This window comes from Vigna unguiculata, chromosome 10, assembly GCF_037176805.1.
Source record: "Vigna unguiculata cultivar grain cowpea cultivar isolate G323 ecotype 2 chromosome 10, ASM3717680v1, whole genome shotgun sequence".
Lineage (NCBI taxonomy): Eukaryota > Viridiplantae > Streptophyta > Magnoliopsida > Fabales > Fabaceae > Vigna > Vigna unguiculata.
Genome location: NC_140801.1, coordinates 2,843,674 through 2,987,852, shown reverse-complemented (window position 1 = coordinate 2,987,852; position 144,179 = coordinate 2,843,674). Strand labels below are relative to the sequence as shown.

Sequence of the window (144,179 nt, the reverse complement as noted above, 5' to 3'; positions counted from 1 at the left end):
CTCAAATACAATCCTGAAATGCCTACGAAACACCAAATAAACCTAACAAAATTTGATTAAAAAGACTAAATCCACGTATTTCGAAAGGTGAAGGACTAAATTGGTCCAAAGTTTCGAAATGGACTAATTCCAAAATTCACTGAAAATTAAGAGACCAAAAACATATTTAACCCAAACAAGTATTATGTAGTTTTGAATGTGCTAAAATTTTAAGAATACATCGTATATGTCAAATTACAAATATGAATATGATAAAAATGTTAAATTATTAATTTATCATCTAACTCCCCAAAAGTCTTTGCTTAATTTTACGAACTTGTTAAAGTTTTCCAAATTGGTCAATATTGAAAGTTTTATCATAAGATTTTTTCCTAAAAAAAAAAAACAAAACAACAGGCTGACCCGTGAGCCCACTTATACGTGAGTGGCCAAACTTTTGAGCTTGAACTTAAAATGTGGAATTGACAAGCCCAACTCGCATTTTGCAAGTAGGCCTAAACGGACGGGTTCGACCTTTCATTATCACTCCTATCACCGAGTTTATTAAATATGTTGATCAACCGGTGTTTCACCTTAACCCTTTCCAACATGATTTGTAGTCAAATGCGATTTGTTGTTGAAAGCGAGCTTGAAGAACAAAGATCCAACACGATCTGAGTTGGGTTGTCAAACAAAGCCGAAGCAGAAGGTAAAAGGTCATTTGACGTTTCATCACGACTAAACTACAGTGAGAAAGCTTCTACTCCGACGAAAGCCCTCTCTGTTTTTGTCTTAAACATTTTTGTTTTGTTTGGTTTTAGGGTAGTTGAAGTTGTGGAGAATTGGCCTAAGAAGCATTGAGAATGTGTTTTTAGAGGTTCCTCCTTGTATGGTGTATTTTCCCCTCTTTTAATGCCTTGTGTTAAACAGGTTTTGACTGTCTTAATTGTTTCATGTTTCTAAGCTTTCTTGGAATACTTTTGGAGGGTTTTGTCATTCTCAGTTCATTTAGATCTTCTTGTTTTTCATAGCACAAGTTGGTTTATATTTTACCCAAATATAGTTTGTCATGAATGTTAATTGTTGAAATAGGAATTAGGGAATAATTAGATATATTAGAATTTGTTCTTTATTTTGTTTGTAGACTGTGACTCTGCTTGAATTTGCCTAATAGTTCCATGCCAGAATCTTTTCTTCATTTGAAGACTCTCTAATGGTCATACACTTATGCACTCTTTTATACTTCACTAATTTCTTACATTTGAGCATAAAACATGTCGATAGGAGCATCAAAGACATTAATATTGAACATTAACGAGTACTAACATGAGTATAGTTGACAACATAACTACATTGTGTACTTCCTAACTGTTTCCTGATCAATCAGAACATTTCCCTCTTGGATGGAATATGAAACCACAACTCAAGTCTTTACGGATGCTTTTGCTTTTACCTTTGACAAGACTTCAGATATTCTAAACGAAATCCTAAAGTGATTCCAATTATGGATACTGTTGAGGGACCATATCAAATGGCCACTATTCATCTTAGTCGGCCACACATGACTTTTATCCAATGATTAAAACCTTCTTTCTATCACAAGTGTCTTTTGGTCATTGATTATAACCTTTTTTACATATGAAAACATACCTGTTGTAGTAGTAGGACCTTTGTCTAACTCAAAAACTGAACTAAAAAACATCTCCACTGCTTTACCATACAACCTTGAAGACACCTCAAGAGAAATTGAATCGTTAGTACTCTTGGTGATGAAACCAATCTGGTATGCTGCTCCCTGGAAGCATTACTTCACGAAGCAAATTTTGAAGCATAAAATTTAATTTTAGTGTTTTACTGATTTTCTGGAAGAATATAGACAAATAGACATAGTGAGCATATATTGTGTAAGAGATTTGCTATGTGGTCCTGAAGCTGTTTACTCAAAGAAAACCTATTTAACAGTTGAAGAGCACGACCATGACTTAATTCCTTGAATTAGTAGGTTGCTTCGGCATTGGCAACAATTACCAAATACTCATCTCTAGTTGTTATGATGATTCTACTTCCCGATCTGAACCAATTGTATTCTCTAACCAAAGACTCTAGTTTGTTAGGCAATAAGTCTGTTGGACCATTATTGTTATTTTCCTAAAAATATGTTGTTATGTAATATGCATATTTATAATAATTGCATATATTTAGGATTCCTAATTAAGGTTGTAAAAATCAGGAATTAGGTTCAATTATCATTAATAATGGTATATGTTATGTATTATTTAAGGAGGTGAATAGAGAAGTGAAGGGCAACGAACAAAGAGAGAGTCCTATTTCGTGACATGGTATCACGAGCCTTTTGACAGAGCCTTGAGTATTCCAATCTTGCTATCGATCCCGTTCATGACCTGCTTCTCGGTTCTTGGGTATTTTCGATCACGTTCGTGAGCTTTGATCCTGTTCCTGTTCCTGAGCTTGCTTCTTGGGTCTTTTCGATCTTGTTTGTGAGCTTTGACCTCGCTCGTTCTCGCTTCATTGTTTTCTCGCACGTGACTCTTTTTTTTCTTAGTTTTCATGGTTACGGAGAATCTTTGCGTTCGCTTTAACGACAAGAAATATGCTGCTTGGGAGTTTCAATTCCAAATGTTCGTGCCAGGGAAAGGCATGTGGGGTCATGTCGAAGGGTCCTCCCTTAAACCCACGACCACGACTGAGTTGGCTACTTGGGAGACAAAGCATGCCTAGGTTATTTCTTGGCTTTTGGGGTCAATTGAACCTTTAATGGTCAATAACCTGCGTTCATTTTCAATTGCCAAAGACATGTGGAATTATCTCAAACACATTTTTAATCAAAATCATTCTGCCAAACGGTTTTAGTTGGAATTGAACATAGCAAATCATAGTCAAGCTAATTCCTCTATTCAGGAATATTATTCTAGTTTCCTCAACTTATGGGCTGAACACTTTACTATACTACACGTTGCTGTTCTGGAAACTTCTTTGGCAGGGGTTTAAGAGGTTTACAAGGTCACTAAATGGACCAATTTCTCATGAAGCTTTGCCCAAAATTTGAAGTTGTCTATGTCGCTCTCTTAAATCGGAACCCACTCCCTTCTTTGGAGGTATGTGTTGGTGAACTTCTTCGCGAAGAGCAGCGTCTTCTTACTCAAGCAGCTTTGTCCCTTGATTCTGTTGTTTCAAAAGCTATTATTGTTGCATATATTGCCCAAGATAAAAGCAAAGGTCGTGATACACGACAAGTTAAATGTTATTCGTGCAAACAATTTGGTTATATTGCTTGCCATTGCACTCAAAAGTTTTGCAACTATTGTAACCAACGTGGTCATATCATCACAGACTATCCCACTCACCCACCATAGTGCCAGGTGCAAGCTTTTCATGCAGCTAGTTCCATGACTGAGACACCTTCTTATGTCCCAATCCATGAGGCTTTCATGCCAGAGAAGGTTCAACAAATGGTGCTTTCAGCCTTATCTGCATTAGGCATCCAGGGTAAGTCTCACAATATATCTTCACCATGGTTTGTTGATTCTGGTGCCTCCAACCATATGGTTGGTACCTCTGAACATTTAACCAATGTTTATACTTTTAATGGTACTCAAAATATTCAAATTCCCGATGGTAATACTCTTTCCATCACTGCTGTTGGTGATATTACACCTTAGGGAAGGTGATCGTGAAGGGGCCTAAACTTTACCTAGCCTTTTGTCTTTTCATTATACTGGAGTCTCAAATAAGTATGCCGATTGGCACAAAATGTTGGGTCACCCAAATCTAGTTGTTTTGTCTCATCAACTGAAAAATGATTTCTTGAGCAATAAAAGTATCATTCTTGATTCATCTTTTCATTATTCTGTATGCAAACTGGCTAAAAGCAAAGCCCTCCCGTTTCGGTCTAATGCTCATCATGCTGACAAATGTTTCGACATTATTCACAATGATGTTTGGGGTATATCGCCTATCTTACATAAGCCAAGTATAAGTATTTTGTGACATTTATTGACGATTATAACCATTTTACTTGGATATATTTTCTCCGTTCTAAAAATGAAGTTTTCTCCATGTTCAAGACATTCTTGGCCTACATTGAGAATCAATTCCACACTTGCATTAGGATTTTGCGCACTAATTCTGGTGGGGAGTATATTTCTGCTGCGTTTCAAGAGTACTTACGACAAAAAAACATTATTTCGCAACGTTCATGTCCATATACACCTCAACAAAATGGTGTCATGGAGCGAAAGAATAGGCATTTGCTTGATGTCACTCGAGCATTACTTCTTTAGGTTTCGGTTCCTTCTCATTTTTGGGTTGAGGCATTGACCACTGCTATCTACTTGATGAATCGGCTTCCCTCCCAAGTTCTTGGCCTCGATTCTCCTTTCTTTCGTCTTTATTCCATACAACCAAGTTATGATGGTCTTTACCCTTTTGGTTTTGTATGCTTTGTTCACCTTCCACCTTCAGAACATCACAAACTTGGGGCCCAATCTGTCCAATGCGCATTTATGGGTTATGGTACGACTCAGAAGGGTTTTGTGTATTATGATGTTGCTGCCCAGCGTTTACGTATCTCTCGGAATGTGGTTTTCTTTGATCATCAAATTTTTTTTCCATTTGTTTCTCTCGATGCTCATGGTTTTGCTAGTCTCTCGACCTTTCTTGAGGTTTCTCATGCTCCATAACAGTTTAAACCAGGTTGTGTTTATACTAGACGCAAGCTTGCCCCGCCTCTTCATGACTCTGACCCGTCACCTGATCATACGCCAATAGCACCTCGTCCATCAAGTCGTATTCCTCGTCCACCAAGTAGGTATGGTCACTCTCCCACTTCTCTTACTGCCACTTTATTTAGCATTCCTATTCCTACCTACTACTGTTAAAGATGTATGTTGGGTCAAAGTTATGCAAGAGGAGGCACTTCAGGAGAATTACACTTGGGATCTTGTTTCGTGCCCCCTAGTGTCAAACCCATTGGTTGTAAATGGGTATACTCTGTGAAACTTAATTCTGACGGTTCTCTTAATCGTTACAAGGCTTGTTTGGTTGTTTTAGGTAACAAACAAGAATATGGCATGGATTACGATGAGACATTTAAACTTGTGGCTAAAATGACTACTATCCGCATGGTGTTATCCATTGCTGCCTCCAAAGGCTGGTCTCTCCATCAAATGGATGTGAAAAATTCTTTTCTTCATGATGACCTAACTGAAGATATTTATATGACCCCTCCCCAAGGTCTGTTTTCTTCTTTTATTGGTGTATACAAGCTCAAACGATCTTATATGGTTTGAGGCAAGCACCGCGGGCATGGTTTGAAAAATTTCGGACTACTCTCCTTGGCTTTACTTTTACTCAAAGTCAATATGATTCTTCTTTATTTATTCAAACCATTACAACTAGTATTGTTCTTCTCCTTATTTATGTGGATGATATAGTCATTACTGGATCAGATCATGAGTCAATACAACACCTCAAACAACAACTTCAAGCTTCTTTTCATATGAAAGATGTTAGAAATCTTCACTATTTTTTGGGTCTTGAGGTTCATTCTGATCCAACAGGTCTCTTTCTTCATCAACAAAAGTATATTGATGATTTGATCTCTTTGGCTGGGCTCCAAACTGTTGTTCCTGTGGATACTCCTCTTGAAGTTAATGTCAAATATCTACGTGACTAGGGTGACATTCTACCTAATCCATTGTTGTATCGTCAGTTAGTGGTTAGTCTTAATTATTTGACTATTACACGTCCTGACATCTCCTTCGTAGTCCAGCAGCTTAGCCAATTTATGCACAGTCCTCGCCATCTTCACCTAGTTGTTGTTCGACGTATCATTCGTTACTTGAAAGGTACTTCTCATTGGGGATTGTTCTTCCTTACTAGGACGTCTCTTACTTTGGTGGGTTATAGTGATGCTGATTGGGCAAGTTGTCCAAATACTCGCAAATCTGTCACGGGTTGGTGCATGTTTCTTAGTTCTACACTTATTTCTTGGAAGAGCAAAAACCAAGCTCGAGTCTCCAAGTCTTCCACTGAGTCTGAATATCGTGCTATGTCTCTAGCTTGCTCTGAAATTATTTGGCTTCGTGGTCTTTTAACCGAGCTTGGCTTCCCTCAAAACTCAGCTACACCTCTCTATGTTGATAATACTAGTGCCATTCAAATTGCAGCCAATCCCGTCTTCCATGAACGCACTAAACATATTGAAGTGGATTGTCATTCTATTTGTGAGGCTTTTGATACTCGTATTGTTTCTCTTCCCCACATTTCCTCGCAAATTTAGTTTGTCGATATATTTACCAAGGTTGTTCCTCATCTTCGACACCAGTTTCTTATTAACAAATTGATGGTCCTTGACCACCCACATCAATTTGTGGGGGCATGTTAGACAATAAGTCTGTTGGATCATTACTGTTATTTTCCTAAAAATCTGTTGTTATGTAATATGCATATTTATAATAATTGCATATATTTAGGATTCCTAATTTAGGTTGTAAAAATCAGGAATTAGGATCAATTATCATTATAGTGGTATATGCTATGTATTATTTAAGGAGGTAATAAAGAAGTGAAGGGCAACAAAAACAGAAAGAGCCCTATTTCTTGACACAATTGTTGCACTCAATTAGCATCAACAACCACTATGAGAACCTTTTTTCCGCAAAGTCTATTTTTTATCGGATTAATTCCTCTATCTTTTTTTCCCACTTCAAAATCTCTATGGTTCAAACCTCTAAAAGAAGTGCTTCTTTTAGTTGAACTTTTTCAAATGTTTGACTCGAAACTTCTCTAATATTTTCAATGAAAACACTGCCCTCACACTGATTAATAATGCGATTATAAACAGACTTAAGAACTGTAGGTTTTCCTATTAATAATGCGGTTAAACGTCTACCTTCTGTGTAACAGTATTTCTTGCAGTAATATGGATATAAAAATAGATAATTAAAGAAGTAAAAATCATATTAGCTTTGGCTTTCTTTTGTCCCCCTGCTCCACAAATGCAAGAGAAAAACATAGCGCTGCTAATGTATATTTTGATCATACGAAATACATTTCTTTTTTGAAGATATGGACTTAAAGGGTGTTGTTGAGGACATAATCCCTTGGGATGAGACTCTATCTTCAAGTGATTTTTCTCTATCTGCTTGTACATTTTCTGACAAGTGGAAAATGTTCAATCCTTGCTTTCCTCCATGGCAGAGGATCACGTGTCCTAAACAACATTTGGTTGCTTTTTAAACAAAAAAATATTACCTAAATAATAAACGATTTATATAATATGAACTTTAGTAGTTTTAAGCCACATTTATATATTTGTGATATTTTCTATGTTTAGACAATAATTTTATACACATAAGTTAGTTTGGTGTGATCTAAAGTAAAAAACAATGTAATAAATTACAAAATAAACCTAATGGTTCAATTTTAAAATGTATTATTAGAATATTTTATTTTGATTTAATTTTTTTTAACTTTTGCAAGAGTTCCCTTCCATGTATTCTATTCACACGGATGGAAGGGTGATTCTCTTTGTTTGTTTCAATTGATCTATCGATATTTGACAGGTTGAAGGGAGGATGAGATCCTCGCTTAAGTGTAGAGATAAGAGAGTGATTACTTTTCTTTTATAAAAGAAGAATACAAAGTAAAAAAAGAATTAGAAAAGAACTTTAATAATAATAATAATAATAATAATTTTAATCATAAAAATAAAACTGTAATTCACATTTTTAATATATTAAAACATTTTTTATTTATTTTATCTATTAAATCATTTACGAATTTTATAAATTTTATATTTTAATATTTTAATTTTCACATCACATCCCTTAAAATAAAGAAGATATAAATTTTACCTTTTAAATTCGTTCAAATCTATTATTAGATGTGAAAAAAAACTTAAAAAATAAAAATCAAATTAACTTAAAAGATTCTTCTTATTTGGTTCTTAAAGCCGTTCAAATGAAAAAAATAAAATAGTTGCTTTCCCTTTTTAAATTTATTTTAAAGTATGGGTTAAAAAATAAAAATAAACAGCAACCATTGTGCTTGTTAAAAAAATAAAAAGCAACCCAAAGGCATTAGTTCATCCTTCATTGCATCCTAAACCCTAAATAATATTAACAGCAATATTCTAACATCTTTATGTTACAATAAATAAATAAATTTACTTCATGATATTATTTTAATAAAATGTTACAAAAATTAAAAACTTTTATCTAAAAAAACATTATATTGTTTATACTATCAGAGAGAGTGTTAAGTTGATAACCCTAACTTTCTATCGTTTCCATTTTTGTTGATGGAGCTGAATCAATGTTAATGGCAGCTCCTTAAGTCTCTACTTTGTAACTTCCATTAATTCGAAATTTCAATTCCTTTTGTGAATTCTCAATCCCTTCTCTCAAGCCACAATTCTCTGTAAAATCCCAATTCCTTTAACCTCAACATTGCTTCTCCCAAACACAGGAATTAAATTTCGGAGGCTTCGCGGAATACAGGTTTTGATTCTTATCTCTGTTTCGCTGATTAACATGGCGGAATTCATTCAGGTTTAATTGGTGTTTCTGTTTTTCTGATTAATGCTGTTTCATTTTGACGTGCTGGGTGATTTGCATAAGAGAAAATGTGTTTACATTGTCATTTTCTGGTGTACTGTCATCAACCAATTGGATCCCAACGGTCTCTGCACAAGGGATTTCTCGCTGTTTTGCCATTTTCTCCCGTCTCTCCCTCCTTCAAAATCGTGTTGCCTAACTTCACGAACCGAATTCTGAAGCATGAAATTTAATTTTAGTCTTTTCCTTTTGTTCTCTCACCTGAGATGGATTAATTTGATAAAAAACAGGAAAACCAAGATGACCTTTGGAATCCTCACACTCAATAATCTTAAAGAGTTCATCTAAGCAAGAAGAGGAATAAACGTAAGTCTTGGATAATTCTGAGATCCTTGAGTCTTCAAAAGCACCAAAAAAGTGGAGGTGAAATTTTCTCTCTACTCTAGAGCTCTTTGTAATCTGTGAAAGTGTCGACTCCTTTTTGACCTAAACTTGTTCTTCACTTGGAAATGAGGATTGCCTGCTTTCAGATCTTGATTGTCTAAAAACGAATGTAGGCATTATGAATGATATTGTAGATATGTTTTAAAATTTCATATAGGTGAAACGTCTACCTTCTGTGTAATAGCGTATTTCTTGCTGTAAAATGGATAATTAAAGAAGTAAAAATCATTTTAGCTTTGGCTTTCTTTCGGCCCCCTGCTCCACAAATGCAAAAGAGAAAAACATAGCGCTGCTAATGTATATTTGATCATAATAAATACATTTCCTTTTGAAGATATGGACTTAAACGGTGCTATTGCGGACATAATCCCTTGGGATGGGAGTCTATCTTCAAGTGATTTTTTCCTGTCTGCTCGTACATTTTCTGAGAAGTGGAAAATGTTCAATCCTTCCTTTCCTCCATGGCAGTGGATCCCGTGTCCTAAACAGCATTTGGTTGCTTCTCATAAGGTGGGATTTTGTCATTAATTTCTAAATGCTCTGCATTATTGCTCTATGCTTAGCAGCTTTCTTGATTTTTGTCTGTCAGGTGGAAGGATACTTGTCCATGGAGAACATGTGCCATATCAAATCAAGTGAGGTCTGCCAGCAATTTAGTTTACTAATACATAGGTAGTGGTTGATTATATGTAATTCACTGGATTGTGATTGTCATCACAGGAAGAAGAGAGTAATAGAAGTCTGACATGGGAAGAAGATAGCAACGATTCACAGAGAGAAGAGCCCTTTGATTGTGGCACTTTAGTATGTATGACCTATATGATGTCTATAATCTAAATTAATTTCATACGCTAAATTTGGTTATTACTGTTCTTGGGATTTTCAACACTCTTCTTTAATCCTACTACTACTTACAACAGTGTATTTTTCCCTCTCTACTAGGTCCAGAGCATGAAGTAAACCACTATGATTTTCACATCGTCTACAGTTCTTCATATAGAGTTCCAGTCTTGTATTTTCGTTCATACCATAGTGGTATGTTTACGTTTCTTACTATGGAGTTTATGGATGATAAGCATGTTCTTCATATAGAGTTCCTGTCTTGTATTTTGGTTTATATCACAGAACATAGACTTCAAAACTTAACTCAACACTCCTCTCATGATAGGTCTAACAAACTTTGATAGGATATGTTTTAATACCATTTTAGAAAGTAAATTTTAAGTCTAACTCAACATTACAAAACAGGTTTGGAAGATGAAGTTTGCACCTACTAATATATATATATATATATATATATATATATATATATATATATATATATTATATTTTGGTTATATATGGCTTGCACCCACCTGGTTTGGAAGATGAAGTCTCCAACAGAATGCGTAATTATTAATTATGGCTTTCAGCTTTTCATTAAAACAATTTTGAAAAGCAAAACCACCTTGTATTATTAGAAAACTTGTTACTTTTAAAGTAATCCAGTGGTTCTATTGAATGTTTATATAAGAAATGCTGGCTACATTATTAATCCTGCAGAGCTTATATCTGTCAGGTCGGATGGCTTAAGGTTATACTGCAGTACCATGTAGCCGTGGTCAGATTTTAAGCTATCTTGTGGTTGCAAAAGATATCTAATTTGAAATATGTAGGGAAGTAAACTATAAGGTCTCATATGCCATCCATTAAAACAATTTTGAATATAGATGATCCTAAAATTTGGTCTCTTAACTTTTCTGATCTTATCATCGTTTAGCCATGGAAAAAAGAACTGTTTGTGTGTTGAATTGTACTATCTCATTTATTTACATCTGCATTTGTATATTTCAATATATAATATAATTTCTTTTATTGAAATCAATAATATTCATCACTATATATTTGATGCTGTTTAATTATGTAGATGGGCAACTATTGCCTTTCAATGAAATTGAAAAGGATCTTCCCTGTCACTCTGCAAAGTTACTATCAGAATCGAAATGGACATTTATAACTCATGAGGTAAATCATTGTTTTTTCTTCTGTTTTTTAGTCAGTTTTTTCTCAATTTTTCATGATTATGGTGTACTAAGATTGCGCTTCTGTTGAAAATATACAAAAGTGTATTAATATTTGGTCCACCCGGCCTTCTGATTATTGCTTTAATGAAATATGTTTTATAGATACGGAAGGAAAATGCAGAAACTAAGGATGAGGCATGCCTATGTAGGTTTCATTAGTATAGAACCATTAAATTTGGTCTGTAAATGCAAATGCCATTAACTTCTTCTTATATGATCTGTGGATTACTTTTGAAAAACACAAGGGGAATGAAGGGTACCTCCTGATGGGTTGATTTTAGCAAAATTGAATTTACTAGTTTTTAACTACATCTTATGTTAAAAGTAACCATAATCTGCATACTGTCATTTGATATGTTCTAACCCCTGTACTATACATTAACTGGTTTCAGTGTATATCTTGTAGGAACATCCACATTTGAACAGACCATGGTACAAATTACATCCATGTGGGACGAGTGAATGGATGAAGCTCCTCTACGATGGTGATTCATCTTTGAACAGAAATGGTTTTGTTATTGAACACTATCTGGTTTCCTGGTTCTCAGTCATTGGACAAGTAGTTGGTCTTAAAATTCCTTTGGAAATGCTGGATACTGTAGTTTCTAACGATTCTTAGACGTTTGTTCATGCTTGCACAAAAGCAATATAAATGAATAGGAGACAAAGAAAGTTTCTGCCCGCCATTTACGATTACTGCTGCAGTTGCCATTTGTACATACGATGTTTCTCCAGCATTAAATGAATGGTGAAATATATATTTGTACATGATTTTTACTGGTATATGGGCTATGCAATTGGAACTAAGAGCCTGCGTTGAAATTTCACTCGATACAATGTTGTTTCATTTGCTTACAATTTGGTACAATCAAAATAACTTACTTGCTACGAGTATTTTTTAAAGGTTCTAACTTACTTTTAGACGCTGTGTATATCTTTTCTAAATCTCTTAGATTCCTCTTTTCTGTATATTCATTTTAGGAACTCTTTTGGTGCAATCAGTAAACTATTAATTTTGTAAGTTTGCGTTTGATAATTTATAAACTTTAACTAGCTTTTGAGCTAGTTTTATTATACACGTCTTTAATTTGCAACCATCACTATGTGAATTGTATATTAAGGGAGCATGACTCAGTTATAATTGATAAAATGGTTTTTTTTTATCAGTTCTTCCTTTGTCGACTATAAATTTAACTCCCAATGAGAACTTTTGAAACAAATTTTGATTAAATTAAAACTGTTTTCTATGTATACGTAGTACTATTTGTACACTATGTTTTTAATGTGCATTCATAATTAATATTTTAATCAAGATAAAATTCATTAATGCAAAATTCTCTAGAATTAGTGTCACTGAAAGGTTCTCTTACCAAGCTCATTTAATCACATTGCTAGTGTATGCAACTAGCTATAAGTAATAGTAATCAAAAGGAAATGTGTTCATCAAATAGACAAATAAGAAATTTTAACAGATGCATTTTGGTAACTCCATTTCCATGCTAAAGACACCATGTTTATATTATCCACCACATTCAATAATCGTCAGTAATTTCTTTCCATGGTTTGATACAAAATTTTACCATTATCATTCAATGGCGCAACTACTCGTCACTATACAAGAATACATCTCACCTGCATGTCACATCTTCCAAAATGACAATCTTTTCCTAAGGTTAAAAAGATGCATTTAAGAATGAAATTCTATAATTTACTCCATATCTTCAGGTCCTTTATCTTCAGAAGCTTTACTTTGGATTCTGTTGAAGTGAACAAGGAATTCTGTATTACCCTCAGCACCTTTCAGAGGAGACTCAATCGAACCTTTACAACAGAAACCAAAATTCTCTACTCCCGTTATAATCCTCTCAAGGACCTGAATTGCAGAATTCAACCACTTTCACAATAAGTCAAATATTGGTGTTAAAATAGTTAAGCAATAAACAAAGCTCTACAAATATCAGAACTTTTAGAGGTTTTTGTTTTACTAATTACCTAATTTTATAAATTTAAGTGTTTGAGAAAACACAGATGGATACATTGAGACAGATAAGCCATCAAATGTTTACCCTCATGCACTAAAAATGTCTTTCCCTTTTTCCTCTTTTCTTTGTTTATAGAATTAAGAATCATGAATGTATGAATGTAGTTCCAACATTTTGCAATGTTCTATCGTTAATAATTCTCACTACAATGCAGTTAGTGCAGGGGTCCTCACCCAAGATTGCTGCTAGACATTACAATCATCATGAAACAAATCTTGAAATTTATACATAGAACACTATGGAGTTAAGACTTGAGTTTCATACTATACAAATCCAACAAAACAGAAAAATCGGAGATCTAAACTTCATTTATGGCTCAAATTTTCTGAGTCAGTATCCTTTCAGTTTATTATAAAAGTTATTGTAAAAGAATAGATAAAAAACAGAATCATCCACATGAATCACAACATAGGATGTGTGATAAGGTAAAAAAGGTAAATCTTGCCCAGAATAACAATTTTTCCAAAAGGTTGTTTGTTGATTCGTTTTTAACTTAAGAAGGCTAATGTATTTAGTATACAACAGAAGAATGTATTGAAAGCGAAAAATACGAAAAAGAATAATGAGTTGTCATACAAAAACCAAAGAGAAGAAAAAAAGCTGAACACGAATATTACTATTAGCTCAAACTAATAGTAATAGATAGAGATATTATTCCCATATACGAAGACTACTCTGTCTCATAAGGTGTGATGTCTTGCTTAACTTAGCTAATTTAAATTAGATGGTGTTAGAAGGGATAAAATAGAATATAGGGCCTAACATAAACAGTGTTTGCCTGTTTGGTTCCACACTTGTCTTCAGATAGTTCTATTTCTACTAATTAGATTTTGAGAACAAACAATCTGATCAGGCAGCAAAAAATGACGCACCTCTTGATGAACAATGGGATCTTTAACTATCCCTCCTTTTCCTACCTGAACAGAAAATTACATAAAGGAGTTAGAAATAGTATTTATTTATTCTTTATTTACAAGAGACTGGGACAACAATGATGATTATTTAATACAAAACTAAAATGAGTATAATGCCATTTGCTGCCAAATATTAACTCATTAACAGGTATATTGGTACAAAGATTGCCTTTTCATGAATTACATTGACTTGACACACAATCTATGCAGCAAAATGAACAACTCGACTTCACATTATTGATATGCTTTAAAATTTGAAAAGAGTGTATCTTAGCAATTTATTTGAGAAATAATATCATTGGAAATCCCAAATAAAATCCATTAGCCGAGAACCAAAGAGGTCATCCCGTGACAATCTAGGTAAAACATATCCCCTTTAGATGTCCCACCAGCATTCCACTCCAACGAAAGACACCTACACAGAATTACTATACACTCCCGCAAGAACTAAATCACTCAAATTTATCTTACGAACCTGATGCAATCTGAGGGATACACCATGTTCACCAAATAAGCATATAAGCAACCTCTCAATAAATCAAGACAAAGGAGAGGAGGAAAAAGTGAATGAAGCAAATGCAAGGGCGTGCTTGTAGTACTAGTATTTCATCCAGTTACCAAAACTTATTCCATATCGTATAGCCAAGAAGAGAATATTTAAATGTACATTATTATTGCTGACCATAACAAAACAGAGTTAAATTATATGAAAAAGAGTATGAATTCCTCACTTGAGATCTACGAGCTTCAAATTGTGGTTTAACCAAAGTCACTAATGCTGCATTTTCCTTCATGACATTCACCACAGCAGGCATGACCTATTAAAAGAATATAAGAACATTTAGTGGAGCAAGAAGGCTAATAATACCTAGTTCCTAATTCAGTGAAAATCATCTAAAGCGTCTAAAGTGTCTTCCGTTATCCTTTTCAGGTTGCTTACAAAGGATGAACAACCTCTTAATAATCAAGAGAAACAGGAAACAAGATTATGATGGTAAACTTTCATTTTCATTTCAACTGAAATAGGAATGTAGGATTATGATTGACCTGATTTCAGGGCTTACCAAGAGAATAGAGATGAATGAGAGGTCTAAAGTCACCAAATCAACATTTTGTGGGAGTTCAGTAAGATATCTTAAATTTGTCCGTTCTATCACTGATACACGTTCATCTCTTCGAATTTTGTCAGCTACCTAAATAAGTTAATAATCATAGCCAATAGTGAATCACAATGCGTGATTGATATGCAGTGGCAATGAAGAAAATGAAAAATGAATGATTTCATAAGTTACCTGTCCATAACCTACGTCAACACCATAAACATGTGATGCACCATACTGAAGTAAGCAATCAGTAAATCCTCCAGTTGAAAGCCCAGAATCAAGGGCTACTTTACCAGTAACATCAACACCAAGCTGTTCGATGGCAGCTTCCAACTTATGCCCAGCTCTGCATTGATGTAAAAAGGTCAAACAAGAAGACAATTTCAGCAGAGTAGTAGTTGAGATATCATTTCAAATAAATTGAGCTTAATGTCTTCACCTACATACATATTTGGGAACATCAGCTATTATCTCCACAATAGCCTTTTCAGGTACAGGGGTACCAGCTTTATTTATCACCTTTCCATCCACATACACTTTGCCTGCATCCCATATGTTAAAAGTATTGCTTAATATATTGTGTTTTCTCACAATGAACAAGCAGAAAAAGAGTCAAGATGACCAATCACTCCTGATTGCCAAAATAAATATGCACATACATTTAAGTGTAATGAGTAAACAAATGACAGGTAGCACGGAAAAGAAAGAGAAAAGGAACAAGGTTCTGAAATATATCAGTTGCATTGCAGTACCCCTGTTTTTGAGTTGCATTACATTTGACCTGAAGTTTTAAATAGGTTCAGACTTTATTCTACTCTAGTTTGATAACTTTTATCAAGCAGAAGTTCCATTAAAAACATTCTTTTAGGCACATCATGCCAGTATACAAATCAACTTATGTAAGATCCTAGAACGTCATTCAGATAAAACTATAAGGATATTTCATACATCCAGAGTCTAGAATGCAAGATCATGATGTCTAACCTTCTCCAACAGCTGAAAGAAAGTTAAAAAAACAAATCCTTTTTAGCTCTCAATGCAAACCTCATCAGATGATATAACTACCACATGCTAATACAATCTAGCATTGCAAATTTAACATCAGAAGATGAGGCAATGCTGCACATTCGACAATCATGAAATTAATATTTTACTAAAGAAAATATTACAAGGAGAGAAGTTAAAAGTAGGGAAGACAACAAATACTCATACACAAAAAAGACCAAGAGAAACAGCAAAGGAACTGGTTCAATCTCTTTTATATACATAAACATAATTTCCCTTTTACAGCATATAACTGCTACATTAGTTGCCCCGTGATTTATATAGCCCAGGCGAACTGCTTGACTGAGCATCTATATACCTACGAAGCAACAACACCTTTTGTTGAATAACATGTCACGGTGTCTGACACTTTTAGGACATGACACTTGTCGGACATGCCTCCAACAGCTGTCCAACACTACTCAGCCATGTCATAATGTTTTTTTTTCTTTGGCTCAGACACCTTTTCAACACATCTTAGATGCCTCTTTAAAACGGATAAGCATGAGTGAAGAAAGTGAACTGACACCTATTCTTGATTAAACACTTCCTAGACACTACTATATTACAAAAGTACAAGAGAAATTAAAGGAAAACAACTTATATTAAAAGAATACATGACTCATTTTTTCAGGTTTGTTTCTATAAAGACTTAACCAGATATTTCACTATTAGGATACATGTGTTGTATTTTACTGGGAAGGATGTTATTACATGAAAACTGTAACATAATTTGTTTTTTTAATGTGAAATATACAAATCTTTATTCTCAATTTAGATTTTTGTCACATTAATTATATGTTTATATATCAGTGATGTCCTATTTTTTACATTAGCTGTGTTCTTGTGTTTGTATCAGAGTACCGCGTGGGTGTCAGTGCTTCATAGCTATATACTAACATTGAAAATAAAAACTGAAATTAGTTACCTTGCAAAATCCATGATTGGATGATAGATCTACTGTATTGCTGATATTTTTCAAGACATATTTCATCCAGCCGCTTTTTCCTAAAAGGTAAAAAACACAAATAGATACACACTGTTAGTGTAAACAGTACAATATTAAAAAATATATATCAACAAATCTTGAAAAGACTCTTGATGATACCGAAAGCATAACACTATAATGAAGCGAGGTAATCCCGCCACAGATCTTGTAAATTACAATCTCCTAATATTTTAAGCATACTTTATCTTCCCATAGTGGTATTTTGCTCTTTTCTTTCTAATAATTTTTCTCATTCAAGTAAAGACAAAGTAAGACTTAACAATCATTATGATTTTACTCAGTCATCACTTCATTTAAGTCCTTACTTTCTTCAATTTATTAATTTCCAATTACATCTAAAGGTAATTTTGGCCATATAGCAATACTTCATCCAAAATATTTCACTAAGTAGTACATGTCGTGTTGGAAATATTTTAACACGTTAGACTACTAATCAGTAGATAGGCTTTTTGCTGTTGTACCTTTAAGACTAACAATCTGCAGCATCCAGATTGTTTGAGGCATCATCATTTAGTGAAATAAATTGTATAAGGTATTGTCAAAACTTCAAAAGGACAACAGTAGATGCGATTGATAAAAGAAAAAGCAACTCACTTCCCCATTTATGAACAAACTGAATGCCAGCTAAACGGTGTAAATCATTTGTCTTAGCTATATCCAAACTGACCTCACAGTGTTAAAATAAAATGCCCTTAAGCCTTATTTATTAGGCTCTGGCTCCAATACAGCTCATTTAAATAGGTTTGGTCAAGGAACCAGAGTTGCCAAAATTTTTAGAATCTACTAAACTTATCACACCTTTAATGTGAGTGATACCATTATCAACCAAACTAAAAGCACAATTACCATGACATTATATTATTACTACCAAACTAGAAAAAAAAGAAAGAAAGAAGGCTTATTGCCAAACACTGCAACTTCAAGTGCAATTATACAAGCCTTGACTTAGAAACCATTAAATAACTGCAAAGTAATTTGCTTTGTTTGCTCTATCATGTTGATTAAATCAAAACACCATGGCATAATGATGCAACCACCAGCATCGTTCGAGCCTGACTCCACTTTCTTCCGATGAATGTCTCCAAAAGCAGGCAGATTATGTAAGAATCAACATAATGAACTGAGATACGAAAGCTTACTTCTTCACTTGTACAACCTTTCCTGATTTTACAGTAGCATAGCTCCTGAAAGAAGTTGTTATCTGAGCTCTGTCCCATCTCACTAAAGTTAATTTCGTCAAAAATAACAGCAAAGTATTAGTGCACACGCGTTTTTCACAATATACAAGATCATTATTTAGAGGGAATTCTGTGCAAAACTAATTTGTCCACAAACAAATGAGCATTCTATCTATGTACAAAAATAAATAAACATGATACGAACTTTTAGTGTACACATTTTTTCTTATTTTACACTTCATTTCTTACTGTCTTATTGATGCATTGTAATTGTAGACTCTTTCATTTCAGCGTCCTTTTTAAAGTAGTTTTACGATATAGATTAATTACTTTCATTCTCCAAAATCTTATAATTGGAAATAAAAAAGTTGGTGTCTGTCTCTGAACATTCTCTCCGTTAACATTTTCGGTCTTTCCCATCTATAGTCATAATTTTGACAATTAAATGACTACCCAAGTCATCTGACAGGTAGTCATACGTAATTTTTTTTATAAACTGTGTTTTTAATCGTTCATCAATTATTAATTGATTTGACATCATCGGATTATGGATTTAAAAGAATCAAGAACATAGCTTCTTTTCACTAGTGATAACTTTACAAGACCATACAAAGACAACATATATCTGGTTTGTTTCACGCTTTAAGTGCCATTGATACACCGTATTTGTACACTCTACTTCCATTTTCCTCGTCAAAAAATTAAAAAAAAAAAAAACGCAAACAAAAGTGTTTACCTTTCCCGTAATAATAATAAGGCTAAAGAGAAATACTAGCTATTTTCTGAAATTTATGGTTTTTTCCTACGTATCTCTTCACAGAGTGTTCCTAACACTCCTTTAAAGCTAAAATATACTTCGGTCCTCCATCTAAATTTTTCTTAATTCAATTTGGGTCCTTAAGTTTAAACAATTTCTCCATAATCTCTTAAACGACTCTATTGCCAAATTGGTATTTTCTTGTAAACTTCCTAACGTCATCATGCGGACATTTGCCACAAATAAACTAAAATGCTTAAATTTTGGATGACCATTTTGATAAAGACAAATTTAATTTAACCTCCCCACTTCAACAGAAGAGAGTAAAACTTATTAAATTCAGAACACTTTCGGAATAATTTCTCCATAATCACTTCTAGATGAAAAACCAAGAGCACAAAAATGAAATGGGCGATTCTATAAGCTAAAATTACATTATTAAATTAGCTTATCTCCTTGTTAAAAACTAAAATTTAACAAATGAAAAAAAATCATCCATAAACTAATTTTAACTTACAGATTTCAATAGTTCTTTTTCTTTTTATCTTTCAAAAGAGTGTAGGAAGAGAAATTTGAGCATTCGTACCCTCAGATTGAACAGAGATGTGGGAATAAATTTATATTTTGACCTAATAACAACAACAACAATAGTTTGAGAAGATATTCGATAGAGAGTGTACCTGAGAATGGGCGCTTCGGAATTCGAAGCCGAGAAAGAAAAGCTAACGTTGTCTCGTTGTGAAAACCTCGTGAGATGGTTACTGGGTGCTTCAGAAACTGCAAAGCCATGTTTTTTTTTTTTTCGTCTGATGAACGAAGTGAGTGAAGCTTTCACAAGCCACTAATATGGTTACTGCGCTTCAAGATTTTTTATTTTCGATTTTAAACTGAAAATGTGGGACTTCAAGAAAAAAATGAAATAGTATACACACATTTTTATTTTCACTGTCTCCATTTTTTATTTTTCTTTTATTATATCTTATATTAAATTTGCCACTTAGAAGAAGATCAAACTTCTTATAATTTGATTTTTTGAAGATACTTATTTATATTTGTATAATTTAATCATACGCTTAAATAATTATTTGCTAAATTTTAGTTTTAAGGGATTCTTTTTAAAAAATTGATAATTTTTATTTAATGGTTTTTTTAAATTTAGTTATTTTTAAATTAAAATAATTATTTATCATAAAATTATGAAATTATTCATATTAATTTTTAGAATTTATATCTGTATATAAAAAGGATTTCTTTTTACATTTCATAATTTTAAATTTATTTTTTATTTACTGACTTTTAAATGGTTATGAATTTCATTTTCATTTCTTCATCTTAATATTTATAATTTTTATGATAATATTTATGTAGTTTTTATTATTTCTTTTAATCTATTTTTCTTAAAACTTAAAAATCAGAGACACACAAAAAGTATGACTTCTTACTTGTTATAAATAAAAATAATATATTCTCTAAATCATTATGAGGAATATAACATTTTGATCTCTTAAACTATTTGTTTTTTCTTTCTTTCTTTCTTCAAGCCACATTGTTCTTAATTTTCTAGTATATTCTATCCTAAATTGCTCATATTTTACTACAAAAAAATTAATATATGCAACTAATTTTAAAAATAAAAAATAATTAATCATCAAAAGTTACTACAAAAATTAGTGTCTTATGGATTTTCTTAATGTAGTGTTTGTAAGAAAATAATAAATTTGAATTGATCATTAATATAAAAATCTTTTCTACCCTGATCGATCATGTCTTATATCATATATAAAAAAATGTAAAAATTTTGTAATAATTATTTCATTTAATATTTGTAATTGATTAATGATGTGACTTTTTACAATCTATTAAAACTGTAACTAATCTATAGAAGAAATTAGTTGGTATTATTAGTAAACATTGTTTAAGGCCGGAAAGAAGTATGGTGGAGTGAGGACCAGAGAATCCCTATCTCTTCTAAATTTATGGACAAAACAAAATGTTTCATTTTTTATGTTTGCATCAAAACTACCAACTGTCTTTGAGTTAGTTATTTTTTCTTTCTTCATTCTCCAACCACTGCAGCACCTACTTCATGCTATCATTCTTATGGCCCTTCAAGCTTTTTATGGCTCTGCATGCTGTTTCCGTTCCCACCTTCTTCACTCTTCTTCTTCCACCACTGCATCTCCACCATTTCTTGCTGCAAGGAGGTTCCAATCATGCTCTTCAAGAAAATCTCTCAAATTGAATTGTAGCTCAAGTGCCAATAATGATGACCAAGTACGCTTTTTGTGTTAATGGGGTTTCCCAATTTTGCCTCTTGAAACTTTGTTTCAAACTGTTTGTTAGCTCTAGTGCAGGATTATCTTCTGGATGCTCCAGTTTCTGTTGGAGATGGATTCTCTTTCAGTGGAGGTAAAAAACTAATCGGTGGAGTATGTTGTGTGGAAAACCGATTAGACCACAGGCTTATACTTTTTGTGGTTTTGAAAATTTTGTTTTGAATTTGTGGTTTCTTCTATTCTGACAGGAAAGTATTCAGAAGGGCCAAGTCCAAGTGATGAATGGTTTAAGCAAGGGAAAATGGTAATTAGTAATTAACTTTCACCCTTTTCCTTTTTATTTCTCAATCTTAAAAGGGGTTCCGTTCCAATAATATTCTACAGGAATGTTATGCATAGTGATCTCCTTCTACCTCAGGGGATCATAAGTTTGTTTATTGAAAAAAAAAATGTTATCTGTTCAATCCTCTAGTTATGTGAAGTGTCATGATTTCGTCACTCTTTGCTTGACTGAAAGCAATGAGTGTAATGAAACCCTAATTTAGGAATTGATTTGATTGCATTTTGCTTGCTTTTGGGACCAAATTTATGAGAAAATGTTTGGAGAACCAAAGTGAAGACATCAGCTGTTACACCAATTGGTGACAAAATCTTTTGAGGACCTAAGAGATTGTGTTTGTATATTTGGATGAAACGAAGGGTTTAGTCTTTTTGATTAAAATATTGAAGTATGATTCAACTCACACTTGAGTCCAACAATCTCTCCAAGGTTCTTTCCATAAGAAATACCGGGAAATTCGAAACATATGAATTGTGAAAAAACTAATATATAAGAGATCATGACACCACTGTTAGTTCAAAATTTTAAGACATTGAATTTGTGGGTCTTTTCTTCTTATATGTTGCTTTTATTGCTCAATTTCATTCAACATGAGACATTTAACTCACACAAACTGATATGGAGGAAATTCTCGTTATGTTGTTTCAGCTTCTCTTCCCTGAGGTTGCAATGTTGTTATTTAAAGCCATTCTTTTGGATTTACCATCAGTTTTCTGATATATTATCAGGTTAAAGCCTATTCAATTCCTGGCGCTGGTGAAAAGGCAAAAGATCCAATTTTTGGACTTGCCATGGGTGCTGGTTCTCAAGCTACTGGCGATCGGTTTAGGTAAACTAGATTTACTTTTACATGTCCAATGATTTTCCATCTTCTTGTTGAAGAACCAGGAGAATTCAGAAAAAGAAAACATATATACAACAATAAACACATAATGCTTAAGACTTATTTGAATTTGTAGGACTTTTCTGCAAATAGAAATGACAAGTTATATTATTTTCTGGAATACTAATTGAACCATATTTTGTCAATATGATTTTACATGATAGATGGTTTTGTGTTGAAAGTGGGAGTGCTGATAATCCACCAGTGATACTAATCCATGGTTTTCCTTCACAGGTGAGCATCATTAATTAACACTAATGTAACATAGGGCCTCTAGAACTGTGTTATTATATGAATTTTCAATCCGTGCTTTCTTAATTTTAAATTGTGATGATATGAGAATAAGATTAGTTTGCTTTTGTTTTCTTTGTTATTTTTAACAGATAATTGTAATCAAGGCATTCTTGTGTTTTGTCCACAAACCACAATCTGATTTGAATTCTATCAGAAGTTGAATGCATGTTCATGACTCTATAGATGCGTGAAACAATTGTAAAGAGAATACGCAAACATTAAAAGACAGACACAAAGTCTTTCTGAATTTGTTTTAAGCTATTAAATAGTGGTTATAATAAAAGTCATATATATTGAGAAACCACAAATTTTTACTGGTAAATTGATGATGCTGCCAGGCATATTCTTATCGCAAAGTTCTTCCGGTACTCTCCAAGGACTATCATGCCATAGCCTTTGACTGGCTAGGTAAGATCACAATTTCAATTTATCGAATTTAAAATTGCTCTTACTTTATTTGTTGGGTTCTTTCTGAGCTATGCTTTGTCATTGATTGCTTCATGGAATTTTAATCATACATACCAAATTGATTATGCTATAAGAATTATGGTTCATGAAAGGATTTCACAAGAATGCCTTTAGTCTTCTACTCTGGATCAACCTTTAAGTACTATATTATACCTGTTTAAATCTCCTCTTCATTGAAACTATTGCAATCTCTTTCAGAACAAGAGGTTCCTTTAATATTGAACACTATTATGTCATTATCCATAAAGAGGAGCCTTTGATTTATCTCTAATTTAGGAGACTTGTGCTTCAATCTGTACCTAATGACCAGTTTACAAATTTTTGTTCAACCAATTTATCATTAAATGGATTAATGTTTTTCTCATTCTTTTTTAACACTTTTACCAACATTTCCTTAGCTTATTAATTCACCAGTGCAGAATCGGAAATGATCACTCCATTAATTCTTTTTTCTCTCAGGATTCGGGTTTTCTGATAAGCCCCAACCCAGATATGGGTTTGACTACACTCTAGATGGTAATTTCTTTAGTGTCTCAAACAATCTTAAATAGTAACCGGTGGTTTATGAAAGTTCATGTTTTGACAAACAAATGTCTAGAATGTGTTGTTTTTGTTTTTTCCTGCAGAATATGTGTCATCATTGGAGTCACTTATTGATGAACTAGCTGCTACTAAAGTCTCACTTGTTGTCCAGGTAAGTTTGCCTGAGTTGAAAAAAAGCATCAATCTTGTTACCAAAATTAGCTGTTCTTTGACATGTGATAGGAAATTCTTTAATCTTTTTTGCTCACAGGGATATTTTTCGCCAGTTGTAGTTAAGTATGCTAGCATCCACCAGGACAAGCTCAGCAACTTAATACTCCTTAATCCACCTGTATGTTTGTTTTAACCATCAAACTCAACTTTATCTTACTATAGAACTGTCAGTATTTTGAAGTTAGAAAAGAATAGTTGATGGGATAAAGAAAATTGTGGGGACACTAGAATGTGAAAGTAGTAGTTGGAAGAAGTGTATTTTGTAGTTGTGTGTGTTGTATTTTACATCAAATAGTAGTGCACATGGGTACTTTATAGACCTCATTTCACTTACATGATTATTCTAGAAAATGCTAGCTAGACTTACATGGAAAGTTCTAGACTTTTTACCTGTGTAGAATTTTATGAAATTTTACTTTCTATCTCAGACTTTTCTACAATGTTCGAGAATTTGCATTACATTTTAATAATAACTCATTCCACCATCACATCATCAATCAAAGGATAAGTTTCTCTTAGTTCAGTGTCATACAACCTCATTTTTCTTCATATTCTAGAAACTTCACACATCATTGTTCTAGTTTTTTCTTGTAAAAGGAACTTGTTTCTTGACTTTACATTTTCATTCTATTTTAATATCAGTATCTATCTGAAGTATCTTCCTATGTACTTCTTAACAGTTATCACCTTGAATTCCTTCTTATTTTATAAGCTAACAGCTAAACATGCAAAGCTCCCATCAACATTGTCCATTTTCAGCAACTTTCTGCTAGGTGAAATATTTTCACAGGTATAAAATCTGAATAGATCTTTTTAAGGTTTGAATGTGGCCTTTTACTTGAATTAATAGTTTGGTAGGTTCTTAAAGGTTTTATTTATATAATCTATGCATAATCAGGATCCATTAAGGGCCAGTGACAAAGCTCTAACAAGCTGTGGTCCCTATAAAATGAAAGAAGAAGATGCAATGGTCTATAGACGTCCCTATCTTACATCTGGTTCTTCAGGCTTTGCACTAAATGCAATTAGCAGGAACATGTCCAAAGACCTCAAGGTGAAAATTTACATTCATTGAATCGGTTCTATTGATTCACATGTATTTTTCTCTAATGTATTGAAAACAGTGGTCAATGAGTAAGGGTGTGTTTCGAAACTTACCAAATTGAATGAACATTTTTTTCTATATTAGTATGTATAGCTTTATTTTATTCCTTTGGCCGTAATTTCTATTAGTTTTTACAAACAGTCCCTTAATGAAGTACTAGAAAAGTATAAGGTTATTTCTATAACTACTTTTTCAGAGCATTAACTTCTGTCTTCATTATGTTTTGATTGGATCTAAATTCCGTGTCCATGTCTTGTTTGGTGTCTGTGTTAGTATCCGTGCTATATAGCTTAGCACTTAAAATTTACGATGGCTTTTAACAAAATTTTGTTCTTTGGTTTGGTTTTTCTCTGGAGTTCAGAATTTGGATACCATATATAAGTGGAAGTTAATGGTTTTTTGTTCAAAATTTGGATACCATATATACATTAGTTTTTTTTGTTCAAAATTCAGAAATGCAAAGATCATTGTACTGCACTGTCAAAAACACTATCCCAAGTTTTTCTAGTTCCTTAGTAACTCAAAAGTAGCAAGTTACATTCTTAGTGCAGAAAATATACATATAAAATACTGTTTTCTGCTATTTACTAAGATTGTGGTGTTTGCTTGATTCACTTTTTCCTTTAGAGATATGTTGAGGATATGCATAGAATACTGAAGGACAAAGATTGGAAAGTTCGAACCACAATATGTTGGGGCCAAAGAGACCGTTGGTTGAGCTATGATGGAGTGGAGGATTTCAGCAAGGATTCCAACCACAAACTCATTGAAGTTCCTACGGTAAATTCATTATTCACTTTCTAGTTGCTGGAGTGTTGTTTGTGACCATCATTCCTCACTTGATTTGTTGTTGTTGCAAAGATATGCAGTTCTCATACAACTAAAAGGCCTTCAGTGAACTTTGAATCTCCACAAAACACTTATTGTCATGAAAAAATGGCTTTATGCCTTTTCTGTATTGTTGTTCCCTTTATAAATAACGATAGGTAATTATCACTCATAATTACAAATATCCTAATGTCTGAGTTTTTAGGCTCTTTTAGGAATCCTATAATATACAATTAAGGATAACAAATCAATCTGTAATTTTCCTAGCTTACTTTTAGGAAGGCAAACCAAAATATAAATTCGCAGTTATGACAATATATTATTTGTTGGAAATTTAAGTGTAAATCTAAGTTCACATCAGGTAAAAATGAAAAAGTTGAGTAACATATAAGGTAGAAAATCCACAAACACATTGCTTTAAGGTTTTGAGTTGAAAATGATGTCATTCTCTTATGTGGTTTGACATCCATCATTTGATGATGTCAGAATTGCTAATGGTGGTAGAATTCCATTCTCAAATAGTTTTGGGGTGTTGAAGTTTCTCAATCTAATAAAAAAGTTAGATATTGATTTTTTTTTCTTTAGTGTAAGCCAATTTCTAAATTCCCTTGGTGAGTCATTGGGATGTTTTGGTTCCCTTTCTTAACAACATAAAATCACTTTGTCGGTAATTAGGTAGATTCATTATCTGATATATGCTTGAGGCAACTTCATAGCATCAACATGTAGAAAACAGAACATAGTTACTAGGTGCAGTACAAAGGTTTCCTTTGCACTATAACTGCTTCAACTTGAATACTTAAAAATAAATATGGAAATTATTTTAGTATTAACTAATGATTTGTTTTAACATAGACTTTCTTTATTGACAAATCTTATGCTATTTTCAAAGGAGAAAGGTAGAATTAACTTCTCTGCACTTTGTAGGCTGGTCATCATGTGCAGGAAGATTGTGGTGAAGAAGTTGGACAACTTATTTGCAGGATAATAAGTAGAAGAACCTAGACATGAGGATATTTTCCCTTTGTTCCAACATGCTCAAAGTTTTTGTTACATTTTTCCTTATCTTTTTTCTTGTTCTCTGTCATTTTTTACAAATCTTGGTTTATTGCCAATGTTGCTTTGCAGAGAGAGGCATTTTTAAAGGTAAAATAAAAAATATATTGATGATGTATATCTCCTTCTAAGCTCTATCTCTTGGTACAGTGAAAACTAAAGCTTTCATTTGTAGAATCATAGTAATTTGTTGTCTCTTTAATACAAAGTACAGCTTTAAAGCCATGTTTTTTAGTGTAAAGTAGCATCAAAATGTTCACCCGAAGAAAATACACCACATAATATAGCATCATATAAGTGTTTTTGGTATTATTTTCTACTCAAAGTAAGTTTTTAACTCAATATTCAATATGAATTGTTAAAAAGTCGACTTTAAGCCTAATTCAACTCTACAAAATCAACTTATAAGGTAAGGTTACACTCACTTATATATTATAAATTGACTCTTCCAACACACCCCTCATGCAAAGGCATATACATATCGATAAGCTCTAACACATGTTAAAAAGTGGACTTTAAGCAACTCAACCCTACAAAATCAGTTTGTTATGAGGTGAGGTTTGCACACCCCTTGCCCATAACCATACATTTAGAATGAAAAATATTCCTTCTTTGGGTTCCATCTTTTTCCTTATTCATACTACCCAACAACCTCCTAACCATCAAAAGATTCCCCCCAAAGGTGGTACTTCACACTCCTTGTCCTCCTCATCATTGTTGCGGTCTTAGGTGAAATAATATCACTTTTTGGTGAAGTAGACATATTCCTGCAACATTAGTGAAACAAATACAATAAAAAAAATTTAGAAACTCACTCTAAATCCACTCATGTATCACACTTGTAGGCTTTTTGTCAAATATATTCTCTTTCCTTTTACCACTCAAATTTCCTTTAGCGCTTGACAAAGATCTTCAGTGGCTTAAACGTAATGAAATCTAAAATTTCACTTAAGAGGCCAAGAAAATGCAAAACTTCTAGACAAAACTTCAAAGAATTTTAAAGAATACAAAAAACAATAAAAAGGACTACCAAATGAGTTCAGTGAGATAACGTGGAGACCCTAAGAAAATTGGTTGAAAATAATTCAATAGATTAACAATCATAACAATAGTCCAACATAATCTATATGCATTGGACTCTTTCCAATTCTTTTACTTTAGATCCTTACTTCCAATAATTTTTCTTCTTAATTTTGCTGTCCAAACACAATAATTCAGAATATACACGACTGTAGAAAAGACTCGCTGGGCAAGAAGACTTGTTGGCTAAGCAAGGATGAGGTCGCTAGCTAGCAGTTCTCTCTGACTTCTCTTGCTTGGCGAGATTACGAGCTCGATGAGCAATAGTATGTTGTTAGGAAACCCTAATTTACGAATAGAAAACCCTTCTAATGCTAAAAATAATTAATTGAAACAAAAAATACAAAAACAAATAATTTCTACAATTCAAATGTAGAAATTCTCAATTTAAATTGAAGAACACCACGAACACAAATATTAAAAAAAAATAGTTTTTTTTCATATGGTACAAAGATAATGATATCAGATAAGATATTAAAATTTATATTTGTATCATTAAGAAAAAATCCAAACCAAAACCTTCCTTTGAATAAAAAAATGATATGATCCTATCTAAGAAAGACTAAGATAGTTTTTGACTTTGAATTCCTTCTGAAATATAAACAAGAAAATCAGATAAAGAACACCGAAGATATACGCCACAATCTAGCAAATTGACAAGTAAAAGAAGATTTGCCACAAGTCACTCTTTGATAAGAACCGATGATATAGACGTCACAATAAATAAGATTGATAAGTTAAGGAAGATTCATCATAAAGATATCAATCTTTGATAAGAACCTAAGGCCTAAGCAAAGAACAAAGAGAATCATCTCTATAATAAAACAAACTTCAATATATGATTAAAAGTATTTACATAAGCTTTTGGTACCTCTATATATAAACACATAAGTTTAAGAAAACATAGAAAGTCCAAATACGTTTCCCCAAAAACTAATTGAAATTCATAAACAAAAACAAAAACGAACTCATCATCCAAAGATGTAAAAGACGTACAATTGGCACCCAACGAGACTTTTGATCAATAAAACGATAATTAAATGCTCGCCTAACAAACCAAGTCACCTAGTGAACTTACTAAGTTGAAAAACAAAAAAATTATTCTTTAAGTGTACTCCAAGCCATGATCTTCATGTCCTTCGAGTCCCCAACTTCTTGGAACATCATAAGCTTTACACGGATATGGTCTTCTAATTCTTTGACTCTTGATCTTATCCTAGGTCCTTTGAATTGCAAAGTTTCCTCTTCAAATTCTTATTGATTTGTATCTATGGATAACCCTCTATCACCTCCACTCCTATAAATTGAAGTCTTTACTCAATTGTAAATCACTCTTAAATATAGTAAGAAACCTCTGTCAAGATTACTCCAGAAACCTTTCTTCTTTGAGAGTCAATTAGGCAAGAGCTTCCTCCAGCCCCTTTCATCTAGAATTGGCTTAACCTTTCTAGAGAGCTCCCTTCCACACCATTATGTTGAACATATCTTCTCAAATTGCTTCCGCTAATCCTCCACACCTAAGATTCCTTCCATCATTCTATGAAGCTTGGAGTCATCAATTGGATTGACTTACTTTGACACCCTTCTATGCTCCTCGAAAGAATAGGACGAAGCTCTTAAGTGATGACATCATATTCCTCAAAAGAGAATGTGTACTATAAATGAGATCATGGTGATAAAACTTCAATCCAATGTTATTCACTACAAGAAAATATTTAAGTGACAACTAATTTTAGAGACAAAAAATAATTGGTCACAATAGTGCAAATTTAGATACTAATCTATAAATTAAAAATTATTGATCTCTAAAATAATTAATATTATGAATAAAAAAATTATTGTTAGTGACCAATTAGACTCTAAATTAGATACTAACATCAGCTACTAAAGTTTTGACTATCAAAGAAATTAGTGTCTAAATTACTCACTGATTAAGGGTTTAGTGATAAAAAAATAATATAAGTATTCTTGTTTGTGGGTTACCCGTCAAGCCAACACCAATTCCACTCGATTTCGTTTGATATGCTAGGTTGATTTTAACTCATATTTAAAAAAAAAAAAAAACTACATTTTTTTTAATCAAACCCAAACCCGAAATAAGGACAAATTGACTTATCATTTGAAATTCATTGGCAAAATTAGGAATGTATTGTCTTGTATTTTATGTTACGAGTGTAGATCCGTGGATTAAAAAACCAGTGTAGATCCGTGGATTAAAAAACCACTATTATTTGTTGGTTTAAGATTACTATGTTTAAAATTTTATTTATATATATATATGTATGTATGTATAGATAGATAGATAGGTGAATGCAAATATCATTTAATTAATCGATTCGATAAGGTCAAATTAGACTTTAAATTGTAAAATTTATCTCAAAGAGTTTTTAATTCTTCTAAAAGCATATGTAAACTTACATTAAAATTTCAAGCATATGATATAGTATATAATTATTGTGCATATATCTGCACGAACAAGGGCAAGAAAGAAATAATTCATGACGATAAGCAAGAACAGTTTGGGTAGGTAGATGTAGCTGTTCCATGGACGTTCCTTCCAGAACAATAAACTCGTTTTCCTCCTTTAGAAGAGACAATGTTAATTTGATCCAATGTAATGTTGAAACAACCTTGTGGATCACAATTTAAGGTAATAGCTTTATCATACGCTGATGTTCCATTAAAATCACGAAATGTGATTTCACTCACTTCAACTTCTCCCCACTAATTATTCCAAAAAAAAAATACAACTCTTATAAGTAATAAATAAATAATTAATTATCGACAAAGACTTTATTGAAAAGTTAGTAATATTTTCTATAACGTTTAAAATATTAATTGAGTTAAGTGAGTGATTACCGTTGAAGGATCATTGTAGAATTGGTTAATAACTATTGGGTTGCCAGCTTTTATCAATGTAATTTGCTCAAAAGTGATTGCTCTTGCATAACCTGGTCCGTTCTGGAAAAAAAAAATTAACAATATATGAAATCTTCCTTTCAAATGCTAAGAAATAACGAAGAAAAATCATTTAAGGTTTTTTTTTTAATTCTTTAGTTTTTGTTTGTCCATAATCTCAAAATTCCTTAGAATAATTTTATTATCAGTTTTATCAAGCACATATCTAATTAATCAATATTACTGGAAGATATTGCTTAAAGGATTACACTACATGTAAATAGGTGTTGTACACATCATTTTAGAAATTAGTTTTATAAGTCTGATTAGACTTAAAGTTCACAATTACAATTAAGATGATATCAAAATTATTAAAAATTTATATTAACAAAGTTTATTGGATATTGAATTTTAGTGTCCTTGGATTGTCGTATTCCTACTATTTAAGATAGAGAGAGTGACCTCTCTCCTATCCATTAGACAATGAACATTTCTATTTTATATTATTAACTAAAAATAAATAAAAGAGATAAATCAATTGAATGTAATTAAATATATATAACTAAAACTAAATTAAGAAATAAAAAATAAAGAATTGAAAATTCTTTAAAAATTCTAGATTTATTAAAGAAGAAAGTTGATAGATTTAAATAGAAAATATAAGTAGGTAGCATAACTAGTCTAGATTCTCTATTGATTTTCTTATATTGTTCTCTGCTGAATATTAAAAATATATTATGTCAGTACTTAAAGTATCTTTTTAATATATTTTAAAATGTCAAAATTAGTGATAATCCATTTATGAGTCACAGTAAATAAACAACAACAAAAAAATCTAACAAGAATCTAAATTCGTAGCATGAATCAAACCCTTATCGCTAGCTTGGAAGGTCAAGGATTATAAACCACACTAATTCATCATTTTAATTTAACTTGTCTATTTTTATAAAATTAAATTAAATTTTAAAATTTTTTTTAAGAACAAAATTTAAAATTACATTACATGTTATATGTGATTATAGCATAATAGGTATAGGATACAAATTGAAATACACCCTTGTATATATCTTTTTTTTAATTGTAGGATATTGAAGAAATTTTTGTCTACTTATATCTCATTTTCAAAGATAAAAAAGTTATTAATTACTTTTTCAATTATATAGTTATTGTTCCCTTAACTTTAATTAATATAAACACTTAGTTATTTATTGTAAAGTCGAAACGGAATAGAAAACTTTATACCTATTTTATTAAGATAAAAGATCATTGCATTTCAAGATTTTTAAGTGAAAATCCTAAAACACAAATGAATTAAAAAAAAATAAAATAAAAACTTACAGGAAATGTCTTGATTCTTGCTCCATTTGTTGTCCTGGTGAAGCTGCAATTTTGTACATAAATTTGTTCTGCTGTCATAGCATTACCTCTACCCAAGCTTCCAATACTGATTAATTCATCACATTTGTTCAAGTTAGTAATATATAACTAAATATATTAACTTAATGCAATGTTTGTTTAAAAAAAAATCACGGATGTTCTTAGTATATATTTTATGAAACACCAATTCTTTTCATTTTAATATTGATTTTAGATAAATTACTTTAGGTGTTTAAGTAAAATTTAAAAGAAAATTCTTAAAACCGTAAGATAATAGTTTTATAATATCATCTAGTGTGTGATAATTTCCTGAAATTCTTAGTGACAAAATATATATATATATATATATATATATATATATATATATATATATATATGTATGTATATGTACATCTATACCTTATTCCATGACCAGGTCCACAAGCAACCCCAGTAACATTGACATAGGAGGAGTTACCACTGATGGCAATACAATCATCACCTATTAGAAAAACAATGTAAGTTTGAAAGTGCAGATATACTTATTATATATCTTCCATTAATGATAAATATGTTTTTTTTCTTTCAAATTATTACTAAAAACTAAGTTTTATTTCTAAATTAAATTATAAAGTGCTTTATAGGTCATAAAAAACATTTTTTCTATCAAACGATATGAGAAGGTTACATTGTGAAATTCTGTTTGTTAAATAAAAAGTTTACAGATAAAAGTTTTTGCATGACCTTTTGCAAAAATTAAATATTTCATGGTTTAGATTATTAATAGAACATAATAATTATTTTATTATAATAGCTTGAAGATGAAAACCATATTTAACTTTAAATTTAATATATCAGAAATTTGAGAAATTTAGTGATGAAAGTCTCAGGTTTCACATTCAATAATATATAAAAAGGATAAATTTGCAAACCCATCTTTTCAAAATTTTGATTTAAAAAGTAGTTGAGTTATAATTTAAGACTCAATTATTTATGTATAAACACCTTTTACTAAGTCCACTCAAATAATTCATTAACATTAAATAATATTTTTAGTATTAATTGCTTTTCATACGAAGTATTATCTGTTTTGAAAAGTTAGTTCTATCACATTTTTTTTCTTATAAGACATTTCATAAAGGACGAGATATTTAAATTATTTTAGATCTTGACTTTTAAGTAATATAAAACTATTAGATGTAATAATAACATTATTTTATATATATATATATATATATATATATATATATATATGAATTGTGTATTTATGAGATGAAAACTTATATTACCACATGCTATATTTGAATCTTTGATCCAGATATTTTTTGAAGCATAAACATCAATTCCATCGGTGTTGGGAGTGTTGGGAGGAGAATGAATAGTGATAGAAGAGAATGTGGCATTGTCACAATCATTGACGTTTATGTGAGATCTTGGACTGTTCATAATGTTCAAGTAACTAACGCTAAGATCATTGCATGCATTGAAACTAATGACCTGCATTGCATCATTCACATCACAAATTTACTATATTTTAATATCAAAATTAATATGAAAGACAAAGAAAGTACGAGAAGAGAAAGTTTAGAAAAAGTCAAACCGATGGTCGTCGACAATGTTTGCATGACCACCAAGTAGAACCCGAACCATGTAGTGATCCTTCACTTCCATCAACTATCAGACCATTTACATTTGTTATCAAAATCCAAGTAAAATAGTAAGATCGCCATTTCTTCTTCGCAGGTGCAACCAATTTTCCTTGAATCTACAAAATAAATCATAGAAAATTAAATAACAACAATACAAATACATATTTTAAGGATGTTGTTGTTATTAATACAATAATAAAAAAAGTTAAATATACTTTTCATCTTCAAATTATGTTCGTAAACTAAAATATATACTTCTTTTGTTTCTGTACTTGAAAAAATATTGTAAAATGTCATTTCTAGAAAACGAGGTCATAATCTAACATGAAACTTTGCTTGACAAATGGTAATCTTCACAATTTTTTTTTGGCTGAAAATAATGTTTTTGAATTTATATAAAGTATAGGAACAAATTAGGTATATATTTAATTTCAAGATGAAACACAAATTTTGAAAATTATCTAAAGTAAATGTTTAATTACTCGTATATGGTACTCACTTTGGTAAGGATGTGTCAATCTGGTTCACACCTTTGAAAACATGTCAATTTAATTTTTGAAAAAGTGTCTCAATTAGGTCTCTTTTAGACAAAAATACTAACACCGTTAACCATATATCACGTGTCAATATGTTGTTTTTTTTATTTTTATTTTTATTTTTTATAAAAAAATGATCACATATCACGTTCTTGGTGTGACATGTAACATTGTCAGCGGTAACTTTTAGTGATAAAAGTCATTTTTAATAATAAAATATTAGTATAACATTCATATAAATAATAAATTTGGTCTCAACTAGGAGAGACGATATTATTCTATTTTGAAAAAAAAATAAACAAAACATGAGTTAATAATATACAATAATGTAATATGTTAAAAATTCATTTTTAATAAAAAATATTAGTATAACATTTATACAAATAATAAATTTGGTCTGAAATTGGGGAGAAACAATATAAATATCAGTATCTAATATTTTAAAAATATTTATACTTAATTAGTTTTTAATCTTATAAAAAATTGATTATTTTTTTTAATTATTAAAAAAATTGAGACAGAATTGAATCAAAGACACAAAAATAGAGACAAAATTGAATCAAGAAGATATATAATGAGACTAAATTACAATCAAGACAATAACATTTGATAGTAATACTAACACGTAATATTGTCATGTGACACTGATAATGTTACGTATCACATCAGGAACCTAACACGTGACAATTTTTTCTTTTGAAAAAAAAATTAAAAATTAAAAAATCACATATTAACACGACGTTAACGACATTAATAATTAAAAAAAAATCTAATTGAACCAAAAATAAAAAATACATTTAATAATAATAATAATATTATTATTATTATTGAAAGAAGGAAAAACATAAAAAATTATTACAATACACAGTTTAACTTAATGTATTATAAGTGTAGAGAGAGAAATTTGATACATATTTTAATAAACAAAACGTCCCAAGATGGATAAAAGTTTAATAAATATGACCAACTTAAAACAGTTATGAATTTAATAATTCACTCCATTTTAAAAAGAAACATGAAATTTTTTCGTTAGAAAATATCTTTAAAGAATGATTAATTTTATTAACAAAAAATAATTAGTCTGACGAATTTAAATACCATTTTATAAACTAAAAGTTATTAATAACTAAAATAGTTTTAAGAAATTATAATTGATTTTTAAATTAATAACTAAAATAATTTTTATTATGAATTGATGATTAGTATTAGCTATTAATGAAATTAGTCTTTAAATCGACAATTGGTCTCTAATCATGTTTTTGAAAAATTGTATTGTAGTATATTTTGATTTACCGTGTATATATACATTCGGGATTTGATTTTTTCATGACAACAAGAAGAATATATTTTAGAAAACTAATTTTTTGACTACTAAATTTTGATAAATTTTTCTTACAATCTTAAAGACATATTCTAAGTGGTTTTCCATTTTTTTTATATTTTCTCATTTTCCATATTCTAAAACTAATTAAAAGATATCACCTCATATTGTAAGAGAAAATTTTCAAAATTTAGTAGTCAAAATATCATTATTCTACATTTTAAATGATAAATAAAACAACAATTATTAAGAAAGTGCAATTAATAATCTATAATTGCCATTGACAGTTTATACTAGTATTTATAATATAACTAATGTTGCCATTAATAATCAATGTATAACTATTAAAATATAATTTCTATTTCCGTTTTCCGTTTAACATTGTAAAGGAGATTAACGGCGGATGTTAGAAAAAAAAGTTTAATTATATTTGAAGTACGTATCTCATAAAGTCTCTACTATTTTTTTTTTTATCGAGAATTTTAAGTTTTTATATGTTTAATTAAGTTTCTGTCCTTTAATTATTTATAAGTTGATAATGTATATGCTATTTTATCAATTTTCTTTCTTACATGTTTTCGCATTATAAAAGGTATGAAATCATGCGATTAATATAAGAAAATATTGTGATTAATGTAAAATGTCAAGTGATTTTATTTATTTAATTAAAAATATGTTAAAATATACATTTGTTCTCTATTTTTTTAGTTGTGTCAATTTAATCATAATATTTTTTTTAATCAAGTTATAATTTTTGTCAATTTTATTCAATTTGATCAATTTTTTTAATGTCCTTTAAATAATTAACTGTAATGTATAGTGACTGTCACATGTCACTTTGTATTTTTTTATTTTGTTTAAATTTTTTATAATTTTTAAAAAATGTCCACGTGTGAACTTAACATTGTGCCACATGTTTAAGTCAATGTTTAATATTAAATTTTGTCCATGTATTAATTATTTTTACTCAAATTTTATTAAAATTTAACAATTTTGTTCCACCCCAAGTGAGAGTAAATTTAATTTTTATATAATTGTTATAATGATGTTTTTATTAAACTTACATTTTTATTAAATATTTTTGGTTTAGGGTTATGATTAATTTAATGATGGTGACTAATATCATTGATTTGAAATTTTAAGAGGTTAAAAATCAGAGGTGATATTTAAAATTTTGAGAGGTTAAAAAATGAGGATTTGATTTTAAAATTTAGAGAGGTAAAAAAGTGGGGAGTAACACCATTTATTTATGTGATCATGTAATTTTTAACGTCTTACAATTTTAGATTAATAATATTAGTCTTCGTCCTTACAATTTATTATAATTTTAAACTAATTATAACCCTAAACAAAAAATATTTAATAAAAATGTGAATTTAATAAAAGTATCATTATAATATTTATAGAAAAATTAAATTTGATTTCAATTTAGAGTGGGACGAAAGTGTTCTATTTAAAAAAAGTTACGAATAAATTGAACAAAAATAATAAATAAAGAGACCAAATTAAATATAAAACATTGACTTTGACATTTGACACGTTGTTGGGTTGACACATGAACATTTAAAAAAAAAAACAAAACACCAGAAAGTGATACGTGATAGTCAATGTTCACTACCATTAATTATTTAAACGACATTAAAGAAAAGACCAAATTTAACAAAATTAACAAAAATTAAAAGTTAATTGAAAAAAATATTATTAGGATTGAATTGGAAAAAAAAAAAACTAAATGTGTATTTTAATAAAAATAAGTTTGATAAATAGATCATAATCGTGATAATAATGACTTTTTTATCCTAGTAAGTAATGACGTGGAAGTGATTAAGAGTATAATAATTTTTGTTATCACATGTTTTTAAAGTCGAAAAACCACTTAACATTTTCATTAACCATACTTAATTAACAAAAAATTAAAAGAAGTACTTAATTAAAAAATATAAAAGAAATGTAATATTTAATAAACTAAATAAATTAATAAAAATTCAATTAAAAATATCCAAATTGATAAAAAACTTAAAATTTAACATAAAAAAAAACACACACACAATTTCTCTTACGTCTTGGCAAAAACTATCATTGATTCTTATGTATTTATTTAAAATTTTAAAAAACACATTACTTTTTTCATTATTAACTCTTAAATAGTTTATGCATGTATTTATTATATTAGATGGAGAGAGAAATAAATAAAATAGAATACTGTATAACTATTTAATAATATAATGAAGAAAATTTATTATATTTATCAATTCCTGAAAAAGTAATCTTAAAATACAAATAACATTTAAGAGATGATTAATAAATTAAAAATCATAAAATTTTAAAGTGCAAAAAAGAAAAATATTAAGTAAACAAAAAGAAATAATTGTTTGATTAATTGGATGTAATATTATAAATACCTGAATTTGAACACTTGAGGCCTTGCAAGGACCCTTTAGAATTAAGGGTGACAAAAGGAATTCATAATTTGAAGGTATAATTAGAGTTCCCATCTCTTCTGCTCCACAAGTGCTTTCCCATGCTCTTAAAAATGCCTACCATAAATTCAAAACCCAAATATTAAATTTAATTAATTGGAGAAAAAAAATTTAATTTAATATATTTTTTAATTTATTCCTTGAAAATCTGAAATAATTGCTTTTGGCTATTCATTTTTAAAACAGATATTTATTTTAGAAATTAAGTACTTTTATTTTTAACAGAATATTTGGTATAATGTTGCAAGTATAGTAGTGAATGGTTATTGAGAAGATTTTAGGACATCTTTAATACATTAATTATGTTTAGGATGATATAAATTTAAGATACGTAAGACATACTTATTAAAGTATGTTAACATGATATAAAATTTAAAATTCAAAGTCTTAAGTAAAACCTTAAGTCAATAATAAAATATATTTGTCTTGAAAATACTAAATATTAAAAAATATGCGATATAATGAAATCTGCACACAAAAATAAATAAATTAAGAGATGACATTATGAGTATGTAATAATAGAGATGGTTTTATCTTGTTTCAATAATGAAAATTAAAATATAAAAGAAATAAAAAAATTCACTCATTTTTATAGGTATTAGAATAGTCTTTAAATTTTGTAAATTTGAACATCTTCCACCGTTCTAATTACATGTTTTTATTAATTTTTCAGCTTAAATCGTAACAAAAATATCTTTATATATATATATATATATATATATATATAATATGTTTTTAGTCAAAATATATTATTGCTTTAAATTTTAATATAATTTAATTTCAAACTTTAAAAATAATAAATATAATCTTTTTAACTCAATTGCATTAACTTTTTTAATGTATCAAATGATAATTCAAATCGATGTTTGAGTTGTTTACCTTAGTGACACGTTTAAATTCAAATGTCAATATAAAATATTTAACACGTACAAAAAATTTAATATAACTAAATTAAAAAAATTATATTTACTCATATTTTTTTTAAGTTAAGGAGAGTGAGAGTGGATTTTTATTAAAATGTTTCATTATTACTTGGTTAAAGTAATAGATAAAACAATAGTAAACCATAAAAATTCTAAAAATAAAATGTAAAGAGAGTAAATTGAAAAATGAGGATGAGGAAGAAACTAAAACTTCATACTTGTGAATCATCCGTTTTTCCATTTCCCTTAGCACCAAAATCGATGACGTTATATGCGTTCGTGGTCGAATTGAACACAACACATATACATGGGGAAACAAAAGCAAGAATCAAACCACAAATGATAAGGCTTCGCATGTTTCACTCAAGGGAATTTTTTCTTGTTTTTGTTGAACTTTTTTTTTTATTTAATTTTTTGTGAAGAGTTCACTGCAGTGATTTATGTTTTGTGAAGGAAGCACACATGTGGGGTTCAATATATACCAAATGCAACATAATGCAACATATCTCTCTCTGTTACTTTAAGTGAATATTATTAATTAAGTGAGAGATATAAACACTTTTGTCTTTTTTTCAAATATATAATAAATTTGATGTGGACAATTCATTTAAATATGTTTAATTGCGTGTTTTTTATTTATTTATTTGGATTAAATACGTTTTGATTTTTTATTTTTAGTCAAAATTGAAATTAGTTATTCTGTGAAATTTTAGTTCAATTTAGTCCTCCAGTTTTAGAATGTTTGAATATAGTCCTCCAATTTTAAAAATGTTTGAATATAGTAATTTTAATCAAATTTTGTTTAGTTTATTTAAAGTTTTTGTGATAACATTTAAGTTATTTACTTTGTTTGACACAATTTCGCTTCAATGTAAGTTGAAAAACGCGTTTGAAACGTCAAATAAACTTAACAAAAATCAATTAAAAGATTAAATTAATACATTTTTTAAAGATAAAAGATTAAATTGGTCTAAAATTTCAAAAAATAACTAATTATAATTTGCATTAAAAGTTAAGGATCAAACCCTTTTTATTTTGTTATATTAATTGTGAAACTCAGTTTTAAGATGATTCTAAAAAGTAATAATGAGTATTAAAATTATATATTATATTGAGTATATAAATTAAAATCATAATTGTCTAGTTATGGATGATGGTATACAAATATCACATTTTTTACTCTTCACCTATTCAATATTAATAAAAGAACATTTTTATTTTTAAATATAAAAATGAAAATGTTAATATTTTATTAGGTGATTGATAAATGTAAGAAGATCAAAAGGTGTATGTTTATAATTTTTGTTTATTGTAATTTTAAAAAAATCGTAAATTCTCTTTGTGTTTTCTCTAATTTTCTAAAGCTGAATTTCATCACTTTTTCTATTATAGAGTGTCAGGGGAACAATGACAGACAAAATCGACACTAACCGGTTAAAACTTCAATCAATTAAGTTGTTATATTTTCTTAGATTTTAAGTTTCATTTTTTTTGTTATTGCAATCAAAATGAAAGTTGAATAAATTAATCTTTCTTAGATTAAGTTTGTTATCGTGGAAACAAGTCAAATATAATGCATTATGAGCTTGCATCTAATATTCTCTTTGGATTTTTGATGACGATATCTCCTTTCATTATTATAGACCATAATTGATATTGCGCTAATTTACGTGATTGATAAGTGTACGAAATGTTCAAATAATTTTCAAATTTTTTAATTTATATTTATGGATTTTTCACAATTGGACTGGCAAATAATTTGTACTTAATAAATTATAATAAATAACCATATATATATATATATATATATATATATATATATATATATATATATAATCTTTTAAGATTTTCATATATTTGATATATTATTCGATTCTTATATAATTTACACTTATATGTAAAATATAAACCAAATATTAATATTTTTCAAAATTATCAAATACAAACTTATTAAAAGACAATAATCAAAATATTAATAAAAGATAAAGTACTTATCTTTTCTAAATTTATCTATAAAATTTTCATTATCTAAACAAATAATAATCAAAATACTAATAATAAAAGATAAAGTACTTATGTTTTCTAAAATTATTTATAAATATTTAATTATTAAAAAGATAATAACTAAAATACCAATAAAATATAAAAATAAACAAAATAAAAATATGATAATGCTAATTATTAGGTACTCCTCTTGATTTCTTTGTTGGATTGTGTTTTAAGAGATTTTGGAAACTTTTTTACAATATTTGTTTGACGGATATGTACAAAAAATGTTTGAAGTAGGACAAATGTGTTAAGCAAAATGTTGAGAGTTGCGTTTGATGAAGAGTCCTTACACTAAAAGAAAATCACCCATTACAAACAAATATAATCTGTCGACAATAACAAAAAATCGTCAATAATTTGTTAGTATAAATTATGTTTGGGTGTTCCTCCTCCTCCTCTTCTTCTTTTTCCTTTTCTTTTCTTCTTTTTCCACTTCTCCTCGTCGTACCTCAAGTGTCATTGTCGTCACCACCAATTAACCATTGTCATCTCTGACTCATCCTCCTCGTTCTCCTCCTTATCCTCTTTCTGTTCTTCTTCCTCCCACCTCCTCTAACTCCAACAGTAATCGGTGTCACTCCTTTGATGTCACCATTGGCTCCGACCTTCTCCTTCTCCTCATCATTATCTTCTTTAATACCATCTTCTTCTTCTTCTTTTCTCTTTTACTTCTCAGCCATTTCCCTTAAAATATAAAAAATCTCATCAATCTGAGTGTGAAATTTATCGCTGGATTTGTTAATGGAAAAATCTGTCCAAATCAGAGTTATCATTTTTTGATAAAATTCATTGACAAAATAGACCTTTGGATACGTTACTAATGAAAGTATCTATCGATAATACAATTCTAATTCACCGATGGATCTAATCTGTCGGCAAATATTTATGTTGATAATTTAAATTCTAAAATTCGTCAATAATTTTGGATACACTAACAAATTTATTTCTTTCCATAATTACGATAATTCTTGTCATCTTAGGCACAACTTCAACTTTATCAACATGCTACCTAAAAGTCTTTTGAAATATGTTTTCACAATAATAACTCCTTAGATTATTTATAGTTAAATAAATGCAAAAATAAAAATATTAGAGACATAAAAGATTTACTAGTGGTAATTTTATACTGGATCATTTGTAAACTTTATATTACATCTAGTTATTAATCAACTTAACCAACTTTCATTAAGTAGACTAATGTTGCAAGTTAAAGTACTATTTTGATATAATCACTTTTGCCCACTTTGAATGCAATTTTTTTTTATATTTTTTTGTAGAACTTTATATAGTTTCTTTGATAAGATTTTGGATATAATCTTAACTTTTCATTTAATGCATCATTAGACACAAGGCCTACATTCAAAAGAGCTTAAGTTTTTCGATGATCACAAACAAAATTGCAATAAGTACTTTTTTTAGTCTATATAAAATCATTCAAAAAGAAGAAAAGAGATATATATTATGCTACATAGTGCGAAAATGTTGATAAATTTTTACGTCCTTAGAAGCTTTATAGAAACTATTGTTCATGTTCACTTAGCAAACTTGAAGAGAATGCATAAAACTTATATACGTTAGAAGACGATATTCCTATAGAGAGCAACTTTTTTTTATTGATCGATCACTATTAAAATAATTTGTCCATCTTAGTCAAGAGTGTCTATTTGAAAAATAATATTCATTTATTAGCCATGAGTGACTATTGTGTAAAGAACGCCTAGTTAAGGCAAGAATGATTTGTTCAAAGAATATACTTGATTAAGTCAAAAGTGACTTGTTGAAAGAATACATTGGATAAGTAAAAACTGGTTGGTTATTAGAATACTTGTATAAACTAGAAGTAGTTTGTTGAAAGAATACTTGAATGAAGCCAGTTAAGAGTGTGATTGTGATCAATAACAATAAACAATGGATTAACCAATAGTGACTACGAGGCTAAACAATACTCAAGAGATTAGTATGGAGTGGCTATGAGCCCAAACAAAAGAATGACTACAAGCCCAAAAAATTATGGAAAATGTTTTTTTGAATGGGTCTTGAATCTTAACCATTAGATCTTCTCATATTTAATAGTCAGGGATCATGACCGTTAGACTCCCCGGTGTCACATTGATCTCTACAAGTTGCATACCTATCAATCAATCTTTTTGTCATTGTGTTTCTCGAGGCTGGGGGCTACTATACCTATAGGGTGAGATGACCAAAGAAATACAAATTTTCTTTGCACATACTGGCCAAACCAAAATCGGCGGTAGTATAGAGACTTGAACATGTCATGTTAAGTCTGAGGGCTAGAGTACCATATATGTTCAAGTATATCTCGACCACCTAGACTGATATGTAGTCGACATAAGTATACTCAGCGAGAGCAACACCATACCAACCACTTCTTTAACATAGGCAAAATGAGATTAAGTTAAGGCAAATGATAAAACATATTAGTAGAGTATTATGCATAATTATTCAAGGTAATTAGTCACGTGGATCTGGCTCATAGAGGTAAAAAAGCCATGTTATAAATAACACAATACACAAGGTAAATTGATTATGTTCCATTATTAGTACTGACATTTGATACAATTTAACGTACTTAACTGACTTGAGTGTTGGAGTGTCTCTTGGAAGCACACCCCTCTCAACTTTAGAGAGATGAGTACCCAAAACATCTCGACTTAAAAGTACAAAGTTGCAGCTTGAAATGCACATGAAGAGATAGAAACTATCTTTACAAGATATATTCGGTATCGTAAGAACATCGTTGTTTCTTCTACCATTTGTTTGTTATGAACAATGATATACAAATACCTTAATTTTATCTGCACCTACTATATATTTAATTTATTTTTTCCTATATCTTTATCTTTTTATCACATCTATAAATCTATCATTTTTATTCTCTTATCAAGTATATGTTAAATATCAATACATCTTTTTAATATTCATAAATATTTTTATTATAAAAGATACCGACTGTCACTGTTGTGGAGTTGACTAGAACAAGTTTCTCTAGAATAGGTTTTTGTCTGGAAATTATTTAAGTACTGCAGACATCACATTGGTCCAATTTCAACACAAGTCCCCACCTGTTAAATGACAGAACAATGATGAACAATATGAGCCATGAAAAAAAGTGTTAAATTTCAGTTAAGATATCTGAGAAATAGAACTAGATTTAATATATGTGGTCTAGTGTGATTCAACGAGGAAGTGTCTGTTATAATCCAAACTAAACCTTGGCAAGGGTTCGAAAATCTGAAGATAAAGTCAGAGGACATTTATTATCAGATATATAGACTATTTAATGTGACATTGAAGTGTCAGTTCATACCCCATATCTGGCTTAAAAGATGTGCATATCTTTGGCTTTTTACCTTGATGGATCCTGTTGCAGATTATAGATTAGCTATTTGAATATATTCAAAGTGGTGGAATGGGAAAGCATTATTGGCTTTAGTTTCTTTGCTTTACGGTACTAACATTTCTAGACATCAGAAATGCAGTTTCTAACACCACTAGTCAACTCAACCAATAACAAACAATCTTAAAACTTAAAACTTAAGTATCCATTACAAATAATAAACCATAGCATGAACTTTGCACATCCTAGCTGATGACATATTACAAGAAAAACACGACACCAAGCCACTTGTTTTTTCCAACAAGGGATTGTCCTCAATGATAAAACAAATTTAAATCTGGGATCCCTTAGGCTGAGATTACACTGAGATACAAGAAGAAATAGCACAAAAAGAAGTGACCTATTTTGAATGATATAATAGAATGGCAGAAAGGCTAATCCTTTATGGCAGGCCTATGGATTTCCATATATTCAACGAAGTCATCTATATATTTTTGGTGCAGTTCTTTGTCCCCAACTATCTTACTCATCTCCTCTGCTTCACTTCTATAACTTTTTTCCAACATCACTGCTCTCAATGCATTGGCCAATGATTCTCTGCTGAATTTCTCATCATGCTCACTTCTCTGTACTTGGAACCCTACCCTTCTCTCCTCCATATGCTTAGCGATTATAAATTGTTCATTTTGGAATGGCAACATAACAAGTGGACACCCAACTTGAAGACCCTCAATCACTGAACTCCAACCACAGTGAGTCAGGAATCCCCCAACAGACCTGTGTTCTAAAATCCTCATCTGTGGTGCCCATGTTCTCCACACCAATCCCTTTCCTGAGTTATTCACAACCAGATCCTGCAACTCAACGTTAGAGGTGTTTTGCTTTTTCAGAACCCAGAAAAAGGGAAAACCAGACATTTCTATTCCCTTTGTAATTTCAGTAAAGTCTTCATCACTTAGTCTCACTTCACTTCCAAAAGCTACATAAACGACTGACCCTTTTTCCTGTTTGTCTAACCAATTAAGGATGGTATCCCAGTTTTCATCATTGCTGTCTTCACTAAACTGTAAAGAAGGTGGCAATAACCCAACAGGAATCACTGGTTTCGTATTTATACTTTTAAACAATTTGAGAGGCTCACCTTCAATCTCCATGCAGCTTCTTGAAGCAATAACATGAGCAGCATCAGAAGTCATAAGGAATCGAAACACGTCAGAAACCCCCGATTGATTTGTCTCATTATACTCTTCAGGAATATCTATGCTCCGCAGAGACTCACTGGTTTTTCCTCTACTAAATTCTGTAAAACAATGCATACCAGTTGCACTTAAAATAGAGAAAAGGATGCATGAGATTCCAAGCTGAGAACATATTGGAGGCAACCAATAGGGTGCAAAGTCGTATACTATCCAATGGGGTTTGCATCTCTCCAGAAACTTGGCCAAAGGTTGTTGAAGACCATCAAAAGCCAGCTTGAGGTATGGAATGAGGTGGTGAGGAATGTCCATTGTGGCCTCTGCATTTTCTGGAAGTTTTTCAACACGGGGCAGTGGCAGTTCTATGAGATCCACCAAAGGTTGCAAGTTTTTAGGCACTTTGGGTAGGCGATGGATATTTCTAGGTGTGGAAATGAAAGATATTTTATGACCCTTTTGAGCTATGAGTTTTGCAAGCTCAAAAAATGGACCTATGTGACCAAATGCTAGCCATGGAAACACCACAACGTGAAGCTTCTCGCGCTGTTCCGCCATGGATATGCGTGTGTTTAAGCGTGATTCGTGAATGTGTGGGTTCTTTATCCTGGCATGAATTCCTATTTATTCAACAATGTAAAGACTATATCAACTTTAAGTGGGACCATTTTGAATACTTACTATTCATGATAGCCTTTTTGCATTCATTGGTGTCTCTCTTGTCAAGTTCAAGACATGAGTCAAGAGGACTAAGTTTAACATGTTTTGAAAACCCAGAATATGTTGAATCTTGTGTTGTATTTTTCTGATTCTGGAACAGGAAACTTTCATGGAGGAAAATTTCTCAGACAAATGAAATATGAATGTCACAGTTTTGGATTTTCGCTTAAGATTTTACCTTAGGAATATGTTTGTTATGGAAATACCATTTTTGTTGTGTTTAATAAACAGGAAGTGAAGTTTTTAGTGAAGCGAAATAATGCTCCTCTTGATTAAATTACAATGGGAACTATTTTTTCATTTATATTTCTAATTGGTATTTTAAATGTGAAACTCCTCAGTTTTTCATAAGGTAATATATTCTCAAGTTAGACTTACATTACATATCAATCTTTCCTTTATTTATTTTTTCTTATATATAGGTATCAAATTAAGATGAATACATTAATTCTAGAAGCACAACAGAATAACTTAAAAAGAAACTAAAAAACATTCAAATTTGTATAAGTAACCTTTTACAAGAAATATAATGTTATGGAGATGACTAGTGCAAGTCTCTCCATTATAGGTACTCATCTGAAAATTTGTTAAGTACTGCACACAAGACATTATTTGCTCCAATTTCAACACAAGTATGACAATGATAAACAAAAATACTGTTAAATTTCACAATTAAGATGTCTGAAAAATAGAACTAGAAATATGTGGTCTAGTGGGATAACAACGTGGAAGTGTCTGTCATAGTCCCAACTCAACCATTGCAAGTGGGTTTGAAAATTAAAGGACATTTATTGTCAGATGTAGACTATTGAATGCGATATTGAAGTTTCAGCTAACACCCCATATCTGGCTTCAAAATGTTCATATCCTTTGTTTTTTACCTTGATAGAAATGGGCTATTGCTGTTTATAGGATTGCATGTTTGCAAAGTGATGGAATGGGAAAGCCTTATTTGCTTTAGTTTCTTTACTTGGTAAGTAGACTAATATTTTGATGTGATAATACATATTAGTGTTTACTGTTAGAAAATATTATTTCACTGAAATTTGTAAGGTCCAATTATTTTTGCCCCAATATTTTAGGGTTGTCTTAAACCAATTGGGTTTAGAGGCTGACCCATAGGGTGCTAAGGCCCCTAAAGCAGACAAGGTCTCTCATTCAACTCTCACTTTTGCAAACAGCCCCTCTCATACGTTCTCCTTCCTTTTTAGAAGCTCTGCTAGGGTTTCGAGACCCATTCGTCTTCAAGCAAGTTCAACTCATTTTTCCACCCACGTAAGTTGATTCTTCTCCGTATCTTCCTTGCTTTCAGCTTTGTAGTCGTATTTCTACCTAAGGTTCACGTTGGTAACCTGTCTCGAACCTGCTCTGCTTTTCCAGCTCTCGAGTCCGTTCCTAGAGTTGCGGTGTTCACTGTTTAGCGTCAAAGTGCTCTTGCTAGCTATTTCCAGGTAAAGGAAGCTAGGGATTTCTTATTTAATTCGATTCTTGCTTGTTTTGCCACTGTTTTTCATGATTACATGGCTGATGTGCTACTGAAAATGCTTGGGTGGATTGGTATTGATGTTTGGGTACGAGTGTATGACTGTTGTAGGGAGGACAGTTGCGAGACTTGACGTTCTTGCCCAAGCGACCCAATCTCGCCTAGGCGAGACTTGTAGAAACAGGTCCAAGCTCGCACTTGAGCTCTCGCTCAGGCGGAGAGCTCTCATTTTGAGCGAGGTATCATCTCGCTCAAGCGAGGTATCATCTCGCTCAAGCGAGAGAGGCTCGCCTAAGCGAGGACACGCGGGATCTTGAGGCACGTTGCTGCAGTTGTAGTCCATGCGAGGGGTGACTTTGCTAAGGCGAGGAGTGGCTCGCCTAAGCGAGAACTCGTGAGTCTCGCAGGGTCCTCTGTTGGCAGTCTTGCTTAAGCGAGAACCTGTAGCTTGAGCGAAAGATCCATTTCGCCTGAGCGAGGGTCCTCAGCTTGAGCGAGACTGGTACGAGATTTTACTGCATGACTGTTCTTTCCATGCTTTTGGGTTGTTAATTGCATGCTTGGCTTGGAATACCCTATTTTAAGTATGAAGTATATGAATATGCATATGAGATCTGATTGTATAGGCTGAAATGTTGAGTTAACATGAGTTTGGCATGAATTGAGTATGGAATGGTTGGTGATAAAAGTGACATGGAATTGGTATGAGAATGAAATGTTATTGTGGATAAATGGAACATGATGTTGATATGGTTAGGACGTAATCCCACGATAGTTTCGTGGTGGTGCCTCATTTTAGTTAGGACGTAATTCCATGAGCATCTAGGTGAGACGTCATGGTGGTGCCTCAGTTGGTCGGGACGTAATTCCTTGACCCCTGTTAGTCAGAGTTCATGATGGTGCCCCATCTATATAATTTAATAAGGATTCAAGGTAAGGTTGCATCCTAACACTCTAAAGAGTCAATTAGTCTCACATAGAGCGTACTAACTCTAGTGGTGGAGTAGCAGGAGGCTTGAAACTCATTAAGGGCTAACCTTGTGTGTGGGGGATGAAACATTGTAACATTTAGTTTGGTAGAGCAGGAAATCCACCATAAGTGCAAGCATCTGCTGAATCTGACTAATTATATGTATCTGGATGAGTCGTGTCTCGAGTCTTAGTGTATTGTTTGCAAGTCATAACATGCTTGATTGGCTTATGCATCTTGAATTATAAGTTTGTATGTGTTTGTATAATAAATCGTTTTCTGCTCTATCTTACCCTGTTGTTTGTTTGATTGTTATGTGTGTGGTTTTCTCCTTTACGATGATCATCAACCTGTTGATGTTAGCAGATGCAAGAACTCCCCGTGGTCATCAGGGTGATGGAGGTTTCGCTGCATAGTTTGCTTGGACTGGATTTTCATTTATTTGGGCTTTTCTCCAAGGCTAAGGCCCATGTAGTGTCTTGTCTCTGGGTTTTATTTTGAATTATTGTTGACCCTTTCTTTTACTTGTTTACTGGCATCGTGGTGTGCCTTAGTTCAATTATATTTTCGTTGGATAACTGTAAGGAATAACGACTTTACTCCAGGACCTTATTTCCATTACTATTTTGTGTAATGTTTCATTTAATATTATTATATTTTAAATGGGACGTTACAAAATTCACTCTAAAATGTTTATCATAATTTTTAGTGCTAGATGGTAGAGGATAAACATTAAGGAAGAAAACAAAACTACCCACACAAAGAATTAACGTGATGGTTCAACTGAAGTGTTTATAAGTTTTAACCTAATTCTACTACGGAATAATACAATATCCTATTTATAGTGTAAATACTGTTATAACTAACACATGTGAAATGCATTTATAATTAACATATAAATGTTGCCAACAAAACAAAACAATCACCAGACAGTTACATTAGACGGTTCAGAACTCAATAAAGGCTAAAAGACTATTTAATGTACTAAGACCATCTATAACATATTAAAGAGGTGTGGTACCATCTCTTACATATTAAAGATATGGGAAAATGATTTTTTAACTACTAAATTTTGACAATTTTCTCTTATAATGTTATGTGACATCTCTTAAGTGGCTTTCCATTTTTTCATTTCTCTATATTTCAAAACCACTTAAAAGATACCACCTCAGGTTGTAAGAGAAAGTTATTAAAATTTAGTTGTCAAAATATCATTGTCCTTAGAGTTGATGGTGGTTTACTACTAGTGAGACAATTTAAGAACCTTTGATAAGATTCTACTGGACCATTTTTCTTACCGTTTGTTTGGAGTTTCTTTCTATTAGTGACTCTCAAATATTTGGAGTTACATGTGTGTTTATCACAAAAAGAACTTCATTGTATGTAATCATTGCTTGACTTTTAAGGGGCTTGGGAGATTGCTTAAAGAAGCTATGAGGAGCCACAAGATGAAGATATATTATCTTTAGATGAGATGAAGACTTTGCTGAAAGCAAGGAAATCAACAAACCCTTACTCTCATCCATCAATGTTTGGATGACTATATGTATGAGGAAGTTGTCTACACTAGTATGTCAAAGGAAGCTCAGAAGATCTTGGAAAAATCTCTCCAAGGTGTCGACAAAAGATAAGGCTTTAACCACTAAGGAGTGACTTTGAAGCTTTGAAGATGAAGGAATCCAAACCAATTTTGGATTATTGCTCAAGATTAAAGGAGATTGTCAACTATTTGAAAAAATATAGAGATAAAATAGAAGATGTTTTTGCGATAGAGAAGATCCTTCATTCATTGACTCCAAATTCTGATTATGTGGTATGTGATTGAAGAGTCAAAATATCTTGACTCCATGAGTCTTGAAGAAATCCTCCTCGCGCTCTACTTCTGCACCCAAAATCGCTTGGCGCACCTCTCGCGTCTTTAGGCAGAACTTGGTTCCAGACCGCCTGGCGGACATCTCACGCCGCCAGGCGCCAAGCGCCTTCCAGTACTCCTGCCACTCCACTATCGTCTGGCGGAACAAACCCTGCTACCAGGCACCACTCACGTTCAATGGCCTTTATCACTATTTTAGGTATCTATCAACTGGCAGCTCGTTCCGCGCCACCAGGCGTTACACCAATAACGTAGTGCTACTGGTTTTTGGCACATTAAATAGGTCCTAAGGGACCCCAATTACACCATACACAAAAAAACTCATAGTACCATTACGATGATCCTGTTACACCATAACTAAACCACAATACACCCATTTACTCATGCCACCAAAATTATCAATATTACACATACACTTTTAAAAGTAATACAACCACCAAACCTGCCAATGATAGTGACGTATACAGTCTAGCCCACCACACATAAAATCAATGTCATACATCCAAGCATAGTCATAGAACTGAATTGCACTCTCACACACTTTCGTTTAACATATTTTCTCCATTCATAACATATCTTTCCTCAAACAGTTGGAAAAGTATCATACATCAATTGAAATATAAACCATTCCAATTTCAACTCAAGTATAGTTCTCAATTGGAAAAGTATCATACATGGAGCCCCAATCATCGCAAAGTTATACATAAACTCTATCCATATTACACTCGTGTTTACTTGTCCATACCTTCTACATGCTAATTCCGTTTTCACATAAAATTATTCGATAAAGCCCAGAAGCAAAATTACAGAACAAGCATCAAATCTGGCCTTGTTTCGAGGTGTCGCCTGACGGCACATGAACTGCACACCATTCATAGACATAATTCATACTTATTTATTTCCAACCCCAACATGAACCCAAATCCCCAAATTCCTTTAAGAGTTCATGCAATTTCCACCAAATAAATAATTACAGATCAATCTTGTCATGCCAATCGTATAAGTACAATAAAAATCCAATTCAAACACCACCGCACCACGGATAAACCAAACAGACCAAGGAAAACTAGCAACAGCGAATATTCGCCTGGCGGGTCGTCCTCAACCGCCAAGCGGTTCATAAGGAATCCCAAAAAACTGAGTTCAGACACATGTGTCACCTGACGGCAATTCATGTGCCACTAGGCGGTTTCTGGAAAAATCCAGAAATGCAAAAAAGTTTGAGAATGGCAAGGTCATACACTTCAAACATGATACATAATACATATTCGTACAATAAACATAATTAAAAACACCCAATAGAAACTCCCCTAACATGGTTCCTTGTTCGATTTGACAATGCAAGTGCTCTTTAGAAATCTCCAATGGTCTCTCCTTCTCCTCCAAACTATAACACCCAAAACCTTCCAACAATGCTTCTCTAGACGCTGGAATTCCTCTACCCAAGGCTCACCCGAAATGTACTAGTTTCTTCTCCTCTAATTTCCTTCTCTCCTAAAATTATTGACCCTTAATTACCCTTTACTCTACCAAAACGAAATTGATTAAAGATTTGGTTAATGGCTATTCAATGTTCATAATTCAGTGGTTTCTCAATCCTCTAAGACGTCTAGGGTTTATCTGCCCTTTCACCTTCATGCCAAAAGTTGATTTTAGCAAAAAGAAAATGATTTTGCTTAAGCCAATGTTCAAACCCATGACCTTCCAATATCAATGCAAGTGCACAACCAATTCACCTAATTCATTTTCATGATAATTTTTATAAATATAGAAATTTATATTCTCTTATCACGCTCCAACATATCATAAAAATAATAAAATTAATTAACACACAATTGGCACACATAGAACTTGAACCTAAGTCCTCTCACATAAGTACTCTCAACCACTTAAGCTAATACTTCCCCACATCATAACAGTTAAAATTTAATGCCATAAAGGCTTCCACTACCCGTATTTATTTAAATAATTATTTATTTAATTATTTAAATTCCTTGGGTCTTACAAGCTATATGTTCAAAAACCTTTCGTTTATTATGCAAATTTAATTATGCTTCTATTGCATCTTTTCATTTTGGCCAATCATTTCTTTGTCGACATGTACAATCCTCAATGATCATTGGTTCTTGATCCTCATTGTCATTCATAACATTCATCGCTATGTTATATACAACAAAGTCTCATTAATGTTGAATTCATTTTGGTTCCATATTATCTTATTTATGACATATTTTATTGAGATGTAGTCATTTTCAAAAATTTCAGGTACATGAGGTTCTTTTGGAACCGAATCATTAATTATGTCAAATAAATATTTTGAGATTTCCACATTTTCGATTAGGTAATCTTGCATTTTAACTCATTTTCTCATTTTAGAGTCTTTATCTATGGAATCAATAGGCTTACCACACTTCATGTGTGTCTTTGCAACCAAAAGGCCTACCACGCTTCAAGCATGTTATAAATTAATATTAATTATATCTTGAGCATTAGGAGTTGGTATATATGATTTAGTTATCATTTTTTTGTCAATAAAAAATATATGGTAATTGATTGACTAATTTTATAAATGAATTATCCTTTGAACTTCCAATTCACATTCTTTTGTATGAGGATCAAGATGAAATAATGAAAATTCATTTCCAACCAATGCCTTTTTCCACTTATTTTCTTTCTCCCCCTAACGTTGGAGGAACTTATTCATTAAAATGACAGTTGATAAATCGAACTATAAATAAGTCTCATGTTAATAGTTTAAGATATTTTAGTGATGGAAAATCATATCCAACATATATTCTTAATCATCTCTGAGGATCCATCATAATCCCTTTTGGTGGAAAAATTGGAACATATACACCACACCCAAACATTATTAAGTGAGAAATATTAGGTTATTGACAAAAAACCAACTACATAATAGAATATTTGTGATAACTTGTTATCTTGATGCAAATCAATACTGCAACATGAAAAATTGTATATAACCAACTAGCCAATGAAGGATTAGCTCTCATTACTTGCAACCAATTTTAGACGTTTTATTGATTTTGCAAGTCCATTTTGAGTATGAACATGTACTACTGGATGTTCAACTCCAATTCCAGTTGACATACAATACTCACACTACAAAAAAATTCGTTAAATACAACGGTTATTTAGGGTATAAAATGGCAATTTTGACTGTCATATTTTGCGCGTATGGCGGGTACGAGTACCGCCATATATCCTGCCACCACAATGAATAATATGGCGGTCTTGGACGTAACACCGCAACACCTGCCATTAAATGCATTGCGCAAATAATGGCAATTTGAACCGCTATATTTTGTGCGCAAATAATGACAGTGAAAACCGTCTTAATTTGTTTATTTTTAAAGAATTATCACATGAAATACAACATCTAGAAATGCCATTATTTGTACTGTACAGATACGCTATACGATGTTTCAACTACCATAATTTGAATGTGATTTTTTTTATATTATTTTTATGTAACCTGCTTTCCATTATTATTGAACCTATTTTCCATAAAATTAAAAAAAATCATAAACAACATCTTAATCATTAATACTTTCATTCATAATTCATAATTCATATTTCATATTAAAAAAGTTGATATCATGAAACACCATCCAAAAGTTTTCACATTGAAAACAAAAGCCAAAAAAAATCTAAAACATTATTATAACACATTTTGCTAAATTTCTAGAGTTATGTTCCTATAGCTATGTTCCTAACTTGTCTTTTCTGTCCTGTTTGATCTTCTTATACAAATAGGTGATGAAGCACCACTTCCAACATCAAGTACCTGGAATAAAAAAAAACTTATTACTTTTTCAAATTCAGATATGTATTATAATAAACTTATGTAATTTGTTAAATAAACTATTAAATTTTACCTCACTAACCGAACAAGGATCATGATATCCACTCAAACAATAAAATGAAATAATTAACTAAAATAATTAGTAAACCAAAGTATTCATTCAAAGCAAATATAAAATAAAAGAGAATATATATATATATATATATATATATATATATTAATATTATGCACATTTATAAAATAAATGTCAAAATGTATTTTATAAGTTTTAAGCATTTTATCTTCTTAAACTTCAATTGAAGAAAGATTGTTCTTCTTCCCATTAGCAATGTTTTTTAGGATTATAATTAGTTTTCAGATTTTAGGATAAAAACTAAACCCAATTCGTCTAAAGGTGTTACAGCCCCACAATGTTTTCTTGATCATTATTAGTTTTTTTAGATAAGAAAATAAATTAAACTTCTCGCATAAACAAAAATGAACCGATGCACTATATTTTTAGAAAACCACATTTCACTTCTTTAAAAGCTAAAAACTATTTTAATTTAACAGACTTTCTTTCATGAACTAAGCACAAATACTAGGAGAATGAAGAAGGCATTTTAAACCAAAATTAAGAGGGGTAGGGGGAGAAGCCCACCAGATTCTTTGATGACACTTGGCTAAAAAAATAGAACAATTGTATAGACAACTACTACATTTAACATATGAGCCTTAAATCCTTTAAAATATAACTTTTAATAAGAGTATAAATCAAATTATAATAGTAAAAAGAATGGTGTGTGCACAGAAAGAATATATTCACTTTCCCACCATCCAAGTTATCACATAGTTCTATTAATCTTTCTAATAAAGTATCATCAACCACTCTCAAGCAGTTTAGGTGATTGGAAATTCGTATTGCATGCTAAATGATGCAGTCATATGTTAAGCAACTAAAAGCCATGTACCAAAATAGTCTACAAGCAATGTTTAAAATTATGAACAAAGAAACAACTTAAAAAAAAATAATCAGCTTCCAGAAAGATGTCAAATGGGATACAAGCAAATACAAGCATGTCACACATATGCCATAGTTACGTAATAGAAACTAAGAAAGACTAAGAAATACTCTGGATCATTATCACTCATACGTTCTTTATAACAACTCATTTTCACTTCGAGCATGTTGAATTATTTAACAACTCATTTTCACTTCGAGCATGATATAAGATAAAGAATCAATGGCATGCTGTGTTGTAGGTAATAAGATCAGAAACCATCTAGCTGCATCTACTAAAAGAGTTTCATACCAGAAGCAAACTTCCTACCTTTAGAGTAAACATATTTTTCGCTTTGGAAAGTAAATCATCAAATTGATTTATTGGTGGAATCAGGAAGACATTAAATTGAAAATAACATAAAGCATTTCTACTTACAAGATATATTAAAGGTTGATCAGTGCCATGGATAGAACAATCAAAGTAGTGAAGCCATCAGAAAGGTGAGGACAAGAACAAAATTATGTTAGATATTTCATTTTGTCTTTTGCTTTTGACCCCTTATAATTTATGCCAAATATTTCAAAAGCCCCGAGTTAGTTTCATTCAAAAGAAAATTTAAACATGTAAAGTCTTGAAATTGAGAAAAACCAAGATCAGATAGTCATTCTTTCCTGCACGAAAAAAATAAATACCATAACAGCTAGCTTAGAGCAGAAAAATACAAATGCACTAACTAATAAGAAAATTTGGGGCAAGGAGAAAGTGAAGTTATGTATACCTAATTTTGGGGAACTTTTTCATCTTCGTTCAAGCTACATTCTCATTACTTTACCATCACTATTGTCGTCTTAGCTAGCACCTGAAAAACAGAGTCAACATGCAGTGGGTTTAGACAGATCCATATCACCTCTCCACATCTCCATCTTCATCCAAAACCAACAAGCTTATACACACAAGAATAGAATCACAATATTTATTACCTCAATCATTCACGTATCAATAGAAAATAAGACAAATGCTAACAAAGAAATAAACATCAGAACAACATGCATAGAAAAATCACCCCCAATCAGCAATCAATTTTTAGAAATTAGAAGAGAAAAATAGTTCTTTGTACTAAGCCTTCGTGTTGTCCAATAAAAGATGGAATGGACGACACTGGCAGCGGTGGCAAATGACGACACTGGCAGCGGTGTTCGCCAGAGAAATCAAACTAGTGGTAGGTAAGTGGCTCAACCACTCTATTTGTAGAACGAGAAAAAGAAAAGGGTTTTCTTCTCCAATTACGCCTTTAAAGGCAGCGACTCTCTTCTCCAATCGCAGACTTGCAGACTCCAATCGCAGAGAGTAGGTTGAGAGAGAGGAAGAGCGCCAACACCAATCACAGACTCACATATTCTAATCGCACCTTCGAAAGACAACGATTCTCTTCTCCAATCGTAGATTTTGCAACGAAGCTCTCTTTGAAGATACCGCCAACGCAGGACTGAGTGGAAATGTTGAAAACCTAATTCAAAACATCAAAATGCACCCTAAATCAGAGGATGAAAATCAATTTTTTTTAGAATTAACTGGGAATGGGGAAGGGAAATGGAAAGGGATTGGCAAAAAGAAGCTGTGATATTAGAAAACCAAATGTGGGAGGGGAGAACCTGGGAAGTCGAAATGCGGAAAGGCAAACGTTGGCTATTAAAACGTGGGAAGGATAAAAAACTTACAGGGAATTCGAAATTAGGGAAGCTAAAGTGCGGGAAACTGAAATTTGTTAAAAAAAATTGTCGGTCGAACCGTCGTATTTTACAACTAAAATGTGGCAGTATTCCAACATCAATAAAGTGACAGTTAAAACCGTTATATTTTAGTAAAATATGATAATTTTAAAGATGTCATATTATGTTATAAAAAGTTGTGGTTTTAAATAATCGTCATATAGTCACAATTTACATAATATTTTGTAGTGTTATAAAAAGTATGAGATGTAAATTCATTAGTATTATCAAGACGAATTTTCTTAATCGGATAATCTGGAAAGTGCGCTCTTAAATGTGCTAATAACTTTGCAAATGTTTTATTGCAAGTTGATAATAAATAAATATGTGAAAATCTAGTTGATGCATCAATTAAAATCATGAAATATCTAAATGATCAACATCATGGATGTATTGGACCACAAATATCACATTGTACTCGTTCTAAAAATATGATTGACTCATTTCTAATTTTTTTGGTATAGTCTTATTGTCAACTATCTTTCATCAACGTGTAATACATGAGAAATAATTGGACTAAAAAGTTTTTGAATCTTAAGTGAGTGTCCACATGAATTTTTCAACTATTTTCCACATCATAATAGATCCAGAATGATCCAACGAATCATGCCAAACAATAAATTCATTTTTATTCATAAGTTTCTGCCTTACAATGACATGTGTTTTAATTGCACTAATATATGTATTGTACAAGCCATAAGAAAAGACTAATAATTTCCCTCATTTTTTTTCCACTCCATTCTCTAATACACATTTTTTTTATTCAACTCAATTCTAATGTATAAAGATATTTCATATATCCTTAGTTTGTCTCGAAATGATATTCATTTAGACAATATTCTTGAAATTTAATAAGTTTCTATTAAACTTCTTCGTAGAAGTACAATAGCTCTTCTAGAGCCTTCAAATATATTTGTAGTACCAAAGATAATGCTAATATTGACTTCTTACATAACTAACCAAGAGAAAAAAATATTATTACTCTTGTGAATTATATGAGTTGTTGCATTATCAACAAAACACATATCTTTATTATTGGTGCTAGTGCCAACATTCATTCTTGATATAAACATAGATATCAATATTAGATATAGTAGGTAAGAGGAGAAGAAGAAAAAAAATATATTTAGAAGATTTAAAATATTTATTGATCAAGAAAAACTTATATATAAGCAACATGAGATATGAATAAAAATATAATGCATTGTTTAAAATAATAATAATAATAATAATAATAATAATAATAATAATAATAATAATAATAAAAGAGATGAAAATTGATAAAGTCAAACAATTCTTATCACAAAAATGAGATTATAAGATAAAATTGTAGATGAAGAAAGGATTAGAGAAAATCTGGACTGAGACATGCAGAACAATGTTCGTAGAGAGAAAACACTCCCAGTAGCGCTCACACTAGTGCAGGGAAGGGAAACGACAACGGTTATTTTGCACTTTTGGCTTCGGGTTCGCACAAGAGGCATATACTGCCGCGGTAAAAAGACTCTCGTTTATGCCTCGGTTATTAACCCGAGGCAGAAAAAGTAGTTACTGCCTCGATTTCCTCTGACCGAGGGCTAATTGTGTATCAGAAATAAAAAAAAATATTGTTGACGGTGTTGGAACAACCTCCTCGATGGTGGACATGGTTGGAGTTGCAGGTGCTCAATTGTGGCGCGAACTCACGGTGCAGATGATTCGAAGAAGATGTTGGTGGCTGCTGCCATGGACGCGATTTGTGTTGTTCTAGTTCGCAGGAAGAATATGTTTGTCGGATGCGTCGCAGATCTGGTTTCAATGATGGCTGCGATTGGAGGATCGAACAGGTAGAGAACGTTGGTGGCCACGTTTTCTTCTTCGACGAAGGCGCGTTGCGTGGATGGGTGCTGCAGGTGCAGACCTACATACGTGCTGCTTGGTTCGTGATGGAACGAGGTGCAAAGATGAAGATCTAGTGCAAAGATGGTGGTTGTTCGTTGCAGCGAAGATGGTTGGAAGCAGTGCAGCGGTGGTGAAGCCGGAACGAAGGTTGGGGCGCAGTGGAAGAATAAGAGAAGATTTGGATGTTGTGTGGGGATGCTCGGAGAAGAAGAAAATCGAGATGGTTTGCGTGGCTGTGAAAGGCTTTAGGTTTTTTTTAACCCTACGAAGCCATACTGCCTCGGTTAATTCGAAACCGAGGCATATTGTCTTACTATATGCCTCGGTTGGCAATAGGCCCGAAGCAAAAAGGTCCCTACTACCTCGGTTATAAAAGAACCGAGGCATATTCTATCAGTGAATTAAAAAACAAATACAGCCAAGTAACTGCATCAGGTAAAAAAAACCTGAAGCAAAAAAGCTATAAGGCCTCGGTTCTGTGGTAACCGAGGCATAAAAGCGGTTAAAAATTTTCAAATTTTGTGGACAGCGCAAATTCATAAAATTTTTAAAGTTATATGCCTCGGTTAGTATAACAACCGAGGCATAAAAGGTGCCTTTAATTACAAAAATGCCACTGCGTGTTTATATGCAGCGGGTGCGCAGGAACCAAGGCATATACTGTGATGTAAAAACTCTAAAATGCTCTAGTGTCAGTTGCTGATAACGTGTTAGAAAATGAAAGTTAATAATAGAGAGAAGAAGAAAAGGAAGGAGAGTGAATGGAGAACAAATTTTATGTATGTCTTATTACCGATAGAATGAGTCCATATCAAATCAATGGACGACCATGATAGAAAGAGTTCGTATCAAATCAATGGATAACCATTAATTCATAACATTATTCATATATGAGTTGAGTTTTATCTTGAATTTTTACTATATGCTTATCTCTGTCAACTATCTTAACACACTTCTCCTAAAAAAATATTAGGAATTAAATGAGTTAGATTTTCTTTTCATTTTTTTTTAATTTTTCAGTTGTATGCATGAAGTTAAAAGTTGTGTTGTTGTTTTTGTTAAGAAGTAGATTTTAAATTTATCTCAATCCTACAAAATTGATTTGTAATGTGAAGTTTGCACCTAATTATATACTCTAAATTGACTTTATCCCTAGTCAATGTGAGACTTCCAACACCTCCCATCACGCTGAGACATATATATCTCGCGCGTGGGACTAGGGATTAATGAATAGTGTAATAGTGGCTCGATAGCAAATGAAACGATAAACTTAACAAACATCAAATTTTTTTAGGATAGGCTCTAATTCATGACTTTGATATTATGTTAAAAAGTGATTTTTAAGTTTAACTCAACCTAAAAAAATCAACTTGTAAGTTGTGGAAGTTTGCATCCACTATATACTTTAAATTAGCCTTATCTTTAGTTAATGTGAAACTTTTAACCCGTTTCTATTATTTGAGGTTTACTTCAAATCGACATTTTATGTTTATATGCGTACTCTTCCTAGGGTACGGTAGTAACATGTCTCTTCTTCAAAGAAATTAAGGTTTTATGATTTTTTTAATAAATGTTATGAACCATTTTGTTTCCAGTATAGCCCTCCCTCGGTTCCTTTTCATCAATGTCATCAAGAAAAATGTACGAAAAAGATAGTTTGAATACTTTGTAATGAGAAAACCAATTATAATAATTTTATTTCATAATAACCTTATTTAGTACAAAATTAATAAAACAGTAAAATGGTAGTATAAAATAATAGAACTATCAATTTATACACCATTTTTCAAAATTTATAACTAGATATATATATTGTTATCATTCACTTTTATCTAAACATGGTTGATTACTTACCTGTAGGGCTTCACATTTTAAAAACTTTTCTTTTCTATTAAATAGCCACGTCAAAAGTTGTATAAATCCTGTATGATGTTTGCAACTTTTTAAAATATATTTTAAAATATTAAATTCAGTTTTTGATGAATGCATTCTAGAAGCGGAAAAGAATAACAGAAAAAAAAAACTAAAACAAATCCAAATTTGTATAAGTAAACTTTTACAAGAAATACAGATTGTAATATGTTTAGTTGATAATAAATGTGTTTATGAGCATATTAATGTTACGAGAATAATTTTTTATAATTAAATTTTAGATAACCTTTTTTATAATCTGAAATAACATCTTTTAAATAGTTTTAAAATATAAAAAAATGGATAACCATTTAAAATATTTGACACTTCATGTTGATGTTGTAAGAAAAAAATGTTCAAATTTAATCGTAAAAAATTCATTTTCCTTAGATGTTATGGAGATGACCAGAGCAAGTCTCTGCATTATAGGTACTCGTCTGAAAATTTTTGAAGTACTGCACAAACAAGAAATTGCTCCAATTTCAACACAAGTCCCCACTGTGAAATGACAGAACAATTATAAACACTACGAGCCAAGAAAAATACTGTTAAATTTCACAGTTAAGATATCTGCGAAATATAACTAGAAACATGTGGTCTAGTGTGGCACGACAATAGAACGTGTCCTTGCAAGTGGGTTGGGACATCTGAAGATACAGTAAAAGGACATTTATTGTGAGATATATAGACTATTGAATGCGCCATATCTGGCTCCAAAAATCTCCATATCTTTTTTTTTTTACCTGATTGTGAAAGCCTTACCTGCTTTATTTTCTTTGCTTTGTGGTTAGGAGACCAATATTTTCATGTGATAATATTTATTATTGTTTACTGTTAGAAATCAGTTTAGTCAAATTCATTCCAAAATGTTTATAGTGGGAAATCACACACAAAGAACCTTAAAACTTATGCATTAGTTACATATAATAACAAACATCCTTAAAACTTATCAATTACAAATAATAAATCACAACATAAACTTTGCACATCCTTGTCGATGACATATTACGAGAAAAACACAAACACCAAGCCATTTGTTTCTTCCAACAAGTGATTGTCCTCAATGATAAAACAAATTTAAATCTGGGATGTCATAGGCTGAGATTACTAAGATACAGAAACAACAGAATGGCAGAAAGGCTAATCCTTTAAGACAGGTTTATGGATTTCCATATACTCAACAAAGTCATCTATATATTTTTGGTGCAGTTCTTTGTCCCCAACTATCTTACTCATCTCCTCTGCTTCACTTCTATAACTTTTTTCCAACATCACTGCTCTCAATGCATTGGCCAATGATTCTCTGCTGAATTTCTCATCATGCTCACTTCTCTGTACTTGGAACCCTACCCTTCTCTCCTCCATATGCTTAGCGATTATAAATTGTTCATTTTGGAATGGCAACATAACAAGTGGACACCCAACTTGAAGACCCTCAATCACTGAACTCCAACCACAGTGAGTCAGAAACCCCCCAACAGACTTGTGTGCCAAAATCCTCATCTGTGGTGCCCATGTTCTCCACACCAATCCCTTTCCCGTGTTATTCTCAAGAAAATCTTGCAACTCAACGTTAGAGGTGTTTTGCTTCTTCAGAACCCAAAAATAGGGAAAACCAGACATTTCTAGTCCCATGGTAATTTCAGTAAAGTCTTCATCACTTAGTGTCACTTCACTTCCAAAGGCTACATAAACCACTGACCCTTTTTCCTGTTTGTCTAACCAATTAAGTATGGTATCCCAGTTTTCATCATTGCTGTCTTCACTGAACTCTAGTGAAGGTGGCAATAACCCAATTGGCATCACTGGTTTACTGAATGTACTATTACACAATTTGAGAGCCTCACCTTCAATCTCCATGCAGCTCCTTGAAGCAGTAAATTGAGAAGCTTCAGAAGTTATAATCACTCGAAACATGTCTGAAACTCCTGATTCATTTGTCTCAATAACCTCTTCAGGCATATCTTTGTTCCGCGGAGACTCACTTGTTTTTCTCATAAAATATTCTGAAATAGAATACATACCAGTTGCACTAAAAATAGAGAATGAAATGCATAGGATTCCTAGTTCAGTTGTTATTGGAGGCAACCAATAGGGTGCAAAGTCGTATACTATCCAATGGGGTTTGCATCTCTCCAGAAACTTGGCCAAAGGTTGTTGAAGACCATCAAAAGCCAGCTTGAGGTATGGAATGAGGTGGTGAGGAATGTCCATTGTGGCCTCTGCATTTTCTGGAAGTTTTTCAACACGGGGCAGTGGCAGTTCTATGAGATCCACCAAAGGTTGCAAGTTTTTAGGCACTTTGGGTAGGCGATGGATATTTCTAGGTGTGGAAATGAAAGATATTTTATGACCCTTTTGAGCTATGAGTTTTGCAAGCTCAAAAAATGGACCTATGTGACCAAATGCTAGCCATGGAAACACCACAACGTGAAGCTTCTCGCGCTGTTCCGCCATGGATATGCGTGTGTTTAAGCGTGATTCGTGAATGTGTGGGTTCTTTATCCTGGCATGAATTCCTATTTATTCAACAATGTAAAGACTATATCAACTTTAAGTGGGACCATTTTGAATACTTACTATTCATGATAGCCTTTTTGCATTCATTGGTGTCTCTCTTGTCAAGTTCAAGACATGAGTCAAGAGGACTAAGTTTAACATGTTTTGAAAACCCAGAATATGTTGAATCTTGTGTTGTATTTTTCTGATTCTGGAACAGGAAACTTTCATGGAGGAAAATTTCTCAGACAAATGAAATATGAATGTCACAGTTTTGGATTTTCGCTTAAGATTTTACCTTAGGAATATGTTTGTTATGGAAATACCATTTTTGTTGTGTTTAATAAACAGGAAGTGAAGTTTTTAGTGAAGCGAAATAATGCTCCTCTTGATTAAATTACAATGGGAACTATTTTTTCATTTATATTTCTAATTGGTATTTTAAATGTGAAACTCCTCAGTTTTTCATAAGGTAATATATTCTCAAGTTAGACTTACATTACATATCAATCTTTCCTTTATTTATTTTTTCTTATATATAGGTATCAAATTAAGATGAATACATTAATTCTAGAAGCACAACAGAATAACTTAAAAAGAAACTAAAAAACATTCAAATTTGTATAAGTAACCTTTTACAAGAAATATAATGTTATGGAGATGACTAGTGCAAGTCTCTCCATTATAGGTACTCATCTGAAAATTTGTTAAGTACTGCACACAAGACATTATTTGCTCCAATTTCAACACAAGTATGACAATGATAAACAAAAATACTGTTAAATTTCACAATTAAGATGTCTGAAAAATAGAACTAGAAATATGTGGTCTAGTGGGATAACAACGTGGAAGTGTCTGTCATAGTCCCAACTCAACCATTGCAAGTGGGTTTGAAAATTAAAGGACATTTATTGTCAGATGTAGACTATTGAATGCGATATTGAAGTTTCAGCTAACACCCCATATCTGGCTTCAAAATGTTCATATCCTTTGTTTTTTACCTTGATAGAAATGGGCTATTGCTGTTTATAGGATTGCATGTTTGCAAAGTGATGGAATGGGAAAGCCTTATTTGCTTTAGTTTCTTTACTTGGTAAGTAGACTAATATTTTGATGTGATAATAAATATTAGTGTTTACTGTTAGAAATTATTAGTTCAGTGAAATTCACTCTAAAAACGGTAGAGTATATACATTAAGGAAGAAAACAAAATTACCCAGACAAAGAATTAACGTGATGGTTCAACTAAAGTGTTTATAAGTTTTAACCTAATTCTACTATACGGAATAATACAATATCCTATTTATAGTGTAAATACTGTTATAACTAACACAAGTGAAATGCATTTATAATTAACATATAAATGTTGCCAACAAAACAAAACAATCATCAGACAGTTACATTAGACGGTCCAGAACTCAATAAAGGCTAAAAGACTATTTAATGTAAGTACTAAGACTATCTGTAACATATTAAAGTAGGTGGTGGTACCATCTGTTACATATTAAAGTCGATGGTGGTCTACTACTAGTGAGACAATCTAAGAACCTTTGATAAGATTCTACTGGACCATTTTTCTTACAGTTTGTTCAAAGTTTCTTTCTAACTCTCAAATATTTGGAGTTGCATGTGTTTATCACAAAAGCACTACAGTGTATGTAAGCATTGCTTGACTTTCAAGGGACTTAAAAAAGCTATGAGGAGCCACAAGATGAAGATATATTATCTTTAGATGAGATGAAGACTTTGCTAAAAGCAAGGAAATCAACAAACCCTTATTCTCATCCATCAATGTTTGGATGACCATATATCGAGAAAGTCGTCTACACTAGTATGTCAAAGGAAGCTCGAAGATCTTGGAAAAATCTCTCCAAAGTGTTGACAAAAGATAGGGCTTTAATCACTAAGGAGTGATTTTAAAGCTTTGAACATGAAGGAATCCAAATCAATTTTGGATTATTTCTCAAGATTAAAAGAGATTGTCAACTAATTGAAAAAACTATGGAGATAAAATAAAAGATGTTCTTGTGATAGAGAAGATCCTTCGTTCATTGACTCCAAATTTTGATTATGTGGTATGTGTGATTGAAGAGTCAAAATATCTTGACTCCATGAGTCTTGAAGAGTTGGCAGGTTCTCTACAATCTCATGGAGAAAGAATGAAGAGGAAATTAGAAGAGCCGCAAGCCTTCAAAGTTCAAGCTTTTTTGAAGAATAATGGAGGATTTAGGAGCCAACAAGGACGTGAACGAGGAATAGGATATATGGTCATGGACAAGGAGGAAGAGGACATGCTCATGCATATGAAGGAAGAAGAAATGGTAACAATGAAAGAAAGTGTGGGAAACCTAATTTGAATGTTAAAATTGTCATAAGCTTGGACATTCTTGGGAATGTTGTCTCAATGACATGGAGAAAAAAAAGCTAATCTTGTTAATGAAGAAGAGCCAACATTATTATTAACACTAAAAGGTGAAGATAAAGACACCAATTGCTCGTGGTACTTAAACCATGGAGATAGCAACCACATGTGGATACAAGCAAAAGTTCATGTCGAAATGTGTCTTTTGGAGACTCATCGAAAGTTCAAATTGAAGAAAAATGTACGATGCTAATATCTCCCAAAGATTAAGTCATAAGTTAATCAATGATTCTTATTATATGCCTAAATTAAAAAGCAATATTTTGAGTTTAGGCCAACTTCTTGAAAAAGGATGAGATTCTCATGAAAGATAAATATTTATGAGTTAAAGATCAAAATGAAAATTTGATTACTAAGGTGTTTATGTCAAGAAATAGAAAGAAAACCTTAGGCAACTAACCATGTTTTGTATCTAACAATTTCACCATTCTTATTTTGTATTTGCGAAAAAATCCATCTTTACCTAACGGGTTTCACACCTTAACTGCGTGAGCTATATGTTCAAAAACCTTTCGTTTATCATGCAAGTCTAATTATGCTTCTATTGCATCTTTTCATTTTGGCCAATCATTTCTTTGTCGACATGTACAATCTTCAATGATCATTGGTTCTTGATCCTCATTATCACTCATAACATTCATCGCTATGTTATATACCAAAAAGTCTCGTCAATGTTAAATTTATTTTGGTTCCATATTATCTTATTTATGACATATTTTATTGAGATCTAGTCATTTTCAAAAATTTCAGGTACACATGAAGTTCTTCTGGAACCGAATCATTAATTATATCAAATAAATATTTTGGGATTTTCACCTTTTTGATTAGGTCATCTTGATTTTAACTCATTTTCTCATTTGAGAGGCTTTATCTATGGAACCAATAGGCCTACCACACTTCATGTGTGTCTTTGCAACCAAAAGGCCTACCACGCTTCAAGCATGTTATAAATTAATATTAATTATATTTTGAACATTAGGAGTTGGTATATATGATTTAGTTATCTTTTTTTTTTCATAGTAAAAAACATATTGTAATTGATTGACTAATTTTGTAAATGAATTATCCTTTGAACTTCCAATTCACATTCTTTTGTATGAGGATCAAGACAAGATAATAATAATTCATTCCAAACAATGCCTTTTTCCATTTGTTTTCTTTCTCCCCTAATGTTGGAGAAACTTATTCATCAAAATGGCAGTTGATAAATTGAACTATAAATAAGTTTCATGTTAATAGTTCAAGATATTTTATTATTGATGGAAAATCACATCCAACATATATGAGGATCCATCATAATCCCTTTTGGTGAAAAAATTGGAACATATACACCACACCTAAAAATTATTAAGTGAGAAATATTAGGTTACTGACAAAAAACCAACGACATAATAGAATATTTGTGATAACTTGTTAGCTTGAAGCAAATCAATACTGCAACATGCAAAATTGTATATAGCCAACACACTACAAAAAAATAAATAAATATGGCGATTTTAATATGACAATGATAAAAAACTGCCATAATTTGTTTTATAATACAATAGTTTTATAACTATCGTATTTTGCATGCAAAATATGGCACTTACACATGCCATTGGATTCTCATTATACATTTCTCTTTGTGGCCATCTTTTTCTGTGGCGCTATCTTTCCCTCCAGAATATTTATTTTTATTCTCCTTTCATCTAATTACTTTTTTTTTATTAAAAGATAAAAATTGAATTTTAATATACTATCTGGAAGAGACCAAACAAAACCCTACAAAATCCTCTCACTCAACCCCACCTATGCTCTGGATGCCAACACCTCGTCATTTCCATAATGCCTCACCTTTTCCCCAACGCCTCGCCGTCGGAGATCACATAAGTCATCGTTGCTCAACGTTTCCACAGGATTTCGTCGTGACTTCTTTCACACTCCGATTGCGACCCAGCAACGTCTCCACGTTTCCAAATCTCCACCTTTCCACAAGACCTCGCCATCAACCAAGACCACTGCACCGTTGTGGTTGTCAACTTCCTCGTTGGAGGTAGCAAAACTCGTCGGTCCAAGTGGACTTCCTCCCGACTTCCTTCGCCACACGAATTGGAGACCAACAACGTATGCTTTGTCGAACAACTTCGACAACTTTGACAACTCCGACGATAGTGTCAAATAGGGTTTTCACTTTCGCTTTAGTCGTGAGCCATTTCACCTGCTTATTCACCGCACTACGCATTCCTCCCCTGCCCAAACCCTCAACAAATCAGGCACACCAGTAATTGCCACGAGCATTCGCTCTCCATCCCTTCATTTCTGACAAAGCCATTACTGGCACAAACGAGGTCCTTCCACCTCTTTCCCTCTGTTACGATTTCCTTTTTCATTGGTTTACACTTTGATTATTGAATAATATGCGATTCATATTCTTTGCTCTAATTATTGAGTTAATTGTGGATGAATGTAATATTGAGTGTGCTCTATTACTTTTTATTGAGATTCAAAATATCAATGCGTTGGGAAGTCTAATTTCACTATTCTGTTGTAATATTGTGCGAGTGTTTGATATAATGAATGCATTCTTAGTTAATTTGGGGTTTTAATTGGAAGTTGGAACCATCGAGTCCCGTGCTTCAACGCTCTGTTCATATGTTGTTGTACTACTCTCACTGCTACCTCCACAAAGACTCCAACTCCAACCTTAGTAAAGTAAGAATAATCATTGGATTGTTTTTTTAAAAAAAAAATAGTGTGAAGTAGAAGTTTGTGTCATTTATTGATGCTTAATTTTTTTGACAAGAAAGGAGTAATTTTGGGGATTTATCCCACAAGCTCAATTTTCCTTGGAAACTATTTTAGAGCCATCAAGAATTGGGTTGCCCTTCAGGTTTACAATTCTTAACCTCTTTCTTTTTCTTATTCCAGGTTTTGTTTTGAATTGGGTTGCCATTCATGACATTTGCAATTGTGAAGGCAAGTCTTTTTTATTCTCCTGGTAGCTCTTGTGGGTTAAATATAAATGCCATTTAATAAGTATATTCTAGATTAGTTAATGTTTGATTATAGAATTCATGAACTCTGAAATCTAGATTGGATGGTGGAATTGATTCAGTGAGAATGAAGTATAAGGCAATATTTGGTAGTTTCTTATTTCATTGTTTATACTAATATACTTTCAAGGTGGAAGACATATAGCTCTAGAGTCCAATCCTAAAGAGTGGCAATCCTCGAGGTAGATTTATCTTTGTTAACCAATTAAAGATAATTATTATCTTTCTAAAGACACAATGTAAGAGTTGTTGGATCTTTAATCCAACTTTGGTATTTGAATAATTGGATATTAAAGATATTAAGGTTGTACCCAATTAAAAGTGATCACATTGTATTAAAGTATTTTGATAGTTATGTATGTGAAAGATTATGAGACCTTTAATTTGTAGTAATTTTATTCTATAATAGAAAAAAACAGAAACATCCATTACTGTGAATCTGGTTTTTTTTTTATCCATTTTTTAGATCATATTTCCAGTTTACTTATATATATATATATATATATATATATATATATATATATATATATATATATAATCTTATCCAAGTGTTTTTATTCGGGTATTTTATTATTCTTTTGCGGTGATTTATGTATTTTTGTCTTTTTATGGATATATGAATGAATGAGAAAGATATATGGGTATTAGCTATTGCTGATATATGGGTATTAGTTATTGCTATGTTATTTTGATAGTTTTGGTTTTCAATTCAACATTATTATATTTGCCTTTGAACTGCTACAAGAAGAAATTAAGCACTTACTTTTGAAGGGAGTAGGAACTTATGCAGGTGACGACTAAAGACAGCCAAGTAAGCATGGGTTGGAGCAAGCATTTCATAAAGATAGTGAAGTTCCATAGCCAAATGACGTAAGATAAAGCAAGGAGACAAGACTAGTTAGGAACATAGATATAGAAATTTAGAAAAATGTGTTATAGTAATGTAAGATCTTATTTTTGTTTGGTTTTTAACATGTAAACCTATGGATGATGTTGGAAAATATGAATTATGAATGAAATATTTGTGATCAAAAGTTTATCTATATATATATATATATTACTTTTCTAATTTTATGAAAAATAGGTTAAATAAATTATGAGGATATAAAATGGTTAAAATAATTTTACATTTAAATTATGGCAGTTAGAAACGTTGCATTACATTTCAGTACAATGCAAATAATGGCATTTGTAGGTGTCGTTATTTGCATTGGAACTATTTTAAAATAAACAAATTATGACAGTTTTAACTGCCATTATTTGCACAATGCATTAAATGGCGGGTGTTACGGCTGTTCGCATAAGACTGCCACATTATACATTGTGGCGGCAAGATGTATGGCGGTATGGGGACACACCACACACGCAAAAAGTGGCGGTCATAAGCATCGTTATATACAACAAATCACTACCTATTTAATACGATTTTTTGTAGTGACTAGCCAATGGAGGATTAGCTCTCATTACTTGCAACCAGTTTTAGACGTTTTATTAATGATTTTGCAAGTCCATTTTAAGTATGAACATGTACTACTAAATGTTCAACTCCAATTCCAATTGACATACAATACTCATGAAAAGCATGAGATGTAAATTCACCAGCATTATCAAGACGAATTTTCTTAATCAATAATCTAGGAAGTGAGCTCTTAATTGTGCTAATAACTTTGCAAATGTTTTATTGCAAGTTGATAATAAACAAATATGTGACAATATAGTTGATGCATCAATTAAAACCATGAAATATCTAAATGATCAACATCATGGGTGTATTGGACCACAAATATCACATTGTACTCATTCTAAAAATGAGATCGACTTATTTATAATTTTTCTGGTGATAGTCTTATTGTCAACTTTCTTTTATCAACATGTAATACATGAGAAATCATTGGACTAAAATGTTTTTGACTCTTAAGTGAGTGTCCACATGAATTTTTCAACTATTTTCCACATCATAACAGATCCAGAATGATCCAACGAATCATGCCAAACAAGAAATTCATTTTTATTCATAAGTTTCTGCCTTACAATGACATGTGTTTTAATTGCACTAATATATTGTTGTACAAGCCATAAGAAAAGACTAATAGTTTCTCTAATATTTTTTTTTCAACTCAGTTCTCTAATACGCATTTTTTTATTCAACTCAATTCTAATGTACAAAGATATTTCATATCTCCTTCTTAGTTTGTCTCGAAATGATATCCATTTAAACAAATATTCTTGAAATTTAATAAGTTTCTATTAAACTTCTTCGTAGAAGTACAATAGCTCTTCTGAAGCCGTCAAATATATTTGTAGTACCATAAAACTAGAGAAAAAAAAATTATTATTACTCTTGTGAATTGTTTGAGTTGTTCCATTATCAACAAGACACAGATCTTTATTATTGGTGCTAGTGCCAACATTCATTCTTTATATAAACATAAATATCAATATTAGGTATTAGTAGGTAAGAGGAGAAGAAGAAAAAAATATATATTTAGAAGATTTAAAATATTTATTGATCAAGAAAAACTTATATATAAGCAACATGAAACATGAATCAAAATATAAAGCATTATTTAAAATAATAATAATAATAATAACAATAATAATAATCATCGTCATAATAATAAAAAAATAATAATAATAATAATAAGGAGATGAAAATTGATAAAGTCAAACAATTCTTATCAAAAAAATAAAAATATAAGATAAAATTGTAGATGAAGAAAGGATTAGAAAAATTCTTAGAGAGAAAACACTTCCACTAGCGCTCAGTTGCTAATAACGTGTTAGAAAATAAAAGTTAATAATAGAAAGAAGAAGAAAATGAAGGAGAGTGAATGGAGAACAAATTTTATGTATGTCTTAATACTAATAAAAGGAGTCCGTATCAAATCAATGGACGACCATGATAGAAAGAGTTCGTATCAAATCAATGCACAACCATTAATTTATAACATTGTTCATATATGAGTTGAGTTTTATCTTGAATTTTTACTATATGCTTATCTTTGTTAACTATCTCAACACACTTCTCATGAGCAATTATTAGGAGTTAAATGAGTTAGATTTTTTTTTCATTTTTTTAATTTTTCAGTTTTATGCATGAAGTTAAAAGTTGAAAGTTGTGTTGTTGTTTCTATTAAGAAGTAGATTTTAAGCCTATCTCAACCCTACAAAATTGATTTGTAAGGTGAGGTTTGCATCCAATTATATACTCTAAATTGACTTTATCCCTAGTCAATGTGAGACTTCCAACACCTCCCATCACGCCGAGACATATATATCTCGTGTGTGGGATTAGGGATTAATGAATAGTGTAATAGTGGCTCGATAGCAAATGAAACGATAAACATAACAAACATCAAATTTCCTTAGGATAGGCTCTAACTCATGACTTTGATATTATATTAAAAAGTGATTTTTAAGTTTAACTCAATCTTAAAAAATCAACTTGTAAGTTGTTGAGGTTTGCACCCACTATATACTCTAAATTAGCCTTATCTTTAGTTAATGTGAAACTTTCAACCCCGTTTCTATTATTTGAGGTTAATTTCAAATCGACATTTTATGTTTATATGCGTACTCTTCCTAGGGTACAGTAGAAACATGTCTCTTCTTCAAAGAAATTAAGGTTTTATGATTTTTTTAATAAATGCTATGACCCATTTTGTTTCGAGTTTAGCCCTCTCTGGGTTCCTTTTCATCAATGTCATCAAGAAAAATGTACGAAAAAGATAGTTTGAATACTTTGTAATGAGAAAACCAATTATAATAATTTTATTTCATAATAACTTTATTTAGTACAAAATTAATAAAACAGTAAAATGGTTGTATAAAATAATAGAACTGTCAATTTATACACCATTTTTCAAAATTTATAACTAGATATATATTGTTATCATTCACTTTTATCTAAACATGGTTGATTACTTACCTGTAGGGCTTCACATTTTAAAAACTTTTCTTTTCTATTAAATAGCCACATCAAAAGTTGTATACATCCCTGTATGATGTTTGCAACTTTTTAAAATATATTTTAAAATATTAAATTCAGTTTTTGATGAATGCATTCTAGAAGCGGAAAAGAATAACAGAGAAAAAAAAACCTAAAACAAATCCAAATTTGTATAAGTAAACTTTTACAAGAAATACTGATTGTAATATGTTTAGTTGGTAATAAATGTGCATGTGAGCATATTAATATGTTATAGATGACTAGAGCAAGTCTCTACATTATAGGTACTCGTCTGAAATTTTTTGAAGTACTACACAAACAAGACATTGCTCCAATTTCGACACAAGTCCCCACTGTGAAATGACAGAACAATAATAAACACTATGAGCCAAGAAAAACACCGCTAAATTTCACAGTTAAGATATCTGCGAAATATAACTAGAAACATGTGGTCTAGTGTGGCACGACAAGGACGTGTCCTTGCAAGTGTGTTGGGAAATCTGAAGATACAGTATAAGAACAATTATTATGAGATATATAGACTATTGAATGCGCCATATCTGGCTCCAAAAATCTCCATGTCTTTTGTTTTTTTCTTTTTTTTACCTGATTGAAATTGGCTATTGCTGTTTATATTGATTGAGAAAACCTTACCTGCTTTAGTTTCTTTGCTTTGTGGCTAGTAGACCAATATTTTCATGTGATAATATATATTATTGTTTACTGTTAGAAATCAGTTTCCTCAAACTCATTCCAAAATGTTTATAGTGGAAAATCACACACAAAGAAACTTAAAACTTATGCATTAATTACATATAATAACAAACAACCTTAAAACTTATGCATCAATTACAGATAATAAACCACAACATAAACTTTGCACATCCTTGCTGACGATATATGACAAGAAAAACACAACGCCAAACCACTTGTTTCTTCCAACAAGTGATTGTCCTCAATGATAAAACAAATTTAAATCTGGGATGGCATAGGCTGAGATTACTGAGATACAGAAAGATATAGTCCAGCATAAAGCGACTTATTTTGTCTGATATAATAGAATGGCAGAAAGGTTAATCCTTTAAGACAGGTTTATGGATTTCCATATATTCAACAAAGTCATCTATATACTTTTGGTGCAGTTCTTTGTCCCCAACTATCTTACTCATCTCCTTTGCTTCACTTTTGTAAGTTTTTTCCAACATCACTGCTTTCAATGCATTGGCCAAGGATTCCCTGGTGAATTTCTCATCATTCTCACTTCTCTGTACTTTGACGCCTACCCTTTTCTCCTCCATAATCCTAGCAACTATAAATTGATCATATTGGAAGGGCAACATAACAAGTGGACACCCAACTTGAAGACCCTCAATCACTGAACTCCAACCACAGTGAGTCAGAAACCCCCCAACAGACTTGTGTGCTAAAATCCTCATCTGTGGTGCCCATGTTCTCCACACCAATCCCTTTCCTGAGTTATTCACAACCAGATCCTGCAACTCAACGTTAGAGGTGTTTTGCCTTTTCAGAACCCAGAAAAATGGAAAACCAGACATTTCTATTCCCTTTGTAATTTCAGTAAAGTCTTCATCACTTAGTCTCACTTCACTTCCAAAAGCTACATAAACCACTGACCCTTTTTCCTGTTTGTCTAACCATTTAAGGATGGTATCCCAGTTTTCATCATTGCTGTCTTCACTGAACTTTACTGAAAGTGGCAATAACCCAACTGGCATCACTGGTTTACTATATGCACTTTTACACAAGTTGAGAGTCTCACCTTCCATCTCCATGCAGCTTCTTGAAGCAATAAGTTGAGCAGCATCAAAAGTTATTTGGGTTCGAAACACGTCTGAAACCCCCGATTCATTTCTGTCACAATGTTCAATATATTTGCCCCGCGGAGACTCCCTTGTTTTTCTTCTCATAAATGTTGTAAAAGAATACAGAATAGATGCACAAGAAGTAGAGAATGAGATGCAGGGGATTCCTAGCTGAGAACATATTGGAGGCAACCAATAGGGTGCAAAGTCGTATATTATCCAATGGGGTTTGCATCTCTCAAGAAACATGGTCAAAGGTTGTTAAAGACCATCAAAAGCCTGCTTGAGGTGTGGAATGAGGTGGTGAGGAATGTCCACTGTGGCCTCTGCATTTTCTGGGAGCTTGTCAACACGGGGCAGTGACAGTTGTATGAGATCCACCATAGGTTGCAAGTTTTCAGGCACTTTGGGTAGGCGATGGATATTTCTAGGTGTGGAAATGAAAGATATTTTGTGACCCTTTTGAGCTATGAGTTTTGCAAGCTCAAAAAATGGACCTATGTGACCAAATGCTAGCCATGGAAACACCACAATGCGAAGCTTCTCGCGCTGCTCCGCCATGGATATGCGTGTGTTTAAGCATGAACGTGTGGCTTCTTTATCATGAATGGTTATTTATCCTCCTATATATAGAAAATATCAACTTTAAATGAGTTTTGAATACTTATTAATATTCATGGTAAGCCTTTTTTTTCTTTTTCTGTTCATTAGTGCCTCTCTCTCTTGTCGATCTTGGACCACATTTGAAGATAATGGTCTTAAATAGTGACACATAATCAACATATGTGATTCCCACTCACTTCATCTCATCGATTCTAATTGGCAGGCGAAAATATCAATCATGGGTTTTAAAATTTTGATTAATAAATTTTGATAATTTTCTCACATTTTTTAAATGATTTTAAAATATTAAAAAGAATAAAAAAATAAAAAAACAAAAAATTACTTAAAAAATGTCACCTAAAATTATAAAAAAAGTTGTCATAATTTAATAGTTAAAAAATCATTTTCCTATATATTATAATAAAAACAGAAATATATATATATATATATATATATATATATATATATATATATATTATCTAATTAAAAAAGAATTAGGTATTTTTTATAATCCTATCTATATTCGATTATTGTATGAAATTTTGGTCAAAATAAAAATGAATTTCAACACTACCTACCAAAACAAATTTATTTATCATACTTAACGGATTCATTTCTTATCTCCATTATATTGTTAAGAACCACGGTATTTTTTGACCTCTTCAACTTACAAATTTTGTTCTCATCCTAAATGTATTTTTCTTTTATTTAACAGAGTTTCGATTCCTTTTGATGTTTTTAATCCTAATTTCACACGTGACTTTGAAACACACACATGTAACATTCTCATAAGACTAAAATAGTGACATTGAAACATGCATGTAACATTCCCATAAGCTAAAATCTTTCCATTTTTAAAAGAAGTTAATTATGTTTAACAGGAACATATAATATTGAAAACTGAAGCATTCAAGAGAGGTTTTAATAACTTGGATTTAAATGTTATTATCTTTGCTTAAATGCTTTGTACATTTTTCTTACTCTTTAATCCAAAATATTATCATTTTTTCATTTCTATTTAATCTATTTTAAATTCAAAAGTCGCTCTTAAAATTTTTTAATTTTGAAGCTTTTGTTTGCCAAATTTTCAAAATCTGAATCTTATTTTTGATTGAAGTTTTGGTGTAATTATTTTAATTCATATCATGTTTGTTTTAATTAATTTATTAAGAATGAGTTTGAATTAGGATTGGATTGTAATAATAATAATAATAATAATAATAATATTTTGGAAAAAAAATTCAATAAAACAAAATAAAGTAAAAAATATATTAAAGTTAATATTACATTAATGGAATAGGTTCAAATACATTAAAAAGATTGAAAACATATGGACTTCAAAATTTAAACGTTTTGGAGAACTAAATGGTAACATTGTAAGCTTTTTTTTTTTTTTTTTTTTCTGTTCATTAGTGCCTCTCTTGTCAACCTTGGACCACAGTTGAAGGTCACTAGTGCAGAATAGGATTTCTACCTCGCCTTATAGGTCTCGGTTGGCCAGGAACCGAAGCCTATAATGGCGCGGTGGCAATTTTGCAATTATTGGCAACTTTTATGCCTCGGTTCCCCTACAACCCGAAGCCAAAACCAGTGATAGGCCTCGGTTGTAAAAAACCCGAAGCCAAAAGCCCTGTTAGGCCTCGGTTAAGAAGGCCCGAAGCCAAAAAGGATGCCCAAAATTTCAAAAATGCCATTCTCGTTTTGACTTATAGGCCTCGGTTGTGAGAATAGCCGGTGCCAAAAGTGGTTTTAGGCCTCGGGTGGTGGGGACCCGAGGCAAAAGGTGGTATATGCCTCGGTTCTAAATTGAACCGAGGCCATAGTGTTTAATTAGGTCAAAACTGCAGCCCCTTTCTTCCTCGCGCGCGCAGCTCCTCCATTTCTCTCCTCCATTTCTCTCTGCAGGAGCAAAACCAGCGGCAGCAACAACCAGAACAGCCTTCCATTGCTACCATAGAACAACCTCCAGCAGTTTGAACCACGCACCTGCAACCTGCAAGCTTCCATCATCTTCAACCAACGTCCCTGCACCTGTTCGCAACACCATCTCCATTCACAGTCGCATCTGCGCCGCACCACTGTTCGAGCCTCCTTCCACTTCTACGCGAGCCGGCAGCCACCGCACCACCGCGCCACCATCAGCGAGATCTGCACCACGAACTGCAACGCACCATCTTTTTCTCGCCGGAAACCACCGTGAGCAGAACCTCCATGCCTGCGCCATTCACGAACGCAACTGCAGTAGCCATGGCAGCAACTTCACGAACCAGCAGCGGCGCGGCCATCCTCCAGCAGTGTTCACCCTTCACGCCTCCGCAAAGCTTGTTCCGCGCACCACCATGGCCACCGTAGACCTGCAAAACACTGCCGAAAAGGGTTTCGAAAAACACTGCCGAAACCACCAAAAGGGTTTCGAATTTAAAAAAAAAAAAGCAGCTCATATGGCCTCGGGTGGCACAGAAAACCGAGGCCAAAAGGTGGGCTCTATGGCCTCGGGTTCGTCTGAACCGAGGCATATTAATATGTTATAGATAACTAGCTGTGCTCTTTTGGCCTCGCCCCAATATGCTTCGGTTCGCGAACCGGTGCAGAATATGATAAACAACCGCTGCCAAAGGCCCTTCCTGCACTGGTGGGTAATGGTCTTAAATAATGACACATGGTCCTTGAAATCCAACATATGTGATCTCCCACTCCAACTCATCGATTCTAATTAGCAGCTATATGTACTTGAGAATCAATCGCATGGATTTAAAAGTTATATTATATTTATTATCTGGGACGAGTATATATACATCTTTTAGATTATGATAACATTAAAAGAGCAATAAACTCATAGTAATTTAACAGTTTTCAATACTTCGAATAATAGAATGTAAAATCGTACTTGATTATTGGGAATAATATGAAAGATTGTTATGTGATCTTCCAACTCTATGGTATCTAAAAGTTTTTTCTTTATTTTTTCTTCTAAGCGGAGGTAGAGAAAGAAATATGAATAATATGTACTGTGACCATGATGCTTTATGTAACCTCATCTATTTACTTACTTAATTTCAATATTTCTAATTTGTTTCTTTCATCGAACTAGAATATTATTGGTATTTACATATTTAATCATAGATTTAATTAATTAGATTACTTTAATATTTGGCTAATAATATATAATGGCCCTAACAATCTCCCATTGATCACAAATATATACATATCCTTATAAATCCTTATAAATGTGTTAGACTTTATGAGCTCAAAATTGTCATTATATGCATTGAGCATACTCAAAAGATCATGTCCATTGATTACATCTGCATATAGAACAAAAACAGTTTTCATTGCGTTAATCGCAACTAAACTTGACAATAATCACTAATGCTGACAGAACCAAATGACATGGACTCATCATGAAATGTGTAGCATGAAAATTACGTGAAGGTGGCTTGTACACGTCTATTTTCAATTGGTCCTTACTTTATCTCAATGAGATAAATATAATAACCTTAATATATAGAGTGTAATTTCTGAATAATATCCAATGTCCAAAGACAATGCATGCATGCATAAAATCAATTATAGAACACAAAACGCATAAAAAGGACTAATTCCCACTAAACCAAAGACTCCTCAAACAACAAAACACCCATATGAGCAACATGCTCATGAAAGACCTTAGGTGGAAGTCCCTTAGTAAGAGGATTTGCCATCATGGAGTTTGTTCCTTATTGTTCTATTGAAAACTATACATTATGTACCTTATTGTTGTTAAAATACAATACAACTGATTTGTTGTGATAGTATAACTTAAGTAGTCTTTCAATTCTTTCACAATGCGCAACCCTATGAAAAAATTCCTCAACCATATTTCTTATTTGATGCCTTATAGCATCCTGAAAAATATGAGTCAAAATACCTAATGATCTCTTACTGATTTGAGTCCCTATATGTGAGCATATAATCTCTTGTTCTCTGAAAATACCTCATAACTCCTTAGCTGCTTTCCAAATGATACTACTTAAATATTTCTCTAATACCCCAACTATGGAAGATATATCCAAATGCATAAATACTTGTACATACATCAAACTCTTTATAGTGACATTTCCTGAATTTCCAAATTTCTTTTGGGCATTGATTGACTGAATTGAATTTGTTGCCACTGAATTTGTGATACACATAATCATCAACAACATTCATCTCGAAACCAAATGAGATCATCACTTAATGAAATTTACGGTACCATTGACGAGATGCCTGTTTTAGCCCATAAATGGATTTTGTCAAATTGCAAACCATATTCTTTGAGTCTCCTAATACAAAGTTTTTTGGTTACACTATATAATCATCTCATCAATGTTGCTACTAAGAAACACAGTCTTAACATCCATTTGATGAAGTTCCAAATCATAAAGTGCAACAAGAGCCATGATTGTCATAAAAAAGTCTTTTGATGAAATTGGAGAGAAAGTCTCTTTTGAGTATAACCAATGGGTTTTACACCTTATGGTAATGAGATAAATTCTCAAACCTTATTGTCTTGCATGGACTTATACTTCTCATTCATTGTTTCAATCCATTTTTCTGAATTAAGATCTTGCATGGCTTGACGGAAGTTGGCTAGTTCATCTTCCATCATACCATTATTTTCCCTTTTTTTTCTTGGAGAAATACCGTACACAATCACCTAGAATAACACTTCTCCTTTTTCTTATGGATCTTCGCAAAGTAATTGACTCATGAGGCATAAGTTCTTGAGGATCTTGAGTTTGTTTTCGAGGTTTTGAACTCGTTTCATCAAAAGCAATTGTATGAATCAGATTTGGAATTGTCACCAATTCTTCCTTGAAGACGAAGTCTCTATCTTATTTTCTCTCCCAAACTTAATACCCTCAAAGAATGTGGCAGATCTCGTTTAAAAAAATTATTCTTTAATTTGGGATCAAAGAATTTATAGCCCTTGATCTCGTTGTTTGGTCTATTTACCTTTAATGCATTCAAAACAAACATCAAGATTTATGAAGTCAATGGAATTCAAGATCCCATTAGACATAAGTCGTTCAACTCTATTCTTAGATATGTGACCCAGACGCTTATGCCATAATCCTCCTAAATCAATATATTCAATTTCAGGCTTAGTACCACACGATTCCGTATTTAAGGATTCAATATAGGAAGTCACTGTATCAAGCATATATAGATTATCATTAGCCAAAAGTGAACTAGTTCCAATTATATTTGAATTTAAAGACAACCTAAATTCATTGTTTCCAAATGCACACAAATAACCTAATTTATCTAGAAAGGAAACTGAAACCAAATTTCGTCTAAATGACAACATAACAAAAATGTCTTTCAAATCCAAATAAAAATTGATGCACAATAATAATCTATAATATCCTATAACTTCCACCTCCACTGATTTGCTATCTCCAACATAGATCCATCTTTCATAATCAATTAGCTTTCAGTAGCTTATGCAACCTTTAATTCAAACACATATGTTAGTAGTTGCACCAAAATCTAACCACTAAGTGTTTCTTGGTACTAAAGCTAAATTGACCTCAAAATAGACCAAAGAAAGACTTATACGATTTGAGCGAATTCACTTCTCATAGTTTTTCCTCTCTTTAAAGGTAAGGTAGTCTATAGGAGAAGTGAATTTCTCAATCCTTATTATAAAGTCAAGATTGCAACCAAAAACATTTTTTATGTTCTCATTAGAGTCCTTGAGAAAAGTTTCATTAAGAATCAGAACTCAGTTTGGATTAACAGATATAGTAGCAATTGTAGCTGAATTTAAAACAAGAGAAATATCATTAAGCTCACATCATAAAAAGAATAAATAAATTCAAATAATGCTCCAACTTATCTTAAGACACCTAATGCACCATTAATATAAAGTCTTTGGACAATAATATTAATTGTTAGAGATATCTTGTTGTAATGATCAAAAATTAATAATAAAGCATGTCCAACAACAAACTCATCTTTGGATTGATTTATCATTAACAAAGCAAAACCTTACAATTATCACATGTTTACAATCACAAATGTGTATGCAATTGAGCCAAATATTAATCTTCCTTTGGACCGACCAATACTCACATGGATATACATAAACACAAACATTTAACATTTCTCACTATCTACTAAATAGAGATCACTTTGACAACTTCTTGATTCAATTTGCTCTTAAAAATGCTAAACTACCAAAATTTGAATATTTATTTATTTCGAAACTAAATATATTTATTTTATATATAAAAAAACTCAAATATAATTATTTCATAAGTGAGAAGAGATGACATATAAAATAAATAAAACTATATTTTATTTAGAGTTGTCAAAGTGGGTCAAAACCCATGAGCCAACCTAGCCCACCACGGGTTTAGGCTATGTTGGGTTGAATTTCTTTTACAAATTTCAGTACGGGTCAATTTTTGACCTGGTCCAACAAGAACCTGACTCACCCGAGTTGAGTCCGTAGTGAGTCGAGTTGGCTTACCAACCCACCCGCAAATAAATGACCACACAATTTTTTTATATTTGAGTTGGGTTGGACTATTATTTTTAGTCAACATATTGGATTGACAAATTCAAACCTAATATTTTTGTGATTTTGAAGATTTTGACTTGTATTTGAGGTTGACCATTATTTTGAATTATATTTCGATTGTATCGAAGTTTATTTAGATTTTAATCAGAATTATAATTTTGTTGATTTTTTTACTAAAAAAAATTAGGGTAAAATATGTTTTTGGTCCCTTAACTTTCAATGAATTTTGGAATTAGTCCATTTTGAAACTTTGGACCAATTTAACCCTCCATCTTTCAAAATACGTGGATTTAGTCATTTTAATCAAATTTTGTTGGGTTTATTTGATGTTTCGTATGCATCTCAGGATTATAGTTGAGTTATTTATACTGTTTGACACACTTTTGCTTTAATGTTAAGGCAAATACTATTATGAAACGCGCTTTAAATAACAAATAAACTTAACAAAATTTGATTAAAAAGATTAAATTCACATATTTCGAAATATCAAATAATAAATTAGTCCAAAATTTCAAAATGGACTCATTCCAAAACTATATTTAATTCAAAAAATTATATTTAATTTTTAAGTGAGTTACTAAGTCAACTCATTTAATGATCAACAAATTTAATTCGAATTTTTTTAATTTATTAATAAATTAGTGGAGTTAGATGTACTAGATGGACCACCAATAATAAACGGGATAATATGTTTTGATCGCTCTAATTTTATGGGGGTCTTACGGGTCTTCTGATTTCTACTATAACCAAAACCAAATCAAAAATGGGATCGCTAAAACATATCTACTCCATGAACACCCTTTCCCCCACTTCCTCTCCTGCGAGCCACTACACAGCGGCAACGAACGTGCATGCCTAACACCATATTTGATCACCATCGCAAACGCGTCCTACTGCCGGCGCACCAGCACCGGAGTACATCCTCCACCACGACGCTTTAGTGCCAACGGAAACCATCACCGGCGACAGAGAGACCACCGCAAGAGAGAAAAACAACCAGATCTGCACCGTGAGAGAGGGACATCACGGCTGGTTATCCTCCACGACAAAGAGCAGAAGCCACCTCTGTGTGCACCTCAACTCCCGCAAACGCAACCAGATGGGAGCCACCGCGACGCAGAACTGCAAAAACAGAACCAACGGAGGAAAAAACTCCGTGCTCCCCACCGGCGCTGGCTAACAACCGCACCACCGCCACCGTGGCTGTGAACCAGAATCACAGCGAACCCAAACCGCCACCACTGCGGAACAATTTGTTTATGTATAGAAGATTGGACAATTGTTTACTATTTGCTTTTTTCCCGGTTGTTATGTAGCAGATTATTATGCAACGAACTATTTGCTTTTTTCACAGTTTTAGTTGATAAAAGTGATGTTCACATTCTATCTTGGATTTTCCTTTTAAATATACTAAATTTGATATGTTACAACGTTTTTTAAATATATTTTAAAATATTAAATTCAGTTTATGAGGAATACGTTCTAGAAGCACGACAGAATAAGAGAAAAAAAAAATGGAAAAGCCTTACCCGCTTTTAGTTCTTTGCTTGAAGACTAATATTTTGATGTGACAACATGTACGATTGTTTAGAAAAATTATACAATGAGTTCTCACATTTTTTTATTTATTAACCTGGTTCATGTTAAATAGTAAAAAGTGAGAAATTGAAAAGTCAAAGTTATAATATAAATGACGTCACTCAACTTCACTCCAAAATGTTTATTGTGGAAATCATACACAAATATCCTTAAACCTTATGCATCAATTACAATAATAATAAATAACAAACAACCTTAAGACATGCATCAATTACAAATAATAAACCACAACACATATGACAAGAAAAACACAACACCAAACCACTTGTTTCATACAACAAGTGATTGTCCAGCATAAAGCGACTTATTTTGTCTGATATAACAGAATGTGAGAAAGGCTAATCCTTTAAGACAGGTTTATGGATTTCCATATATTCAACAAACTCATCTATATACTTTTGGTGCAGTTCTTTGTCCCCAACTATCTTACTCATCTCTTCTGCTTCACTTTTGTAAGTTTTTTCCAACATCACTGCTTTCAATGCATTGGCCAATGATTCCCTGCTGAATTTCTCATCATTCTCACTTCTCTGTACTTTGATCCCTACCCTTTTCTCCTCCATAAGCCTAGCAACTGTAAATTGATCATATTGGAAGGGCAACATAACAAGTGGACACCCAACTTGAAGACCCTCAATCACTGAACTCCAACCACAGTGAGTCAGAAACCCCCCAACAGACCTGTGTGCTAAAATCCTCATCTGTGGTGCCCATGTTCTCCACACCAATCCCTTTCCTGAGTTATTCACAACCAGATCCTGCAACTCAACGTTAGAGGTGTTTTGCTTCTTTAGAACCCAGAAAAATGGAAAACCAGACATTTCTATTCCCTTTGTAATTTCAGTAAATTCTTCATCACTTAGTGTCACTTCACTTCCAAAGGCTACATAAACCACTGACCCTTTTTCCTGTTTTTCTAACCAATTAAAGATGGTATCCCAGTTTTCATCATTGCTGTCTTCACTGAACTTTAGTGAAAGTGGCAATAACCCAATTGGTATCATTGGCTTACTATATGCACTTTTACACAAGTTGAGAGTCTCACCTTCCATCTCCATGCAGCTTCTTGAAGCAATAACTTGAGCAGCATCAAAAGTTATTTGGGTTCGAAACACGTCTGAAACCCCCGATTCATTTCTCTCAAAATGTTCAATATGTTTGTCCCTCAGATACTCACTTGTTTTTGTTCTCATAAATGTTAAAGTAGAATGCAGAATAAATGCAGAAAAAATAGAGAATGAGATGCAGGGGATTCCTAGCTGAGAACATATTGGAGGCAACCAATAGGGTGCAAAGTCGTATATTATCCAATGGGGTTTGCATCTCTCAAGAAACATGGTCAAAGGTTGTTGAAGACCATCAAAAGCCTGCTTGAGGTGTGGAATGAGGTGGTGAGGAATGTCCACTGTGGCCTCTGCATTTTCTGGGAGCTTGTCAACACGGGGCAGTGACAGTTGTATGAGATCCACCAAAGGTTGCAAGTTTTCAGGCACTTTGGGTAGGCGATGGATATTTCTAGGTGTGGAAACGAAAGAAATTTTGTGACCCTTTTGAGCTATGAGTTTTGCAAGCTCAAAAAATGGGCCTATGTGACCAAATGCCAGCCATGGAAACACCACAATGTGAAGCTTCTCGTTCTGCTCCGCCATGGATATGCTTGTGTTTAAGCATGAACATGTGTCTTCTTTATCATGAATGGTTATTTATTGTCCGATATGTAGAAAATTGAGTAGTGTATCTCTTGTAGTTTCCCACATTAGTGCCAACCTTTTGGACCACAAATGTCGCACACGTTCCTTGAAATCCAACACATGTGATCCCGCTCACTTCAACTCATCAATTCTGATCAGTAATATCTGTGCCCGTGAATCGCGTGGGTTTCAAATATTATATTATATTTATTATTATTTGAGTTTATAAAAATATAATTACAATTTCTTTTATAAAATTAAATAACAATATTTCAATGGCTTTTATGATGAAAAATCTATTTAAGTTATTTATCTTTATTTTTAACAAAATATAGTACAAAATTATTTCAAATTTTATATCAAGATGGAAAATAATCAAAATTAAGAATTGAAATTCAATTTAAATGAAACATCATTGACAAAAAGAAAAATATGAACATCTTTCTCCCATAAAAAGTTTTACTAAATAAAAATAAAGAGTATAAAAAACTTAATAATGATGCATAAAAAAAGTTTAATTTATAATTTTTTACATTTTTTTTATTATAAATTTTAAATTTTGTTATGAAATAAAGGGAATAACAGAGAAGAATAATAGATAATAAAGAAGAGAAGAAACAATTGAGAATAGAGAACGAGAGAATAGGGAGCAACTCATATGTATATTTATTGATAGGAAGAGTCCTATTTATAGATACAATATGTAATCCATAAAGAAAACAAATCAACTTAGTTAATACAAATATTTACCATAAAGAGTAATGAATCATATGAGTAAATGTATCAAATCAATGGACAATCATTAATTCATAACACTCCCCCTTGAGTGTCCATTGATAAAGAATGTGCCTCGTTAAAACCTTACTAGAAAAAACCCTTTGGGATAAAAAAAACCTAGTGAAGGAAAAAGAGTACAACATTCTGTATTCTTTAATACAATATTGTTCATCACATATTCTATTTCTCCCCCTCATGTAAATTTACATCATTAAGGTGACAGAGTCCGAATTTGTGAGTCATTTGCTCAAAAGTTTTTCTTGGCAAAAACTTTACAAATAGACTTGTCATATTTTCAGAAGAAAGAATTTTTGGATATCTATATCATCCTTTCAATTGAACAATACACTATTGTCTTCATAGATGGTTGTTGATTCCATCTTTCTCGGGGATAGTCACAAGTTTCTTGCACATGTTGAATTATAAACCTTAACCAAACATATTCACAACTTTTCTCGTAATTTTGTATGATTAGACGATGTTGCTACTATGGTTTGTTTCATATACCTTCATGAAATCATTGTGCTACCACATGTGTACAAACATCTTGTTTGTGATCAACCATTGTGACATTGTAAGAATATGTAAAATAACATGCATATCCATAACCCATTGGTCTGAATCTGAATCATTTGGATGGAATAAGCTTATATTCGTAGTACCTTTAAAGTAACGAAGTATATGTTTTACTCCAAACCATTTTCTTCTTGTAGTTGAAGAACTATATCTTGCTTAACAAATTTATAGCAAATGCAATAATAGATCGAGTATAATTCGCAAGATACATTAGTGTTTCTATGACACTAAGATATGGTGCTTCTAGACCAAGAAGATCTTCATCATTTTCTTGAGGTCTAAGAAGAGTCTTTATCAACATCTAACGACCTCACAACTATTGGAGTGCATAATGAACATGACTTGTCCATTTAGAACATTTTAAGCACCTTAATCATATAAGCCTCTTGACGTATAAAAATACTTTTATTTAAATACTCAATTTCTAATTTCAAACAAGATTTTGCCCTTCAAAGATCATTCATCTCAAATTCTTTCAATTGCCTTGTGAGCTTATTAGTAGTTTCAACAACGTTTATGTCATCTACATAAACAATAATTATGGCAAATTCATTATTTGGATCTTTTCATATAAATACAAGACCAAATAGGATCATTTTTTATATCCTTCTTTTAATAAGTACTCAATAAGACGGTTATGCCACACACGTCTTGATTTCTTTAATCAATAAAAGAGCATGTTCAATTTTATTGAATAACCCTCTTAAGAATTTGTCTTGTTGGGCAAATAAAATCCTTCAGGGATTTTCATATAAATATGATTCTCAAAAGAATCGTACAAATAGGTTGTAACATCATCCATTAGATGTAAATGCAAACCTTATTGTGCAACTAGGATAATCGAATATTGCAATGTTGTTGCATCCAATACTAGTGAATATGTTTTTTCACAAATCAATACAAGGTTTTGTGAACAACCTTGAGCAACCAATTGTGCTTTGTATCTAACAATTTCATCATTCTTAATTTGATTTTTGTGCAAAAATCCATATGTACCCAACGAGTTTCATAACTTTAGGTGTGCGAACTATATGTTCAAAAACCTTTCGTTTAGCAAACAAATATAATTATGCTTCTTTGCATATTTTCATTTTTGGCCAATCTTTTCTTTGTCGACAATCTTCAATGATCATTGCTTATTGATCCTCATTGTCATTCATAGCATTCATCGCTATGTTATTGATAATGTTAATTTTTACCATTATCCAAGCTATATTTCATTAGCAAAATCATCTCTTCCAAAGCTTTTAACCTACTTAATCCTCAATTTTACCTTACTTTTGTAAATAAATACATTTTGGGTTACATTTATCTAAATATACCACTAATCCCCATTTTTTGTGTCCTTTTTGTAGATGGAAAGCTTTGTCCAAAAATCCAGATTAATGAGTGACCCAGAATAGCAAGGAGAAGAAGAAAAATGCCAACAGGAAGTGTCTGGCGACACGAAGCAAGCGCCAGGCGAAACAGACCGCCAGTCAAGCGCCAACCAAGCGCCAGCCAGGCGCCCTTGTTACGAACCGCCTGGCGGTAACTGGACACCGCCGGGCGGTAGCTGCCAGTTTTGCCCCCTGTTTGCTCGATACCGCCTGGCGGTGAGACCCTTCCGCCAGGCGCCAGTGTTCGCTGATGTGGCAAGTTGGCTCTTTTTCTTCTGTCTTCGCGAGGGGAAACGTATCTTGGACACTTGGGAGCTCGAACAACACGTCTTGAAACGCTTGGAGGTCTGCTAGGGCTTGTGGGAACAACTCCATCTTCCTCTTTGTGTCTCCTCCCTCTTCCATTTCCATTTTGTAAGCTTGAGCTCTCCATGACAATGGAGAGCTAAACCCATTTTTGTTGGGGTTAGATGTAGCCACTGAACTCTTATGTATTTTCGAATGGTTTAAATATATATATGCTTCTTCCATTGATTTCTAGTATCTTTGTTTATGTATTTAAGGCTTGCTTTGTTTTACCCATTCATTGCATGATATTTGGGTCATTAGGTATTGGAAAATATCTCTTGAAACATAGAATTTGAACAAGATACCTAATGGAACTTGTATCTAGGAATGGAACTTGACCCATTAGTTGTCTTAAACCCTAATTTGTAAAGCAGGTTTATTTATTTAGGGATTCAAGGAATTGACTCTAAATAAGGGAACCTAGGCTCATTCAACTAAGGGATTAGAGTTTGAGTAGACTTGTGGGTTGACATTAGTAATTAATGGAGAAGAGTTTTATTGTTTAATATACATGAGAGTGAAGTAGGTGAAGTCTAACTCCAACAATATCAATCCATTGCATTTCTAGTCTTTACCATTTTCTAGAGTCTTCAAATATCCAAGTTCAATTTTACTTGTTTATGAAACATTTACTTTATTGCATACAAAAACCCAAATTATGAATTTATTCATTAGTTTAAATTAGTCACTAATTACGCAAATATTTAGTATACACGAGTCTCTTGGGAAACGATATCGCGGTCTTACCGGTTACTACTTGCGCGACTTGGTACACTTGCCAAAGTCTTAACAGTTATAAGTAAAAGTTTCGTCAATGTTAACTTTATTTTGGTTCCATATTATATGATTCATGACATAATTTATTGAGATCTCATCATTTTCAACCATTTCAGGTACCTGAGGTTCTTCTTGAACCGAACCATTAATTATGTCAAATGAATCTTTTGGGATTTCAACCTTTTCGATTAGGTTATTTTGCATATTAGCCCCCTTTCTCATTCAAGAGTTTTTATCTTTGGAACCAATAGGTCTACCACGCTTCAAACGTGTTCACATGAGTTTTTCAACCCTTTTTTTTTTCGCATCATAATAAATGATCATGTCAAACAAGGCAATCATTTTGATTTGTAAACTTCTGGTTTACCATGACATGCATTTAAATTGTACTAATAAACTTGTAGTACAAACTATAAGAGAATGTTGATAATTTCTCCAATACACTTTCTTTTTCAACTCAATCATAGAGATATAAAGATATTTCATATCTTTTTTATTGTTTGTCTGAATATAATATCCATTCAGACAAATATCATTGAAACTTAATAAGTTTCTATTCAACTTCTTGGTAGAAGTATAGTAGCTCTTTTAGAGTCTTCAAATATATTTGTAGTACTATAAATAATACTAACATCGATGTCTCACATTATCAAACAAGAGAAAAATTTATTACTCTTGAGAATTGTATAAGTTGTTGTACTATCAATAAGACGCATATCTTTTGGTACTAGTGCAAAACATTCGTTTTTCATATAAACGTAAATATCAATATGAGATTTTTTTTTTCACACTCTCATAATCAATTAGGTGATCAATGCTTTCATTTGCTTTAGCAAAGAAAATAACAATATTAAGATGAGTAGCATCCATATGGCCATAATCAGAATCACCATCTTCATAAGCAAAATGTGTTTCTATGTTCTTCTCATTATTTGTAAGATGCTCTGGTGTACAATAAGTACAACTCAAATGACCTTTACCATCGTAATGATAATATATACCTTCATCTTTTTGTCAATTTTTTTTCACATTATCGTGCTACTTCTGGTGACAAAATGTGTCTTTGAAATTTTCTTTATAACCATGTCCAAAATCAAGATCATGATCGATCATGAAAATATAAATCAAATGTTGCTGCATTCACTTCTGGGAATGGAGCAGAACCAATTTGGACAGGTTTCATGATTTTCTTAAGGTCAAAAACTCATTGCTTTGTTCAGCCATACAAAGGCATGAAATAAATTCATAATATTGATTGCTGCATTCACTTCTGGGAATGGAGCATATTAGGTGAATCTCATGATTTTTCATCAAAAGCTTTATTGCTTTGTCCAGCCAGCCATACATAGGCATGAAATAAATTCACAATATTTGTGAAATCTCTTTTCACAATATTTTTGTCATGTTGCTTAGATGCTTTATTTCTTTATTTAATGGTATCTCAATATCCATTGCATCTAAATATATTTCAACATTTAAAATCCAATATAAGGAATTCTTCCTTGTAATATCAAGGATCACAAATCCAAATTTTGCAACCTTTCGTGTGTTTAGAACTAGCACATAAAATAATTATATTAATAATAATAATAATAATCACCGTCAAAATAAAAATAAAAATAATAAGACGAAGATGAAAATTGATAAAGTTAAATAATTCTTATCACAAGAGGAAGAATATAAGGTAAAATTATAATTTGAGAAAGGATTAGAAAAAGCCTGGATTGAGACACGCATAACACTGTCATTATAGAGAAAAAGCTTCCACTAGTCCTCAATTGGTTGGAGCATCGTGCTGATAACATGTTATGAAATAAAGGGAATAACAGAGAAGAATAATAGATAATAAAGAAGAGAAGAAACAATAGAGAATAGAGAACGAGAGAATAGGGAGCAACTCATCTGTATATTATTATTGATAGGAAGAGTCATATTTATAGATACAATATGTAATCCATAAAGGAAACAAATCAACTTAGTTAATACAAATATTTACCATAAAGAGTAATGAATCATATGAGATGAGTAAATGTATCAAATCAATGGACAATCATTAATTCATAACAAATTTAAATTTGTTGCCACGTTTTTATAGTATTTTTCCATATGTTTCAAACCATTACAAGCCACATAGAAATAAAGTAAACCGGCATAAAACACAACTAGACACAACATCATATAGCCTAAGGCATATATAATTTTTTTTTCTGTGTTTTATCATAATATTTGAATTATTTATATTATTTGATACATTTTTACTTTAGTATTAGATGAAAAACATATTTAAAAATATCAAATAGATTTAATAAAATTTGGTTAAAATAACTAAATTCACATATTTTAAAAATAAAAAATTAAATTGGTTTAAAATTTAAAAAAATAATTCTAATTTTAGACTGACATAATATTAATGATATAATAATAATAATGAGTAAAAAGAATATACAATTATAAATCGATAATTAAATAATGAAAATAAAGTAAAAGACTTCGAACAGAAAGCGTAACCTAAAATGTTGGTACGTTAGTTATTACAGGAAAGGATGCACGGACGGATCTTCTTAAGGATAGAGAGGAACTATGGTCCCAAAATTTTAATTTTTTTAATTATATATAGGTTAAAATACTCCTTTGGTCCATGTTTTTGTTGAAAAATCTCAAATAGGTCCTAAGATTTTTTTTTAGGTCCATATTTTTGAAAATGTGTAACAATTAGACCCATTCCGTTAGTTTAGAGTTAACGGTGTTAAGGATATGCCACATGTCAGCTTCTCATTTTTTTGAATTTTTTAAATTTTTTAAATTTTTTAAATTTTTTTTAAATTTTTTAAATTTTTTTTTAAATTTTTTTTTAATTTTTTTAAAATTTTTAAATTTTTTTTTTAAATTATTCATGCCACGTGTCACATTAATATTGTGCCACGTGTCAAGTCAGTAAGGTGACACGTGTCAAGTCATTGTTTGAATCTCAATTTGGTCCATATATTTGTTATTTTAATTATATTTCAGTCCATTTTTTTTTTATTTTTAATTTCATCCTTTCCAAATTGAGATCAAATTTAACTTTTCTATAAATTTTATAATGATATTTTTATTAAACATTTTAATAATATTAAGTTTATTTTATATTTTGTTTTAAAATTTTAAAATATTTATTTTAACTTGTTACAAAATTGTTTTAAATAATTTATATACAAATGTTAGAGTTGGTTTAAAATTAACAATTTTATAAATTTAAATATAAAATTTTAAAATAATTTTGTAAAAAGTTAAAATAAATATATTTAAAAAAATTTTAAAAAATGGACTGAAATGTAATAAAAATAACAAATATATGGACCAAATTGAGATTCAGATAATGATTTGACACGTGTCACCTTACTGACTTGACACGTGGCACAATACTGACGTGACATGTGGCATGAATAATTTTAAAAAAAAAAATTCAAAAAAAAAAAATTTAAAAATTTAAAAATTTAAAAATTGTAAAAAAAATTCAAAAAAATGTGGAGCTGACACGTGGCATATCCTTAACACCGTTAACTCTATACTAACGGAATGAGCCTAATTGTTACACATTTTCAAAAATATGGACCTAATTGAGACTAAAAAAAATCTTAGGACCTATTTGAGATTTTTCAACAAAAACATGGACCAAGGGAGTATTTTAACCTTTTATATATATATATATATATATATATATATATATATATATATATATATATATATATTATAAATATATTTAAAAGATTTTAAATTGTAGATAGTATATTTTAGAAGTCGATGAAAATTAAATTGTGTATCTTTTTATTTCTTTTATAAAGCACAACATTTAATATTAAAATAAATAATTAAATATAAAATTAAATATAATAAATAATAAAGATATTTAGGTTTAATTTCTCTTTTAGTTTCGATTTTTATCAAAAAATTGATACTAAAATTATGTTAATTATATCAACAAAGCAAACTATTCATATTAAGAGTTTCAATTTTAATGAAAAAGTCATTGATCCGTTTCAAAAAATTTAATAAAATTTATCGTAAAAGACCAACTTGCATCAGTTTTTAAAAAATCGAGACCAAATAAATTAAAACTAAAAAAACCAGAGGACCAACTTAAACATTCTAAAACAAAAACATGAATCAAAAGAGTAATTACACCAAATATTTATTAAGATAATTGATAATTTTTATTTTTATTCTCATTATCTTTTTAGTTTTTTCACACATTATAATCATTTCACTCTCATATGTTTTCTTTTTGTTTTTGTAAAAACACAAAAGTTAGACACAAACTCAGTATTGGGTTGAGAGTGGTGTCAATGCCTTATGTGGTTGGGCTCAGGTTTCATTGGTGTGTTGTATCTCCCCAGTGAAACCCCCTCTGTAAACCTAGCAATCTCTTGTCTCACTTGATAATGTTTTTACCTCATAAGTTTTTTCTATATTCATTTTTTGATTAATATAGAAGAAAAATAAATAATGTATTATGTGTTTTTTTATAACCGATTTTTAATTGTGACTTGACTATAATATATTTTTATTTTAATAATTACATGTCTCAATTTTTTATTAGATTATGATAAATTATTTTTTAATATCATTTACAAAAAAATGTATATTGATAAAGAATAAAAGAATAAATTTATTTTTTAAAAATGATAAAAAAGAAATTATTGATGGAAATAAGATAAACTCTACTTTTTCACATTTTTTAATGCATTATTCTAATAATCAAATTATTCAATTAAAAAAATTAATTTTTAAAATATTATACTTATGATTGAATCTAATTATCTCAAAATTATATTAATTTGACCCTTTTAATACTTTTCCTCCAGATTGCCGCTGAAAACATATGCAGCAAACTCATGGAAACTAATGAATAGATGCTAAAAGCTTTTATTTCACATCATAAATTTCTTTGCCCCCAGATTTGGATTACGAGTAGAGATGTCAATGTGAGCTGGAACCCGTGAGCCAACCCGGCTCACCCCGGGTTCGAGCCGGGTCGGGTTGGGAAAAAAAAAACTTTTGCGATAATGGGTCAAAACGGGTTGAGCTCACTTAACCCGCGAGCTATGTGAGTTCGAGCCGGGTTATGGTGAGCTGACCCACCAACCCACCTTTATTAAAAAAATGTAATTTAATAAAATTAATATTTCATTCAGAATCTGAAAAATGCAACGCAATCCCTAACTTCTTTCTCATTTTCATTTTTCACCCACGCAGACGCAATCCCCTTCCCTCTCATTGGTGTCCGTCGCGGTGGTGCCACAGGTGGTGGTCGTCGATCGTTCTTTGGCAGTGGTGGTCGACGTTGGTGCCAGCCGTTCCGTGGTGGTCGAGCCGCAATCCCCAACCTAGTTCTCTTCTCATTTTAATTTTCGACCCACACAGACGCAGTCCCCTTCCCTCTCACTGGTGTCCGTCGCGGTGGTGCCACAGGTGGTGGTCGTCGATCGTTCTTTGGCGGCGGTGGTCGACGTTGGTGCCGGCCGTTCCGTGGTGGTCGAGCCGCAATCCCCAACCTAGTTCTCTTCTCATTTTAATTTTCGACCCACACAAACGCAGTCCCCTTCCCTCTCACTGGTGTCCGTCGCGGTGGTGCCACAGGTGGTGGTCGTCGATCGTTCTTTGGCGGCGGTGGTCGACGTTGGTGCCGGCCGTTTCGTGGTGGTCGAGCCGCAATCCCCAACCTAGTTCTCTTCTCATTTTAATTTTCGACCCACACAGACTCAATTCCCTTCCCTCTCTCACTGGTGTCCGTCGCGGTGGTGCATAGAGGTGGTGGTCGTCGGTCGTTCTTTGGCGGCGGTGGTCGACGTTGGTGTCGGCCGTTCCGTGGTGGTCGAGTCGACGCTTCTTCTGCTCCTGCTGCTCCTCTGCTTAGCCACTCTCACTCGGTACTGCGACGTCATTTTCATGTTTCTTTCTTTCTCTGTTTACATCTCAAATGAAACTTTTCATTTGTGCATTTTTTTTCTTGACTTAGGTGAAGTTGCGATTGAACACCCATCAATGTGGAGTTCGTCCTTGCTCTGTATAAAGATATAACTGTTCTGTTAAGGTATGCTCTATAAACTCTCTCTTGTATGTGCGCACATGCTTTGGGCAGATTTGTTTATGTGAGGTGTTAAGTATTCCAATAACAACTACTGTTGCTAGTGAGTCTGCATTTAGCATTGGTGGTCACGTGCTTAACAAGTATCGATCTAATCTTCTTCCTGACAATGTTCAAGCACTGATTTTAACTCAAAATTGGTTACATGGATTTGAAAATATTGGTAATGTATTTTTTCACACTTTTCTTTACATCATACCTCTAATTCTAAATTATATTATTTCGTAATAGTTTCTTCTTGATTTTGAAGATGAAGATAATGAAGATGATCAAAAGGAAGAGGAAGTTGTTCTAGACTTTTCAATCCATGACTCCAATGCACCTCATGTGTAGTAATTCTAGGTAAGGAAACAAAAACTTGTAGTTTTCTGCATACTGTCTCTGTCTCTGGTATTACCCATACATGATTTTGGAAAACAGAAACATTAATGGAATATACCTTAATAAGTTGTACTGTGTCCATGATCACTTCTATTCACCAAATTTTCTTTGCTACTGTCATTTTTCATGTCATCACCATGAGCAGATCAGGGCAACCACCAGATTTGAAGAAGTGAGTGCTTCTACCATTCTTCACTTCAATTTTATTTACTTTCTTCGTTTTAATTTTCTCAATCACTCGCTGCGAATTGATCTACAATGGTCTTTTGTTTGGGGGATGCACAGGTAGATGGACAAGAAGCTTCAGAGTGTGTTGTTGCTAATTTTCTTTTCTTTTAGTCTATTTTATCTTGTTGCATGATTTACGAGTTTGAGGAGAAAACTGGGAGTGGTTATAGTTGTAAGAATCTTCCAAACAGTAATGTCTGGAGAAGTATTTAGCTTGGGTACTTTTATGATTTAAGCTTAATGTGTTTTATAATTTTACCTTGATCATTTCACTGTTTATATCATCTCTAGATTTAAGTTCAGTGCAACTCTACCCAATTTCACTGTTTATATACTCTAGCTTGGTGTATTGGTGTCCAATCAAATCCAAAGCATTTGTTGTGCTTATTTTAAAACTAGTATTTAACCAATCAATACTTTTATCTTTTTAAGTATGATATGAATTAGTTTCTAAACCTTTTACTTTAAATCTTTTTATTCATCACCATTGATTACATAACTCATGAATATGTGCTTTTTATTACTTTCTAAATTGTTCTTGTTTTATCATGCTTTTTGCAGTCATTTAGCAGCTGCCAAATTATGTTTTTTGCAAGGGGAAGGTTTTGTTTTTTTGCAGTTCGTGTAGGACAAGATTTTGAGAACTGCACATGTTAGAAGAGTGGCAAAGGGAGATAGATAAAGCAATTGGAAGATGACAAGATTCAAACATGAACCAAATTTTTTGAATTACCACGATAAAGATGTGTACTATTTTCATTTATGTTTTGTTGAATACAATGATAGAAATTTCCTAGTATGAGCCTTGTAGTGAGCATGATGGAAACACATTGGTACTTGATTTTATTGTAATTATCATCTCATACATTACTTAAAAAATTATTTAAATATTAAAATATTTAAAAATTTAAAAATAAATAAAATTTTAATTTTGTATGCGGGTTGGTGAGCCAACCCACTTAACCCACCAACCCGTGGTGGGTTGAGCCGGGTTGTAAAAAATCTGGCTCACCTTAAAGTGAGCCGGGTTGGGCTCACTCGTTTTCTGACCCGGCCCGTGGTGAGCCAACCCGTGTGAGCCGGGTTGGCTCACTTTGACATGTCTAGTTACGAGACAACCTTACGCGCTGCGTTATTATATAATACAAATATTACTAATATGAGAATAAAAATAAAATAAATATGAAACAATAAATAAATAATTGAATAATAATACTAATAATAAAATATACAATAAAATATAAAAAATAATATTTTAATTAAAATTGATATATATATTTATATCAAATATAAATAATAATTTAACAAATAATTTTGATAACGTAAGATTTAATTATGTTTTTAATCTTTATTTTTGTTTAAAAATATCGGTTTGATTCCTTTATAAATTTTAATTAGATCCCGGTTTTTATTAAAGGGTAGCAAATATGTACTTTCTTTTAAGTTATGGTAAACCGCTTGAAGTGAAGTGAAGAGTGTGAGGTGATATAGTTATACGTGATGAAAGAGTGAGAAGGATAATAAAAATAAAAGTAATTAATGACGTGACACAAAAATGAAAAAGTTATTTAATATTTAATATTAATTTCGAAATATGTAATTAAAGAGAGAGCGAGAGTGAGTCTGGTGTTTGTTCAACTTATGCTTAGACTCCAAATTCTATTGCTACTGCTAAGGTATTCGGTAACAGACAACAAAAACATCATCTTCTATTGTTTCTTCTTCTTCCACACTCTTCACCACAGTTGCGCTATTTCATTTCTTGTTCACTACCTTTCAAGGTTCCGTTTGTGATGGGTTCATAGCCACAAATGTGGTTGTTTCCAAGATTAAAAATTTTGATCCTGAGAATGCTTCAAAAATCATCGGTACATCTTCTCAAGAACCTTGAAGAGTCTGAACTCATTTCTTTGGCATGTAGCCCTAACCCTGTGCTCCACACTCTCATGGCTTTTTTTGTATTTTAAAGTTTATTGGAAGTTAAATTTATATAAATGGATTCTTTATTTATTTATTTTTTTACAAAAATGGATTATGTCGACAGTTTTTTTTATTTATTTTGGAATTTATTGGAAGTCAAATTTGTATAAATGAGTTTTTTATTTATACTTTTATTGCGAAAATGAGTCAAGTTGATAGGATGGAAATGTTTGGAAAAAATGAAGTCGTACATAACAATTTCACTTTTTCACTTTTTCAATTTTTTTTTGTTTTTTTATTTTTTTTTTTATAAAATTGATAACTGAAAAATTTTAAAAGAACAAGAACGTAACTGAAAATTTAAAAAAAAAAATATCAAAACTGAAAAAATTTATAAAAAAAAGAAAAATAATGAAAACTGGAAAATTTGAAAATAACCGTTAAATCTGAAAAAAAAAATAAAATAAAAAGATCCGAGAGATTTAAAAAAAATAATGAAAAGTGAAATTTAAAAAAATTAAAAATAAGAAAAACTGAAAAGTTTGAAAAAAAAATAAGTGAAAAGTGAAGTCTTCGTGTTGAAGAACCACTTCACTTTTCAATTTAAACAAAGTCATCCTCTCCAACAAAGACATTACTTTAAACCAAAAACAAAAACAAAATCGAAAGGGTGGAGGACGACTTCATCCTAAATGTCGTCCTCCCCTATGACAACTTGACCCACATTTATAAAAAAAAAAATTAATGAATCCTATTTTACAATTATGTGGTCAAAGGACCCTGAAATAAAAAAAAAAAAAACCACTCTCATTCTCAGGGTTAAGACCCACATGGCTATCGCACTTTCAACTCCTCTTCCTCCTTCCCCTCTTAACCTAAAAGACTGTACTTTATAATGTGGAGAATGTTTAACCTAAAAGATAAATCAAACAATCATGAAACAAAAAGCACCCATTTTCACAACTTTTTCCCAGAATGAAAGGCACAAACGTGAATGCCCCCCTTCGTTTCGGCCCACAAACGTAAGATATGTTCAAAAGGAACAAAAAAAGATCCAATTCATGTACTCAAAAGTCTTTGAAAAGAAGGAAAGCAAAGATTTTAAAGACAAAAAAAGACCAATCCACGAATTCAATCTCTAGGTTTACAGAGGGAGTTTCACCGAGGAGATACAACACTAATGAGACCTGAGCCTAACCACACAAGGCATTAACATCACTTTCAACTCAAAATCTTAAGAAAATGGGTTTATGAGTCTTTATCTTTATATAATGCTATACTTTCTCAAAGGAACTTCTCCCTCCACCTCCAATACTTTCTCCTGTACCCCCAAAATTCTTTTTAATTCCAGTTTTATCCTCTCAGTAAAAAGTAATTTTTTTCTCTTTATACTTGTTCCAGCAACCCACCTCCTGCACCTCCAATATTTTGAAACCACTACTCCTCTTTTTTGTTTGCTCGTGCAGTACACCCCCAATATTTTTGAAACCATTTGACGTGACTCATTCTCTCTTCTTTCTTCTTTCTTCTTGTGATGTAAAAGATTGACCATTGTGTTAGTTTTAAGATAGTTTTTTCTTTTCAACTCCTACAGGGTATATTTTCAACTTATCACAGCTCACAAAGCCATCAAAAGAACAATAATCTATAATCTATAGAATAACCAATAAACCTCATTAACTGTACCATCTCACTCTTTCGGTGAGAATGAGAAGAAATAAATTCTAAGCTACTAAACTCTTACTTTTATCTCCCCCATTTAAGCGTGCTTCAGATAAATGGACACGAGTATCCACAATTGTTTTTATATCACATTGCAATCTCTTGTGAAAATCCTTGAACATGTTGAACCGCCAAACAACATTATATTCTGAAATAAAAAGGAAAAGGAGGAAAGAGTTATATCAAGACTATACATTTTTGTTCATTCCACTGTAGAATAGAGAACAAACTGCAGTGGAAATTGTAGAGTTATATGAAGACTCTTAGACATGGAGACTATTTATCACTTCTTCTGACTAAGAAACTCGTTCACTTTTCCACTCACTTAATCACTTCACTCACCTTCCAACGCCCCACTTTAACTTACACACATCACCCCACCCTCACATTCACCTTACACACCCTTGTATACTTCCACTTTTTTTTTTTATTATGCACGAATCCAACATAACAACTTTCATTCAACTTCACATTCCTCTATCATCACCAATAAAGATGACCGGAGAACATCCCACCATGTGCCAGGAGGGAGATTCCACCCCCTGCGCCGCCATCACCTGCCTTAAAAACGTTGTCCTCACTGCTGTTGAAGAACATGTACTCGTTTTGAGGAGAGAGCTTGAAATGGGTGCTGTTGTCCAAGTTGAAGGGTCTGGTGGGATGAAACCTCTCACCATCCTCGCAGCTCCACATGAAGGGATCGGTCACCACCACGTGTGGATCAGCGTAGCTAACGTTACGAACCGGGTATCTTCCCGAAGGGGCTTTTTTGTAAATCTGGATCATTTTGACCAATAATTTGTAAATATGGGTCATTTGATTTTTTTTTTTTGTAAATCTGGGTTATGTCGTCAGGGGAGGACGACATTCAAGAAGAAGTCGTCTTCCCAAAGGCCGGTTTCCTTTATTTTTTTAAAATCGAAGTCGCTAGGCAGGAGGCCGATTTTTGCACTGAAGTCGTCAGGCAAAAGATCGGTTTCTGTTTCTTTTTAACGTTGCACTTTTATTTTATTTTTTAAAAATTTTCAGTTTTCTTTTTTTTAACCTCAATTTATTTTACACAATTTTCTTAAGAGTAGTTATTACATTTAATTTATTGGGAATTAATTTTTTTATTGGTAAAATAAATTAATTTTAAAAAATACAGAAATAACATAATTTAAATGCGCAAACTAAATGATACGTAATAAAAATAACAGAATAAAAATTACATAATAAAAATAACAGAATAAAAATTACATAATAAAAATAACACAATAAAAATTACATAATAAAAATAACATAATAAAAATTACATAATAAAAATAACACAATAAAAATTACATAATAAAATTATTGACGATAGGGACAGTTGCCCCTATGATGTCCTTCATTTCTACAATATGAACATTTGCTTCGTCTATTTAGATTTGGTTCATCCATCTCATTATGGATTCTATTAGTTGGTGGTCTTCCCCTTACCCTATGGCGCATGTTTGGGTCTGGAATGAAATTTGGTCTGGTGTATGGTGACCAATATTCTTTATTCCTAACCGGATGAAATTGTATTTCATACGCTTTATTGATGTTGTAGAGGCTATAAACTGGATGGATGTATGAGGTTAGGTCTATATGCGAAAAAGAGCAAACAACTATTACGTGGTGACAAGGCAGTCGAAGAGATTGAAAATGACCACAATCACACCACCAATCATTTAATCTAACTGTAAAAGACATTGGTAGGCGGTGATCATGTGGAGAAAACATCTCTTGAACTTGAAATTCATTATTTTCTCTTAAGTATCGACGAACTTGACACATTCCCGCTTGTTGTTGATTTTTTCTAATGATAGCATTAATTTCCTCTGTATATTGGTGGCCTGCCCGTAACATGGAGTCTGCCTTAACCCCTTTCTCAACAAACCATGTTGCGGTCCTTTCAAATGTTGCCTTAATTAGAGCACAAATTGGTAATGAACGAGCTCTTTTTAAAACAGAATTCATACATTCTGCCAGGTTTGTTGTCATGTGCCCAAATCTACTACCTCCATCGTAGGCCTGAGTCCATTTTTGTAGTGGTATCCTATCAATCCAAGATGCCACTTTTGGTGAATAGGATCTCAAAGCTGCCAATTTAGCATCCAATATGGGTTGTTTCACCTCGTAAGCTGTAAAAATATAATTATATTAATTAGTTTAATTATTGAATGTGGTGAATGAAAGAAAAAAATTATTACCCATATTCTTTAACCGGTTCTTCAATTCGTGATTCTTGAATTTTTTGTTGAAATTTGAAGCAATATGACGTATGCAGTATACTGATTGCAGTCCATCTGCTACCCATTGTACTTCTTCAGATTGTAGGGCTGCCAATATGCCTTTCCCCCTGTCTGTTATCAAGCACAGGTTTGATTGTGGTGTAACATGCTCCCTTAAGAGTTGAAAAAACCATATTAAGGCCTCCTTTATTTCTCCTTTCACTATTGCGAAGGCCAAAGGGAATATGTTACGTGACCCATCTTGAGCTAGTGCGGTTAGCAATGTCCCTTGATATCTTCCTGTCAGAAATGTCCCATCTACTTGGACAACTTGCTTGCAATAGTTAAATCCTTGGATGCATGGTCCAAAAGACCAAAATACGCGTTCCATAATATAGCAAGAAGGGTCAAGCTGGCCACTTACTTGTACAGGAGATCCAGTGCATTGAATTATTGTGCCGGGATTGCTTTGTTGTACAGCTTGATACCACCTGGGAAGTTCATTGTAAGACTCTTCCCAATCTCCGAACTCCTTAGCAAGCGCTTTTTGCTTACCATTTCAGGCTTTGTCATATGAAATTGAATATCCGAAACGATTTTTAATTTCGGCTACCAAACTTTTGATAGGTATGGAAGGATTTTCCTTTACAGAGTTCATCACAATAGAACCAATTTGGTTGGAATCAAGGTTGACATGATCTGCAGGTTGCATGGTTGACAAACACGTGTGTGATCCGTCAATTTTTCTAATTTCCCAATTCAAACTTCGCTTGCTATAAGCAGCCCGTAAACGCCACGGGCAGCCTATTTTGTAGTCGACACATCGACATATAAATTTTTCAGATATGCTCTCAACAACAGCAAATCTATAACCATTGTCAATATGGTATTTCTTAATACATGACACTGTGGACTCTTTTATGTCAAAAGACATGCCAACACATAGTGAATTTTCAGTCACTGAATTTGAAGCTTGAAGTGAGGTGTGACTTGATGACCCACTATGATCCGTTGTATGGACTGTATATTGGTCGGTAACCAACTCATCTTCACTAAAATCAAACAAAATATCTGGATATTGATTCAATTAATCTGCCATTTGTGTATAAATTTGAATAAGGTACGAACAAAACAAACTGGATGAGTCTCTCCTAAAATGATACTGAAATGAGTATAAGTATTAACTTTAAGAGACCCTGCTTCCTATAAATATTAACTTTAAGAGACCCTGCTTCCTGCCCACGAGCACATTTCGTATGGCTGAAGCCACTTTTAATTACAGCGTCTTTCTCTTAAAAGTAAGCGACTTCATTAATTAAACCACCCACTTCATTAAACACATGTCAGCATGGACCACCCACTTCATTAAACACAAACCGGTGCATGTCAGGACGAAGTTGGTGGCCATTAAAGAGAAATCGTTAGGCCACCTAACGACTTCAATTGAATGTCGTCCGCGTGGATGACGACTTTAATTGGGTGTCGTCCGCGTTAGTGACGACTTTGGCTTCACTCGGTCTGACACCATCACACGCGCGCAATTATTTTGCTTGACTGTGTGTTGACTGTGCGCTGCACCACCACCACAGAACCAGTGTAATTAATGGAGTGGCAGAGATTCCTCCTACTCCCTATGCCATGTAGAGCTAAAAATTTGCATGCATTCGTCCAAAATGGTGGCAGCCTTTACACCTTTAATTGAATGCTCTCACAACCACAAGCCACAGCCAGCTTTTAAAATTTGATGGACAATGCATTGTGGAAAATCACGTGAAGAGATTTCGAGTATTGGTTCAAATACTCTCAAGTTGCACACATTCATCACTTTGTGCATTCAGCTTGGATTAGCAGTTTGAGGTTGCGCGCATTGGGAGAGTTTTCAACACTTCACCACACATTTCATTGCTTCTACTTTCAAGGTTCAACTATCTTTTAATATTTTGTTGTCAATTAATTTTCAGATTATGTTCTAATTTTTATTTTCAATTTCTAAACACGTTTAGCATGGCACAAAATGGACGTCTACCCCGGGATATATCACTACTTCGGCTTCAACACGAACATATCACTCACGACTTATGGGAAGGACGGGAAAGAGTTCTTAGACCGAGAAGATTTGGAGTTTGGATACTAAACAACCAAGACATACTTGATCCCCGTGTCATAAATTTAATTAAACGGTTTGGATTCGGACACGCCTTATATATCCCGGACATGGATGTCAACCACTTCCTCATCAGTTCTTTATTAGAAAGGTGGAGATCAGAAACTCACACATTTCACTTCCCCCATGGAGAGACTACTGTGACACTAGAGGATGTAGCCGTCCTCCTTGGCCTACCGATAGACGGAGATATGGTCACTGGTCCCACTACGGTTCAGGACATATTCGCCACCTTCCATGAACACCTAGGTGTCATCCCACCACCGACGGTGATAAGAGGGAACTCAATTAGAGTTTCTTGGTTAAACTCTACTTTCCAACAGCTTCTACCGAATGTAAACAATGAGGTTATTGCTCAATATGCGAGAGCGTACATTCTCACATTGATTGGAAGCATTTTAATGCCAGACACGTCTGCAACTAGGGTACATGTCATGTATCTACTTAGGCTAGCTGACTTAAATGTAGTCAGGAATTATAGTTGGGGGTCTGCAGTTTTGGCCTGCCTATATCGTTGCCTAGATCATGGCATTCACCTACGCCAAGAAAATATTGGTGGATGCATGATCTTGTTACAATGTTGGGCTTGGGAGAGGATTACTTCTATAGCCCCACAACTTCAACCTTTAAGTGATCAAGAGGTGGCTGATGGGGATGGTTTCCTTGTCTATAGAAGGTAAAAAGCTAACTTTTAAATTATTTTTTTTTGTCATTTAACTAACTTGAAATTGCTACATTTTTTTAGGTGGATGAATGTAACGCATCGGATAAATCCAGCTTCAATTTCAGTTACTGAATTTCGGTTGAGATTTGATCAACTACGTACAAGACAGGTAATATTTAAGGTAAATCAAAGCTTTTTTTTTTAACATTTCAAACTAATGTCTACAATTTTGTTTCAGTTCTTGTGGAGGCCTTACACTTGACAAGAAGTTAGTCGATTGATTGTGGTTGACATCCCTTCGGTATCTAGAGCAACAGTCCCAATAATTTGTTTTGCCACAGTAGAAATCCATCATGCGGATAGGGTGATGCGTCAGTTTGGTTTAAGACAACACATTCTGCCTGAGCCGGTTAACCTGGATCAAGTTCACAGGGATGACTTGAGGGGGAGAAACGACAGAGATTGGGTAGGACATCATCACTAGTGGATTGCAATTTGGAATGATTGACAAAATCGGATCGTTCAAGGTACACCTTTCAGCGGAAACGGCCATTTGCGTGATGAAACACTGTATATGCAGTGGCACATAAACCACACTATCCGCTACATATCTCCATTGACAAAATCTTCTGACGATGGGGTTATTTATACTACAATGTTGTACATCTATTTATCATACATACTTATTCATAACAATAACCATGTTATTTATTTTATAGTACGATATGTCACAAGAACCTTCCCAGCCTACTTCACAACCCTACACTGGCCATGTTGGGTCTTCTCCAGATTTCATACATCATCCCCAACCCTTTTTCAGACACTCGCCTATGGGTCAGGGTCAAATGTTTGGACATTCACATCCTCAATTTGGCAACCCATCAAACACCTCATTCCAACACGTCCCTTCTCCATATGGTTTCTTCCCGCATCAGTCAAGTTATGGTGCTGGTCCATCACATATGTTTGGCACCACAACCATGACACCACCATCTGCCTATTATCCAGGATCTTCATCATCAATGCCAGTTTATCCTTCGCCAATGCCTTGCCAATCACCACAAATTCCGCAAAATGTCCAAAGTCATCAAGATGAAGATGATGATGATGATGATGATGATGATGATGATGATGAACCACAACAACAACAACCTCCAACACGTCCCAACAGACCCAGAAGAAGACCAACATGTGGAACTAGAGGACATAGATGACTGTTTTATTATTTTCTAGTAACTAAATTATTGTATTTTATTTTTTAATCAATTTAAAAATATATTAATGTTTATTTTTATTTTTTTAATTTATTATATTTATTGTGAAAAAAAACTCAAAATGAAGTCGTCATCTGCAAAGACGACTTCACCACGCGCCAAACAAAAACCGTTTCCCTACCTGACGACTTTGTTGTTTTAAAAAAATAAAATAAACCGTTATCATGGAGGACGACTTCAGCCTTTTTTGAGGGACCCCCAAATACAAGAGGGACCCTTTTTTACAAATTTGAGATAAAAGGGACCCTCAAATACAAAAAAGCCTCCCGAAGGGGTTCTGAGTTTGAGTTTTCCCTAGTTGGAACATGCAGAAATGTGTCTGTAGTATGGGCTTTCACATCCGTCGTCGATGCCGAAGGGGTACTTGATGGGGATGTCCCCGTAGGATGTTCTGCACACACTGGATTGAGATGTTGTGAGAGTGAAAAATGATGAGAAAATTAGTGATAATGAGATTGTGTGAATGAGAGAGAGAAGCGATTAGATTCGAGAGACATAGCGCAACTTTACCGTCTTCATACTCGTCGAGCTCCACTTTGACGACAAGGAGTGGTTGTTGCTGCTGCTCCGGGTAACCGCGACGCGAAGAAAGGAGGGGGAGGCGAGCAACGTTGCCGCGATATGTGAAGAAAGGAGGGGCACAAAAGCTAACACCACTAAGAGTGATAACTGACGGTGAAGGAATTGCACCTATGCAAGGGCTCAACCTCAAAGCCTTGATCAAATTCGTTTCACAAAATTGAGAAATGGATCTCAAGATCTGTTTTAGCTTTTTTTTTCATTTTTTTTATAAAACGGACGTCGCAAATCCGTTTCACAAAAACCAGAAATGGATTTCAACTTCCGTTTCGTTGTTTTTTTATTTGTTTTTTGTGAGTGTGTGTTTTCTTTTGAAACATATGTTGAAATTCGTTTAAGAGAAGTGTGAAATGGATCTCGAAATCTGTTTCATTAAATCTTTCAAAAAAATTTAATGAAACGTATGTCGAGATCCGTTTCACACTTCTCTGAAACGGATCTGGACATCCGTTTGGTAAAAAAAGCCATATGAAACAGAAACGGATGTTGAAATCCGTTCCAGAAAAGTGTGAAACAGAACTCGAGATCCATTTCATTAAATGTTTTTGCAAAATTTAATGAAACAAATTTCGAGATCCGTTTCACACTTCTATAAAACGGATTTCAACATCCGTTTCAGTGAAAATCCCAGAAAATGACTACATCAGTTTCGCATTTTATTGAACATCAGTAATCATCACAAAATGACATATAACTCCATGCAACAGAGAAAGATTCTAAAAGACCATTAATAAAAAACGAATACTAACCTGGAATGTGCAAAGAACGAGGAAAACTTTAAGAAATTTGAACCACGTGTGGATGACCTTGCAGAGTTTGGAGCACCTGAAGCAGGACCCAATTCACACAAAACGAAACCAGGGACCACTACCACTGCAAAAGCACTTTCAAATGAAAATGAAAGAGAGAAAGTTGGGACCACTACTCTGAGGATAATAATGAGAACGGAGGAAGGAGAAGAAAGAAAACGAAGGAAGAAGAAAGACAACGGAGGAAGGAGAAATACATGAATTGAAGGTGCAACATCGTAAATACCAGCCAGCCGCAATAAATTTTGTTTAATTATCTCAACCACCGAGACAAGTAAAAAATTAATTAGGGTCAATTATGTCATTTTTTAGAGTACTGAAGAATCTTTGGGTCAGGGAGAAACTCCCTTCTCATTTCTAGCCAATGTGAAACTTAGACTCACACTTGAATTCCTAACAATTTGCACTAAAGGAGCTACTCAACAAGTGATGTTGGTTTTGGGTGAGAAGAAGATGCCCATGGATTTGGGTACCAGCTGTGACTTTACTTTGCAAGAGGGTTTTGTAAAAATGACAACAATTCCAAGTTTCTTCATGCCGCTTTCACTGATTGGCTAGATGCCACCGTTGAGTTTATGGTATTTACATAAACCCTAATTTCGAAATTAGTATAAAATACTAAATAACCTTTTCATTTATTTATGTACCACGTCAGTAATTATTTTCATTTTTATTATTCTTCTTACTCTTTCATCATATACGAAATCATGTCATCTCAGTGTTCACTCCATACCATTTATCACAATTTAAATGAAGAACATCTATGATACCATTTTATAAAAATAAAGAACTAATTGAGACTTATAAATAAAGATTAGTGGATAAGTATGACCTCAAAACTCTTTGACTCAAATATATTTTATGTTTTCCTGAGTATATATTTATCCGGTAGGAATACAGTACAAATTGTTTATCGATAAAATATCTCTAATAAATAATATGAAATTAGTTTATTAAGTCTAAAAATATTAAAAAATATATATCAAATTAATCTAATAAAATTAGAAATATCATAAGACATCACTGTAAAGTGTATAAGTGTGGACTTAGAAAAGAAAAACTTATAAATTATAACAGTGCAAGTTTGATATCATAGTTTTCATTAAAAGATACTTAGATTTTGGGGGCGAAGGAATTGCAACTTATCATATAATTAAAATGTTGTATTTGGAATCGTGAACCTTTTTTTAATCATATAGTAAAATATACAAAACGAAACAAAAATGTGAAAACCTGTGGATTGAAATTAATGAAAGAGAAGTCCGCAAGATTTTGAGCATGATGACCCTTCGTTGCGTCGTGAATCCCTTCATGCAAACTACAAGTTCCACAAAACATCCTCTTTGTCCCATTTTTGTACATTATCATAATGATGAATTGATATGTTTTGATTAAAATTTCTTATACTCGATCATTTTCTACATTTTTGCCATTTCTGGTCAGAATAAACAAGATTAACAAACTAAATGGCATAAATTATTGCAAGTCGCACATTGATTAGAGATAAGGTCGATCTATAATATATATATATATATATATATATATATATATATATATATATATATATATATAAGTGACTGCAAATCTCATCTTACAAACTAGTTTTGTAGGGTTGAGTTAGGTTTAAAATCCATCCCATATCGGATCTCTAACAGACTACCCACTAATTTCTTATTCTACGCACGAGATAAATGTACCTCGGCGTGAGGAAATGTAACAGAGTAAGACTACTAAAGTTGAGGTTAGAGTTATCAGAAAATGAGAAACAGAACTGTAGGATTTGCTTTGGCTTACATGGTTTTCTACAACGACAATCAGCATTCTAACAAAGAAGAGCACAATGATGCTTAGCTTTCTTTCCATTGTTCAAAATGGACCTCGCACAAATAAACCGAGAGAAGAAGAAATGGTGAGAAGCAAATATTAGAGAATATGAAAGACCTTATCCAGGGTATAATACTTCTTCAAAGAAATTAAGGAGTTACGATTTTTTTAATAATTTTTATGGCCCATTTTATTTCCAGTTGTATGGTGCCCCTCTATTGCTTCATTTTTATCAATGTCATCAAGAAAACTGTATGAAAAAGATAGTTGGACTACTTTTTAGTTAGAAAACCAATATAATAATCTTATTTCATAATAACTATTTAGTACAAAAATAATAAAACCAGTAAAATGGTACGATAAAATAGTAGAATTGTCAACTTATTATAACACCGGTCTTCAAAATTTACTATATAGATATTGTTATCATTCACTTTTAGGATATTCTAAACATGGTTCATATACTCTCAAGTTAGACTTACATTTCATATACTTGTTAGAATTCGAGTATGAGTTTAAGTTCTACATTGATCAGAAATGAGAAAGTAGAGCAATATATAAGAATAAAGACACATAAACTCATTGTCTTAAGGTTTTGAGTTGAGAGTGGTATCAATGTCTTATGTGGTTGGACTTAAGTCTATTAGTTTTTTTTTAATGTTTTATTCTTTGATATGTTACAACTTTTTTAAATATATTTTAAAATATTAAATTCAGTTTATGATGAATACTACATTCTAGAAGCACAACAGAATAACATACAAAAAAAAAAAAACTAAATCAAATCCAAAATGACATTGGTCCAATTTGTTAAGTACTGCACACACGAGACATTGGTCCAATTTCAACACAGGTACCCACCTGTTAAATGACAGAACAATGATAAACAACATAAACCAAAAAAAAAAGTGTTAAATTTCACAGTTAAGATATTTCACAAATAAAATAAGAACTAGAAGTATGTGGTCTAGTGTGACACAACAAGGATGTTTCATTGCAAGTGGGCTGGATATATAGACTATTTAACGCGATACTGACACCCCATATCTGGCTTTAAATGTGCATATCTTTTGTATAACTTTTTAGCTTAATTGAAATTAATGGGCTATTGCTGGTTTTAGGATTAGGTGTTTGCATATATATTCAAAGTGATGGAATGGGAAAGCCTTACCTTACCTGTTTTAGTTTCTTTGCTTTTTGGTTAGGAGATTAATATTTTGATGTGATAATATATATATATATATATATATATATATATATATATATATATATATATATATATATATATATTATTCTTTATGGTTAGAAATCATAGATATCGTTGATATCTTATTTCGATTTTTTTTTAGGTTTTCTATTATGATTTTTCTGTTGTTTATATTTCGAAATCCTGTCTTAGTTGTCGGCCCGAGCTAGCACGTGTCACTTGTTGGCCCAGTTGGGTCTGTGTTGGCATTTTGCTTAGTTTCAACGGTCTAAATCGTTTCAACCGTCGGTCCAACCCAGCCTCTCTTTCCCATCAGCCCAGCCCGACACGTCTCATCCATCCGTTAAGGCAGGACCATCTTAATCGTCGACTCGTATCGACCGTCTACCCGGCTTGGCATGACTCGACCGTTGGCACGGGTTTGCTATCGACCGACCGTTGGTACGGGTCTGCTACCGACCCAACTAGACCCGTGTCGGTTGTCAACTCGGTTAAGCTCGTGTTAGTTGTCGACTCGGTTCAACCCGTGTCAGTCGTTGCTCCCATAGTCCCAGCCTGACATGTCTTGTCCCTCAGCTAGGACAAACTCGTCTCAACCGCCGACCCGTCTCAACCATCGACCTGGCCTTACCTATATTGTCCCATCTCGTCTCGACCATCAGCTTGTGCCGTCTCCTCGGCCCAACTCGGCTTTTGGCACAATCTGTCTCAACCGTTTGTCCGACCCGTCTAGTTTGTTTGCTTTACCTCTTTCAACCGTTGGCCTAGCTCGGCTTCTGTCGACCGTCGACCCGACCTTTATCGACTGTCGACCCACACCTATCAACCATCCACCGTATCCGAATCGGTCGTTTGCCCATATCGATTGTTGGCCCAACACATCTACTCCGCCGGCCCGTCCTATCTCGGGTGTCTAATCGAGAGCTTAAAATTTTAAATCATTTTAGTTTCTATAAATTAATCCAAACTGACCCTAATTCTTGTTCACAGCAAAAACAACATACAGTGGATACCAAAGAATATAAGCACAACATAGGCATCATCTCACTTATCCACTTAACCATGACATTGAATCATGGTTCATTCACTCAAATTTAAAGTGATGAGATTGGAGTAGTCTTAGGGATTCTAGGGTCGGAAACAACATATTCAAAGTGATGGAATGGGAAAGCCATTCCTGCTTTAGTTGCTATGCTTTTTGGTTAGCAGACTAATATTTTGATGTGATAATATATATTATTGTTTGTCGTTAGAAATCAGTTCAGTCAAATTCACTCCAAAATGTTTACAGTGGAAATCACACAGAATGAACCTTAAACTTATGCATCAATTACAAATAATAACAAACAACAATCAACCTTAAAACTTACGCATCAATTACAAATAATAAAACATAACATAAATTTTGCATAGCTGATGACATATTACAAGAAAAAACACAACACCAAACTTGTTCTTCCAACAAGTGATTGTCCTCAATGGTAAAAACAAATTTAAATCTGGGATGTCACAGGCTGAGATTGCTGAGATTACTGAGATACAGAAAGAACAGAATGGCAGAAAGGCTAATCCTTTAAGACAGGTTTATGGATTTCCATATATTCAACAAAATCATCTATATATTTTTGGTGCAGTTCTTTGTCCCCAACTATCTTACTCATCTCCTTTGCTTCACTTTTGTAAGTTTTTTCCAGCATCACTGCTTTCAATGCATTGGCCAATGATTCTCTGCTGAATTTCTCATCATGCTCACTTCTCTGTACTTGGAACCCTACCCTTTTCTCCTCCATAAGCTTAGCAACTATAAATTGATCATTTTGGAATGGCAACATCACAAGTGGACACCCAACTAGAAGACTCTCATTCACTGAACTCCAACCACAGTGAGTCAGAAACCCCCCAACAGACTTGTGTGCCAAAATCCTCATCTGTGGTGCCCATGTTCTCCACACCAAACCCGTTCCTGAGTTATTCACAACCAGATCCTGCAACTCAACGTTAGAGGTGTTTTGCTTTTTCAGAACCCAGAAAAAGGGAAAACCAGACATTTCTATTCCCTTTGTAATTTCAGTAAAGTCTTCATCACTTAGTCTCACTTCACTTCCAAAAGCTACGTAAACCACTGACCCTTTTTCCTGTTTGTCTAACCATTTAAGGATGGTATCCCAGTTTTCATCATTGCTATCTTCACTGAACTCTAGTGAAGGTGGCAATAAACCAACTGGAATCATTGGTTTACTATATATACTTTCCAACAATTTGAGAGACGCAGCTTCAATCTCCATGCAGGTTCTTATAGCACTAGCTTGAGCACTATTAGTAGTTTCAAGGACTCGAAACACGTCTGAAACCCCCGATTCATTTGTCTCATAATGTTCATCAGGAAAACCTTTGTTCTGCGCAGACACACGTGCTTTACTAGTATAATGATCTAAGAGAAAATAATACAAAGCAGATGCACTAAAAATAGAGAAAAAGATGCATGAGATTCCAAGCTGAGAACATATTGGAGGCAACCAATGGGGTGCAAAGTCGTATATTATCCAATGGGGTTTGCATCTCTCAAGAAACATGGTCAAAGGTTGTTGAAGACCATCAAAAGCCTGCTTGAGGTGTGGAATGAGGTGGTGAGGAATGTCCACTGTGGCCTCTGCATTTTCTGGGAGCTTGTCAACACGGGGCAGTGGCAGTTGTATGAGATCCACCAAAGGTTGCAAGTTTTCAGGCACTTTGGGTAGGCGATGGATATTTCTAGGTGTGGAAACGAAAGAAATTTTGTGACCCTTTTGAGCTATGAGTTTTGCAAGCTCAAAAAATGGGCCCATGTGACCAAATGCTAGCCATGGAAACACCACAATGTGAAGCTTCTCATTCTGCTCCGCCATGGATATGCTTGTGTTTAAGCATGAACGTGTGGCTTCTTTATCATGAATGGTTATTTTTATTCTCCAATATATAGAAAATATGAACTTTAAACGGCACCGTTTCGAATACTTACTATTCATGGTAAGCTCTTTTTTCTTTATTTTTTTTTTCTGTTCATTTGTGCCTCTCTTGTCAACCTTGGACCATAATTGGAGGCAATGGTCTTAAATATAGTGACGCATGGTCCTTGACATCCACGATATGTGATCCCCCACTCACTTCAACTCATCCATTCTAAGTAGCAGAATCAATCGCATGGGTTTTAAAAATTATATTATATTTATCATATTATTTGAGTTTATTAAAATATAATTACAATTTAGTATTAGCATTTTATTTTATAAAATTAAATAATAATATTTTAATTGTTTTTATGATAAAATTGTACCTTCGAAGGCCAAGATTCTCCCCCAGAGAAATTGCACTCATGATTGTTGCGAAGATGTTGTCTACATGTAGTTGACCAGTAGTTGACCAAAAGTATTAGAAGGGGCAAAGTAATATAATTTTAAGATTATTAGATTCAATTATTAATATAATATTTTAAAAAATGGCTTCTCTAACTTAACAATGTGATCTTTAGTATAATGTTTCAAAATATGTGAAGAAGTATGGTCTATCTTGTTTTCATCAATAGTTCTTTTTTATCACTTTTAAAAAATGAATTTATTCTTTTATTCTTTATCAATCTACCTTCTTTATAAATAAAATTAAAAAAATAATTTATCATAATCTAATAAAGAAATGAGACACGTAATTATTGAAAGAAAAATATATTATAGTTAAGTCACAATTAAAAATCGGTTATAAAAAACACATAATACATTATTTATCTTTCTTCTATATTCATACAAAAATGAATATACAAAAAAAATTATTACTAGCGTAAAATATATTTATAATATATACTCCTAAAATATATTACTTACAATTAAAAAAAATTCAAATATATTTATAATATATACTAGCGTAACATAGGTGCTATCGTGCCTGTGTATGATTTTTTAAATATGCATGATATTATAATGTTATTAAGTTAATATATAAATTAAAATTATATGGATTAAAAATAAAGTAAAATATATCAGAACAGATAAAAGAATAATCATTGATAAATAAAGAAGAGAAGAAGCAGTAACATCCGATTTTATAAAAAGTTTGTAAACATAACGGTCAATTTTTACAAGTTTAATAAATTATTATATTTAAAGGATAAAATCGATATTTTAAAAAGTGAACACAGCAAAAAGAATCTTCTTTATATATATATATATATAATATATATAATTAAAAAAATTCAAAATTTTGAGGAGTCATAATCCCTCCCTCCCCGTAAGAATATCCGTTCCTGCCCACAGGCTTGAACATAGCACAAAATAGAGGTCCTTCTCTGTGGACACATCACATAACGTAGCATGGTCGCACCTATTTCCTATTTATAGTCACAACTCATTTTACCAAGGACCACTGCCAGCAAGGGATAGGGATGAAAAACTAAGAAAATGTTTAAGATCTCAAATGAATTAAAAATACACCAATTTATCCTATATACATAAAACATTTTTCATTTTATAAAGATAAGTTAAACTTAAATTCATACCTAACACTTTATCAAAATCTATATTAAAGAGATTTATTTATTGTAAGACTTATTTCTGCCCATCCACAAATATCAATTTTCATGTACGAAATATAAAGAACAAAAATTCAATAAAAAGCTAAGGATTTTGATAAAAAAGAAATGTACACTATTTCATAATGTTTTAAAACTTATTATGAACATTTTAAGAATATTTTTATATTAATTAATCAAAATTTAATCATTTCTTTTAAATTTATGATTTCTAGATAAATTATTACTTAGTTTTACATCTTTAAAAGTTAAAAAGAAATTATATTTTTCATTTTTTAATAATGAACTTATATCTATGTTATTAAAATCATTTTATAAATTATTATTAAAATTTGACACAAGTGTGTTGTAATTTTAAATGGAGTAATAATGCATTGTTAAAAAATTATTTATAAATTAATTTATCATTAAATTTGACATAATTTACAAATAAACCATATCAATGCGGTCAAATTGTGTGTACAACGTGATGACAATGGTGGTGACTCATAAAATGGAAGATGAGACTAAATTAAACCAAATTAATTAAAACACGGATTAAATTGAACACATTTAAGTTAAATAGAGACTTATTTGAATAAAATACAACCACTTATAATGTAAACAGTGTCACCTCATGTGAACATTACCCACTTGTACACTTTGTCATCATCAATTTAGATAGTATCAACAAAAATGACGAAATTAAACATAGTTTAACAAATCAGGAACTAAATTAAATATGTACAAAAGAAAAGTAGAGACCAAATTTAACGGACTAGACCAAAAGAAGAACTAAAATAGTATTTAAACTTATATAGAAAATATCAACTTTAAATGAGACCATTTTGAATTACACAATTGGTACCAACTTTTTGACCACAAAGGTAATTAATGTTTTGGACCTAAAATTTTCTAAATTATTTATCTTGAAATAAAATCATTGTCACATTTTCTAATAAATTTTCCAAGTTTCACATTAACGTAACGTCTAGTATGGAGTGGTAAGAGTATTCTAGAAGTAAATGAGTAAATTAATAGAAGAGATTAAAAAAAATTGTAATATTACTCGATAGTTTTTATAAAATTTAAAATGTTAAGTATTCATATCAAAACTTTATACTTCATATACAGTGGATGGAAGAAAGTATAATATAAAGTAGAATGGATACTATTACTGTAAGATTGGTAAACAATTATTGCGCTGGGAGTTTGCATCAATGTAATTAGATTATTCTTTCTGCACCCATCAAATATTTTAATGCACACCAGCATAGGTTTCTGAAATTTTGATCCGAAATAATTAAGAGTTGGATGAGTATCTTCCGAAAATATATTTTCAAAATTGTTGTAGTATGTTTTGGAAAACAAAATCCAGAGTTGATGGGGTTGCAATTTTGTACATGCACTTCTTCCACTGGGTTTCTATTCTCATTTCCCAGGCTCCCAATGCTGATTCACAATCGTTAAATTTACGAATATATAAAAAATATATATATATTACACATCCATTAATAACATTTAACACCGTAGTAAAAACATGCACCGTAACAAAATTGCAATTTCTGTCAAAAAGTGAAGAAGACGACGTTTACACATAGAACCGTCATTAAAAGTGAGACAAATGAAAAAGAACGATAATTATATATAAAACTGTCATTGAAAATTTTTTAAGATGGAGAATGGTTACATACAAAATTGTCGTTGAATGTATAATAGTTTCATAAAAAAACGTGTTTTTTTTCTTGAGTGACTTTCATTTGAGTGTTTCTTTCATTTTCACTTTCTCTTCCCTCTACACTTTTTTTTCTTCCTTCTGCATTTTTACAATTGTCGCTACTACCAATGGTGAACCTCCACGAGCTTCCACTAGTCGTGAACCGTTTTGGACGAACCTCTACCAATTGCGAAGCATTGCCAATCTCACCACACGCCGCAAGTCTTGTCACACCATGTTGTAAAACCTATGTTGCAAGGCTTTTAGTATCGCAAAATCCTCGTCATGAGTCTCCTCTTCACTTATAGTTGCATGTCACATTTATCCAAGTATTTGTTTACTTGTTTTTTTATTTATCTCTACGATCTTAAAAGAAAAGCAAATAGTAAACTCAAAGAAAAAATTTATGCTTTTGTTAACATTTAGATGAAGATGGTTTTCTCTACTTGGTAAGTTTGCCTTTATTAGTCTCGTTGCGATGTGCAACACTTCATTTTCTTTTTCTTTTCATTTGGATGACTTTTAGTAATGGTTCAAGAACAATTGTCTTGTTTAAACTTTTAATGATAACAACACCTATAACAGTTCAAAAACCATCGTTGGAGGGTTGTTTTTACCATGTAGAAATGTCATTATGCAATAGTGAATATATCAATGTAAATAACATATCAGAGTTTAACTTCATTGATGAAGTCATTAAAGTCCTTTTTTTCTTGATTCCTTTACTCTCTTCCAACATTGGCAGAATTTTTGGTAGGTAATGTTATTTAATTGTTTTGGATATGTAGTGGAAAAACTATGTATATATTTTTTGTAAAAGGATTAGATCATCTCAAATATTTCACGATCAATATATTTCTTTACTGATGAAAAAAGTAATAAACAAATATATTCAATTATACAATTTTAATGAATTTTGAGTGTTGTGATTCAAATTGCACAATTCATAATAGGTGAACAATTTAAAAATGAATTTCAAATTACACAATTTGTATTATTTTTTTATTTCAAATTAGTTAACTTAAAATTAATATTTTCACTTTCAATTAGCCATCTAGCCGATGAGAGCTTTTCTTTGTATGTAAAAGTTTTGATCCAAAACTTGTCTTGTAATTTGAAAGTGAATCAAATTCAGAATTTTTTTTTTTATCGAGAAATGTTAATTGTTAGCATTATGTTAATCGAGGAGTTAAACTCATATTCTTTCTTATTCTGTCTTCCAAATTCATTCAAAATCTGAGATAAAATATGAATTATTTTCTTTTTTTTATTTTCACTATAATGACATGTCATATGTAATAGGTAATATGATTCAATTTTATCCCACGTGTTTATTTGATTTCTTAGGCATATGACACTTGATGTCCTCTCCCTTCAATATTATTTTCCAAGTTCCTGCATTTCAAATACAAATACCCACAAAGAAGTTCCTACATCTCACTCATACTCAAAACCATTTCTAATTTTGTTTTGACAATGGAAAAGTTAAAACATTTAGAAGGATTAAATCATCATAAACGAAATAGCATTTGTTTTTTTGGTGGTACTGTATATTTGGATAGAAAATATTTAAAGGAAATTGAAATTTTAAGAATTTATGAATACGGTTGAATTATTTCAAATTAAAATTTTTCAAATTTATGTATAAGAAAAAGTAAGAATTTTAATTTTTTTTTATCTTTTGCCATCTCATGAAATTATGAATTTCTTTTCTTTTTTTTATTGTCATTTGCTTTTAAAGTGACAAATTATTCTTAATTTTAATGAACATAACTCTTGTTACTAACAAAATTATACGAACAAAATATGAAATTTAGAGATGATGTTATTAATAATAAAATAATTTACAGAATTTAGAAATTATAATTTGTAAAACTGCGAGATTAGATTAAAAGGACATAAAAGTAGGTGCACCAAATAACGAGATTAGAAAAGTCTCGTGGATGACCACAAGAATTAGAAAATTCTTTATAAGAACAAAAGGTTTTGAGAAGAACCCTAACAAAGGAGTTTTGTCACTTCAAATTATAGCTAAAAGCCCCACTCCATTAATTTCCCAAATTACTTATACCCCTTTACAAAAAAAAAAAAAAAAGCATAACTAAATTTTTGGATCTTTTATTCATAGTATAATAATTAGGTCTTCTGTTCTAATTCCAAGCCAGCAATGCATGTGAGTAATTCCCTCATGTGAACCTCAACATGTTAGGCCACATCATAAAATTGCACCTTTTATTAGATGAGTTAAATATGATTTTGATCTCTCAAGTTTCAGCGAAATTTAGAATTAGTCTCTCATCAAAACTTTTGACCAATTTAATCATTTATCTTTTAAAATGCGTGAATTTAGTCTTTTTAACCAAATTTGGTTAAGTTTATCTGACATTTCAAGTGCATTTCATGATAGTATTTAAATTATTTACACTGTTTGACACATTTTTGCTTCAATGTTAACTTAAATACTATCATGAAATGCGCTTGAAACGTTAGATAAACTTAACAAAATTTGGTTAAAATGACTAAATTCACGCATTTTGAGAGATGAAGAACTAAATTGGTATAAAGTTTTGATGAGGGACTAATTCTAGAATTGACTGAAACTTGAGGGACCAAAAACATATTTAACCCTTATTAGATTAACCAACCATCTTTCGCAAATTTTTCTAGGCTATTTTGGTTTTGGGCCTTATTATTAAGAGTAGGATGACAATGGGATGAGACCACTATGGTTTTTGGCTATCCCTTCTCCACCCTTAATGTAAAAATTTATCCTCGTCTCATTCCTGCATATAGTCACTATGAAATTTTTGTCTCATCCTTGTTCTCATCCCATTGGGGATACTCGTATTTGTGTTTATACTCACTTCTTTACTATTTCATTTTTTTTTACTAAAATCAAAAGTGAAGCAAATGAAATATGATATTATCAAGAAGTCAATGTTAAAAGCATACAAATTTTATTTCCTCTAGAGTCAAATATCAAGAAAGAAATTATAATTGTATAAAAATCAAATAACAATTAAACAAGTCAAATAATTATAAAAAAGTGTAAAATTGATTAAGCTAGTGTGTGTGTGTGAGGAAAATATTGGGCAGTTAGAGTTGACATAGGTTTCTATGTTCTGAAAGGGTGGAATAAAGAAGAAATGTGTCTCGCAAATGATATATGAATTTACCTTGTCATATGATAATTAGTTGTAAGGTAGCTCTCAAGTTGAGGTTTTACATTTTCATCCTATAAGTTTTAATAATTTAAAATAAAAAAGGATGGAGATGTTATTAAGAAGGATGAGAACACTATGATTTTGAATCACTTTGAAAATTAAGATGTTCAAGCAAAGCAAGGAATTATTTTTGTCATAACTTGTATGATGTTTTTGTTTTTTGTTACGCCTCATGGTTGTCATCCCAAAAGGCATTTCTAATATTGTAGTTATTTTATGACATGATACATAGTTTAGTAATAGATATAGTATCACAAATATTTATCACCAATTCACTTTTGTCACTGCTTGTGTGGTGAAGATTTTAGGGTCAACATTTTTCATCATAAAATTTTGATCCAAATATGTACTCATTTTTCCTTTTATATAAATTTTATTTTTAATTTTACAAAATTTGTTATTTTTTTTTTGTTTATGATGAATATTATTGTAAGAAAATATAGTTGTTTAATTATTTAAAAAATTTACCTTACTAAATACCTTGCCAAAACACAAAAGTAATTTTATTAAAACTTAGTCAACTAATTTTATTTGCAATTTAAATCAAATGTTTTAGCAAATAATCTTTATCAATTATTACTTGTGTGATGCGATGGTGTACACAATAAAAAAAAATAACAGATTCTTTTATTGAATTTGAATAATATAATTTCAATTGATTCTTTTATTAATATTCACATAAATATATCATTAATATCATTAAATAATAATCTTCTAATAATTACTTACATTCCATGTGTGCATGCGGTGGGTAGAGCTAAATGGCTTATAACCTACAACTCACGGTAGGTTTGGGTTGGATTGAGTTAAAAGTTTTGAAATTTTGATCTGAATCAAAAATAGGTCAAACTAAATAAAAATTTGGTCTATTCAGCTAAGAATCTGACTCACTCGGATTGAATTTATAATGAGTCGGATTGGCTCACTAACCCATCCATAAATTTTAAATATTAAATTATATTAAGAAAATAAAATTTTTTAAATGATTTTCTCTTTTTAATCCTCCTCTAAACTAGCTAACCGACCTATTTTTTGTGTAAAATAAATTATACAACTTTATATTTAGAACGAATACAAGTGTGTAAAAGTATATAAAATGAAAATTCAAAAGGTAAAATGACACACCAAAGTCATAGTTATAAACTTAATGTCACTTTTTATTCACTTTTAGTACCTTTTCTTTTAGTTGAAGGTAGTTTCTCGAAACCTATGGACTTATAATATGTCTTAACTTTATTTAGATTTTAATCAAAATTATAATTTAGTTTATTTTTAGAATTGAAGAAAAAAATTATGTATTTTTTTTTAAATTAAGTGAGCCAACCCATTTAACCACCAAACTGGGGTAGACCAAATCGGATTCGAATGTTTTACACTTATTAATAAATAAGGCAAGTTAGATTGAGTCACTAAGTGATCATGTCATAATGGGTTAGAGTAGGTTGAACCAGGTGGCCCATTTTAACAATTCTAGTGGTGGGGGACCATATCGAAGAAAGAAATTTTATATGTACAATTAAATTGTACACCAAAATAAGCATATAACACAAAATGATGAATTCATTTTCTGAACACCTATATATATTATAGCATATTACTTATTCAATTTTATTAAAGATTAAAATTTATTTTTCATAATTAATATATATTTAGTAATATGCCAAAAACAAAACAAAATAAAATATATTTAATCATCGGGAGACAAAATAAATGTCTAAGTTTAATTTTTAGCTATTCATTTATCATTTCTTATTTATTATATGATCACTTAACTAAATTATCCAAGATATTTCTTTTATTTGTGCAAGTTTTAGTTTTCTTTTGTGAATTGACATTATGTAAATTCAATAATATTTAAAGTTCGTATTTTTACCATTAATTTTGTACTTCTCTTCCTCAATTTGTACTTCTCTCCCATTAAATTTTTCTGGTCCAAACTTCTATATAACTAAACCCTCAGAATTATATTTTCCTCCACTTTTCTCCCACTCTTAATCTTCCTAATCCATATATATTCACAATAAAGAAGAACAAAACATACTCTTCCTAAACATGCAAATTCTATTAACTTGTTTTTTTATTTTAGGTTTTCTTGCACCATGTATGTTTGGGAGGTCATTGGTCGGAACCCAAATACCATTTTATAATGTGGTCAACTATGGTGCTCGTGGCGATGGAAAATCTGATGATTCCCAAGTATATACTTGCTTTATTCACCAATTTTATTTATATTCTACTAGTAGAAAAATTTCAATGTTTTAGTTTACTTCATATTTTTCTTTGCCAACAAAATTTTATATTATATTAAAATTCTTAAGGAAGAATAACATAACTATAACAATATATAGTAGTTTTAAACATAATAGACTTCATCGAATTACATCGAACTTAAGGTTAACTTTCTGATGAAACAATTTAAACAGATTTATCTGATTATATGATATCCACCTCAATAATCTCATATATTGAAACAATGTTATATGGAACATAAATATTTATTCAATGCTGTATTTAATTAAGGGGATTTTTTTATGGTTGCTATCTTAATTAATACTCATTTAGATATTTATATTTTGAATTTATGGCAGGCCTTTTTAAGTGCATGGAAAGACACATGTGGATCAGAAGGCATACCAACTCTAATTATACCAAGAAATGGAGTATTCAAGGTGAAGAACATAAACCTGAGTGGTCCTTGCAGGGCCACAAAAATTCATATTAAGGTATAGCATGTCCTAGTTACTCAAACTTTTTTTAAGACATCTTTTACATAAATTTTTCCAGGTTAAAAACTGGTATTGAATTGGAATATCGGATGCAATTGCATTCAATAATAATAATTTCTTCAATTATCTTGTCCTCTTTTTTTAAGTTTCAAGGGCAAATAGTTTCACCTGAAAGAGATGAATGGGAAAAAAGCGTCAAAGTTGAAGATAGATCCTCTTTAATTTTAATCTCGTACGTAAATAGACTCACAATTTATGGAAATGGAGAAATCAATGGCTTTGGTTCTTCTTGGTGGAAATGCACTTCTTGTCAAAGACCAAAGGTTCGAATATCTCTTATATCATATTAATTATACTATCATATTTGAAGTAAACTTAATCAACCTTATTATACGAACTCAATAAAAGTAAAAGAAGATTCATTCATACGTATATATTTCTTTCTATCATCAAAGATTAGTGGTTAGATTTAGTTAATGGAAGAGTTGAACCACAACTTATCTAACTTTCTTCTAAATCTATCAAACCAATTTTATTTCTCTAAATTATTAATAGAAGATAGAAGAGATGTAACACAACATTTCATTCATTCACACTTAAACATTAGTACACTTTGTCGACGGATATTTTTGTCAGTAATTATCAATGAAATTATTATTCGTTGGTAAAATTTATTTATGAAAGTATTATCGAAGGATTTTTAATTGTTGAAAATCTATCGATAATTTTAATTTATTAACGAATTTTAGGTATTACCGACGAATTATAGCCGTCAGTGATATTAATTTTTCTTGTAGTGCTTGCACGATACGAAATAAAGACGATTTATTTTTACTTATGATTTTGAGTTTATTTTGAAGTAATTTTTAGTATGATATGATGATGCAGGTTATTAGTTTTGAACAATGCAATGGTCTTAGAGTTCATTACCTGAGCATAATTGATAGTCCACGAGCTCACGTAACAGTAGATGGTTGTAACAATGCTTTCTTCTCTCATATCTATATTCGTGCTCCTGCTGACAGCCCCAACACTGATGGCTTTGACATTTCTGCTTCAAAATATATAACCATCAAGGATTCCATTGTAGCAACTGGTAAACCAACTTAATTAATTTTCATCTTAACCATATACATGTCAAATTTCATTGCTGCATTTTTGTACAATTTTAACCATTTTCATTGTAAACAGGTGATGATTGTATTGCCATCAATGGTGGCTCCTCCTTCATCAATGCTACTGGAATTGCATGTGGACCAGGCCATGGAATAAGGTTTTTATATATAGAGAGAGTGTATCAGTTTATTTATCTTTATCTGTGTGAATTTAAATCTGTCATTGAGTTTGTTGAATAGAGATGAAAAGAATTAAATAATTTTTGATAAAGAAAACCAATAAATTATTGTCTTAAATTTTGAGTTGAAAATGATGTTTATTGGTGTTTAACATGAATGAATTAATCAGTGTTGGCAGCTTGGGAAGAAACGGGGAGGTTGATACAGTTGAAGAAGTTTATGTGAGCAATTGCAGCTTCACAAACACCCAAAATGGAGCAAGAATCAAGACATGGCAGGTAAAACATAAATATATGAAAACTCATATTTTAATATTTTGATTTTGTATCACTACTAAAAATTCTCATATTACATAGAAATATTTTTGCAAATTTGTTAAAAAATTTTGTAAAATTTTTTTTTCCTTCTATACTTTCTAAAAATTTTAATTGATATATAATTCCTTCATGAATAATTATTTCTTACAAAATTATAAAATTCACAAGTATTTCCTACAAAATTTGTTACAAAAAATATTTTATATAAAATATTTTGTAAAAAAAATGATAGCAATTTTGTGCATAATTTTTTCATTATAAAATTTATAAATATTTCTTAAAAAAAAAATTAAAACAAAATTAACAGAAAATATGAATTTTTTTACTATCATACCAAATAGCATTACTCATTGTATATGTTGTTAAATTTTGACAGGGTGGATCAGGTTTTGCAAGGAAAATCATATTTGAAAAAATCACATTAAGAAATTGTTTCAACCCTATAATTATAAACCAGAACTATGAATACGATGGTTTGGAGGTACTCACTAAACTTTAGATTATTCATGGTTATGTATCTTGTGATTTGAAGTGGCTTATGAAAGTTGCATTTTGAATTTGACAAATTATAGGATAGCGTAGTGAAAGTGAGTGATGTGACATTCAGAGGGTTTAAAGGAACAAGTGGAGATGACAGAACTATCGACATGAGTTGTGCCTCATCAGGTTGTTTCAACATTGTGTTGGAAGACATTAACATTGTCTCTTCTGAACCAGGAAAACCAGCTTCTTGTTCTTGCAATAATGCCCATGGAATAACTGCATCTACCACTCCAAATTGTGATTGCTTGTTGAAATGAATTATGTTTCCCACGTACATATGAATCAAATCAATAAATAATAGGTTTTTGTTTGAATAAATTTAGGGTTTTTATTTATTTTATTTTGTCATTTTCTTTTTCCAAGATAAAAAAAACTAATAAATAAATTACAAAGTCCGATTTGGTTAAACATATTGAAAAAAAGAAATGTATAAACAAGTTTACAATCTTCAAACAATACAAGTAAAAATGGTAATGAACTTTATTTACGATTGATACGGATGACAAATACAATTTATGGACATCAGAACATTTATAATAGACAATAATATCAAAGTTAAGATTTTTAATTTGTTATGGTGTAGCAGAAAATTCACTAACACATATCTCAATGTACACATCTTATAAATGAGTATTCTATTATTTTATATATAATTAGTTTGGTCCATGCATGCACATAACTAACTGTGTTTTTGAACGATTATTTAACTTATTTTTATTTGAGATTTAGTTGAGCTATCGTCTGATATTTAGGTATATGTATAATTCAAATTAGATGATATTGTAATATTATAAAAGCGTTAAACCGCAATTTATAACGGTTCACAATTCTCATTTAACTATTTTACAAACACTAGTGTAAAAAGAGCTTATTATGACAGATATAAAGGACTTATTATGATAGGTATGTTGGCATCATAGTTGCAGAAGTCATAAAAAATGCACTTTTTCTATGACATCGTGAAAATTTGTCATAGTAAGTCTAAGGTTAAAATATCCGTTGGTCCTCGTTTTGGTTCAGAAATCTCAAATTGGTCCTCGTATTTTAATTGGTCTCAATTTCGTCCTTGTTTTTGTAATTGAGTATTAAATCAGGGCAATCAGTAACAGTGTTAAATTTTGTAACGTTAACTTGGTTTTGATTTTCTGACGTGGCGTTATGTATTATTTTTCAGATTGGCATAGTGACTGCATGGACTGAATTAGAAATAACAAAGTTTGAAAAACCCTAAATGATGTAATTAGGGAATTAGGGATTGGATTGGGAAAATCAGAGGCGTGGATTACGAAAGTGAAGTAGATCGTTGTCGGAGGTGAGAGCGAGTGCAATCGGAGGTCAGAGCGTTCGTTGTGGTCGTGGTTGAGCACCAGTCTGAAGGTAAGTACGAGTCGTTGTAGTTGAATATCTGTAGGGTTTTTTCGCGTCTTGTGGTTTTGGGATTGTATTGGGGTTTTGATGTTTTGTTGTGTGGGTATGATGTTGTATTGCTTTTATACTGTTGTTGGTCCCCCCATTGTCGACATCGAGTTCCTTTTTTATTGGTGGTCCCCTATTACAATGTATTTTTTAATCGGTCACCGTATATGCATTGTAGTATGTGTTTTTTAATGTTGTGGTCCCCTATTTGAATGCTTGGTTCTGAATGCTTGGTTCTGTGTTGTCTGTGTTGACATGATTTGTAATTTTTGAATTGGTTTGGGGCAATGTATACATGTGTAGAAATAGAATGTCTGCTGATCGTTTTGAAGTGGTGGTCCACCATAGTGGCCACTTTATTAGTAATGGGAAATTGGAATATGATGGGGAAATAACCACGTGGTTTTGTGATCCTGATACGTGGGGATATTTTGAGGTTATTGCTGGATTAAAAGAGATAGGACACGTATCTTTGAAGGAGTTGTGGTATTGTGTAGGAGGTGGGAGTGTGTTAGAAGATAGATTGGAGCTCCTTTGTGATGATAAAGGGGCCACTCATATGGAAAATTTAGCAAGGTTAAATGGTGCCGTTTATTTGTATGTGGTTCATGAAATGACAGAACCTGAGATAATCAACATGCTAGAGGGTGTTGGTATGGGGGATGTAATATCCCTGGCGCACCACGCCCAGAGCATGTTAGGTTACTATAGCCCGATGCACCCCAACCCTTCACCCTTCTCCGTCCATTCATACTGGGTGGGTTGTTGCCAGTGGGAATCGAAACCCCAACCTGACCTTTAACACCTCTGGCACGCCAGTAGATGCTACCAGTTGCGCTGCATGTTACAAGGGAGGTTGGTCCTTCTGAGGTTAATGATATACTGGAAAAAGAAGGTGGTCCAGGTGAAGTACTGGAAAAAGAAGGTGGTGAGGGTGAGGAAGATGTTGCAACTAAAAAGGAAGCTGAAGTTCATGGCAGTTCTGATGCAATGGCAGGGGACGAACCTGAAGTTGATGTTGGTAATGATACAGTGGCAGGGGGGTTATTGAATGTGAAGTTGATGTTGGTACTGATAGAGTGGTAGGGGGGATAGTTAAGGTCATGGAGTACAACAAAATGTAGGAAATAGAGTGTATGAAGGTCAGGCCGAATCATTCAATGAGGAAGGTCTTGTTGATGTTAACATTAATCGTGATGGACATAGTGATTCAGATTATGATGGTAATGTGGAATGTGATATGGAAAGTATATCCGATGGAGAAGGTTGTTACACAGCCCAAGAGTCAACTGATACAGATCATGATGAAGTAAGGACTGAGGGTGTAGGGTGTAAGACCCGGGAAAATTAAATAGTTATTTAATTAATTATTTAATTAGGACGGGTAATGAGAATATTTAAAGTAATAAATGTGGAGGACTATGACGTGGAAAAGTACTAGCTCAAGTGGTTGAGAGTACTTTCTTGTGTGTGAGGACTTGGGTTCAAGTCCTATGTGTGCAACTTGGATGTTATTTAAATTATGCGTTTTTATGTATTTATATATTGAATGCGTAGGGATGATGATAAATCCTTAAAATTGTAGGAGTCATCATGAAATATGTGTTGGTTTAATGGTTTGGCATTGGTTGGTGTATGCATGGGTATGGGTTCAAACCTTGTTGAGAACTAACTTATTTTTCTTTTTGCCAAATTTCATTAACATGAATATGAAGGGGTTTGAGAACCCTAGCAGCCAATGAATAGGTAATTCAGAGGGCTGGACGCAGCATGGGAGGGGAATTAAGCTTTATTTTATTTAAGTTTTCGTTTAGTGGTAAAAAGGGGTAATTAGAGAGGTAGTGAGTAAAGAAAAGGAAGAGAATTAGCAAAGAGGAGGGGTATTCAAACAGGAGTGTGAGCATTGGGTGGAGAGCAGTGGTGTGGACGTATTGCAGGAAGGAATTGGAGAGGAAGAACGGTGTAACGGGTGCAAATCAAGAGAAGAGAGGGTTTTGCTTCAAAGGACACTCACCAATTCGGGTTGAAGCGAGGATAAGAGGTAAGGGGAGTTGCTTTGTGTGTTTTCCTTAGTTTTATCAATTACATCGTACCTCATGATCGAAATTGCATGAAACCTATCTGTTTGCGCGCTGTTTCGTTGAAGTTTCTGGGTTTTTTCCAGAAACCGCCTGGCGGTTCAATCCCCACCGCCAGGCGGCACATCAGAGATGAATGTTTGTTCTTGTTTTGGTTTGAACCGCCTAGCGGCGATGAATTCCTGCCAGGCGGTGCGACTCCGTTCGCGGTATTTGTTGTCGTTTATTGCAATTCGTGTAAGTGTGTAGGGGTTTTCTGTGATTGATGTGAGTGGGTTCTATGGCATATTTTTTTTTTGGACCAAGATGGATGATCAAATTACGGGATGGTAAGGGTTGAAGGATGATCTTGTGGGGATTGATTTAGGTTGCACACGAGGGTGAATATAGAGTTGCTGTTATGAAACGAAAATTGAGAGTAGAAAGCTAGTATGTAGTGCAGGTATGTTTGCTCCTTGATGATCGAAATTGGTCAGGATGGAAACTGGGGAAATGGGTTGAGTACGTGATAGAAATGGAGGATCCTGTGTAGCTGCAGAGCACTGGTGTACCGCCTGGCGGAGCACTGCTTGCCGCTAGGTGAAGACGGTTGCAGATGCGACATCTGCGTGATAGAAATAAGGGTAAGGGAATGGGATTTAGTACAACTGGGGTGAGTGATGCTTTTAGACAGATATTGATAAACCTGTGATATGTGGATAACCTGTAATATAGAATTAAGGAAGTTGAATTAAGTTTGAAAGAATGAACATAATATGGTAAGATTGTAGGTAAGTGTGGTACTGTGATAAAACAAATTGAGTGGAGAGGGTAGTACGGGAAAATGTAATATGCAGCTGTTATTAGGAAATAGAAGAGCTTATGGTATGATGTTGGAAGGAATTTGTGCATTGTAGGCGTGATAGTAAGTTTGGAAGGGAAGTATAGGTACTGCGATTCACCAAGAGGTTAGCCAGGAAACCAGAATGAGGGTGGAGTTAATCAATATTGCTTGGGCTACCTTGGGGGGGAGTATATGGACATAGGAGTATGGTTATGAGTAATTCCATTGATTGTTGTATGGTTGGGTAATTATGCATAATGTACTGATGATTGGGAAGAGTGATACTTATGGTAATATTCTAGTAGGAACCAAATCAGTGAGTGTGCCAAAAATCAGCTGCTGGAAGCTTCTGGTATGGCGCCTGGCGGTCGGTTGATAACTGTCAGGCGATAGCCTTAGCGTGAGAGAGTCTGCACTGAGCAGGCGCCTGGCGGCACGGTGTGCTCCGCCAGGCGGTGACGAGAAAACAGTGGGTCTGGGAGAACGCTGGCGCCTGGCGGTGAGTGAATACCGCCAGGCGGTCTGGAACAGTTTAGCCTGGCGGCGAGTGGGCCGAGCCAGGCGGAAACGCTGTTGTTCTTTGCTTCCTGATGTGTTGTTTTAACTGACAATGATGCTTTGCTTGGATCGGGAGATGCTGTGCCATGAGCGGGTAGGTTCATGGATGGTGTGACATGTGATGATATGAGCGGGGAGGTTCATATCAAGTTACTCTCACGTGGGGATACGAGCGAGGTAGGTTCGTATGTTCTGTGCTCACGTTGAGAGATGCCACGTGCGGGGAGGTACGGGGGCTGGTGGATCACATGTGTTGGACTACGGGCGGGTAGGTCCGTAGAGCAGGACTACGAGCGGGGAGGTTCGTAGAGGCAGGACCACGAGCGGGCAGGTTCGTGTGAGCATTAGATTCCCGAGTCCAAGGCTAACAAATTGTATGATTTGGAGACTGATAAGTCTTGGGGTTAGGGTCTTGGCCAAGAATTTTAGATAATGAATAAGATGGGTAAACGATCTATCTTGTGTTTATATGCTTGTTAATTTATTTTCTCAGCTCACCCTTTCTGTTTGTGTTTGGCGATGATCGTGTGATTCGTGACACGGGAGCAGATGTTGATACAGGTGGTGCTGAGGATGTTCAGATGGCGGAGTGAGGGCTAGCATGGGATTAGAGCTAGAGTTTTACTCATATGTATTTTATATTTTAAATGCAAATTTTGGGAACTTGTAACATTTTATGAATTCAGTTATGAGTTTTGGCGCGCTATCTTAATAAATTGAAATTTTCCCGCGTTGGGATTTTTATCGAGATGGCTATTAATGCAATTATTTATTTTAATATTTATTTTTAAGTAATATTCCCTAGGGATGTTACATAGGGTCAGATTTCGAGTGGCATTCAGATGAATTAGTTTGTGGTTTAGACATTGGTGAGGGCAACGATGATGTTGAGGGTTATGGGTCATTTCCTACATTTTCAATGCCAAAAAAGATGGATGAATATAGATGGGAAATAGGAACTTATTTCACAGAGAAACATGAATTCATTGAAGCAATTAGGACTTATGCACTTGCAAACGGGAAAAGTTTAAAATTCTTAAAAAATGACAATCAAAGGGTTGCAGTGAAATGTTTGGGAGCAAATGGAGAATGCAAATGGTATGCTTATTGTGGTTATATGGGTGCAGTCAAGTCATGGCAACTTAGGAAAATAATAGATGAACATACATGTTCTAGAGATTTTAATGTGAAATTAATGAATGCAAAGTGGCTTAGCAAGAAGATGGAAAAGACAGTGAGAGAAAACCCTGATATGAAGGTCATGGACATTCGTGATAAGGTTAGTAGGAAATGGAACGTTGGTATATCTAGAAACATGGCTTTTCGTGCTAGAGCTATTGCAAGAGACCATGTGGATGGTTCTTTTTCAGAACAGTTCAAGAGAATATATGATTATGCACACGAGTTGCTAAGAACAAATCCAGGGTCAACAGTAAAGGTGAATGTTGATAACATAGAAGGTGAAACCATATTTAAGAGATTTTATGCATGCTTGAAGGCATGCAAAGATAGTTTCACGTGCTGCAGATCTTTCATTGGGTTGGATGGCTGCTTTCTCAAAGGCAAGTATGGTGGTGAGTTATTAATTGCAATTGGAAGAGATGGGAATGAGCAGATTCTACCTCTAGCATATGTTGTTGTAGAAGTGGAAAACAAGGATTCGTGGAAGTGGTTCTTGGAGCTTTTGATTAATGATCTTGGTGGTGACCCATTTTTCCAAACTCATAATACATTTCTCGATATTCAGTAATTTTCTTTCTCCATCCCTTTCTACCATCTTTGTCGCAGTGTCATCACTATCATCATCATTCTTCATACTAGGACCACATTTTTGTTCAATTACATTTTCACTGCACCATGAAAAAAAGTTGCAGCCAACAACTTCTTCACTTCCACCCTATCAAACGAAACAAAAAACCCCAATTGCAAAATTAGGTATTCCAAAACCAAAATACAAAAACAACATCCACCAAAAAACAAAACTAAATTCATTTCCATATCTCATACCTTGAACTTTGGGCATCCCCAAAATTTTCTCCCCCTGTTCTTAGCAGTTCTCACGATTGCCTTCTCACCGCAATAGCAAAGAGGTGCGAAATCGAACCTCCTCCCCACACCCCCATGAGAAGAAACGGTAGAATTTTTCATTCCCCAAGTGCAGGACGAGCAAGAATGAGAGGGAGACATTACCGGTGCAGGACGAGAAAAACGGAGGAGACCACAAACCTTCCACACCCTCTTTCAAATTCAAACACTTACCCTCTCCCAATATTACCTTCTTAAAAGAGAAGACAACAATGGTTGTTTACGGTGCCAACCACAACTCATTGACACGTAAGAATGAACATTACAGCCACATCATCACATATAAACGTCGTTTGCCAACAATTAACGATTGCCCTGATTTAATACTCAATTACAAAAACGAGGACGAAATTGAGACCAACTAAAATACGAGGACCAATTTGAGATTTCTGAACCAAAACGAGGACCAACGGAGTATTTTAACCTAAATCTAACTTACTATGATAGATATTTCTACACGTAACATAACATACTGATTCTCTTCAGCTTCTTCTCCAAATCATCAAAATCAAACCACCTCAGTAAAGCCAAAAAGTTTCTAGGGTTATTTGCCCCTCCCAAAGCCACCAACTCTTTAATAATCCCTCTAAATTGCCTTGCTTCTTCCGCATCACTCACATCACAATCTTCACCGTAATACCTCTTCCCAGACACCATCCTCATTATACTGTTAAAAGTCATTTCCGAAAAGCTTCAATAAATTATACAAACAATAATAAAAAATTTAAAAAATTATGGAGTATAATCAAAATTTTGCTACGTAGTCTTCAATAATTTCTACCTAATTTAATTCTATCGCCAAATTTACTTGGATTTGAGTTCCACTTTGGCGAAGGCGTTGCACGAGTCGTGAGCGAGCTTTCGCACGAACCTCAAGATCTCGTCCATTCAGATTTCTGAGAAGCAGTTCAAACGGTGCATTGAGAGAACCTCGAGCAACACGATGCGGCGGAGGTTGCGTCAATGGTCGCCGTAGGGCGACACCGTGACGGTGGTGTTGTTGTAGCCGATGTACTTGCCGGCGAGGAAGCGAGGCCGATTCGCCAAGACGATGTCATTTTTTGCTGACGCATTCCTACATTGCCTCAAGCGACGAAACGGAGCGACGAACAGAGTGGCCAACAAAGCGGCGACGACAACGCGAATTAAGAAGGTAATGTGACTGTTTGAGAAAAGAGTATACTTCTCGAGAAATAATGGAGACGAGAAAGAGAAAGAGAAAAGAGGGAAGGCAAAAAATTAGGGATTTAAAGATATTATGACAGGTTTCTCTAAATTTGTCATAATATATTTTTAATATAATTTCAATTTTGCCACCGCGCCCATATATTATGATAGGTCCTCTGCACCTGTCATAATAAATTTTCCCTTATCACTTATTATGATAGATCCCTTTTTACCAGTCATAGTAACTATTACTTTTATTACAATGCCACCGATCAACTTATTATGATAGGTGACTTATACCTATCATAATAAGTCGTCACAGATTCCCTTTTTTTCACTAGTGAATGTTTAAGTGCAAAACGTGCAACTTGTCATTGTTTCCTTATAATAAGAATTGATGTGTGAACGTGGGTTTTTTGTATTTGAGGGTCTTTTTCAACTCGAATTTGTAAAAATGGGTCAGTTGAAATTTTTTTTGTAAATTAAAGACAAGTCGTTAGGGTGGAAGACGACATTAAAGCAAAACCATCATTTGTAAAGCCAGTTTCTATTCATTTAAAAAGTGAAGTCGTCCTCGTACATGACAATTTTACTTTTATTTTTTGTTGCACTTATAATTTTTTTTATAAAATCTACTTGGATCAAGTTATCTTTACATTATTAGAGTTAGCTTCAATCCATCAAGTTTTTTTCGTCATGACAGTGAATGATGTAAAATTCAGATTATTTCAACATTTATTAATTATTTTCCATTGTAGACCATTTAAAAGAATTCTCCATAACATTGGTATATATATATATATATATATATATATATATATATATATATATATATATATATATATATATATATATATATATATATATATATATATATATATATATATATAACAAATTAATTTATTTGTGATTATTCACTTCGATATATCTTATTTTAAAAGTCTTATCATAGAATCCAAAAGGTTAAAATACCTTTTTGGTCCCAATTTTCGTCAAGTTTTTTTAAATAAGTCCTAATTTTTGTTTTGTGTTCAAATAGGTCCCAATTTTTGTCAATTTTGTTCAATTAGGTCCTTTTTTGCTAACACCATTTAAATCATTAACGACCATGAACAGTGACTGCCACGAGTCACTTCATGGTTTTTTTGAATTTTTTTATTTTTATTTTAATTTTTTTAAGTTTTTTTTAAAATTTTTTAAATTTTTTTTAAATGTACAAGTGTCAACCCAACAGCGTGCCACATGTCATTTCATGGTTTTTTTGAATTTTTTTGAATTTGTTTTTAAATTTATATAAATGTCCATGTGTCAACCTAGTAGTGTGCCACGTGTCAAAGTCAATGTTCTATATTCAATTTGGTCCCTATATTTGTTATTTTTGTTCAATTAGGTCCCGATTTTTATTAACATTAACCAATTTGGTCCCTCTTCAAATTAAAACCAAATTTAATTTTTATATGAAAATTCACATTCTTTATTAAATATTTTTATATAATATATTAAAATTCACATGATTATAACTTTGATATAAAAATTAAATTTTGTCACATCTTCGATAGGAACAAAATTGGTCAATTTTAAACAAAATTGGTCAATTTTAAACAAAATTGGGACTAAATTGAACAAAAATAACAAATATAGGGACCAAATTGAATATAGAACATTGACTTTGACACGTGACACACTACTGAGTTGACACGTGGACATTTAATTTTTTTTTAAAAGAAATAAAAAAAATAAAAAAATTCAAAAAAACCACGAAGTGACACGTGACACGCTACTGGGTTGACACATGTACATTTAAAAAATTAAAAAAAAATTAAAAATAGAAAAGTTTCAAAAAAATCACGAAATGACACGTGGCAGTCATTGTTCATGGCCATTAAAGATTTAAATGGTATTAGCAAAAAAGGACCCAATTGAACAAAATTGTTGAAAATTTGGACCTATTTGAAAACAAAACCAAAATTAGGACTTATTTAAAAAAATTTGACAAAAATTAGGATAAAAAGATATTTTAACCAATCCAAAAGAATGAAATCCCAGCTTGTTCTTGGTGGTAAAAAATTGAAAAAGGAAAGGATAAATATAAACATGTGTTCAAACTTGAAAGGGAGAAAAAGTTACAGAATTGTAGGGTGTGTAAAGATTTTGCTCTCTCCATGAAAAATGCCTAAATACTCCTCTTTAACAACATCTAAATGTAACTGCAACATAAAAAAAATAAAAATGAAAAGTGTCACTTTTTAAATTAATAGAAATCGATCTTACAGATAACGATTTTGCTTTTTGAAAAAAGAAAAAAAAAGAAATCAGTATGGTGGAAGACGACTTCACTTGTAATGTCATCCTATACGCTGACGACTTATACCTATTAAAAAAAAATTCAACGGACTCATTCTTACATATTCGAGTAAAAAAAGACTCTCAAATACAAAAAAGTCGTGAATGTATTATATCGTAAGTGTTGTCTTACATATTCAAATAAAAAAAACTCTCAAATAAAAAAAACCGTGAATGTGACAACAACCGTATAAAGACAACACTTACTATATAATCATTTATAAAAATTATAATTTAGTTAGTTGTCCATTACCACTTGTATGTGGTGTGTTTTTTCTTTCCATTTGATATTTATGTGTAATCTAATTATCTATTAATTCATTTGTTACAAACTATTAATTTTGTCTTCTAACTTTATTAGATTTTTGGGTTTCTGATAGCAAGTTTTTTTTCAATAGCAAGTGCTCTATCGCACAATAACAAGTTTTTTTGGGTTTTTTTTGGAATTTCCATAGTTGACCTTATGTGTATACTTTCTTGAATTTCAATCTTATTTCACTTAATCAAATTTTGTTTCCTGTTCAATTATTTAAATAAAAGTAATAAAAATTTATAGTATATAATTACATTGAAGTAACTAATACCTAATTACTTGTAAATAAAATCAAAGTAAAAACTTTGTGAATTAAAAACTAAAATTATTGATATAAAATGATTAATAATAATAGAATTTCACAAAATATGAAAAACAAACGCAAATCCTAACAGAAAATATTTTCATTCTGCATAAAACATAATTGTAAAAAAACCATTTTCTTAGTAAATAAATTCATTTCATCTAGTTGACCTAGAAGTTTGTCTGCAGCTTTTTCTTATGATATTTTATTATTTATTTCACTCACACCAATTCGATTGTTGGTGTTGCTCGGCACTAGTGTCACCATATGTATCATGAGACCAATAAGTTAATTACTATTTATTTGATTAACTTAAAAGTATTTGGTAAAACACCCAAAGTAATTTATTTTAGCCGTTTCTAACTTGTAAGTTACAAATTATTTCACCTAGACTCTAACTTATAGCTTCATAGTCTATTTAATTTAGTACAATTTTTTTATTATTCTTAACTTTGTTTTTTGCCGTACGTTATTATCTATTTTTTGTTTTTCAGAAATTAAAACCTTTTATTTTTATGTTTTATGTATACAAGTTGAAATAAAAAAAAATGTTTTATTGTTATATGAAAATTATGCATAAAAATTATAAAAAAGAAATTTAAATACAACAGTAGATTAAATGAAGAAATTAAAAAATTATGAAATAAATAAAGATTAAATTTTCTTAATACTTATTAGATAATCTAGTTTAAAAGAAAATGACTTATTTAAATAAAAAAAATATGCAACTTGAAGACAAATAAATAGCATAGAAAAATTTAATGAGTTATATTATTTCTTAAAAATTTAAAAAGATAATTATATAATAACACATTTTTAATCTAGAAAATAAACATTTTATTTATATGATAAAGCTTACGTGGTTATATTATTTTTATCTGCTAACTAATTTATTAGTTAATTATACTAAAAACTTTTTAAAACTATCTATTTTACTACAAGAACATTTAGCGTTGACTTTTAACTAACGTTAACAATAAAAAATCAACGTTAATTAACTAATACCGTTAGATTTACAATACTAATTCCTTAGGATCAACTTTTAAATTTGAATTAATTTCCATGATGTTAGTATTAACGTATTATATTAGAGTTTACCTCCAAAAAACCGGCTCTAGTATAATAAGTAAAAAACAAGTTCAGTTAATATGTTATGTAATTACTAATTACAAATGTTATATTTGTAAGAGATACCAATATTAATTACTTATTCATTAAGATATTACTTAACAACAAATTTTGGCAGTTATTATTTTAATGAATAGGTTAATAATTAAATAATGTAATAATAAACCAAAATTATATAATTTTGGAAAACTCCAAGAGTTATTCAACTTTTAAAAGGATATTTTATTTTCATAAAACTACATAGATTTAAGCCTACTTAAATGGTTTTTATCTATTATAATATTCTGATTAACATAAAATAAAATAAAATAAAAACATTGATATTATATGCATTGCATAAGTCCAAAATAGTAGTTGAAAAACTTCTTCCAAATTATTTAAAAACCCCATGTTTTCCTTTATTATATATACAACAAACTCTTGATGTTTTAATACATTTGATACAAGGATACTAAAACAAAATCTTGCCCTGCGTGTGTTTCACTCTTCTTCAACATGCAAAGGCTAATAACTAGGGTTTTGATTCTTTGCTTCATTTCACAATGTTTATGTGAGATGTCTATGGTTGAATCCAAAACTAGAATTTATGATGTGAGGAACTATGGTGCCAATGGCGATGGAAAATCTGATGATTCTAAGGTATATTTGTTTCTGCTTATTTTTCCATTTTAAGAGCAAGTTTATATAGTTCCTACTACACATTTTAAGAACTCTATTTTTTTTCAGTTGTGTTGTAATTTTGTCTTTATAGCATGTCTTTTTTCTTTTATTAGCAAATAATAAATTTAATTAAAAAGAGCACTTGAGGGGTACTCTAACCCTTATACAAAAAACATTGTTATATACATTGATGTTTTAGTTTAGCATCCTAGATCCACCAAAACAAAAGATTCCACCTAAAACAAAACCACATGAACCACCATTGTGATTCACCAACAAAGAGTAAAAGCGGTATGTATGTCTCCCTAAGTATACAACTGGCATATTCCTGCGTGACCAGCACAAATTCAAAATCCTTTTGTTTCATACCATTAGCAGCATCCCAATTTTAAAGGCTCCAGCGTTTCGAGCAGCTCCTTAATTTAGCTACAACAGTCGTTCATTCACACTGCTCTACACTCCTCTGATGCGATTATAGCATGTCTCTTGGTTTTAAATCTTTTTAAGTATTCTTGTAAAAGAGTTAGAACATCTTAAATGTTCTTATTATGTATATTTTTCATTGTTGATAAAAAAATGTTTTAATATTTTTCTAATTTGAAATGTTATAGGCTTTTATGAGTGCATGGAATGACATATGTGGAAGACATGGTACACCAACTCTCTTGATACCACAAAATAGAGTGTTCATGGTGAAGAGGAACATAATCATGAAAGGTCCTTGCAAGGCCAAAAATATTAATATTCAGGTATATAGTATATCCAACTTACCACTCATTATTCAATATGTTTAATAAGAAATTTTTTTAATCATGGTACTTTGTTTGTGATGAATTGATAGATGACGATCCTTTCTTTCCTATTTGGTTCCACTAAAATGTAAAATAAAACTGAATTTTGATGTTGGTAATTGTTTATTTATTTTATTTTTTTGAATGATGTTTTAAAAAGTAGTTTGTTGTATGTATTTCGTGTTTTACTCATAAATGTTTTTTTTTTTAATTGGATAATTTAATATTTTTAGCAAAAACTCAATTTAGGTGATGGGGATTATCTGAATATAGATTTGAGAAGAATTAAACCAATATCAACTTCTTGTATATTTTTAATATTTTTTCCTATTATCTTTTTTCCTTTTAGTGCTCATTAATTATTTGCACTAAATTTCTCCTACCATCAATACTCTTAAACAAAATTTTCTATAAAACTTTTAAAGATAGTTTTTCAGCTCATTAATCTCTTGGTTGTTTTTTTTTTCAAATAACCACATATATTATTCGTTATGATTCAAAGATAAATTAGTTAATTTATAAATACAATTATTTTCTTTACGAAAAATATAATTTTTTAATATATATATATATATATATATATATATATATATATATATATATATATATATATATATATATATATATATCCCTAACAAAAACTTTTTATTCTATTCCTTCACCAAAAGTATTTAAATAGTTATAAAATGTAATAAATGCTAAAAAGTATAACATTGTTTTGTAATAATATTTTCATTAAGGAGTTCTAACGATTTACTAAATTTATTATAATATATTTATTATTGCAGTTAACTTTAAATATTAATTTACTTTTTTAATACGGAGTTATAAATAATTTAATTATTTTAGAATTATATTTCATCCGACAAATAAAGTATTTTGTAGCGTTAAGTTTATAAACCATAATTTGAATAATTAATGCATAATAAATAAACTTAAAAATAAGTAGAGCTGTCAAATGGGTTGGAACTCGCGAGTCAACCCGGCTCACTATGGGTTCGGACCGTGTTGGGTTGAAATTTTTTTACTAATTTCAATATGGGTTGATTTTTGACCCGGCTCATCTAGAATCCAGCTCACTCGGATTGAATCCGTGATGAGTCGGGTTGACTCACCAACCCGTAGATAAAAGAGTCATACAAGTGTTTTTTATTTTTTTTATTAAGTTGGACTTTACATTTGGGTCCTGTTAGATTGCTTTTTTATCCAACACATAAATATTTTGTATTTTTTTTTATTTTGGTTTGCATTTGGATTGTATTCAAGTTAATTTAGATTTTAATTAGAATTACAATTTAATTTTGACTGAAAAATAAAATAAAAAAAATTGTATTTTTTTTAATTAAGTGAACCCATGAGCTAACCCGTTTAACCCGTCAACCCGTGGTGGGCCGGGCCGGGTTCGAATTTTTTTGGCTCGTTATAAAGTGAGCCGGGTTGGGTTGACTCACTAAATCATCAACCCGTGGTGGGTCGAGCCGGGTCGGGCCGAATTACCCGTTTTGACAGCTCTAAAAATAAGCATTGAAATAAAAAAAAAATTGAAAACAATGTTAAAAAAATAGTTTACTTTTATTTTCCTAGTCATTCGGTTAAATAATACATAGAATATACGAATCTATTACATATAGATTTTGTTTTCCAATAAAGTTACATGCGTTATACTATACACGTTAACATCTCAACTATGATTCATGCATATTAATCATCTGTATTATGTTTATTAAAAAGAATAAGAAAATCTCAGTAAAATCCTCAAGAGAATGATAACGTTGACCGTAAGAATTAACATGTTCTCAATGTCACTCGACACCCTTTTACGAAATATTTCACCATTTGAAATGCTTCATCAATTTGCTTGTGACATTTCTAATTTGCAGCTTCATGGAAGAATAGTGGCAGCACAAAAGAATGCATGGCAAGGTTATAAATCAACCATGATTTTGTTCACAAACATAAACGGTCTCAGAATTTTCGGAAAAGGAGGATTAATCGATGGTTATGGTTCCTCTTGGTGGCCATGCAAACATTGTCCAAGGCCATCGGTTAGATCATCCTAAACTATTTTTTTTTCATAATTGATTTATCCATTTTACACATATGATATTGATAGTAGCAATAATTTATTTAGAGTTGTCAAAACGGGTCACTCAATCTGGTCTGATCCATTATGAATTGGTCATTTAGTGAGTTAATTCAACCCGACTCACTTATTAATGTGTTCAAAAAATTTGAATCTGATCCGACCTACCACGTATTTTGTTATTATCAATATCTTTAGATGAATTTGTAATTTGACTGTTGCAGGTCCTTGCTTTCAATGCATGCAATGGTCTTTATGTTGGTTATCTGAGGATCACAAATAGTCCCAAAGCTCACATAACCATAAATGGTTGTGAAGGTGCCAAATTCTCTCATATTACCATTCGTTCTCCTGCTGATAGCCCTAACACTGATGGAATCGACATTTCTTTTTCTAAAAATATATTGATAAGAGATTCCAACATAGCTTCTGGTAAACCAAAATTTCACCTTATATATGTATTTTTTCAAATTTTAGAAATTGTCAAAAAATTACTACATCTGCAACTTTGATTTATGTTGTGTTTTTTACACAGGTGATGATTGTATTGCAATCATAGGTGAATCTTCTTACATTAATGCCACTGGAATTGCTTGTGGACCAGGCCATGGAATAAGGTTTATATATATTATCAACCACATCTTCAAATTACAAACAAAAAAATATGTAATTATTTGATGAAAGTATCTTTTGTCCATGAAATTTATAAAATCTTTCATTTATTGAATTATAATATCTGTGTTATTTCTAACTTGACATGAACGAATCAATTAGCATTGGTAGCTTGGGTAGAATCAATGGCCATGACAACGTGGAACATGTTCGTGTTTATAATTGTAGCTTCACAAAAACTACAAATGGAGCAAGAATCAAGACATTTTCGGTATACAATTAATTTTTAAACCCTTTATGATTGTTGAAATGTTCAGATGAAGGGAACAAAAAAAGAAATTTGGCACATATATTTTTTTTCATATCCTCTTATGACTCGAATGATATGTAATTTCGATTTCTTACAGGGTGGATCAGGTTACGCCAAAAGAATAACGTTTGAGAAAATCAAATTAAACCAAGTTTACAACCCAATAATTATAGATCAACACTATAATAACATAATGGTATTTACTTAATATTCATATTATAACTTGTGATATCAACTTGCTTCTGCTGTGAATTTATTGTTTATTGAAGTTATTTTCTGAATTTGGCATGAATAGAATGCAGGAGGAGGAGTCCAAGTGAGTGATGTGACATTTCGAGGGTTTCGAGGAACGTCTGCAAATGACAAAGCTATTAATTTAGCTTGTGGTTCATCAGGTTGCTTCAACATTGTGTTGGATAAAATCAAAATAATTTCTTCCAAACCAGGAAATCCAACTTCTTGTTCTTGTAGAAATGTTCATGGAAGATCTACATCCACTATTCCAAATTGTAATTCCTCATTGAGATGAACCATGCCCTCATACACTATATGTCAAATGGTGTATCAACAAGCAAACCAAAGTTTGTTTCTTTTTTTAGCTAATGGATTGTACAACTTGTCTGATAAATCTTATAGTGAACTCTATACTTTAGATTACTCTTATACCATTTTAACATTTTTCGTTCTTTTATTTTTTTTTTCTTATAGTATCACCCAAAAATGATAAAAACAATAAACAAAACAAAAATGTGACATTTTTTTTTTAAGCATTTACTGAAATTAAATAAAAGTTAATTTGGTGATTAAGGATGTTAGTCACCGATTTAACCTATTTAATCATCGATTTTGTCAGTGACTAAAATGTTTTTTTATATTAGTGTATAATGAAGTTGAAACCAATCCCCATCAAACGATGGTCCTATTTACCAACAAATTAATTTAATTGGAAGATATATTTATGTTTGTGAAATAAGTGAATGTTATTTTATTGATAGTTTTTATTTTTTTTTGTTCATAATTAAAGAAATTCTAGTAGTGTGAGAAAGGAAAAATGCAACCTTCAATAACCAATTTGGCCCACAACAGTTAATCACGAGAATGGAAATGGATTTAGCATAGAAGGTCAAAGTGGGGGAGAGCAAATCCAATGACAATCTTTGTCGTATTCCAACGGATAAATGAAATGATAGGTTTAAAGGTTTCTTCCTGCATTTCCCATATTTCTTTTACATCTTCGATACCTTTTCTAATTTCAAAAATACTCTTTCACCATTTGACTAGAACAATAGTAAAATTAAAAAGAAAAATAACCTCACACCCTCTTATTTAATGTGAACGTCACTAGAAAATTACTACCAAATCTCAAATTCCGTAAGAGATTCAAATCAATCGGATATCGACATAAGTAGAAAAAATGTATCCAAATGTCAACTTCCAGATAAGGAAGTTCTAGATCTCGACTTTTGATGTAAGTTTTTTGGGCTAAAGTTGCTTTTAGACGTCAACTTTCAGTGAAGGTTGCTTCTAAATGTCGACATAGTGAAGATTGTGAGACTTTTGTGTCGACATTTGTTGACGATTGTAGCACTTATGAATATCGACATCCGGTGAAGGTTGGGAGACTTCCGGATGTTCACATCCAGTTATAGTTGGTTCTGTGAATTTTATTTTTGGTTTTTTCTTTTAATACCAGGGAGGTGTGAGATGGAGTGAGGAGAAATTCAAATTCAACCTATTTTGAGGGTATGTGAATTTCTACTAATTTAGATAATTGAAATAATTCAAAAAAAAACTACTAACATTTTAAATGCTTTTTAATTTCTCTATCCAAACAAAGTATTTTATTAAAAAGAAATCTAAATTCTTCAAAAATAATGAATTGATTCATTAAAATACTCTATCTAAACACACCATAAGGGATTCTAGGGTCATAACAAAACCCAAATTAATATTATTAATGTGTATTCTCCTTAGCACATGTCAAGGAATATTAAAAAGTGCAAGGAGAAAGAGGGAAGCAAAGCATGGTGCTTAGTAGGAGATTTTAACACAGTTAGAAATATCGAAGAAAGGAAAGGGATGAATAATTTATGTAGTACTAACATAAGGTAAATACAAGGTTTTAATGAGTTTATAGGTAAGATGAATGTTATAGATATACCTATGGTAGGTAGCAAGTACACTTTGTATAGAGCAAATGGGTTAGTTAAGAGTAGAATAAACTGAATTCTTGCCTTTAAAGATTGAACGAAAACATGGCCTGCATGCAAAAATATGTTTTGGATAAGACAATATCAGACCATTGTGCCCTATTACTATAAAATCAACACAAATAGACTAGAGGCTTAATCTTTGGTGGGACACGTGGAGTCATGTAAAGGAGAAGCTTAAAGACTAAAATATGATTTAAAAGTATGGAACAAAGAAATCTTTGGTGACATAAATGACGAGAATAAGCAATTGTTAGCAAAAATTAAGGATATAGATAGAATGGATGAGGAAGGACCTATAAATGTTGAATATAAAAAGGAGAGACTTGAAGTCTTCTCCAGCCTTAAAAGAATAAATCTTAGACAAGATGCATTAGAGAAACATAAATTTAAAGTTAAGT

At 32.0% G+C, this 144,179-nt stretch overlaps 7 protein-coding genes, 2 long non-coding RNA genes and 7 pseudogenes across 19 annotated transcripts; 6 read left to right on the top strand and 10 right to left on the bottom strand.

Annotated features, from left to right (window-relative positions):
* Positions 1-3,023: 3,023 nt before the first annotated feature.
* On the top strand, positions 3,024-4,877 carry LOC146881999 (uncharacterized; annotated as a pseudogene).
* A 3,351-nt stretch (positions 4,878-8,228) lies between these two features.
* Positions 8,229-11,872, top strand: ATG10 (autophagocytosis-associated family protein). 10 transcript variants are annotated; one of them, XM_028050450.2, is made up of 8 exons: positions 8,229-8,501; positions 8,849-8,924; positions 9,337-9,512; positions 9,592-9,637; positions 9,723-9,810; positions 9,945-10,037; positions 10,909-11,006; positions 11,472-11,872. In XM_028050450.2, exons 3-8 carry the CDS (start codon positions 9,379-9,381, stop codon positions 11,682-11,684), a joined length of 672 nt encoding a protein of 223 aa, XP_027906251.1. In that variant the 5' UTR covers positions 8,229-8,501; positions 8,849-8,924; positions 9,337-9,378; the 3' UTR covers positions 11,685-11,872. The 10 variants fall into 10 exon arrangements, with proteins under 10 accessions (XP_027906251.1, XP_027906246.1, XP_027906250.1 ...); XM_028050445.2 differs by having other exon boundaries at positions 9,592-9,642; XM_028050449.2 differs by having other exon boundaries at positions 8,849-8,981.
* A 684-nt stretch (positions 11,873-12,556) lies between these two features.
* LOC114166063 (bacterial hemolysin-like protein) lies at positions 12,557-19,966 on the bottom strand. The gene is made up of 9 exons (XM_028050715.2): positions 19,793-19,966; positions 18,317-18,398; positions 17,097-17,176; positions 15,564-15,666; positions 15,314-15,470; positions 15,086-15,214; positions 14,753-14,839; positions 13,980-14,024; positions 12,557-12,938 (listed from the first exon to the last, which is right to left on the bottom strand). Exons 1-9 carry the CDS (start codon positions 19,899-19,901, stop codon positions 12,774-12,776), a joined length of 957 nt encoding a protein of 318 aa, XP_027906516.2. The 5' UTR covers positions 19,902-19,966; the 3' UTR covers positions 12,557-12,773.
* Positions 19,967-21,115: 1,149 nt separating this feature from the next.
* LOC114166547 (alpha/beta-Hydrolases superfamily protein) lies at positions 21,116-27,236 on the top strand. Of its 2 annotated transcripts, none has more exons than XM_028051294.2 (13): positions 21,116-21,386; positions 21,467-21,521; positions 21,637-21,692; positions 22,457-22,557; positions 22,776-22,845; positions 23,244-23,313; positions 23,833-23,889; positions 24,000-24,067; positions 24,167-24,247; positions 24,842-24,919; positions 25,028-25,183; positions 25,862-26,014; positions 26,990-27,236. In XM_028051294.2, the coding sequence occupies exons 1-13, from the start codon at positions 21,117-21,119 to the stop codon at positions 27,065-27,067; spliced, it is 1,293 nt and encodes a 430-aa protein (XP_027907095.1). In that variant the 5' UTR covers position 21,116; the 3' UTR covers positions 27,068-27,236. The 2 variants fall into 2 exon arrangements, with proteins under 2 accessions (XP_027907095.1, XP_085523827.1); XM_085667701.1 differs by having other exon boundaries at positions 21,255-21,386; positions 21,462-21,521.
* Positions 27,237-30,694: 3,458 nt separating this feature from the next.
* LOC114166960 (putative polygalacturonase At3g15720) lies at positions 30,695-38,453 on the bottom strand. The gene is made up of 7 exons (XM_028051842.2): positions 38,361-38,453; positions 34,053-34,217; positions 33,742-33,949; positions 32,873-32,954; positions 32,435-32,540; positions 31,058-31,159; positions 30,695-30,922 (listed from the first exon to the last, which is right to left on the bottom strand). Exons 1-7 carry the CDS (start codon positions 38,451-38,453, stop codon positions 30,695-30,697), a joined length of 984 nt encoding a protein of 327 aa, XP_027907643.2.
* Positions 38,454-44,951: 6,498 nt separating this feature from the next.
* LOC114166015 (putative UDP-rhamnose:rhamnosyltransferase 1 pseudogene) lies at positions 44,952-46,560 on the bottom strand (annotated as a pseudogene).
* An 8,034-nt stretch (positions 46,561-54,594) lies between these two features.
* LOC114166016 (uncharacterized) lies at positions 54,595-57,609 on the bottom strand. The gene is made up of 3 exons (XR_003599830.2): positions 57,469-57,609; positions 56,595-57,323; positions 54,595-54,815 (listed from the first exon to the last, which is right to left on the bottom strand). It is a non-coding gene; the product is annotated as an uncharacterized LOC114166016 (long non-coding RNA).
* A 4,662-nt stretch (positions 57,610-62,271) lies between these two features.
* LOC114166013 (putative UDP-rhamnose:rhamnosyltransferase 1 pseudogene) lies at positions 62,272-63,875 on the bottom strand (annotated as a pseudogene).
* Positions 63,876-74,021: 10,146 nt separating this feature from the next.
* LOC114166675 (putative UDP-rhamnose:rhamnosyltransferase 1 pseudogene) lies at positions 74,022-75,716 on the bottom strand (annotated as a pseudogene).
* Positions 75,717-84,002: 8,286 nt separating this feature from the next.
* Positions 84,003-85,652, bottom strand: LOC114166542 (putative UDP-rhamnose:rhamnosyltransferase 1 pseudogene; annotated as a pseudogene).
* Positions 85,653-94,585: 8,933 nt separating this feature from the next.
* On the top strand, positions 94,586-96,937 carry LOC114166490 (uncharacterized). Its single transcript, XR_003599941.2, has 6 exons — positions 94,586-95,311; positions 95,401-95,475; positions 95,574-95,692; positions 95,780-95,871; positions 96,056-96,082; positions 96,700-96,937. It is a non-coding gene; the product is annotated as an uncharacterized LOC114166490 (long non-coding RNA).
* Positions 96,938-100,263: 3,326 nt separating this feature from the next.
* Positions 100,264-102,951, bottom strand: LOC114166959 (uncharacterized). The gene is made up of 4 exons (XM_085668141.1): positions 102,667-102,951; positions 101,997-102,567; positions 101,572-101,927; positions 100,264-100,557 (listed from the first exon to the last, which is right to left on the bottom strand). The coding sequence occupies exons 1-4, from the start codon at positions 102,949-102,951 to the stop codon at positions 100,264-100,266; spliced, it is 1,506 nt and encodes a 501-aa protein (XP_085524267.1).
* Positions 102,952-111,915: 8,964 nt separating this feature from the next.
* On the bottom strand, positions 111,916-113,477 carry LOC114167503 (putative UDP-rhamnose:rhamnosyltransferase 1 pseudogene; annotated as a pseudogene).
* Positions 113,478-122,068: 8,591 nt separating this feature from the next.
* Positions 122,069-125,154, top strand: LOC114166957 (putative polygalacturonase At3g15720). Its single transcript, XM_085667587.1, has 8 exons — positions 122,069-122,212; positions 122,605-122,739; positions 122,889-123,065; positions 123,631-123,838; positions 123,934-124,015; positions 124,207-124,315; positions 124,731-124,835; positions 124,927-125,154. Exons 1-8 carry the CDS (start codon positions 122,069-122,071, stop codon positions 125,152-125,154), a joined length of 1,188 nt encoding a protein of 395 aa, XP_085523713.1.
* A 7,156-nt stretch (positions 125,155-132,310) lies between these two features.
* On the bottom strand, positions 132,311-133,399 carry LOC114166956 (cytochrome P450 81E8 pseudogene; annotated as a pseudogene).
* A 4,196-nt stretch (positions 133,400-137,595) lies between these two features.
* Positions 137,596-142,097, top strand: LOC114166955 (putative polygalacturonase At3g15720). The gene is made up of 8 exons (XM_028051839.2): positions 137,596-137,751; positions 138,384-138,521; positions 140,444-140,608; positions 140,871-141,078; positions 141,182-141,263; positions 141,421-141,529; positions 141,666-141,764; positions 141,864-142,097. Exons 1-8 carry the CDS (start codon positions 137,608-137,610, stop codon positions 142,095-142,097), a joined length of 1,179 nt encoding a protein of 392 aa, XP_027907640.2. The 5' UTR covers positions 137,596-137,607.
* Positions 142,098-144,179: the final 2,082 nt, after the last annotated feature.

Bases quoted from the DNA above. Each gene is read 5' to 3' on its own strand.
- LOC114166959 (XM_085668141.1), bottom strand. From the start codon at position 102,951: ATGTCTTTTGACATAAAAGAGTCCACAGTGTCATGTATTAAGAAATAC. The intron at 102,568-102,666 runs GTAAAGGAAAAT...TGAAATGGTAAG, and splicing joins GTTCTATTGTGATGAACTCT to CAAAAAGCGCTTGCTAAGGA. The intron at 101,928-101,996 runs GTAATAATTTTT...ATATTTTTACAG, and splicing joins GAACCGGTTAAAGAATATGG to CTTACGAGGTGAAACAACCC.
- LOC114166063 (XM_028050715.2), bottom strand. From the start codon at position 19,901: ATGGCTTTGCAGTTTCTGAAGCACCCAGTAACCATCTCACGAGGTTTT. The intron at 15,667-17,096 runs GTAACTAATTTC...TATGGGATGCAG, and splicing joins CCAATCATGGATTTTGCAAG to GCAAAGTGTATGTGGATGGA. The intron at 15,215-15,313 runs GTAACTTATGAA...TAACTTATTTAG, and splicing joins TTGACGTAGGTTATGGACAG to GTAGCTGACAAAATTCGAAG.
- ATG10 (XM_028050445.2), top strand. From the start codon at position 9,339: ATGGACTTAAACGGTGCTATTGCGGACATAATCCCTTGGGATGGGAGT. The intron at 9,811-9,944 runs GTATGACCTATA...CCTCTCTACTAG, and splicing joins TGATTGTGGCACTTTAGTAT to GTCCAGAGCATGAAGTAAAC. The intron at 11,007-11,471 runs GTAAATCATTGT...TATATCTTGTAG, and splicing joins GGACATTTATAACTCATGAG to GAACATCCACATTTGAACAG.
- LOC114166547 (XM_028051294.2), top strand. From the start codon at position 21,117: ATGTTTGCATCAAAACTACCAACTGTCTTTGAGTTAGTTATTTTTTCT. The intron at 21,522-21,636 runs GTAAAAAACTAA...CTATTCTGACAG, and splicing joins TGGATTCTCTTTCAGTGGAG to GAAAGTATTCAGAAGGGCCA. The intron at 23,314-23,832 runs GTAAGATCACAA...TTTTTCTCTCAG, and splicing joins CATAGCCTTTGACTGGCTAG to GATTCGGGTTTTCTGATAAG.
- LOC114166955 (XM_028051839.2), top strand. From the start codon at position 137,608: ATGCAAAGGCTAATAACTAGGGTTTTGATTCTTTGCTTCATTTCACAA. The intron at 141,530-141,665 runs GTATACAATTAA...GATTTCTTACAG, and splicing joins CAAGAATCAAGACATTTTCG to GGTGGATCAGGTTACGCCAA. The intron at 141,765-141,863 runs GTATTTACTTAA...TGGCATGAATAG, and splicing joins AACACTATAATAACATAATG to AATGCAGGAGGAGGAGTCCA.
- LOC114166960 (XM_028051842.2), bottom strand. From the start codon at position 38,453: ATGGGAACTCTAATTATACCTTCAAATTATGAATTCCTTTTGTCACCC. The intron at 32,955-33,741 runs GTAATATAAGTT...TTTTTCTAATAG, and splicing joins AGATTCAAATATAGCATGTG to GTGATGATTGTATTGCCATC. The intron at 31,160-32,434 runs GTAAGTTTTTAT...TTTTTTTTCCAG, and splicing joins CAAGAATCAAGACATTTCCT to AACGGACCAGGTTATGCAAG.
- LOC114166957 (XM_085667587.1), top strand. From the start codon at position 122,069: ATGCAAATTCTATTAACTTGTTTTTTTATTTTAGGTTTTCTTGCACCA. The intron at 123,066-123,630 runs GTTCGAATATCT...ATGATGATGCAG, and splicing joins CTTCTTGTCAAAGACCAAAG to GTTATTAGTTTTGAACAATG. The intron at 124,316-124,730 runs GTAAAACATAAA...AAATTTTGACAG, and splicing joins CAAGAATCAAGACATGGCAG to GGTGGATCAGGTTTTGCAAG.